This window comes from Hyla sarda, unplaced genomic scaffold (assembly GCF_029499605.1).
Source record: "Hyla sarda isolate aHylSar1 unplaced genomic scaffold, aHylSar1.hap1 scaffold_751, whole genome shotgun sequence".
In the NCBI taxonomy this organism is placed as follows: domain Eukaryota; kingdom Metazoa; phylum Chordata; class Amphibia; order Anura; family Hylidae; genus Hyla; species Hyla sarda.
In genome coordinates this window covers 1-139,983 of record NW_026610775.1, presented here as the reverse complement: position 1 = coordinate 139,983, position 139,983 = coordinate 1, and the positions used below count along the sequence as shown (strand labels likewise).

Here is a 139,983-nt window from a genome sequence, read left to right as displayed (position 1 = left end):
AGACAATTTTCCATGCACACTCTGGGCTGGGGGGCAGTCAACCACCAGTACACACAGCAGAACCTAAACCCATACCATTATTGCTAAGCAGCAAGACAGGGGCCCATTGCACTCCCACGGGGCCTTTTTAAATGCAATCCATAACCCGGATTTGCCAGGAACCCTTCTTACTCCTCCTACTTGCATGTGACACTGGGCTTAGGATCTGCATAGGAAACACACACACAAGCACACACCTACCTTTGTTGCCTGCAGATGCCTCCTTGGCTGTCCCCAAACGGTATCAAACCAACACCCACGGGAAGCTGTAAGCATAGAGGACATGCCTGCACCCCATTGGACTTACCTGTGTGGGTTAAATCCGGGTTATTTGACAACCTATGGCGGTGATGGTTCTGCTCAGGCAGAGCAGTGCTGATGCTCCTCATAAAGCTGTCGCTGCTGTGAAGGTTCTAGGTGACATCACAAATCCCTATGGTTACATACACAACAAAGCTGGGTTGTTGTTGTTTACACTCTGCAAGGCCTGTGGAAGTGAGTGACATCATAGCACTGTAGTTCTGAGGGTTCTAGATGGATGCAACAATCTCCTGTTGCTTCTATGAAGGCCATAATAGACGACATCACCAAACAGCTCCATAGTCACATACACAGCAAAGGAGAGATGTTGTTTACACCTAGTGATGTCAGTGGTATTGAGTGACATCACAGCACAGTGCTAAGGCTCCTGGGCCTGGACACAGCAGCGGCTGCAATATCTCAACGGAGAATACGTTTATATCTATGTGTGTGTGTGCGCATATATATATATATATATATATATATATATATATATATATATATATATATTTCTCCGCCGAAATCACTTTTAAACCCATTTCCACCTTTTTTTCCCTTCTCTTCCTCTTACTTTTTTTTCACGTTTTTTTACGTTTTTCTCCTTTTCGCCTCTTTTCTGGGCGTATTATTCTTCTTTTTCTTCTTTTTTTTCGTCTAATGCATACCCCATCAGTGCAGCAATGCTTATTCAATACCGCCAGCAGATGGAGACACTGGGGGATAATTTTCTAAGGATTTATACTGATTTTTCCTGTCTGAATTTGTCGCACAGAAAGTTGCAGGCCAAATATGTGTGACATTTCTGCGACTTTAGCTTCTAGAGCATTTTTACAACATTATACATAGGTGCTGAATACATAAAAAGCGACTGTTCAGCGACAGACAAGTCGCATCGGCTGAAAGTAGGCCAGAATGTCAGTCCATGTTGGAGCAGGTTTAGATACAGTCTAAAGCATAGATCTCAAAGTCTGTGCACAGAATTTAGCAAGGGCCTCGCACCTTCTGATGCATCAGGTAGGTGCACAATAGCATAGCCTAACCCTCTGTACTTTGGTCTATATTGATGCGGGACATAGACAGCCAGCTGATGACCAATCCATTAGTGCAATGGATGGCTGGAAGCATTTGTCTTTGCCTTTGCAATACCACAGAAGCAATGCATGGTCAATGTACAGCAATGACACACCTGTGTGAACAGCCAGGAGACCCCCCCCCCCCCCCCCCCATGTTATGTTACATAGTTACATAGTTAGTACGGTCGAAAAAAGACATATGTCCATCACGTTCAACCAGGGAATTAAGGGGTAGGGGTGTGGCGCGATATTGGGGAAGGGATGAGATTTTATATTTCTTCATAAGCATTAATCTTATTTTGTCAATTAGGAACATTCAGCACCCACCCGCTATCAAGGCAGCTGCCTATCATGTCATGCCCTACCTGCACAGGTGTGCTGGCTACTCAAATGATCCAATTAAGGAGGCCATTTAGTCAGCAGCAGCAGAAGTCCTGTGCCTGGACGCTCCAACAGGGGCCAGACACAAGCAGAAGCAGAAGCAGCAGAAGCAGCAGCAGCACCACCTTTTGTTTTTTGGCTGCAGCAGCAGCAAGGCCCACAGGGCTGGCTAGCTGGCTAGCCAGCAAGCAGGTAGCAATGAAAGTAGGAATCTTTCTTTTTAACCCTGTAAGGGGGTGGTGCACTGTACCCGAAGATACTGCCATATCGGGTCAATGCATAGGGCGACGGAAGCAAGCTTCGAAATCGGCCCCCGTTCTCAAAAATCCATTTAATATATGGTCCCCAGATAGGGGACGTATCAGATATTAAACTGATAAGAACAGATACTACACTTGATCTTAGCCAAAAGGCCGAGAAGCGATAACCGTGAAAGGGGCGGGCCCAACAAGGTCCCCTTCATGGGCACTATCACTGCTTGCTGTCAGGGAGGCTGCCAGACAATTTTCCATGCACACTCTGGGCTGGGGGGCAGTCAACCACCAGTACACACAGCAGAACCTAAACCCATACCATTATTGCTAAGCAGCAAGACAGGGGCCCATTGCACTCCCACGGGGCCTTTTTAAATGCAATCCATAACCCGGATTTGCCAGGAACCCTTCTTACTCCTCCTACTTGCATGTGACACTGGGCTTAGGATCTGCATAGGAAACACACACACAAGCACACACCTACCTTTGTTGCCTGCAGATGCCTCCTTGGCTGTCCCCAAACGGTATCAAACCAACACCCACGGGAAGCTGTAAGCATAGAGGACATGCCTGCACCCCATTGGACTTACCTGTGTGGGTTAAATCCGGGTTATTTGACAACCTATGGCGGTGATGGTTCTGCTCAGGCAGAGCAGTGCTGATGCTCCTCATAAAGCTGTCGCTGCTGTGAAGGTTCTAGGTGACATCACAAATCCCTTTGGTTACATACACAACAAAGCTGGGTTGTTGTTGTTTACACTCTGCAAGGCCTGTGGAAGTGAGTGACATCATAGCACTGTAGTTCTGAGGGTTCAAGATGGATGCAACAATCTCCTGTTGCTTCTATGAAGGCCGTAATAGACGACATCACCAAACAGCTCCATAGTCACATACACAGCAAAGGAGAGATGTTGTTTACACCTAGTGATGTCAGTGGTATTGAGTGACATCACAGCACAGTGCTAAGGCTCCTGGGCCTGGACACAGCAGCGGCTGCAATATCTCAACGGAGAATACGTTTATATCTATGTGTGTGTGTGCGCATATATATATATATATATATATATATATATATATATATATATATATATTCTCCGCCGAAATCACTTTTAAACCCATTTCCACCTTTTTTTCCCTTCTCTTCCTCTTACTTTTTTTTCACGTTTTTTTACGTTTTTCTCCTTTTCGCCTCTTTTCTGGGCGTATTATTCTTCTTTTTCTTCTTTTTTTTCGTCTAATGCATACCCCATCAGTGCAGCAATGCTTATTCAATACCGCCAGCAGATGGAGACCCTGGGGGATAATTTTCTAAGGATTTATACTGATTTTTCCTGTCTGAATTTGTCGCACAGAAAGTTGCAGGCCAAATATGTGTGACATTTCTGCGACTTTAGCTTCTAGAGCATTTTTACAACATTATACATAGGTGCTGAATACATAAAAAGCGACTGTTCAGCGACAGACAAGTCACATCGGCTGAAAGTAGGCCAGAATGTCAGTCCATGTTGGAGCAGGTTTAGATACAGTCTAAAGCATAGATCTCAAAGTCTGTGCACAGAATTTAGCAAGGGCCTCGCACCTTCTGATGCATCAGGTAGGTGCACAATAGCATAGCCTAACCCTCTGTACTTTGGTCTATATTGATGCGGGACATAGACAGCCAGCTGATGACCAATCCATTAGTGCAATGGATGGCTGGAAGCATTTGTCTTTGCCTTTGCAATACCACAGAAGCAATGCATGGTCAATGTACAGCAATGACACACCTGTGTGAACAGCCAGGAGACCCCCCCCCCCCATGTTATGTTACATAGTTACATAGTTAGTACGGTCGAAAAAAGACATATGTCCATCACGTTCAACCAGGGAATTAAGGGGTAGGGGTGTGGCGCGATATTGGGGAAGGGATGAGATTTTATATTTCTTCATAAGCATTAATCTTATTTTGTCAATTAGGAACATTCAGCACCCACCCGCTATCAAGGCAGCTGCCTATCATGTCATGCCCTACCTGCACAGGTGTGCTGGCTACTCAAATGATCCAATTAAGGAGGCCATTTAGTCAGCAGCAGCAGAAGTCCTGTGCCTGGACGCTCCAACAGGGGCCAGACACAAGCAGAAGCAGAAGCAGCAGAAGCAGCAGCAGCACCACCTTTTGTTTTTTGGCTGCAGCAGCAGCAAGGCCCACAGGGCTGGCTAGCTGGCTAGCCAGCAAGCAGGTAGCAATGAAAGTAGGAATCTTTCTTTTTAACCCTGTAAGGGGGTGGTGCACTGTACCCGAAGATACTGCCATATCGGGTCAATGCATAGGGCGACGGAAGCAAGCTTCGAAATCGCCCCCCGTTCTCAAAAATCCATTTAATATATGGTCCCCAGATAGGGGACGTATCAGATATTAAACTGATAAGAACAGATACTACACTTGATCTTAGCCAAAAGGCCGAGAAGCGATAACCGTGAAAGGGGCGGGCCCAACAAGGTCCCCTTCATGGGCACTATCACTGCTTGCTGTCAGGGAGGCTGCCAGACAATTTTCCATGCACACTCTGGGCTGGGGGGCAGTCAACCACCAGTACACACAGCAGAACCTAAACCCATACCATTATTGCTAAGCAGCAAGACAGGGGCCCATTGCACTCCCACGGGGCCTTTTTAAATGCAATCCATAACCCGGATTTGCCAGGAACCCTTCTTACTCCTCCTACTTGCATGTGACACTGGGCTTAGGATCTGCATAGGAAACACACACACAAGCACACACCTACCTTTGTTGCCTGCAGATGCCTCCTTGGCTGTCCCCAAACGGTATCAAACCAACACCCACGGGAAGCTGTAAGCATAGAGGACATGCCTGCACCCCATTGGACTTACCTGTGTGGGTTAAATCCGGGTTATTTGACAACCTATGGCGGTGATGGTTCTGCTCAGGCAGAGCAGTGCTGATGCTCCTCATAAAGCTGTCGCTGCTGTGAAGGTTCTAGGTGACATCACAAATCCCTTTGGTTACATACACAACAAAGCTGGGTTGTTGTTGTTTACACTCTGCAAGGCCTGTGGAAGTGAGTGACATCATAGCACTGTAGTTCTGAGGGTTCAAGATGGATGCAACAATCTCCTGTTGCTTCTATGAAGGCCGTAATAGACGACATCACCAAACAGCTCCATAGTCACATACACAGCAAAGGAGAGATGTTGTTTACACCTAGTGATGTCAGTGGTATTGAGTGACATCACAGCACAGTGCTAAGGCTCCTGGGCCTGGACACAGCAGCGGCTGCAATATCTCAACGGAGAATACGTTTATATCTATGTGTGTGTGTGCGCATATATATATATATATATATATATATATATATATATATATATATATTTCTCCGCCGAAATCACTTTTAAACCCATTTCCACCTTTTTTTCCCTTCTCTTCCTCTTACTTTTTTTTCACGTTTTTTTACGTTTTTCTCCTTTTCGCCTCTTTTCTGGGCGTATTATTCTTCTTTTTCTTCTTTTTTTTCGTCTAATGCATACCCCATCAGTGCAGCAATGCTTATTCAATACCGCCAGCAGATGGAGACACTGGGGGATAATTTTCTAAGGATTTATACTGATTTTTCCTGTCTGAATTTGTCGCACAGAAAGTTGCAGGCCAAATATGTGTGACATTTCTGCGACTTTAGCTTCTAGAGCATTTTTACAACATTATACATAGGTGCTGAATACATAAAAAGCGACTGTTCAGCGACAGACAAGTCGCATCGGCTGAAAGTAGGCCAGAATGTCAGTCCATGTTGGAGCAGGTTTAGATACAGTCTAAAGCATAGATCTCAAAGTCTGTGCACAGAATTTAGCAAGGGCCTCGCACCTTCTGATGCATCAGGTAGGTGCACAATAGCATAGCCTAACCCTCTGTACTTTGGTCTATATTGATGCGGGACATAGACAGCCAGCTGATGACCAATCCATTAGTGCAATGGATGGCTGGAAGCATTTGTCTTTGCCTTTGCAATACCACAGAAGCAATGCATGGTCAATGTACAGCAATGACACACCTGTGTGAACAGCCAGGAGACCCCCCCCCCCATGTTATGTTACATAGTTACATAGTTAGTACGGTCGAAAAAAGACATATGTCCATCACGTTCAACCAGGGAATTAAGGGGTAGGGGTGTGGCGCGATATTGGGGAAGGGATGAGATTTTATATTTCTTCATAAGCATTAATCTTATTTTGTCAATTAGGAACATTCAGCACCCACCCGCTATCAAGGCAGCTGCCTATCATGTCATGCCCTACCTGCACAGGTGTGCTGGCTACTCAAATGATCCAATTAAGGAGGCCATTTAGTCAGCAGCAGCAGAAGTCCTGTGCCTGGACGCTCCAACAGGGGCCAGACACAAGCAGAAGCAGAAGCAGCAGAAGCAGCAGCAGCACCACCTTTTGTTTTTTGGCTGCAGCAGCAGCAAGGCCCACAGGGCTGGCTAGCTGGCTAGCCAGCAAGCAGGTAGCAATGAAAGTAGGAATCTTTCTTTTTAACCCTGTAAGGGGGTGGTGCACTGTACCCGAAGATACTGCCATATCGGGTCAATGCATAGGGCGACGGAAGCAAGCTTCGAAATCGGCCCCCGTTCTCAAAAATCCATTTAATATATGGTCCCCAGATAGGGGACGTATCAGATATTAAACTGATAAGAACAGATACTACACTTGATCTTAGCCAAAAGGCCGAGAAGCGATAACCGTGAAAGGGGCGGGCCCAACAAGGTCCCCTTCATGGGCACTATCACTGCTTGCTGTCAGGGAGGCTGCCAGACAATTTTCCATGCACACTCTGGGCTGGGGGGCAGTCAACCACCAGTACACACAGCAGAACCTAAACCCATACCATTATTGCTAAGCAGCAAGACAGGGGCCCATTGCACTCCCACGGGGCCTTTTTAAATGCAATCCATAACCCGGATTTGCCAGGAACCCTTCTTACTCCTCCTACTTGCATGTGACACTGGGCTTAGGATCTGCATAGGAAACACACACACAAGCACACACCTACCTTTGTTGCCTGCAGATGCCTCCTTGGCTGTCCCCAAACGGTATCAAACCAACACCCACGGGAAGCTGTAAGCATAGAGGACATGCCTGCACCCCATTGGACTTACCTGTGTGGGTTAAATCCGGGTTATTTGACAACCTATGGCGGTGATGGTTCTGCTCAGGCAGAGCAGTGCTGATGCTCCTCATAAAGCTGTCGCTGCTGTGAAGGTTCTAGGTGACATCACAAATCCCTTTGGTTACATACACAACAAAGCTGGGTTGTTGTTGTTTACACTCTGCAAGGCCTGTGGAAGTGAGTGACATCATAGCACTGTAGTTCTGAGGGTTCAAGATGGATGCAACAATCTCCTGTTGCTTCTATGAAGGCCGTAATAGACGACATCACCAAACAGCTCCATAGTCACATACACAGCAAAGGAGAGATGTTGTTTACACCTAGTGATGTCAGTGGTATTGAGTGACATCACAGCACAGTGCTAAGGCTCCTGGGCCTGGACACAGCAGCGGCTGCAATATCTCAACGGAGAATACGTTTATATCTATGTGTGTGTGTGCGCATATATATATATATATATATATATATATATATATATATATATTTCTCCGCCGAAATCACTTTTAAACCCATTTCCACCTTTTTTTCCCTTCTCTTCCTCTTACTTTTTTTTCACGTTTTTTTACGTTTTTCTCCTTTTCGCCTCTTTTCTGGGCGTATTATTCTTCTTTTTCTTCTTTTTTTTCGTCTAATGCATACCCCATCAGTGCAGCAATGCTTATTCAATACCGCCAGCAGATGGAGACACTGGGGGATAATTTTCTAAGGATTTATACTGATTTTTCCTGTCTGAATTTGTCGCACAGAAAGTTGCAGGCCAAATATGTGTGACATTTCTGCGACTTTAGCTTCTAGAGCATTTTTACAACATTATACATAGGTGCTGAATACATAAAAAGCGACTGTTCAGCGACAGACAAGTCGCATCGGCTGAAAGTAGGCCAGAATGTCAGTCCATGTTGGAGCAGGTTTAGATACAGTCTAAAGCATAGATCTCAAAGTCTGTGCACAGAATTTAGCAAGGGCCTCGCACCTTCTGATGCATCAGGTAGGTGCACAATAGCATAGCCTAACCCTCTGTACTTTGGTCTATATTGATGCGGGACATAGACAGCCAGCTGATGACCAATCCATTAGTGCAATGGATGGCTGGAAGCATTTGTCTTTGCCTTTGCAATACCACAGAAGCAATGCATGGTCAATGTACAGCAATGACACACCTGTGTGAACAGCCAGGAGACCCCCCCCCCCCCATGTTATGTTACATAGTTACATAGTTAGTACGGTCGAAAAAAGACATATGTCCATCACGTTCAACCAGGGAATTAAGGGGTAGGGGTGTGGCGCGATATTGGGGAAGGGATGAGATTTTATATTTCTTCATAAGCATTAATCTTATTTTGTCAATTAGGAACATTCAGCACCCACCCGCTATCAAGGCAGCTGCCTATCATGTCATGCCCTACCTGCACAGGTGTGCTGGCTACTCAAATGATCCAATTAAGGAGGCCATTTAGTCAGCAGCAGCAGAAGTCCTGTGCCTGGACGCTCCAACAGGGGCCAGACACAAGCAGAAGCAGAAGCAGCAGAAGCAGCAGCAGCACCACCTTTTGTTTTTTGGCTGCAGCAGCAGCAAGGCCCACAGGGCTGGCTAGCTGGCTAGCCAGCAAGCAGGTAGCAATGAAAGTAGGAATCTTTCTTTTTAACCCTGTAAGGGGGTGGTGCACTGTACCCGAAGATACTGCCATATCGGGTCAATGCATAGGGCGACGGAAGCAAGCTTCGAAATCGGCCCCCGTTCTCAAAAATCCATTTAATATATGGTCCCCAGATAGGGGACGTATCAGATATTAAACTGATAAGAACAGATACTACACTTGATCTTAGCCAAAAGGCGAGAAGCGATAACCGTGAAAGGGGCGGGCCCAACAAGGTCCCCTTCATGGGCACTATCACTGCTTGCTGTCAGGGAGGCTGCCAGACAATTTTCCATGCACACTCTGGGCTGGGGGGCAGTCAACCACCAGTACACACAGCAGAACCTAAACCCATACCATTATTGCTAAGCAGCAAGACAGGGGCCCATTGCACTCCCACGGGGCCTTTTTAAATGCAATCCATAACCCGGATTTGCCAGGAACCCTTCTTACTCCTCCTACTTGCATGTGACACTGGGCTTAGGATCTGCATAGGAAACACACACACAAGCACACACCTACCTTTGTTGCCTGCAGATGCCTCCTTGGCTGTCCCCAAACGGTATCAAACCAACACCCACGGGAAGCTGTAAGCATAGAGGACATGCCTGCACCCCATTGGACTTACCTGTGTGGGTTAAATCCGGGTTATTTGACAACCTATGGCGGTGATGGTTCTGCTCAGGCAGAGCAGTGCTGATGCTCCTCATAAAGCTGTCGCTGCTGTGAAGGTTCTAGGTGACATCACAAATCCCTTTGGTTACATACACAACAAAGCTGGGTTGTTGTTGTTTACACTCTGCAAGGCCTGTGGAAGTGAGTGACATCATAGCACTGTAGTTCTGAGGGTTCAAGATGGATGCAACAATCTCCTGTTGCTTCTATGAAGGCCGTAATAGACGACATCACCAAACAGCTCCATAGTCACATACACAGCAAAGGAGAGATGTTGTTTACACCTAGTGATGTCAGTGGTATTGAGTGACATCACAGCACAGTGCTAAGGCTCCTGGGCCTGGACACAGCAGCGGCTGCAATATCTCAACGGAGAATACGTTTATATCTATGTGTGTGTGTGCGCATATATATATATATATATATATATATATATATATATATATATATATTCTCCGCCGAAATCACTTTTAAACCCATTTCCACCTTTTTTTCCCTTCTCTTCCTCTTACTTTTTTTTCACGTTTTTTTACGTTTTTCTCCTTTTCGCCTCTTTTCTGGGCGTATTATTCTTCTTTTTCTTCTTTTTTTTCGTCTAATGCATACCCCATCAGTGCAGCAATGCTTATTCAATACCGCCAGCAGATGGAGACACTGGGGGATAATTTTCTAAGGATTTATACTGATTTTTCCTGTCTGAATTTGTCGCACAGAAAGTTGCAGGCCAAATATGTGTGACATTTCTGCGACTTTAGCTTCTAGAGCATTTTTACAACATTATACATAGGTGCTGAATACATAAAAAGCGACTGTTCAGCGACAGACAAGTCGCATCGGCTGAAAGTAGGCCAGAATGTCAGTCCATGTTGGAGCAGGTTTAGATACAGTCTAAAGCATAGATCTCAAAGTCTGTGCACAGAATTTAGCAAGGGCCTCGCACCTTCTGATGCATCAGGTAGGTGCACAATAGCATAGCCTAACCCTCTGTACTTTGGTCTATATTGATGCGGGACATAGACAGCCAGCTGATGACCAATCCATTAGTGCAATGGATGGCTGGAAGCATTTGTCTTTGCCTTTGCAATACCACAGAAGCAATGCATGGTCAATGTACAGCAATGACACACCTGTGTGAACAGCCAGGAGACCCCCCCCCCCCCCCCCATGTTATGTTACATAGTTACATAGTTAGTACGGTCGAAAAAAGACATATGTCCATCACGTTCAACCAGGGAATTAAGGGGTAGGGGTGTGGCGCGATATTGGGGAAGGGATGAGATTTTATATTTCTTCATAAGCATTAATCTTATTTTGTCAATTAGGAACATTCAGCACCCACCCGCTATCAAGGCAGCTGCCTATCATGTCATGCCCTACCTGCACAGGTGTGCTGGCTACTCAAATGATCCAATTAAGGAGGCCATTTAGTCAGCAGCAGCAGAAGTCCTGTGCCTGGACGCTCCAACAGGGGCCAGACACAAGCAGAAGCAGAAGCAGCAGAAGCAGCAGCAGCACCACCTTTTGTTTTTTGGCTGCAGCAGCAGCAAGGCCCACAGGGCTGGCTAGCTGGCTAGCCAGCAAGCAGGTAGCAATGAAAGTAGGAATCTTTCTTTTTAACCCTGTAAGGGGGTGGTGCACTGTACCCGAAGATACTGCCATATCGGGTCAATGCATAGGGCGACGGAAGCAAGCTTCGAAATCGGCCCCCGTTCTCAAAAATCCATTTAATATATGGTCCCCAGATAGGGGACGTATCAGATATTAAACTGATAAGAACAGATACTACACTTGATCTTAGCCAAAAGGCCGAGAAGCGATAACCGTGAAAGGGGCGGGCCCAACAAGGTCCCCTTCATGGGCACTATCACTGCTTGCTGTCAGGGAGGCTGCCAGACAATTTTCCATGCACACTCTGGGCTGGGGGGCAGTCAACCACCAGTACACACAGCAGAACCTAAACCCATACCATTATTGCTAAGCAGCAAGACAGGGGCCCATTGCACTCCCACGGGGCCTTTTTAAATGCAATCCATAACCCGGATTTGCCAGGAACCCTTCTTACTCCTCCTACTTGCATGTGACACTGGGCTTAGGATCTGCATAGGAAACACACACACAAGCACACACCTACCTTTGTTGCCTGCAGATGCCTCCTTGGCTGTCCCCAAACGGTATCAAACCAACACCCACGGGAAGCTGTAAGCATAGAGGACATGCCTGCACCCCATTGGACTTACCTGTGTGGGTTAAATCCGGGTTATTTGACAACCTATGGCGGTGATGGTTCTGCTCAGGCAGAGCAGTGCTGATGCTCCTCATAAAGCTGTCGCTGCTGTGAAGGTTCTAGGTGACATCACAAATCCCTTTGGTTACATACACAACAAAGCTGGGTTGTTGTTGTTTACACTCTGCAAGGCCTGTGGAAGTGAGTGACATCATAGCACTGTAGTTCTGAGGGTTCAAGATGGATGCAACAATCTCCTGTTGCTTCTATGAAGGCCGTAATAGACGACATCACCAAACAGCTCCATAGTCACATACACAGCAAAGGAGAGATGTTGTTTACACCTAGTGATGTCAGTGGTATTGAGTGACATCACAGCACAGTGCTAAGGCTCCTGGGCCTGGACACAGCAGCGGCTGCAATATCTCAACGGAGAATACGTTTATATCTATGTGTGTGTGTGCGCATATATATATATATATATATATATATTTCTCCGCCGAAATCACTTTTAAACCCATTTCCACCTTTTTTTCCCTTCTCTTCCTCTTACTTTTTTTTCACGTTTTTTTACGTTTTTCTCCTTTTCGCCTCTTTTCTGGGCGTATTATTCTTCTTTTTCTTCTTTTTTTTCGTCTAATGCATACCCCATCAGTGCAGCAATGCTTATTCAATACCGCCAGCAGATGGAGACACTGGGGGATAATTTTCTAAGGATTTATACTGATTTTTCCTGTCTGAATTTGTCGCACAGAAAGTTGCAGGCCAAATATGTGTGACATTTCTGCGACTTTAGCTTCTAGAGCATTTTTACAACATTATACATAGGTGCTGAATACATAAAAAGCGACTGTTCAGCGACAGACAAGTCGCATCGGCTGAAAGTAGGCCAGAATGTCAGTCCATGTTGGAGCAGGTTTAGATACAGTCTAAAGCATAGATCTCAAAGTCTGTGCACAGAATTTAGCAAGGGCCTCGCACCTTCTGATGCATCAGGTAGGTGCACAATAGCAAGCCTAACCCTCTGTACTTTGGTCTATATTGATGCGGGACATAGACAGCCAGCTGATGACCAATCCATTAGTGCAATGGATGGCTGGAAGCATTTGTCTTTGCCTTTGCAATACCACAGAAGCAATGCATGGTCAATGTACAGCAATGACACACCTGTGTGAACAGCCAGGAGACCCCCCCCCCCCCCATGTTATGTTACATAGTTACATAGTTAGTACGGTCGAAAAAAGACATATGTCCATCACGTTCAACCAGGGAATTAAGGGGTAGGGGTGTGGCGCGATATTGGGGAAGGGATGAGATTTTATATTTCTTCATAAGCATTAATCTTATTTTGTCAATTAGGAACATTCAGCACCCACCCGCTATCAAGGCAGCTGCCTATCATGTCATGCCCTACCTGCACAGGTGTGCTGGCTACTCAAATGATCCAATTAAGGAGGCCATTTAGTCAGCAGCAGCAGAAGTCCTGTGCCTGGACGCTCCAACAGGGGCCAGACACAAGCAGAAGCAGAAGCAGCAGAAGCAGCAGCAGCACCACCTTTTGTTTTTTGGCTGCAGCAGCAGCAAGGCCCACAGGGCTGGCTAGCTGGCTAGCCAGCAAGCAGGTAGCAATGAAAGTAGGAATCTTTCTTTTTAACCCTGTAAGGGGGTGGTGCACTGTACCCGAAGATACTGCCATATCGGGTCAATGCATAGGGCGACGGAAGCAAGCTTCGAAATCGGCCCCCGTTCTCAAAAATCCATTTAATATATGGTCCCCAGATAGGGGACGTATCAGATATTAAACTGATAAGAACAGATACTACACTTGATCTTAGCCAAAAGGCCGAGAAGCGATAACCGTGAAAGGGGCGGGCCCAACAAGGTCCCCTTCATGGGCACTATCACTGCTTGCTGTCAGGGAGGCTGCCAGACAATTTTCCATGCACACTCTGGGCTGGGGGGCAGTCAACCACCAGTACACACAGCAGAACCTAAACCCATACCATTATTGCTAAGCAGCAAGACAGGGGCCCATTGCACTCCCACGGGGCCTTTTTAAATGCAATCCATAACCCGGATTTGCCAGGAACCCTTCTTACTCCTCCTACTTGCATGTGACACTGGGCTTAGGATCTGCATAGGAAACACACACACAAGCACACACCTACCTTTGTTGCCTGCAGATGCCTCCTTGGCTGTCCCCAAACGGTATCAAACCAACACCCACGGGAAGCTGTAAGCATAGAGGACATGCCTGCACCCCATTGGACTTACCTGTGTGGGTTAAATCCGGGTTATTTGACAACCTATGGCGGTGATGGTTCTGCTCAGGCAGAGCAGTGCTGATGCTCCTCATAAAGCTGTCGCTGCTGTGAAGGTTCTAGGTGACATCACAAATCCCTTTGGTTACATACACAACAAAGCTGGGTTGTTGTTGTTTACACTCTGCAAGGCCTGTGGAAGTGAGTGACATCATAGCACTGTAGTTCTGAGGGTTCAAGATGGATGCAACAATCTCCTGTTGCTTCTATGAAGGCCGTAATAGACGACATCACCAAACAGCTCCATAGTCACATACACAGCAAAGGAGAGATGTTGTTTACACCTAGTGATGTCAGTGGTATTGAGTGACATCACAGCACAGTGCTAAGGCTCCTGGGCCTGGACACAGCAGCGGCTGCAATATCTCAACGGAGAATACGTTTATATCTATGTGTGTGTGTGCGCATATATATATATATATATATATATATATATATATATATATATATATTTCTCCGCCGAAATCACTTTTAAACCCATTTCCACCTTTTTTTCCCTTCTCTTCCTCTTACTTTTTTTTCACGTTTTTTTACGTTTTTCTCCTTTTCGCCTCTTTTCTGGGCGTATTATTCTTCTTTTTCTTCTTTTTTTTCGTCTAATGCATACCCCATCAGTGCAGCAATGCTTATTCAATACCGCCAGCAGATGGAGACACTGGGGGATAATTTTCTAAGGATTTATACTGATTTTTCCTGTCTGAATTTGTCGCACAGAAAGTTGCAGGCCAAATATGTGTGACATTTCTGCGACTTTAGCTTCTAGAGCATTTTTACAACATTATACATAGGTGCTGAATACATAAAAAGCGACTGTTCAGCGACAGACAAGTCGCATCGGCTGAAAGTAGGCCAGAATGTCAGTCCATGTTGGAGCAGGTTTAGATACAGTCTAAAGCATAGATCTCAAAGTCTGTGCACAGAATTTAGCAAGGGCCTCGCACCTTCTGATGCATCAGGTAGGTGCACAATAGCATAGCCTAACCCTCTGTACTTTGGTCTATATTGATGCGGGACATAGACAGCCAGCTGATGACCAATCCATTAGTGCAATGGATGGCTGGAAGCATTTGTCTTTGCCTTTGCAATACCACAGAAGCAATGCATGGTCAATGTACAGCAATGACACACCTGTGTGAACAGCCAGGAGACCCCCCCCCCCCCCATGTTATGTTACATAGTTACATAGTTAGTACGGTCGAAAAAAGACATATGTCCATCACGTTCAACCAGGGAATTAAGGGGTAGGGGTGTGGCGCGATATTGGGGAAGGGATGAGATTTTATATTTCTTCATAAGCATTAATCTTATTTTGTCAATTAGGAACATTCAGCACCCACCCGCTATCAAGGCAGCTGCCTATCATGTCATGCCCTACCTGCACAGGTGTGCTGGCTACTCAAATGATCCAATTAAGGAGGCCATTTAGTCAGCAGCAGCAGAAGTCCTGTGCCTGGACGCTCCAACAGGGGCCAGACACAAGCAGAAGCAGAAGCAGCAGAAGCAGCAGCAGCACCACCTTTTGTTTTTTGGCTGCAGCAGCAGCAAGGCCCACAGGGCTGGCTAGCTGGCTAGCCAGCAAGCAGGTAGCAATGAAAGTAGGAATCTTTCTTTTTAACCCTGTAAGGGGGTGGTGCACTGTACCCGAAGATACTGCCATATCGGGTCAATGCATAGGGCGACGGAAGCAAGCTTCGAAATCGGCCCCCGTTCTCAAAAATCCATTTAATATATGGTCCCCAGATAGGGGACGTATCAGATATTAAACTGATAAGAACAGATACTACACTTGATCTTAGCCAAAAGGCCGAGAAGCGATAACCGTGAAAGGGGCGGGCCCAACAAGGTCCCCTTCATGGGCACTATCACTGCTTGCTGTCAGGGAGGCTGCCAGACAATTTTCCATGCACACTCTGGGCTGGGGGGCAGTCAACCACCAGTACACACAGCAGAACCTAAACCCATACCATTATTGCTAAGCAGCAAGACAGGGGCCCATTGCACTCCCACGGGGCCTTTTTAAATGCAATCCATAACCCGGATTTGCCAGGAACCCTTCTTACTCCTCCTACTTGCATGTGACACTGGGCTTAGGATCTGCATAGGAAACACACACACAAGCACACACCTACCTTTGTTGCCTGCAGATGCCTCCTTGGCTGTCCCCAAACGGTATCAAACCAACACCCACGGGAAGCTGTAAGCATAGAGGACATGCCTGCACCCCATTGGACTTACCTGTGTGGGTTAAATCCGGGTTATTTGACAACCTATGGCGGTGATGGTTCTGCTCAGGCAGAGCAGTGCTGATGCTCCTCATAAAGCTGTCGCTGCTGTGAAGGTTCTAGGTGACATCACAAATCCCTTTGGTTACATACACAACAAAGCTGGGTTGTTGTTGTTTACACTCTGCAAGGCCTGTGGAAGTGAGTGACATCATAGCACTGTAGTTCTGAGGGTTCAAGATGGATGCAACAATCTCCTGTTGCTTCTATGAAGGCCGTAATAGACGACATCACCAAACAGCTCCATAGTCACATACACAGCAAAGGAGAGATGTTGTTTACACCTAGTGATGTCAGTGGTATTGAGTGACATCACAGCACAGTGCTAAGGCTCCTGGGCCTGGACACAGCAGCGGCTGCAATATCTCAACGGAGAATACGTTTATATCTATGTGTGTGTGTGCGCATATATATATATATATATATATATATATATATATATATATATTTCTCCGCCGAAATCACTTTTAAACCCATTTCCACCTTTTTTTCCCTTCTCTTCCTCTTACTTTTTTTTCACGTTTTTTTACGTTTTTCTCCTTTTCGCCTCTTTTCTGGGCGTATTATTCTTCTTTTTCTTCTTTTTTTTCGTCTAATGCATACCCCATCAGTGCAGCAATGCTTATTCAATACCGCCAGCAGATGGAGACACTGGGGGATAATTTTCTAAGGATTTATACTGATTTTTCCTGTCTGAATTTGTCGCACAGAAAGTTGCAGGCCAAATATGTGTGACATTTCTGCGACTTTAGCTTCTAGAGCATTTTTACAACATTATACATAGGTGCTGAATACATAAAAAGCGACTGTTCAGCGACAGACAAGTCGCATCGGCTGAAAGTAGGCCAGAATGTCAGTCCATGTTGGAGCAGGTTTAGATACAGTCTAAAGCATAGATCTCAAAGTCTGTGCACAGAATTTAGCAAGGGCCTCGCACCTTCTGATGCATCAGGTAGGTGCACAATAGCATAGCCTAACCCTCTGTACTTTGGTCTATATTGATGCGGGACATAGACAGCCAGCTGATGACCAATCCATTAGTGCAATGGATGGCTGGAAGCATTTGTCTTTGCCTTTGCAATACCACAGAAGCAATGCATGGTCAATGTACAGCAATGACACACCTGTGTGAACAGCCAGGAGACCCCCCCCCCCCCCCCCCATGTTATGTTACATAGTTACATAGTTAGTACGGTCGAAAAAAGACATATGTCCATCACGTTCAACCAGGGAATTAAGGGGTAGGGGTGTGGCGCGATATTGGGGAAGGGATGAGATTTTATATTTCTTCATAAGCATTAATCTTATTTTGTCAATTAGGAACATTCAGCACCCACCCGCTATCAAGGCAGCTGCCTATCATGTCATGCCCTACCTGCACAGGTGCGCTGGCTACTCAAATGATCCAATTAAGGAGGCCATTTAGTCAGCAGCAGCAGAAGTCCTGTGCCTGGACGCTCCAACAGGGGCCAGACACAAGCAGAAGCAGCAGAAGCAGCAGCAGCACCACCTTTTGTTTTTTGGCTGCAGCAGCAGCAAGGCCCACAGGGCTGGCTAGCTGGCTAGCCAGCAAGCAGGTAGCAATGAAAGTAGGAATCTTTCTTTTTAACCCTGTAAGGGGGTGGTGCACTGTACCCGAAGATACTGCCATATCGGGTCAATGCATAGGGCGACGGAAGCAAGCTTCGAAATCGGCCCCCGTTCTCAAAAATCCATTTAATATATGGTCCCCAGATAGGGGACGTATCAGATATTAAACTGATAAGAACAGATACTACACTTGATCTTAGCCAAAAGGCCGAGAAGCGATAACCGTGAAAGGGGCGGGCCCAACAAGGTCCCCTTCATGGGCACTATCACTGCTTGCTGTCAGGGAGGCTGCCAGACAATTTTCCATGCACACTCTGGGCTGGGGGGCAGTCAACCACCAGTACACACAGCAGAACCTAAACCCATACCATTATTGCTAAGCAGCAAGACAGGGGCCCATTGCACTCCCACGGGGCCTTTTTAAATGCAATCCATAACCCGGATTTGCCAGGAACCCTTCTTACTCCTCCTACTTGCATGTGACACTGGGCTTAGGATCTGCATAGGAAACACACACACAAGCACACACCTACCTTTGTTGCCTGCAGATGCCTCCTTGGCTGTCCCCAAACGGTATCAAACCAACACCCACGGGAAGCTGTAAGCATAGAGGACATGCCTGCACCCCATTGGACTTACCTGTGTGGGTTAAATCCGGGTTATTTGACAACCTATGGCGGTGATGGTTCTGCTCAGGCAGAGCAGTGCTGATGCTCCTCATAAAGCTGTCGCTGCTGTGAAGGTTCTAGGTGACATCACAAATCCCTTTGGTTACATACACAACAAAGCTGGGTTGTTGTTGTTTACACTCTGCAAGGCCTGTGGAAGTGAGTGACATCATAGCACTGTAGTTCTGAGGGTTCAAGATGGATGCAACAATCTCCTGTTGCTTCTATGAAGGCCGTAATAGACGACATCACCAAACAGCTCCATAGTCACATACACAGCAAAGGAGAGATGTTGTTTACACCTAGTGATGTCAGTGGTATTGAGTGACATCACAGCACAGTGCTAAGGCTCCTGGGCCTGGACACAGCAGCGGCTGCAATATCTCAACGGAGAATACGTTTATATCTATGTGTGTGTGTGCGCATATATATATATATATATATATATATATATATATATATATATATATTTCTCCGCCGAAATCACTTTTAAACCCATTTCCACCTTTTTTTCTCTTCTCTTCCTCTTACTTTTTTTTCACGTTTTTTAACGTTTTTCTCCTTTTCGCCTCTTTTCTGGGCGTATTATTCTTCTTTTTCTTCTTTTTTTTCGTCTAATGCATACCCCATCAGTGCAGCAATGCTTATTCAATACCGCCAGCAGATGGAGACACTGGGGGATAATTTTCTAAGGATTTATACTGATTTTTCCTGTCTGAATTTGTCGCACAGAAAGTTGCAGGCCAAATATGTGTGACATTTCTGCGACTTTAGCTTCTAGAGCATTTTTACAACATTATACATAGGTGCTGAATACATAAAAAGCGACTGTTCAGCGACAGACAAGTCGCATCGGCTGAAAGTAGGCCAGAATGTCAGTCCATGTTGGAGCAGGTTTAGATACAGTCTAAAGCATAGATCTCAAAGTCTGTGCACAGAATTTAGCAAGGGCCTCGCACCTTCTGATGCATCAGGTAGGTGCACAATAGCATAGCCTAACCCTCTGTACTTTGGTCTATATTGATGCGGGACATAGACAGCCAGCTGATGACCAATCCATTAGTGCAATGGATGGCTGGAAGCATTTGTCTTTGCCTTTGCAATACCACAGAAGCAATGCATGGTCAATGTACAGCAATGACACACCTGTGTGAACAGCCAGGAGACCCCCCCCCCCCCCCCCCCATGTTATGTTACATAGTTAGTACGGTCGAAAAAAGACATATGTCCATCACGTTCAACCAGGGAATTAAGGGGTAGGGGTGTGGCGCGATATTGGGGAAGGGATGAGATTTTATATTTCTTCATAAGCATTAATCTTATTTTGTCAATTAGGAACATTCAGCACCCACCCGCTATCAAGGCAGCTGCCTATCATGTCATGCCCTACCTGCACAGGTGTGCTGGCTACTCAAATGATCCAATTAAGGAGGCCATTTAGTCAGCAGCAGCAGAAGTCCTGTGCCTGGACGCTCCAACAGGGGCCAGACACAAGCAGAAGCAGAAGCAGCAGAAGCAGCAGCAGCACCACCTTTTGTTTTTTGGCTGCAGCAGCAGCAAGGCCCACAGGGCTGGCTAGCTGGCTAGCCAGCAAGCAGGTAGCAATGAAAGTAGGAATCTTTCTTTTTAACCCTGTAAGGGGGTGGTGCACTGTACCCGAAGATACTGCCATATCGGGTCAATGCATAGGGCGACGGAAGCAAGCTTCGAAATCGGCCCCCGTTCTCAAAAATCCATTTAATATATGGTCCCCAGATAGGGGACGTATCAGATATTAAACTGATAAGAACAGATACTACACTTGATCTTAGCCAAAAGGCCGAGAAGCGATAACCGTGAAAGGGGCGGGCCCAACAAGGTCCCCTTCATGGGCACTATCACTGCTTGCTGTCAGGGAGGCTGCCAGACAATTTTCCATGCACACTCTGGGCTGGGGGGCAGTCAACCACCAGTACACACAGCAGAACCTAAACCCATACCATTATTGCTAAGCAGCAAGACAGGGGCCCATTGCACTCCCACGGGGCCTTTTTAAATGCAATCCATAACCCGGATTTGCCAGGAACCCTTCTTACTCCTCCTACTTGCATGTGACACTGGGCTTAGGATCTGCATAGGAAACACACACACAAGCACACACCTACCTTTGTTGCCTGCAGATGCCTCCTTGGCTGTCCCCAAACGGTATCAAACCAACACCCACGGGAAGCTGTAAGCATAGAGGACATGCCTGCACCCCATTGGACTTACCTGTGTGGGTTAAATCCGGGTTATTTGACAACCTATGGCGGTGATGGTTCTGCTCAGGCAGAGCAGTGCTGATGCTCCTCATAAAGCTGTCGCTGCTGTGAAGGTTCTAGGTGACATCACAATCCCTATGGTTACATACACAACAAAGCTGGGTTGTTGTTGTTTACACTCTGCAAGGCCTGTGGAAGTGAGTGACATCATAGCACTGTAGTTCTGAGGGTTCAAGATGGATGCAACAATCTCCTGTTGCTTCTATGAAGGCCGTAATAGACGACATCACCAAACAGCTCCATAGTCACATACACAGCAAAGGAGAGATGTTGTTTACACCTAGTGATGTCAGTGGTATTGAGTGACATCACAGCACAGTGCTAAGGCTCCTGGGCCTGGACACAGCAGCGGCTGCAATATCTCAACGGAGAATACGTTTATATCTATGTGTGTGTGTGCGCATATATATATATATATATATATATATATATATATATATATATATATATATTTCTCCGCCGAAATCACTTTTAAACCCATTTCCACCTTTTTTTCCCTTCTCTTCCTCTTACTTTTTTTTCACGTTTTTTTACGTTTTTCTCCTTTTCGCCTCTTTTCTGGGCGTATTATTCTTCTTTTTCTTCTTTTTTTTCGTCTAATGCATACCCCATCAGTGCAGCAATGCTTATTCAATACCGCCAGCAGATGGAGACACTGGGGGATAATTTTCTAAGGATTTATACTGATTTTTCCTGTCTGAATTTGTCGCACAGAAAGTTGCAGGCCAAATATGTGTGACATTTCTGCGACTTTAGCTTCTAGAGCATTTTTACAACATTATACATAGGTGCTGAATACATAAAAAGCGACTGTTCAGCGACAGACAAGTCGCATCGGCTGAAAGTAGGCCAGAATGTCAGTCCATGTTGGAGCAGGTTTAGATACAGTCTAAAGCATAGATCTCAAAGTCTGTGCACAGAATTTAGCAAGGGCCTCGCACCTTCTGATGCATCAGGTAGGTGCACAATAGCATAGCCTAACCCTCTGTACTTTGGTCTATATTGATGCGGGACATAGACAGCCAGCTGATGACCAATCCATTAGTGCAATGGATGGCTGGAAGCATTTGTCTTTGCCTTTGCAATACCACAGAAGCAATGCATGGTCAATGTACAGCAATGACACACCTGTGTGAACAGCCAGGAGACCCCCCCCCCCCCCCCCCCATGTTATGTTACATAGTTACATAGTTAGTACGGTCGAAAAAAGACATATGTCCATCACGTTCAACCAGGGAATTAAGGGGTAGGGGTGTGGCGCGATATTGGGGAAGGGATGAGATTTTATATTTCTTCATAAGCATTAATCTTATTTTGTCAATTAGGAACATTCAGCACCCACCCGCTATCAAGGCAGCTGCCTATCATGTCATGCCCTACCTGCACAGGTGTGCTGGCTACTCAAATGATCCAATTAAGGAGGCCATTTAGTCAGCAGCAGCAGAAGTCCTGTGCCTGGACGCTCCAACAGGGGCCAGACACAAGCAGAAGCAGAAGCAGCAGAAGCAGCAGCAGCACCACCTTTTGTTTTTTGGCTGCAGCAGCAGCAAGGCCCACAGGGCTGGCTAGCTGGCTAGCCAGCAAGCAGGTAGCAATGAAAGTAGGAATCTTTCTTTTTAACCCTGTAAGGGGGTGGTGCACTGTACCCGAAGATACTGCCATATCGGGTCAATGCATAGGGCGACGGAAGCAAGCTTCGAAATCGGCCCCCGTTCTCAAAAATCCATTTAATATATGGTCCCCAGATAGGGGACGTATCAGATATTAAACTGATAAGAACAGATACTACACTTGATCTTAGCCAAAAGGCCGAGAAGCGATAACCGTGAAAGGGGCGGGCCCAACAAGGTCCCCTTCATGGGCACTATCACTGCTTGCTGTCAGGGAGGCTGCCAGACAATTTTCCATGCACACTCTGGGCTGGGGGGCAGTCAACCACCAGTACACACAGCAGAACCTAAACCCATACCATTATTGCTAAGCAGCAAGACAGGGGCCCATTGCACTCCCACGGGGCCTTTTTAAATGCAATCCATAACCCGGATTTGCCAGGAACCCTTCTTACTCCTCCTACTTGCATGTGACACTGGGCTTAGGATCTGCATAGGAAACACACACACAAGCACACACCTACCTTTGTTGCCTGCAGATGCCTCCTTGGCTGTCCCCAAACGGTATCAAACCAACACCCACGGGAAGCTGTAAGCATAGAGGACATGCCTGCACCCCATTGGACTTACCTGTGTGGGTTAAATCCGGGTTATTTGACAACCTATGGCGGTGATGGTTCTGCTCAGGCAGAGCAGTGCTGATGCTCCTCATAAAGCTGTCGCTGCTGTGAAGGTTCTAGGTGACATCACAAATCCCTTTGGTTACATACACAACAAAGCTGGGTTGTTGTTGTTTACACTCTGCAAGGCCTGTGGAAGTGAGTGACATCATAGCACTGTAGTTCTGAGGGTTCAAGATGGATGCAACAATCTCCTGTTGCTTCTATGAAGGCCGTAATAGACGACATCACCAAACAGCTCCATAGTCACATACACAGCAAAGGAGAGATGTTGTTTACACCTAGTGATGTCAGTGGTATTGAGTGACATCACAGCACAGTGCTAAGGCTCCTGGGCCTGGACACAGCAGCGGCTGCAATATCTCAACGGAGAATACGTTTATATATATGTGTGTGTGTGCGCATATATATATATATATATATATATATATATATATATATATATATATTTCTCCGCCGAAATCACTTTTAAACCCATTTCCACCTTTTTTTCCCTTCTCTTCCTCTTACTTTTTTTTCACGTTTTTTTACGTTTTTCTCCTTTTCGCCTCTTTTCTGGGCGTATTATTCTTCTTTTTCTTCTTTTTTTTCGTCTAATGCATACCCCATCAGTGCAGCAATGCTTATTCAATACCGCCAGCAGATGGAGACACTGGGGGATAATTTTCTAAGGATTTATACTGATTTTTCCTGTCTGAATTTGTCGCACAGAAAGTTGCAGGCCAAATATGTGTGACATTTCTGCGACTTTAGCTTCTAGAGCATTTTTACAACATTATACATAGGTGCTGAATACATAAAAAGCGACTGTTCAGCGACAGACAAGTCGCATCGGCTGAAAGTAGGCCAGAATGTCAGTCCATGTTGGAGCAGGTTTAGATACAGTCTAAAGCATAGATCTCAAAGTCTGTGCACAGAATTTAGCAAGGGCCTCGCACCTTCTGATGCATCAGGTAGGTGCACAATAGCATAGCCTAACCCTCTGTACTTTGGTCTATATTGATGCGGGACATAGACAGCCAGCTGATGACCAATCCATTAGTGCAATGGATGGCTGGAAGCATTTGTCTTTGCCTTTGCAATACCACAGAAGCAATGCATGGTCAATGTACAGCAATGACACACCTGTGTGAACAGCCAGGAGACCCCCCCCCCCCCCCCCCCCCATGTTATGTTACATAGTTACATAGTTAGTACGGTCGAAAAAAGACATATGTCCATCACGTTCAACCAGGGAATTAAGGGGTAGGGGTGTGGCGCGATATTGGGGAAGGGATGAGATTTTATATTTCTTCATAAGCATTAATCTTATTTTGTCAATTAGGAACATTCAGCACCCACCCGCTATCAAGGCAGCTGCCTATCATGTCATGCCCTACCTGCACAGGTGTGCTGGCTACTCAAATGATCCAATTAAGGAGGCCATTTAGTCAGCAGCAGCAGAAGTCCTGTGCCTGGACGCTCCAACAGGGGCCAGACACAAGCAGAAGCAGAAGCAGCAGAAGCAGCAGCAGCACCACCTTTTGTTTTTTGGCTGCAGCAGCAGCAAGGCCCACAGGGCTGGCTAGCTGGCTAGCCAGCAAGCAGGTAGCAATGAAAGTAGGAATCTTTCTTTTTAACCCTGTAAGGGGGTGGTGCACTGTACCCGAAGATACTGCCATATCGGGTCAATGCATAGGGCGACGGAAGCAAGCTTCGAAATCGGCCCCCGTTCTCAAAAATCCATTTAATATATGGTCCCCAGATAGGGGACGTATCAGATATTAAACTGATAAGAACAGATACTACACTTGATCTTAGCCAAAAGGCCGAGAAGCGATAACCGTGAAAGGGGCGGGCCCAACAAGGTCCCCTTCATGGGCACTATCACTGCTTGCTGTCAGGGAGGCTGCCAGACAATTTTCCATGCACACTCTGGGCTGGGGGGCAGTCAACCACCAGTACACACAGCAGAACCTAAACCCATACCATTATTGCTAAGCAGCAAGACAGGGGCCCATTGCACTCCCACGGGGCCTTTTTAAATGCAATCCATAACCCGGATTTGCCAGGAACCCTTCTTACTCCTCCTACTTGCATGTGACACTGGGCTTAGGATCTGCATAGGAAACACACACACAAGCACACACCTACCTTTGTTGCCTGCAGATGCCTCCTTGGCTGTCCCCAAACGGTATCAAACCAACACCCACGGGAAGCTGTAAGCATAGAGGACATGCCTGCACCCCATTGGACTTACCTGTGTGGGTTAAATCCGGGTTATTTGACAACCTATGGCGGTGATGGTTCTGCTCAGGCAGAGCAGTGCTGATGCTCCTCATAAAGCTGTCGCTGCTGTGAAGGTTCTAGGTGACATCACAAATCCCTTTGGTTACATACACAACAAAGCTGGGTTGTTGTTGTTTACACTCTGCAAGGCCTGTGGAAGTGAGTGACATCATAGCACTGTAGTTCTGAGGGTTCAAGATGGATGCAACAATCTCCTGTTGCTTCTATGAAGGCCGTAATAGACGACATCACCAAACAGCTCCATAGTCACATACACAGCAAAGGAGAGATGTTGTTTACACCTAGTGATGTCAGTGGTATTGAGTGACATCACAGCACAGTGCTAAGGCTCCTGGGCCTGGACACAGCAGCGGCTGCAATATCTCAACGGAGAATACGTTTATATCTATGTGTGTGTGTGCGCATATATATATATATATATATATATATATATATATATATATATATATATATTCTCCGCCGAAATCACTTTTAAACCCATTTCCACCTTTTTTTCCCTTCTCTTCCTCTTACTTTTTTTTCACGTTTTTTTACGTTTTTCTCCTTTTCGCCTCTTTTCTGGGCGTATTATTCTTCTTTTTCTTCTTTTTTTTCGTCTAATGCATACCCCATCAGTGCAGCAATGCTTATTCAATACCGCCAGCAGATGGAGACACTGGGGGATAATTTTCTAAGGATTTATACTGATTTTTCCTGTCTGAATTTGTCGCACAGAAAGTTGCAGGCCAAATATGTGTGACATTTCTGCGACTTTAGCTTCTAGAGCATTTTTACAACATTATACATAGGTGCTGAATACATAAAAAGCGACTGTTCAGCGACAGACAAGTCGCATCGGCTGAAAGTAGGCCAGAATGTCAGTCCATGTTGGAGCAGGTTTAGATACAGTCTAAAGCATAGATCTCAAAGTCTGTGCACAGAATTTAGCAAGGGCCTCGCACCTTCTGATGCATCAGGTAGGTGCACAATAGCATAGCCTAACCCTCTGTACTTTGGTCTATATTGATGCGGGACATAGACAGCCAGCTGATGACCAATCCATTAGTGCAATGGATGGCTGGAAGCATTTGTCTTTGCCTTTGCAATACCACAGAAGCAATGCATGGTCAATGTACAGCAATGACACACCTGTGTGAACAGCCAGGAGACCCCCCCCCCCCCCCCCCATGTTATGTTACATAGTTACATAGTTAGTACGGTCGAAAAAAGACATATGTCCATCACGTTCAACCAGGGAATTAAGGGGTAGGGGTGTGGCGCGATATTGGGGAAGGGATGAGATTTTATATTTCTTCATAAGCATTAATCTTATTTTGTCAATTAGGAACATTCAGCACCCACCCGCTATCAAGGCAGCTGCCTATCATGTCATGCCCTACCTGCACAGGTGTGCTGGCTACTCAAATGATCCAATTAAGGAGGCCATTTAGTCAGCAGCAGCAGAAGTCCTGTGCCTGGACGCTCCAACAGGGGCCAGACACAAGCAGAAGCAGAAGCAGCAGAAGCAGCAGCAGCACCACCTTTTGTTTTTTGGCTGCAGCAGCAGCAAGGCCCACAGGGCTGGCTAGCTGGCTAGCCAGCAAGCAGGTAGCAATGAAAGTAGGAATCTTTCTTTTTAACCCTGTAAGGGGGTGGTGCACTGTACCCGAAGATACTGCCATATCGGGTCAATGCATAGGGCGACGGAAGCAAGCTTCGAAATCGGCCCCCGTTCTCAAAAATCCATTTAATATATGGTCCCCAGATAGGGGACGTATCAGATATTAAACTGATAAGAACAGATAAGGTTTCAACAAAATTTTATTCAATAAATAAGAAACCATACAAAATTTAAAATGCAAAATAATAAAAGGTTCACAAAAGTTTTAAAATACAAATAATAAAACCAGTAATAAAAGGAGAAAAAATAAAAATGGCAGGATAAAACATTATACAAATGTCATAAAAACTGATTATATTGTTATTTCGTTCCATAGAGGCAGACACCACATGGATGCTGCCTCGCTGGCCCCCAACTGTTTCTTGTCTCTTAGGTAATAGATGTACATCTCACTCAGGGCCAGCTTTATACAGTTTTTAACATCAATAAAATCATGTTTAAAAAGTAAGATGTTCCTAACTTTCCAGATGGCATTTTTAAAACAATTAATAATCATCCAGCAGATCATCTGCTGTTTAAAATTGGGGCAGTTAAAAAGACCGTAAAAGACACATTCGTGATTAAAATCTTTTAGGCCGCAGGCCCACTTCAAAAGTGGGCCTACCTTCCTCCAAAGCTCCCGTGCAAAAGGGCAGTTCCAAAATATGTGCAGCACCGTTTCGTCCACTCCGCAGCCATCTCTCGGGCACTTGGCTCTCGCCACCAGTCCTCGCCTGTGCTGGAACTCACGAGTAGGGAGGCACTGGTGGACGATTGCCCAGGCAAGATCCCTGTGTACATTCGCCAGAAACTTCCCGTACACGTTCCGCCATACCTTTTTGGATCTTGCCTGTGTGAAATTGGACACTGCCAGGGTAACCTCACTCCGCCTGAGGACCTTTGATACCTTTCTCTGGTCCCCCAGTATGTCAGGCTCCAAATCTTGGAGACCTAGGAGCCTGACTGTCTTTTCCAACACCACATAATGTTTTGGGGGACACAGAAGCACCGGAGCGTTCAGAGGGATGCGCAACCATCTTTTAAAAACCATGCCCGCAGCGTACCTTAAAAAGCAGCTAAAAATGCCATCGGATTTAATAATTTTAAAACAGAAACAGAAATACTTTATGTAAAAGAAAGTAAAAAGGTTAGGAACATCTTTCCCGCCATTATCTTTACTTTTGTACATAAAATCACGCTTTAATTTCTCCATTTTTGAACCCCATAAAAAAGTAAAAACAATTCTAGTTACTTTTTTTATGTATAAAATAGATGGAGGAAATACCATGGCAATGTATAGCATAATAGGGAGTAAAACCATCTTTATTATTAAAATCTTCCCCTCCATGGTAAGGTTTCTAAGATTCCACATTAAAATCTTCTTCTCCATCTTAGCTATAGCTGAATCCCAGTTAGGGCTCCCATCATTGACCTGGTTAAAAACAATACCTAAAACTTTAATTTGATCCTGTTGCATTGTGACTCCTGGGGTGATGGATGAATCCCAGGAGCCAATATAAAAACAGTCACATTTATCTGTGTTTAGCTTAAAACCAGAGACCTCGCAGAAATAGCTGGTGTTCCTCAATGCCCCCCTCATGGATGGAGAGTCCGGGCACAGTATGGTGACATCATCCATGTACCCCAACACCTTTAGATGGGTCCCTCCTCCACCAGGTATCGGTACGCCTCTTACTACCCGGTCTTTTCTGAGGAGGGCCATCAGTGGTTCGATTGCGCAAATAAAAAGGAGTGGGGACAGGGGGCAGCCCTGTTTGACACCTGATAAAAGAGGAACACCGCTGGTTAAAAAGCCATTAACAGAGACTTGACTAAAACAGGATCGGTATAAAAGCATGATTCGGCTTAAAATCGTTTCAGGCACTGCCATCTTTTTAAGAACTAAAAACAGGTATTCATGGGAGACCCTATCAAAGGCTTTTTCAAAGTCTAAGGATAAAATTGCTACAGTTTGATTTCTATCCTTAAAATACCATAAAACATCTCTTAAAATATTTAGGGATTCAGCTATAGACCTTCCAGGTACCCCACAAACCTGATTTGGGTGAATTAATTTATGAATAAAAGGTTTAAAACGGACAGCTAATAACTTGGCTAAAACTTTATAATCGACATTTAAAAGTGTGATGGGGCGCCAATTTTTTAGCATATCCTTTTCACCCTTTTTAAAAAGTAATGATACAATCCCCCTCCTCCAGGAAGGGGGAAGTTCATTAACAATAAAAGTTTCTTTATACAATAAAACCATATCATCCTTTAAAATATCCCAAAAAGCTAAATAAAATTCGATGGGTAAACCATCTTCCCCAGGGGCCTTCCCACTAGAAAAACTTTTAAAAACAAATAAAAGTTCATCTAAGTTAAGATCACGGGATAAAACCTCCTGGTCTAAAACATCTAGCTTAAAATCAAGGGAATTAAGAACATGTTCTAAAAAGGATGGATTAAGATCTTTCTTATTAAAAAGAAGCTGGTAGAAGTTAAAAACTGCATCTAACATGCCTTTTGGAGTGGATTCACCCTCAAGGTTTTGGATGATATCCCTCCTATTCATCACTTTTTTAAAAAAGAAACGGGAACATTTCTCGCCCTCCTCCAGGTGCTGCACATGTGAGTTAAAAATGATTTGTTTCCCTTTCTTTTCTATGGCATGTTTTATTTCAGTTTTAAGGTTTAAAATATCATTTTCTACATCCATACCAGCTTCTTTCAATTTAAAAAGTACATTTAAACGCATGTTAAGAACATAAAACCACTGTTTTTCCATTTTTGCCTTCTTCTTACCTGCTTTGATAAAAAAAAATCTGATTTTAGATTTGGTGCCCTCCCACCAGTGCAGCATAGGCTCGTGGGGTTTTCTTTGTGATTGCCAGCATTGGTAGGTCCGCACAAACTCCTCTTTTATCTCAGGGTCCTCTAGGAGTGTGGTGTTTAATCTCCAGAGGCCCCTTTTTGCTTTTTGCTCCCCCTCTAGCTCCAGGCCCACCAAGAGGAGCTTATGATCAGAGAAGATATTCTGCTCGAGCGTGCATTTCAGGGGTTTAAAAGCTCTAGAGGAAAAAATAAAATCGATTCTGGAGCTCACTCTTCCATTGGACCATGTGGCGCCCGGGTCCTCCGGCAAGAGATCCTTCCAGCAATCTTTCAAATTAAAATCATCAATAACATTTTTAAGCAGGTAAGAAGTGCGGTCTTTACGATTAATATCCCCACCCTGCCGGTGTTCCCCATCACGTATGCAGTTAAAATCACCTCCCACCAGCAGGGGGGAAGACCCAACACAAAACAGTGGTAAAATTTCAAATAGTTCTGCCCGCTCCTGTTTATCAGGAGGGGCATACACATTTAAAACACGAATTAAAAGTCCATTAAAATATAGATGAATTAAAAGAGCTCTGCCAGGCACAATCTCAGTTACTGTATGAATAGAAAAGGACTGGCCTCGGCAGAGCAGCCCAACACCCACAGAACGACAGTCATTTGCACCGGACCATATGGATGGGCCCAGCTTCCAGTCTTCTTTTAAGTCTTTATAGTCCATTTTACTAGGGATTCCACATTCTTGTAGCAGGCAAAGGTCAAAGTCACATGTCTCTAGATAAGAAAATAAAGCAGCCCTGCGATCAGGGCTCTTTAAGGACCTCACATTGAGTGAGGCAATTTTTACAGGGATAGGCATAGTTTATGGAGAGTCCGTGCTTGGAGAATCAAAGTCAATAATAAGCTGCGTACCGTCATCCCCCGCCTGCGGGGTCATCAGCTCCTTGATGTTCTGAGGGTCGGAGCTTGAGATCGATGATGCCCCGACCCTGAGCTCGCTCTCGTCCGAACTACGGCACGCCGCTTTCCTTTGAATGTCTTCCTCTTCTTCTTCTCTTTGTCTTTTAAATGTCACACTGCTATCCATATCCTCTGTGTTGCTCTCACTCGATGTAATCTCTGGCCCCCGGCTGATGGATCTGCGTCTTCTTTCATCTTTTGACGACTGGAACTGCTGCACAGGGGCCTGTGAGGCCTCTTTTCCGGAACCTTTGCCGCTACCTTGGGAAGTTTTCATCGCTTGTTCCCCAGCAAGCGTTGCTGAGGACTGTTGCTCCAACTTCCCCATCGATCGACGATGGCCAGTTTTACCCACCGGGTCCACTGCTGGCGGGGCAGCAAACCCTGGTTTGGCGCCACTTGTCTTCTTGGCCCTGTCCTGTATAGGCGGAGTAACAGGACCAGGCTCAGACCTGGCCACCTGGCTCCCCTTCCGGCGGGCTTTCACCGGGGCCTCTTCGTCCGGAGCAGGGCGACCCTGGGCCAAGCCAGTACCTGGCTTATGCTGCAATTTTGGGTCCACCTCTGCCCCCACCGAGGCCCGTCGGCTGCCACCCGCCACAGGTGAGCCCCCTTCAGAAGTTTCGGCGGGCTCTTGAGCCAGGTAGGAAGTCGATCGACGTCTTTCAATTTCCCGGGCAGTAAACTCGATCACCCGCCCGGGCTTCGTGGAATCCCCATGGCCTCCCCCTAGCACTACCACCGGTGGGCCCCCCGATGGAGCACCAGAGGTCTTGGGCCTGGACCCATCAGTACCTGCCATCTGGGGTTTGGGCATCTTAAAAAAGGACGTCTTTTGTCCTGTCCCCTCTTTGGGTGGGCCCAGCCTTGACCCACCCATCGTAGTTTTTGCTTTATGGGGACAGGAATTAAAATCGTGATTTTCCTCTCCGCAGAGGTTGCACCTTATCGTATGGCTACATCTTGAGGCTATGTGACCTTCTTGGCCACACCTATTGCAGCGAATCACACGCTCCGCGCCGCAGGTCTCCTGGGTGTGGCCAAACCTCAAGCAATTTCGGCAATACATAGGCATTTGAGGATAGAACAGGAAGCCCCGAACTCTCCCGATGGCAAAATTTGGGGGCGGATGGCAAAGACCCCCAATACCACCGGGATCCTTACGGAGCTTGACCCAGAACTTCCTCTTGCCGTTCCAGAACCGCACGGAGTTCAAGATTTTGTTTGCGAATCGCACCTCTTCGCAGTATCGCTGAAGAAAAGTGGCTATATCCTCCGTGGTCACATGAGGGCTGTGCATAGCCACCACCAACGGTATATGTTCCTCACCATAGAGGAACTGGAACGAAAGACCGTCGAGTCGATCGTCCCTCTGGTCCGCACCAGACAAGGTTGCATAGATGTTATCGCAACACGCCGTGGCCGTGAAGGTGACGGTATACAGGCCACGGCTTTCCTGGTCATTTAGACACAGGATGTCCTCCCTATTGAGGCGGAAGTAGTCAAGAAGAATCACCTCCGCAATGAAGCGGAGGTTCTTCAACTGACGATGGCTCTCCGACACCTCTATGCGGATGGTATTTCGCATCGACATTTCCCCAGAGGGGAAAGCCCAGGAGAACGGCATCTTCCACACCCAGGGACTAAGCCCCTTCCCCAATAGCAGCAGGGGCTCGGAATCCCGCTATAAAAGCGGAACCCTTACCCAAGGCAGAGGTCGGGGGTACCCTAGGTGCTTCCGAAGCTACAGGTAACGCTCAACGTACCGAAAATGCCTTCTGAGACACAAGGTCCCAGAGACAGGGGGATCGCAACCCGTTGTCTGTGGACTAAGCCCGCTCCCCAATAGCAGCAAGGGGGTGAAGTCCCTCCGTAAGGAGAGACAATCCCCCAAGGCCGAGAAGCGGGGTACCACAGACACCTTCCGACCAGACCAAATGCAGATACTACACCTGATCTTAGCCAAAAGGCCGAGAAGCGATAACCGTGAAAGGGGCGGGCCCAACAAGGTCCCCTTCATGGGCACTATCACTGCTTGCTGTCAGGGAGGCTGCCAGACAATTTTCCATGCACACTCTGGGCTGGGGGGCAGTCAACCACCAGTACACACAGCAGAACCTAAACCCATACCATTATTGCTAAGCAGCAAGACAGGGGCCCATTGCACTCCCACGGGGCCTTTTTAAATGCAATCCATAACCCGGATTTGCCAGGAACCCTTCTTACTCCTCCTACTTGCATGTGACACTGGGCTTAGGATCTGCATAGGAAACACACACACAAGCACACACCTACCTTTGTTGCCTGCAGATGCCTCCTTGGCTGTCCCCAAACGGTATCAAACCAACACCCACGGGAAGCTGTAAGCATAGAGGACATGCCTGCACCCCATTGGACTTACCTGTGTGGGTTAAATCCGGGTTATTTGACAACCTATGGCGGTGATGGTTCTGCTCAGGCAGAGCAGTGCTGATGCTCCTCATAAAGCTGTCGCTGCTGTGAAGGTTCTAGGGGAAATCACAAATCCCTTTGGTTACATACACAACAAAGCTGGGTTGTTGTTGTTTACACTCTGCAAGGCCTGTGGAAGTGAGTGACATCATAGCACTGTAGTTCTGAGGGTTCAAGATGGATGCAACAATCTCCTGTTGCTTCTATGAAGGCCGTAATAGACGACATCACCAAACAGCTCCATAGTCACATACACAGCAAAGGAGAGATGTTGTTTACACTTAGTGATGTCAGTGGTATTGAGTGACATCACAGCACAGTGCTAAGGCTCCTGGGCCTGGACACAGCAGCGGCTGCAATATCTCAACGGAGAATACGTTTATATCTATGTGTGTGTGTGCGCATATATATATATATATATATATATATATATATATATATATATATTTCTCCGCCGAAATCACTTTTAAACCCATTTCCACCTTTTTTTCCCTTCTCTTCCTCTTACTTTTTTTTCACGTTTTTTTACGTTTTTCTCCTTTTCGCCTCTTTTCTGGGCGTATTATTCTTCTTTTTCTTCTTTTTTTTCGTCTAATGCATACCCCATCAGTGCAGCAATGCTTATTCAATACCGCCAGCAGATGGAGACACTGGGGGATAATTTTCTAAGGATTTATACTGATTTTTCCTGTCTGAATTTGTCGCACAGAAAGTTGCAGGCCAAATATGTGTGACATTTCTGCGACTTTAGCTTCTAGAGCATTTTTACAACATTATACATAGGTGCTGAATACATAAAAAGCGACTGTTCAGCGACAGACAAGTCGCATCGGCTGAAAGTAGGCCAGAATGTCAGTCCATGTTGGAGCAGGTTTAGATACAGTCTAAAGCATAGATCTCAAAGTCTGTGCACAGAATTTAGCAAGGGCCTCGCACCTTCTGATGCATCAGGTAGGTGCACAATAGCATAGCCTAACCCTCTGTACTTTGGTCTATATTGATGCGGGACATAGACAGCCAGCTGATGACCAATCCATTAGTGCAATGGATGGCTGGAAGCATTTGTCTTTGCCTTTGCAATACCACAGAAGCAATGCATGGTCAATGCACAGCAATGACACACCTGTGTGAACAGCCAGGAGACCCCCCCCCCCCCCCCCATGTTATGTTACATAGTTACATAGTTAGTACGGTCGAAAAAAGACATATGTCCATCACGTTCAACCAGGGAATTAAGGGGTAGGGGTGTGGCGCGATATTGGGGAAGGGATGAGATTTTATATTTCTTCATAAGCATTAATCTTATTTTGTCAATTAGGAACATTCAGCACCCACCCGCTATCAAGGCCAGCTGCCTATCATGTCATGCCCTACCTGCACAGGTGTGCTGGCTACTCAAATGATCCAATTAAGGAGGCCATTTAGTCAGCAGCAGCAGAAGTCCTGTGCCTGGACGCTCCAACAGGGGCCAGACACAAGCAGAAGCAGAAGCAGCAGAAGCAGCAGCAGCACCACCTTTTGTTTTTTGGCTGCAGCAGCAGCAAGGCCCACAGGGCTGGCTAGCTGGCTAGCCAGCAAGCAGGTAGCAATGAAAGTAGGAATCTTTCTTTTTAACCCTGTAAGGGGGTGGTGCACTGTACCCGAAGATACTGCCATATCGGGTCAATGCATAGGGCGACGGAAGCAAGCTTCGAAATCGGCCCCCGTTCTCAAAAATCCATTTAATATATGGTCCCCAGATAGGGGACGTATCAGATATTAAACTGATAAGAACAGATACTACACTTGATCTTAGCCAAAAGGCCGAGAAGCGATAACCGTGAAAGGGGCGGGCCCAACAAGGTCCCCTTCATGGGCACTATCACTGCTTGCTGTCAGGGAGGCTGCCAGACAATTTTCCATGCACACTCTGGGCTGGGGGGCAGTCAACCACCAGTACACACAGCAGAACCTAAACCCATACCATTATTGCTAAGCAGCAAGACAGGGGCCCATTGCACTCCCACGGGGCCTTTTTAAATGCAATCCATAACCCGGATTTGCCAGGAACCCTTCTTACTCCTCCTACTTGCATGTGACACTGGGCTTAGGATCTGCATAGGAAACACACACACAAGCACACACCTACCTTTGTTGCCTGCAGATGCCTCCTTGGCTGTCCCCAAACGGTATCAAACCAACACCCACGGGAAGCTGTAAGCATAGAGGACATGCCTGCACCCCATTGGACTTACCTGTGTGGGTTAAATCCGGGTTATTTGACAACCTATGGCGGTGATGGTTCTGCTCAGGCAGAGCAGTGCTGATGCTCCTCATAAAGCTGTCGCTGCTGTGAAGGTTCTAGGTGACATCACAAATCCCTTTGGTTACATACACAACAAAGCTGGGTTGTTGTTGTTTACACTCTGCAAGGCCTGTGGAAGTGAGTGACATCATAGCACTGTAGTTCTGAGGGTTCAAGATGGATGCAACAATCTCCTGTTGCTTCTATGAAGGCCGTAATAGACGACATCACCAAACAGCTCCATAGTCACATACACAGCAAAGGAGAGATGTTGTTTACACCTAGTGATGTCAGTGGTATTGAGTGACATCACAGCACAGTGCTAAGGCTCCTGGGCCTGGACACAGCAGCGGCTGCAATATCTCAACGGAGAATACGTTTATATCTATGTGTGTGTGTGCGCATATATATATATATATATATATATATATATATATATATATATATTTCTCCGCCAAAATCACTTTTAAACCCATTTCCACCTTTTTTTCCCTTCTCTTCCTCTTACTTTTTTTTCACGTTTTTTTACGTTTTTCTCCTTTTCGCCTCTTTTCTGGGCGTATTATTCTTCTTTTTCTTCTTTTTTTTCGTCTAATGCATACCCCATCAGTGCAGCAATGCTTATTCAATACCGCCAGCAGATGGAGACACTGGGGGATAATTTTCTAAGGATTTATACTGATTTTTCCTGTCTGAATTTGTCGCACAGAAAGTTGCAGGCCAAATATGTGTGACATTTCTGCGACTTTAGCTTCTAGAGCATTTTTACAACATTATACATAGGTGCTGAATACATAAAAAGCGACTGTTCAGCGACAGACAAGTCGCATCGGCTGAAAGTAGGCCAGAATGTCAGTCCATGTTGGAGCAGGTTTAGATACAGTCTAAAGCATAGATCTCAAAGTCTGTGCACAGAATTTAGCAAGGGCCTCGCACCTTCTGATGCATCAGGTAGGTGCACAATAGCATAGCCTAACCCTCTGTACTTTGGTCTATATTGATGCGGGACATAGACAGCCAGCTGATGACCAATCCATTAGTGCAATGGATGGCTGGAAGCATTTGTCTTTGCCTTTGCAATACCACAGAAGCAATGCATGGTCAATGTACAGCAATGACACACCTGTGTGAACAGCCAGGAGACCACCCCCCCCCCCATGTTATGTTACATAGTTACATAGTTAGTACGGTCGAAAAAAGACATATGTCCATCACGTTCAACCAGGGAATTAAGGGGTAGGGGTGTGGCGCGATATTGGGGAAGGGATGAGATTTTATATTTCTTCATAAGCATTAATCTTATTTTGTCAATTAGGAACATTCAGCACCCACCCGCTATCAAGGCAGCTGCCTATCATGTCATGCCCTACCTGCACAGGTGTGCTGGCTACTCAAATGATCCAATTAAGGAGGCCATTTAGTCAGCAGCAGCAGAAGTCCTGTGCCTGGACGCTCCAACAGGGGCCAGACACAAGCAGAAGCAGAAGCAGCAGAAGCAGCAGCAGCACCACCTTTTGTTTTTTGGCTGCAGCAGCAGCAAGGCCCACAGGGCTGGCTAGCTGGCTAGCCAGCAAGCAGGTAGCAATGAAAGTAGGAATCTTTCTTTTTAACCCTGTAAGGGGGTGGTGCACTGTACCCGAAGATACTGCCATATCGGGTCAATGCATAGGGCGACGGAAGCAAGCTTCGAAATCGGCCCCCGTTCTCAAAAATCCATTTAATATATGGTCCCCAGATAGGGGACGTATCAGATATTAAACTGATAAGAACAGATACTACACTTGATCTTAGCCAAAAGGCCGAGAAGCGATAACCGTGAAAGGGGCGGGCCCAACAAGGTCCCCTTCATGGGCACTATCACTGCTTGCTGTCAGGGAGGCTGCCAGACAATTTTCCATGCACACTCTGGGCTGGGGGGCAGTCAACCACCAGTACACACAGCAGAACCTAAACCCATACCATTATTGCTAAGCAGCAAGACAGGGGCCCATTGCACTCCCACGGGGCCTTTTTAAATGCAATCCATAACCCGGATTTGCCAGGAACCCTTCTTACTCCTCCTACTTGCATGTGACACTGGGCTTAGGATCTGCATAGGAAACACACACACAAGCACACACCTACCTTTGTTGCCTGCAGATGCCTCCTTGGCTGTCCCCAAACGGTATCAAACCAACACCCACGGGAAGCTGTAAGCATAGAGGACATGCCTGCACCCCATTGGACTTACCTGTGTGGGTTAAATCCGGGTTATTTGACAACCTATGGCGGTGATGGTTCTGCTCAGGCAGAGCAGTGCTGATGCTCCTCATAAAGCTGTCGCTGCTGTGAAGGTTCTAGGTGACATCACAAATCCCTTTGGTTACATACACAACAAAGCTGGGTTGTTGTTGTTTACACTCTGCAAGGCCTGTGGAAGTGAGTGACATCATAGCACTGTAGTTCTGAGGGTTCAAGATGGATGCAACAATCTCCTGTTGCTTCTATGAAGGCCGTAATAGACGACATCACCAAACAGCTCCATAGTCACATACACAGCAAAGGAGAGATGTTGTTTACACCTAGTGATGTCAGTGGTATTGAGTGACATCACAGCACAGTGCTAAGGCTCCTGGGCCTGGACACAGCAGCGGCTGCAATATCTCAACGGAGAATACGTTTATATCTATGTGTGTGTGTGCGCATATATATATATATATATATATATATATATATATATATATATATTTCTCCGCCGAAATCACTTTTAAACCCATTTCCACCTTTTTTTCCCTTCTCTTCCTCTTACTTTTTTTTCACGTTTTTTTACGTTTTTCTCCTTTTCGCCTCTTTTCTGGGCGTATTATTCTTCTTTTTCTTCTTTTTTTTCGTCTAATGCATACCCCATCAGTGCAGCAATGCTTATTCAATACCGCCAGCAGATGGAGACACTGGGGGATAATTTTCTAAGGATTTATACTGATTTTTCCTGTCTGAATTTGTCGCACAGAAAGTTGCAGGCCAAATATGTGTGACATTTCTGCGACTTTAGCTTCTAGAGCATTTTTACAACATTATACATAGGTGCTGAATACATAAAAAGCGACTGTTCAGCGACAGACAAGTCGCATCGGCTGAAAGTAGGCCAGAATGTCAGTCCATGTTGGAGCAGGTTTAGATACAGTCTAAAGCATAGATCTCAAAGTCTGTGCACAGAATTTAGCAAGGGCCTCGCACCTTCTGATGCATCAGGTAGGTGCACAATAGCATAGCCTAACCCTCTGTACTTTGGTCTATATTGATGCGGGACATAGACAGCCAGCTGATGACCAATCCATTAGTGCAATGGATGGCTGGAAGCATTTGTCTTTGCCTTTGCAATACCACAGAAGCAATGCATGGTCAATGTACAGCAATGACACACCTGTGTGAACAGCCAGGAGACCCCCCCCAACCCCCCCCCCCATGTTATGTTACATAGTTACATAGTTAGTACGATCGAAAAAAGACATATGTCCATCACGTTCAACCAGGGAATTAAGGGGTAGGGGTGTGGCGCGATATTGGGGAAGGGATGAGATTTTATATTTCTTCATAAGCATTAATCTTATTTTGTCAATTAGGAACATTCAGCACCCACCCGCTATCAAGGCAGCTGCCTATCATGTCATGCCCTACCTGCACAGGTGTGCTGGCTACTCAAATGATCCAATTAAGGAGGCCATTTAGTCAGCAGCAGCAGAAGTCCTGTGCCTGGACGCTCCAACAGGGGCCAGACACAAGCAGAAGCAGAAGCAGCAGAAGCAGCAGCAGCACCACCTTTTGTTTTTTGGCTGCAGCAGCAGCAAGGCCCACAGGGCTGGCTAGCTGGCTAGCCAGCAAGCAGGTAGCAATGAAAGTAGGAATCTTTCTTTTTAACCCTGTAAGGGGGTGGTGCACTGTACCCGAAGATACTGCCATATCGGGTCAATGCATAGGGCGACGGAAGCAAGCTTCGAAATCGGCCCCCGTTCTCAAAAATCCATTTAATATATGGTCCCCAGATAGGGGACGTATCAGATATTAAACTGATAAGAACAGATACTACACTTGATCTTAGCCAAAAGGCCGAGAAGCGATAACCGTGAAAGGGGCGGGCCCAACAAGGTCCCCTTCATGGGCACTATCACTGCTTGCTGTCAGGGAGGCTGCCAGACAATTTTCCATGCACACTCTGGGCTGGGGGGCAGTCAACCACCAGTACACACAGCAGAACCTAAACCCATACCATTATTGCTAAGCAGCAAGACAGGGGCCCATTGCACTCCCACGGGGCCTTTTTAAATGCAATCCATAACCCGGATTTGCCAGGAACCCTTCTTACTCCTCCTACTTGCATGTGACACTGGGCTTAGGATCTGCATAGGAAACACACACACAAGCACACACCTACCTTTGTTGCCTGCAGATGCCTCCTTGGCTGTCCCCAAACGGTATCAAACCAACACCCACGGGAAGCTGTAAGCATAGAGGACATGCCTGCACCCCATTGGACTTACCTGTGTGGGTTAAATCCGGGTTATTTGACAACCTATGGCGGTGATGGTTCTGCTCAGGCAGAGCAGTGCTGATGCTCCTCATAAAGCTGTCGCTGCTGTGAAGGTTCTAGGTGACATCACAAATCCCTTTGGTTACATACACAACAAAGCTGGGTTGTTGTTGTTTACACTCTGCAAGGCCTGTGGAAGTGAGTGACATCATAGCACTGTAGTTCTGAGGGTTCAAGATGGATGCAACAATCTCCTGTTGCTTCTATGAAGGCCGTAATAGACGACATCACCAAACAGCTCCATAGTCACATACACAGCAAAGGAGAGATGTTGTTTACACCTAGTGATGTCAGTGGTATTGAGTGACATCACAGCACAGTGCTAAGGCTCCTGGGCCTGGACACAGCAGCGGCTGCAATATCTCAACGGAGAATACGTTTATATCTATGTGTGTGTGTGCGCATATATATATATATATATATATATATATATATATATATATATATATTCTCCGCCGAAATCACTTTTAAACCCATTTCCACCTTTTTTTCCCTTCTCTTCCTCTTACTTTTTTTTCACGTTTTTTTACGTTTTTCTCCTTTTCGCCTCTTTTCTGGGCGTATTATTCTTCTTTTTCTTCTTTTTTTTCGTCTAATGCATACCCCATCAGTGCAGCAATGCTTATTCAATACCGCCAGCAGATGGAGACACTGGGGGATAATTTTCTAAGGATTTATACTGATTTTTCCTGTCTGAATTTGTCGCACAGAAAGTTGCAGGCCAAATATGTGTGACATTTCTGCGACTTTAGCTTCTAGAGCATTTTTACAACATTATACATAGGTGCTGAATACATAAAAAGCGACTGTTCAGCGACAGACAAGTCGCATCGGCTGAAAGTAGGCCAGAATGTCAGTCCATGTTGGAGCAGGTTTAGATACAGTCTAAAGCATAGATCTCAAAGTCTGTGCACAGAATTTAGCAAGGGCCTCGCACCTTCTGATGCATCAGGTAGGTGCACAATAGCATAGCCTAACCCTCTGTACTTTGGTCTATATTGATGCGGGACATAGACAGCCAGCTGATGACCAATCCATTAGTGCAATGGATGGCTGGAAGCATTTGTCTTTGCCTTTGCAATACCACAGAAGCAATGCATGGTCAATGTACAGCAATGACACACCTGTGTGAACAGCCAGGAGACCCCCCCCCCCCCCATGTTATGTTACATAGTTACATAGTTAGTACGGTCGAAAAAAGACATATGTCCATCACGTTCAACCAGGGAATTAAGGGGTAGGGGTGTGGCGCGATATTGGGGAAGGGATGAGATTTTATATTTCTTCATAAGCATTAATCTTATTTTGTCAATTAGGAACATTCAGCACCCACCCGCTATCAAGGCAGCTGCCTATCATGTCATGCCCTACCTGCACAGGTGTGCTGGCTACTCAAATGATCCAATTAAGGAGGCCATTTAGTCAGCAGCAGCAGAAGTCCTGTGCCTGGACGCTCCAACAGGGGCCAGACACAAGCAGAAGCAGAAGCAGCAGAAGCAGCAGCAGCACCACCTTTTGTTTTTTGGCTGCAGCAGCAGCAAGGCCCACAGGGCTGGCTAGCTGGCTAGCCAGCAAGCAGGTAGCAATGAAAGTAGGAATCTTTCTTTTTAACCCTGTAAGGGGGTGGTGCACTGTACCCGAAGATACTGCCATATCGGGTCAATGCATAGGGCGACGGAAGCAAGCTTCGAAATCGGCCCCCGTTCTCAAAAATCCATTTAATATATGGTCCCCAGATAGGGGACGTATCAGATATTAAACTGATAAGAACAGATACTACACTTGATCTTAGCCAAAAGGCCGAGAAGCGATAACCGTGAAAGGGGCGGGCCCAACAAGGTCCCCTTCATGGGCACTATCACTGCTTGCTGTCAGGGAGGCTGCCAGACAATTTTCCATGCACACTCTGGGCTGGGGGGCAGTCAACCACCAGTACACACAGCAGAACCTAAACCCATACCATTATTGCTAAGCAGCAAGACAGGGGCCCATTGCACTCCCACGGGGCCTTTTTAAATGCAATCCATAACCCGGATTTGCCAGGAACCCTTCTTACTCCTCCTACTTGCATGTGACACTGGGCTTAGGATCTGCATAGGAAACACACACACAAGCACACACCTACCTTTGTTGCCTGCAGATGCCTCCTTGGGCTGTCCCCAAACGGTATCAAACCAACACCCACGGGAAGCTGTAAGCATAGAGGACATGCCTGCACCCCATTGGACTTACCTGTGTGGGTTAAATCCGGGTTATTTGACAACCTATGGCGGTGATGGTTCTGCTCAGGCAGAGCAGTGCTGATGCTCCTCATAAAGCTGTCGCTGCTGTGAAGGTTCTAGGTGACATCACAAATCCCTTTGGTTACATACACAACAAAGCTGGGTTGTTGTTGTTTACACTCTGCAAGGCCTGTGGAAGTGAGTGACATCATAGCACTGTAGTTCTGAGGGTTCAAGATGGCAACAATCTCCTGTTGCTTCTATGAAGGCCGTAATAGACGACATCACCAAACAGCTCCATAGTCACATACACAGCAAAGGAGAGATGTTGTTTACACCTAGTGATGTCAGTGGTATTGAGTGACATCACAGCACAGTGCTAAGGCTCCTGGGCCTGGACACAGCAGCGGCTGCAATATCTCAACGGAGAATACGTTTATATCTATGTGTGTGTGTGCGCATATATATATATATATATATATATATATATATATATATATATATATTTCTCCGCCGAAATCACTTTTAAACCCATTTCCACCTTTTTTTCCCTTCTCTTCCTCTTACTTTTTTTTCACGTTTTTTTACGTTTTTCTCCTTTTCGCCTCTTTTCTGGGCGTATTATTCTTCTTTTTCTTCTTTTTTTTCGTCTAATGCATACCCCATCAGTGCAGCAATGCTTATTCAATACCGCCAGCAGATGGAGACACTGGGGGATAATTTTCTAAGGATTTATACTGATTTTTCCTGTCTGAATTTGTCGCACAGAAAGTTGCAGGCCAAATATGTGTGACATTTCTGCGACTTTAGCTTCTAGAGCATTTTTACAACATTATACATAGGTGCTGAATACATAAAAAGCGACTGTTCAGCGACAGACAAGTCGCATCGGCTGAAAGTAGGCCAGAATGTCAGTCCATGTTGGAGCAGGTTTAGATACAGTCTAAAGCATAGATCTCAAAGTCTGTGCACAGAATTTAGCAAGGGCCTCGCACCTTCTGATGCATCAGGTAGGTGCACAATAGCATAGCCTAACCCTCTGTACTTTGGTCTATATTGATGCGGGACATAGACAGCCAGCTGATGACCAATCCATTAGTGCAATGGATGGCTGGAAGCATTTGTCTTTGCCTTTGCAATACCACAGAAGCAATGCATGGTCAATGTACAGCAATGACACACCTGTGTGAACAGCCAGGAGACCCCCCCCCCCCCCCCCATGTTATGTTACATAGTTACATAGTTAGTACGGTCGAAAAAAGACATATGTCCATCACGTTCAACCAGGGAATTAAGGGGTAGGGGTGTGGCGCGATATTGGGGAAGGGATGAGATTTTATATTTCTTCATAAGCATTAATCTTATTTTGTCAATTAGGAACATTCAGCACCCACCCGCTATCAAGGCAGCTGCCTATCATGTCATGCCCTACCTGCACAGGTGTGCTGGCTACTCAAATGATCCAATTAAGGAGGCCATTTAGTCAGCAGCAGCAGAAGTCCTGTGCCTGGACGCTCCAACAGGGGCCAGACACAAGCAGAAGCAGAAGCAGCAGAAGCAGCAGCAGCACCACCTTTTGTTTTTTGGCTGCAGCAGCAGCAAGGCCCACAGGGCTGGCTAGCTGGCTAGCCAGCAAGCAGGTAGCAATGAAAGTAGGAATCTTTCTTTTTAACCCTGTAAGGGGGTGGTGCACTGTACCCGAAGATACTGCCATATCGGGTCAATGCATAGGGCGACGGAAGCAAGCTTCGAAATCGGCCCCCGTTCTCAAAAATCCATTTAATATATGGTCCCCAGATAGGGGACGTATCAGATATTAAACTGATAAGAACAGATACTACACTTGATCTTAGCCAAAAGGCCGAGAAGCGATAACCGTGAAAGGGGCGGGCCCAACAAGGTCCCCTTCATGGGCACTATCACTGCTTGCTGTCAGGGAGGCTGCCAGACAATTTTCCATGCACACTCTGGGCTGGGGGGCAGTCAACCACCAGTACACACAGCAGAACCTAAACCCATACCATTATTGCTAAGCAGCAAGACAGGGGCCCATTGCACTCCCACGGGGCCTTTTTAAATGCAATCCATAACCCGGATTTGCCAGGAACCCTTCTTACTCCTCCTACTTGCATGTGACACTGGGCTTAGGATCTGCATAGGAAACACACACACAAGCACACACCTACCTTTGTTGCCTGCAGATGCCTCCTTGGCTGTCCCCAAACGGTATCAAACCAACACCCACGGGAAGCTGTAAGCATAGAGGACATGCCTGCACCCCATTGGACTTACCTGTGTGGGTTAAATCCGGGTTATTTGACAACCTATGGCGGTGATGGTTCTGCTCAGGCAGAGCAGTGCTGATGCTCCTCATAAAGCTGTCGCTGCTGTGAAGGTTCTAGGTGACATCACAAATCCCTTTGGTTACATACACAACAAAGCTGGGTTGTTGTTGTTTACACTCTGCAAGGCCTGTGGAAGTGAGTGACATCATAGCACTGTAGTTCTGAGGGTTCAAGATGGATGCAACAATCTCCTGTTGCTTCTATGAAGGCCGTAATAGACGACATCACCAAACAGCTCCATAGTCACATACACAGCAAAGGAGAGATGTTGTTTACACCTAGTGATGTCAGTGGTATTGAGTGACATCACAGCACAGTGCTAAGGCTCCTGGGCCTGGACACAGCAGCGGCTGCAATATCTCAACGGAGAATACGTTTATATCTATGTGTGTGTGTGCGTATATATATATATATATATATATATATATATATATATATATATATATTTCTCCGCCGAAATCACTTTTAAACCCATTTCCACCTTTTTTTCCCTTCTCTTCCTCTTACTTTTTTTTCACGTTTTTTTACGTTTTTCTCCTTTTCGCCTCTTTTCTGGGCGTATTATTCTTCTTTTTCTTCTTTTTTTTCGTCTAATGCATACCCCATCAGTGCAGCAATGCTTATTCAATACCGCCAGCAGATGGAGACACTGGGGGATAATTTTCTAAGGATTTATACTGATTTTTCCTGTCTGAATTTGTCGCACAGAAAGTTGCAGGCCAAATATGTGTGACATTTCTGCGACTTTAGCTTCTAGAGCATTTTTACAACATTATACATAGGTGCTGAATACATAAAAAGCGACTGTTCAGCGACAGACAAGTCGCATCGGCTGAAAGTAGGCCAGAATGTCAGTCCATGTTGGAGCAGGTTTAGATACAGTCTAAAGCATAGATCTCAAAGTCTGTGCACAGAATTTAGCAAGGGCCTCGCACCTTCTGATGCATCAGGTAGGTGCACAATAGCATAGCCTAACCCTCTGTACTTTGGTCTATATTGATGCGGGACATAGACAGCCAGCTGATGACCAATCCATTAGTGCAATGGATGGCTGGAAGCATTTGTCTTTGCCTTTGCAATACCACAGAAGCAATGCATGGTCAATGTACAGCAATGACACACCTGTGTGAACAGCCAGGAGACCCCCCCCCCCCCCCCCATGTTATGTTACATAGTTACATAGTTAGTACGGTCGAAAAAAGACATATGTCCATCACGTTCAACCAGGGAATTAAGGGGTAGGGGTGTGGCGCGATATTGGGGAAGGGATGAGATTTTATATTTCTTCATAAGCATTAATCTTATTTTGTCAATTAGGAACATTCAGCACCCACCCGCTATCAAGGCAGCTGCCTATCATGTCATGCCCTACCTGCACAGGTGTGCTGGCTACTCAAATGATCCAATTAAGGAGGCCATTTAGTCAGCAGCAGCAGAAGTCCTGTGCCTGGACGCTCCAACAGGGGCCAGACACAAGCAGAAGCAGAAGCAGCAGAAGCAGCAGCAGCACCACCTTTTGTTTTTTGGCTGCAGCAGCAGCAAGGCCCACAGGGCTGGCTAGCTGGCTAGCCAGCAAGCAGGTAGCAATGAAAGTAGGAATCTTTCTTTTTAACCCTGTAAGGGGGTGGTGCACTGTACCCGAAGATACTGCCATATCGGGTCAATGCATAGGGCGACGGAAGCAAGCTTCGAAATCGGCCCCCGTTCTCAAAAATCCATTTAATATATGGTCCCCAGATAGGGGACGTATCAGATATTAAACTGATAAGAACAGATACTACACTTGATCTTAGCCAAAAGGCCGAGAAGCGATAACCGTGAAAGGGGCGGGCCCAACAAGGTCCCCTTCATGGGCACTATCACTGCTTGCTGTCAGGGAGGCTGCCAGACAATTTTCCATGCACACTCTGGGCTGGGGGGCAGTCAACCACCAGTACACACAGCAGAACCTAAACCCATACCATTATTGCTAAGCAGCAAGACAGGGGCCCATTGCACTCCCACGGGGCCTTTTTAAATGCAATCCATAACCCGGATTTGCCAGGAACCCTTCTTACTCCTCCTACTTGCATGTGACACTGGGCTTAGGATCTGCATAGGAAACACACACACAAGCACACACCTACCTTTGTTGCCTGCAGATGCCTCCTTGGCTGTCCCCAAACGGTATCAAACCAACACCCACGGGAAGCTGTAAGCATAGAGGACATGCCTGCACCCCATTGGACTTACCTGTGTGGGTTAAATCCGGGTTATTTGACAACCTATGGCGGTGATGGTTCTGCTCAGGCAGAGCAGTGCTGATGCTCCTCATAAAGCTGTCGCTGCTGTGAAGGTTCTAGGTGACATCACAAATCCCTTTGGTTACATACACAACAAAGCTGGGTTGTTGTTGTTTACACTCTGCAAGGCCTGTGGAAGTGAGTGACATCATAGCACTGTAGTTCTGAGGGTTCAAGATGGATGCAACAATCTCCTGTTGCTTCTATGAAGGCCGTAATAGACGACATCACCAAACAGCTCCATAGTCACATACACAGCAAAGGAGAGATGTTGTTTACACCTAGTGATGTCAGTGGTATTGAGTGACATCACAGCACAGTGCTAAGGCTCCTGGGCCTGGACACAGCAGCGGCTGCAATATCTCAACGGAGAATACGTTTATATCTATGTGTGTGTGTGCGCATATATATATATATATATATATATATATATATATATATATATTTCTCCGCCGAAATCACTTTTAAACCCATTTCCACCTTTTTTTCCCTTCTCTTCCTCTTACTTTTTTTTCACGTTTTTTTACGTTTTTCTCCTTTTCGCCTCTTTTCTGGGCGTATTATTCTTCTTTTTCTTCTTTTTTTTCGTCTAATGCATACCCCATCAGTGCAGCAATGCTTATTCAATACCGCCAGCAGATGGAGACACTGGGGGATAATTTTCTAAGGATTTATACTGATTTTTCCTGTCTGAATTTGTCGCACAGAAAGTTGCAGGCCAAATATGTGTGACATTTCTGCGACTTTAGCTTCTAGAGCATTTTTACAACATTATACATAGGTGCTGAATACATAAAAAGCGACTGTTCAGCGACAGACAAGTCGCATCGGCTGAAAGTAGGCCAGAATGTCAGTCCATGTTGGAGCAGGTTTAGATACAGTCTAAAGCATAGATCTCAAAGTCTGTGCACAGAATTTAGCAAGGGCCTCGCACCTTCTGATGCATCAGGTAGGTGCACAATAGCATAGCCTAACCCTCTGTACTTTGGTCTATATTGATGCGGGACATAGACAGCCAGCTGATGACCAATCCATTAGTGCAATGGATGGCTGGAAGCATTTGTCTTTGCCTTTGCAATACCACAGAAGCAATGCATGGTCAATGTACAGCAATGACACACCTGTGTGAACAGCCAGGAGACCCCCCCCCCCCCCCCCCATGTTATGTTACATAGTTACATAGTTAGTACGGTCGAAAAAAGACATATGTCCATCACGTTCAACCAGGGAATTAAGGGGTAGGGGTGTGGCGCGATATTGGGGAAGGGATGAGATTTTATATTTCTTCATAAGCATTAATCTTATTTTGTCAATTAGGAACATTCAGCACCCACCCGCTATCAAGGCAGCTGCCTATCATGTCATGCCCTACCTGCACAGGTGTGCTGGCTACTCAAATGATCCAATTAAGGAGGCCATTTAGTCAGCAGCAGCAGAAGTCCTGTGCCTGGACGCTCCAACAGGGGCCAGACACAAGCAGAAGCAGAAGCAGCAGAAGCAGCAGCAGCACCACCTTTTGTTTTTTGGCTGCAGCAGCAGCAAGGCCCACAGGGCTGGCTAGCTGGCTAGCCAGCAAGCAGGTAGCAATGAAAGTAGGAATCTTTCTTTTTAACCCTGTAAGGGGGTGGTGCACTGTACCCGAAGATACTGCCATATCGGGTCAATGCATAGGGCGACGGAAGCAAGCTTCGAAATCGGCCCCCGTTCTCAAAAATCCATTTAATATATGGTCCCCAGATAGGGGACGTATCAGATATTAAACTGATAAGAACAGATACTACACTTGATCTTAGCCAAAAGGCCGAGAAGCGATAACCGTGAAAGGGGCGGGCCCAACAAGGTCCCCTTCATGGGCACTATCACTGCTTGCTGTCAGGGAGGCTGCCAGACAATTTTCCATGCACACTCTGGGCTGGGGGGCAGTCAACCACCAGTACACACAGCAGAACCTAAACCCATACCATTATTGCTAAGCAGCAAGACAGGGGCCCATTGCACTCCCACGGGGCCTTTTTAAATGCAATCCATAACCCGGATTTGCCAGGAACCCTTCTTACTCCTCCTACTTGCATGTGACACTGGGCTTAGGATCTGCATAGGAAACACACACACAAGCACACACCTACCTTTGTTGCCTGCAGATGCCTCCTTGGCTGTCCCCAAACGGTATCAAACCAACACCCACGGGAAGCTGTAAGCATAGAGGACATGCCTGCACCCCATTGGACTTACCTGTGTGGGTTAAATCCGGGTTATTTGACAACCTATGGCGGTGATGGTTCTGCTCAGGCAGAGCAGTGCTGATGCTCCTCATAAAGCTGTCGCTGCTGTGAAGGTTCTAGGTGACATCACAAATCCCTTTGGTTACATACACAACAAAGCTGGGTTGTTGTTGTTTACACTCTGCAAGGCCTGTGGAAGTGAGTGACATCATAGCACTGTAGTTCTGAGGGTTCAAGATGGATGCAACAATCTCCTGTTGCTTCTATGAAGGCCGTAATAGACGACATCACCAAACAGCTCCATAGTCACATACACAGCAAAGGAGAGATGTTGTTTACACCTAGTGATGTCAGTGGTATTGAGTGACATCACAGCACAGTGCTAAGGCTCCTGGGCCTGGACACAGCAGCGGCTGCAATATCTCAACGGAGAATACGTTTATATCTATGTGTGTGTGTGCGCATATATATATATATATATATATATATATATATATATATATATATATATTTCTCCGCCGAAATCACTTTTAAACCCATTTCCACCTTTTTTTCCCTTCTCTTCCTCTTACTTTTTTTTCACGTTTTTTTACGTTTTTCTCCTTTTCGCCTCTTTTCTGGGCGTATTATTCTTCTTTTTCTTCTTTTTTTTCGTCTAATGCATACCCCATCAGTGCAGCAATGCTTATTCAATACCGCCAGCAGATGGAGACACTGGGGGATAATTTTCTAAGGATTTATACTGATTTTTCCTGTCTGAATTTGTCGCACAGAAAGTTGCAGGCCAAATATGTGTGACATTTCTGCGACTTTAGCTTCTAGAGCATTTTTACAACATTATACATAGGTGCTGAATACATAAAAAGCGACTGTTCAGCGACAGACAAGTCGCATCGGCTGAAAGTAGGCCAGAATGTCAGTCCATGTTGGAGCAGGTTTAGATACAGTCTAAAGCATAGATCTCAAAGTCTGTGCACAGAATTTAGCAAGGGCCTCGCACCTTCTGATGCATCAGGTAGGTGCACAATAGCATAGCCTAACCCTCTGTACTTTGGTCTATATTGATGCGGGACATAGACAGCCAGCTGATGACCAATCCATTAGTGCAATGGATGGCTGGAAGCATTTGTCTTTGCCTTTGCAATACCACAGAAGCAATGCATGGTCAATGTACAGCAATGACACACCTGTGTGAACAGCCAGGAGACCCCCCCCCCCCCATGTTATGTTACATAGTTACATAGTTAGTACGGTCGAAAAAAGACATATGTCCATCACGTTCAACCAGGGAATTAAGGGGTAGGGGTGTGGCGCGATATTGGGGAAGGGATGAGATTTTATATTTCTTCATAAGCATTAATCTTATTTTGTCAATTAGGAACATTCAGCACCCACCCGCTATCAAGGCAGCTGCCTATCATGTCATGCCCTACCTGCACAGGTGTGCTGGCTACTCAAATGATCCAATTAAGGAGGCCATTTAGTCAGCAGCAGCAGAAGTCCTGTGCCTGGACGCTCCAACAGGGGCCAGACACAAGCAGAAGCAGAAGCAGCAGAAGCAGCAGCAGCACCACCTTTTGTTTTTTGGCTGCAGCAGCAGCAAGGCCCACAGGGCTGGCTAGCTGGCTAGCCAGCAAGCAGGTAGCAATGAAAGTAGGAATCTTTCTTTTTAACCCTGTAAGGGGGTGGTGCACTGTACCCGAAGATACTGCCATATCGGGTCAATGCATAGGGCGACGGAAGCAAGCTTCGAAATCGGCCCCCGTTCTCAAAAATCCATTTAATATATGGTCCCCAGATAGGGGACGTATCAGATATTAAACTGATAAGAACAGATACTACACTTGATCTTAGCCAAAAGGCCGAGAAGCGATAACCGTGAAAGGGGCGGGCCCAACAAGGTCCCCTTCATGGGCACTATCACTGCTTGCTGTCAGGGAGGCTGCCAGACAATTTTCCATGCACACTCTGGGCTGGGGGGCAGTCAACCACCAGTACACACAGCAGAACCTAAACCCATACCATTATTGCTAAGCAGCAAGACAGGGGCCCATTGCACTCCCACGGGGCCTTTTTAAATGCAATCCATAACCCGGATTTGCCAGGAACCCTTCTTACTCCTCCTACTTGCATGTGACACTGGGCTTAGGATCTGCATAGGAAACACACACACAAGCACACACCTACCTTTGTTGCCTGCAGATGCCTCCTTGGCTGTCCCCAAACGGTATCAAACCAACACCCACGGGAAGCTGTAAGCATAGAGGACATGCCTGCACCCCATTGGACTTACCTGTGTGGGTTAAATCCGGGTTATTTGACAACCTATGGCGGTGATGGTTCTGCTCAGGCAGAGCAGTGCTGATGCTCCTCATAAAGCTGTCGCTGCTGTGAAGGTTCTAGGTGACATCACAAATCCCTTTGGTTACATACACAACAAAGCTGGGTTGTTGTTGTTTACACTCTGCAAGGCCTGTGGAAGTGAGTGACATCATAGCACTGTAGTTCTGAGGGTTCAAGATGGATGCAACAATCTCCTGTTGCTTCTATGAAGGCCGTAATAGACGACATCACCAAACAGCTCCATAGTCACATACACAGCAAAGGAGAGATGTTGTTTACACCTAGTGATGTCAGTGGTATTGAGTGACATCACAGCACAGTGCTAAGGCTCCTGGGCCTGGACACAGCAGCGGCTGCAATATCTCAACGGAGAATACGTTTATATCTATGTGTGTGTGTGCGCATATATATATATATATATATATATATATATATATATATATATATATATTTCTCCGCCGAAATCACTTTTAAACCCATTTCCACCTTTTTTTCCCTTCTCTTCCTCTTACTTTTTTTTCACGTTTTTTTACGTTTTTCTCCTTTTCGCCTCTTTTCTGGGCGTATTATTCTTCTTTTTCTTCTTTTTTTTCGTCTAATGCATACCCCATCAGTGCAGCAATGCTTATTCAATACCGCCAGCAGATGGAGACACTGGGGGATAATTTTCTAAGGATTTATACTGATTTTTCCTGTCTGAATTTGTCGCACAGAAAGTTGCAGGCCAAATATGTGTGACATTTCTGCGACTTTAGCTTCTAGAGCATTTTTACAACATTATACATAGGTGCTGAATACATAAAAAGCGACTGTTCAGCGACAGACAAGTCGCATCGGCTGAAAGTAGGCCAGAATGTCAGTCCATGTTGGAGCAGGTTTAGATACAGTCTAAAGCATAGATCTCAAAGTCTGTGCACAGAATTTAGCAAGGGCCTCGCACCTTCTGATGCATCAGGTAGGTGCACAATAGCATAGCCTAACCCTCTGTACTTTGGTCTATATTGATGCGGGACATAGACAGCCAGCTGATGACCAATCCATTAGTGCAATGGATGGCTGGAAGCATTTGTCTTTGCCTTTGCAATACCACAGAAGCAATGCATGGTCAATGTACAGCAATGACACACCTGTGTGAACAGCCAGGAGACCCCCCCCCCCCCCATGTTATGTTACATAGTTACATAGTTAGTACGGTCGAAAAAAGACATATGTCCATCACGTTCAACCAGGGAATTAAGGGGTAGGGGTGTGGCGCGATATTGGGGAAGGGATGAGATTTTATATTTCTTCATAAGCATTAATCTTATTTTGTCAATTAGGAACATTCAGCACCCACCCGCTATCAAGGCAGCTGCCTATCATGTCATGCCCTACCTGCACAGGTGTGCTGGCTACTCAAATGATCCAATTAAGGAGGCCATTTAGTCAGCAGCAGCAGAAGTCCTGTGCCTGGACGCTCCAACAGGGGCCAGACACAAGCAGAAGCAGAAGCAGCAGAAGCAGCAGCAGCACCACCTTTTGTTTTTTGGCTGCAGCAGCAGCAAGGCCCACAGGGCTGGCTAGCTGGCTAGCCAGCAAGCAGGTAGCAATGAAAGTAGGAATCTTTCTTTTTAACCCTGTAAGGGGGTGGTGCACTGTACCCGAAGATACTGCCATATCGGGTCAATGCATAGGGCGACGGAAGCAAGCTTCGAAATCGGCCCCCGTTCTCAAAAATCCATTTAATATATGGTCCCCAGATAGGGGACGTATCAGATATTAAACTGATAAGAACAGATACTACACTTGATCTTAGCCAAAAGGCCGAGAAGCGATAACCGTGAAAGGGGCGGGCCCAACAAGGTCCCCTTCATGGGCACTATCACTGCTTGCTGTCAGGGAGGCTGCCAGACAATTTTCCATGCACACTCTGGGCTGGGGGGCAGTCAACCACCAGTACACACAGCAGAACCTAAACCCATACCATTATTGCTAAGCAGCAAGACAGGGGCCCATTGCACTCCCACGGGGCCTTTTTAAATGCAATCCATAACCCGGATTTGCCAGGAACCCTTCTTACTCCTCCTACTTGCATGTGACACTGGGCTTAGGATCTGCATAGGAAACACACACACAAGCACACACCTACCTTTGTTGCCTGCAGATGCCTCCTTGGCTGTCCCCAAACGGTATCAAACCAACACCCACGGGAAGCTGTAAGCATAGAGGACATGCCTGCACCCCATTGGACTTACCTGTGTGGGTTAAATCCGGGTTATTTGACAACCTATGGCGGTGATGGTTCTGCTCAGGCAGAGCAGTGCTGATGCTCCTCATAAAGCTGTCGCTGCTGTGAAGGTTCTAGGTGACATCACAAATCCCTTTGGTTACATACACAACAAAGCTGGGTTGTTGTTGTTTACACTCTGCAAGGCCTGTGGAAGTGAGTGACATCATAGCACTGTAGTTCTGAGGGTTCAAGATGGATGCAACAATCTCCTGTTGCTTCTATGAAGGCCGTAATAGACGACATCACCAAACAGCTCCATAGTCACATACACAGCAAAGGAGAGATGTTGTTTACACCTAGTGATGTCAGTGGTATTGAGTGACATCACAGCACAGTGCTAAGGCTCCTGGGCCTGGACACAGCAGCGGCTGCAATATCTCAACGGAGAATACGTTTATATCTATGTGTGTGTGTGCGCATATATATATATATATATATATATATATATATATATATATATTTCTCCGCCGAAATCACTTTTAAACCCATTTCCACCTTTTTTTCCCTTCTCTTCCTCTTACTTTTTTTTCACGTTTTTTTACGTTTTTCTCCTTTTCGCCTCTTTTCTGGGCGTATTATTCTTCTTTTTCTTCTTTTTTTTCGTCTAATGCATACCCCATCAGTGCAGCAATGCTTATTCAATACCGCCAGCAGATGGAGACACTGGGGGATAATTTTCTAAGGATTTATACTGATTTTTCCTGTCTGAATTTGTCGCACAGAAAGTTGCAGGCCAAATATGTGTGACATTTCTGCGACTTTAGCTTCTAGAGCATTTTTACAACATTATACATAGGTGCTGAATACATAAAAAGCGACTGTTCAGCGACAGACAAGTCGCATCGGCTGAAAGTAGGCCAGAATGTCAGTCCATGTTGGAGCAGGTTTAGATACAGTCTAAAGCATAGATCTCAAAGTCTGTGCACAGAATTTAGCAAGGGCCTCGCACCTTCTGATGCATCAGGTAGGTGCACAATAGCATAGCCTAACCCTCTGTACTTTGGTCTATATTGATGCGGGACATAGACAGCCAGCTGATGACCAATCCATTAGTGCAATGGATGTCTGGAAGCATTTGTCTTTGCCTTTGCAATACCACAGAAGCAATGCATGGTCAATGTACAGCAATGACACACCTGTGTGAACAGCCAGGAGACCCCCCCCCCCCCCCCCCATGTTATGTTACATAGTTACATAGTTAGTACGGTCGAAAAAAGACATATGTCCATCACGTTCAACCAGGGAATTAAGGGGTAGGGGTGTGGCGCGATATTGGGGAAGGGATGAGATTTTATATTTCTTCATAAGCATTAATCTTATTTTGTCAATTAGGAACATTCAGCACCCACCCGCTATCAAGGCAGCTGCCTATCATGTCATGCCCTACCTGCACAGGTGTGCTGGCTACTCAAATGATCCAATTAAGGAGGCCATTTAGTCAGCAGCAGCAGAAGTCCTGTGCCTGGACGCTCCAACAGGGGCCAGACACAAGCAGAAGCAGAAGCAGCAGAAGCAGCAGCAGCACCACCTTTTGTTTTTTGGCTGCAGCAGCAGCAAGGCCCACAGGGCTGGCTAGCTGGCTAGCCAGCAAGCAGGTAGCAATGAAAGTAGGAATCTTTCTTTTTAACCCTGTAAGGGGGTGGTGCACTGTACCCGAAGATACTGCCATATCGGGTCAATGCATAGGGCGACGGAAGCAAGCTTCGAAATCGGCCCCCGTTCTCAAAAATCCATTTAATATATGGTCCCCAGATAGGGGACGTATCAGATATTAAACTGATAAGAACAGATACTACACTTGATCTTAGCCAAAAGGCCGAGAAGCGATAACCGTGAAAGGGGCGGGCCCAACAAGGTCCCCTTCATGGGCACTATCACTGCTTGCTGTCAGGGAGGCTGCCAGACAATTTTCCATGCACACTCTGGGCTGGGGGGCAGTCAACCACCAGTACACACAGCAGAACCTAAACCCATACCATTATTGCTAAGCAGCAAGACAGGGGCCCATTGCACTCCCACGGGGCCTTTTTAAATGCAATCCATAACCCGGATTTGCCAGGAACCCTTCTTACTCCTCCTACTTGCATGTGACACTGGGCTTAGGATCTGCATAGGAAACACACACACAAGCACACACCTACCTTTGTTGCCTGCAGATGCCTCCTTGGCTGTCCCCAAACGGTATCAAACCAACACCCACGGGAAGCTGTAAGCATAGAGGACATGCCTGCACCCCATTGGACTTACCTGTGTGGGTTAAATCCGGGTTATTTGACAACCTATGGCGGTGATGGTTCTGCTCAGGCAGAGCAGTGCTGATGCTCCTCATAAAGCTGTCGCTGCTGTGAAGGTTCTAGGTGACATCACAAATCCCTTTGGTTACATACACAACAAAGCTGGGTTGTTGTTGTTTACACTCTGCAAGGCCTGTGGAAGTGAGTGACATCATAGCACTGTAGTTCTGAGGGTTCAAGATGGATGCAACAATCTCCTGTTGCTTCTATGAAGGCCGTAATAGACGACATCACCAAACAGCTCCATAGTCACATACACAGCAAAGGAGAGATGTTGTTTACACCTAGTGATGTCAGTGGTATTGAGTGACATCACAGCACAGTGCTAAGGCTCCTGGGCCTGGACACAGCAGCGGCTGCAATATCTCAACGGAGAATACGTTTATATCTATGTGTGTGTGTGCGCATATATATATATATATATATATATATATATATATATATATATATATATTTCTCCGCCGAAATCACTTTTAAACCCATTTCCACCTTTTTTTCCCTTCTCTTCCTCTTACTTTTTTTTCACGTTTTTTTACGTTTTTCTCCTTTTCGCCTCTTTTCTGGGCGTATTATTCTTCTTTTTCTTCTTTTTTTTCGTCTAATGCATACCCCATCAGTGCAGCAATGCTTATTCAATACCGCCAGCAGATGGAGACACTGGGGGATAATTTTCTAAGGATTTATACTGATTTTTCCTGTCTGAATTTGTCGCACAGAAAGTTGCAGGCCAAATATGTGTGACATTTCTGCGACTTTAGCTTCTAGAGCATTTTTACAACATTATACATAGGTGCTGAATACATAAAAAGCGACTGTTCAGCGACAGACAAGTCGCATCGGCTGAAAGTAGGCCAGAATGTCAGTCCATGTTGGAGCAGGTTTAGATACAGTCTAAAGCATAGATCTCAAAGTCTGTGCACAGAATTTAGCAAGGGCCTCGCACCTTCTGATGCATCAGGTAGGTGCACAATAGCATAGCCTAACCCTCTGTACTTTGGTCTATATTGATGCGGGACATAGACAGCCAGCTGATGACCAATCCATTAGTGCAATGGATGGCTGGAAGCATTTGTCTTTGCCTTTGCAATACCACAGAAGCAATGCATGGTCAATGTACAGCAATGACACACCTGTGTGAACAGCCAGGAGACCCCCCCCCCCCCCCCCCCATGTTATGTTACATAGTTACATAGTTAGTACGGTCGGAAAAAGACATATGTCCATCACGTTCAACCAGGGAATTAAGGGGTAGGGGTGTGGCGCGATATTGGGGAAGGGATGAGATTTTATATTTCTTCATAAGCATTAATCTTATTTTGTCAATTAGGAACATTCAGCACCCACCCGCTATCAAGGCAGCTGCCTATCATGTCATGCCCTACCTGCACAGGTGTGCTGGCTACTCAAATGATCCAATTAAGGAGGCCATTTAGTCAGCAGCAGCAGAAGTCCTGTGCCTGGACGCTCCAACAGGGGCCAGACACAAGCAGAAGCAGAAGCAGCAGAAGCAGCAGCAGCACCACCTTTTGTTTTTTGGCTGCAGCAGCAGCAAGGCCCACAGGGCTGGCTAGCTGGCTAGCCAGCAAGCAGGTAGCAATGAAAGTAGGAATCTTTCTTTTTAACCCTGTAAGGGGGTGGTGCACTGTACCCGAAGATACTGCCATATCGGGTCAATGCATAGGGCGACGGAAGCAAGCTTCGAAATCGGCCCCCGTTCTCAAAAATCCATTTAATATATGGTCCCCAGATAGGGGACGTATCAGATATTAAACTGATAAGAACAGATACTACACTTGATCTTAGCCAAAAGGCCGAGAAGCGATAACCGTGAAAGGGGCGGGCCCAACAAGGTCCCCTTCATGGGCACTATCACTGCTTGCTGTCAGGGAGGCTGCCAGACAATTTTCCATGCACACTCTGGGCTGGGGGGCAGTCAACCACCAGTACACACAGCAGAACCTAAACCCATACCATTATTGCTAAGCAGCAAGACAGGGGCCCATTGCACTCCCACGGGGCCTTTTTAAATGCAATCCATAACCCGGATTTGCCAGGAACCCTTCTTACTCCTCCTACTTGCATGTGACACTGGGCTTAGGATCTGCATAGGAAACACACACACAAGCACACACCTACCTTTGTTGCCTGCAGATGCCTCCTTGGCTGTCCCCAAACGGTATCAAACCAACACCCACGGGAAGCTGTAAGCATAGAGGACATGCCTGCACCCCATTGGACTTACCTGTGTGGGTTAAATCCGGGTTATTTGACAACCTATGGCGGTGATGGTTCTGCTCAGGCAGAGCAGTGCTGATGCTCCTCATAAAGCTGTCGCTGCTGTGAAGGTTCTAGGTGACATCACAAATCCCTTTGGTTACATACACAACAAAGCTGGGTTGTTGTTGTTTACACTCTGCAAGGCCTGTGGAAGTGAGTGACATCATAGCACTGTAGTTCTGAGGGTTCAAGATGGATGCAACAATCTCCTGTTGCTTCTATGAAGGCCGTAATAGACGACATCACCAAACAGCTCCATAGTCACATACACAGCAAAGGAGAGATGTTGTTTACACCTAGTGATGTCAGTGGTATTGAGTGACATCACAGCACAGTGCTAAGGCTCCTGGGCCTGGACACAGCAGCGGCTGCAATATCTCAACGGAGAATACGTTTATATCTATGTGTGTGTGTGCGCATATATATATATATATATATATATATATATATATATATATATATATTTCTCCGCCGAAATCACTTTTAAACCCATTTCCACCTTTTTTTCCCTTCTCTTCCTCTTACTTTTTTTTCACGTTTTTTTACGTTTTTCTCCTTTTCGCCTCTTTTCTGGGCGTATTATTCTTCTTTTTCTTCTTTTTTTTCGTCTAATGCATACCCCATCAGTGCAGCAATGCTTATTCAATACCGCCAGCAGATGGAGACACTGGGGGATAATTTTCTAAGGATTTATACTGATTTTTCCTGTCTGAATTTGTCGCACAGAAAGTTGCAGGCCAAATATGTGTGACATTTCTGCGACTTTAGCTTCTAGAGCATTTTTACAACATTATACATAGGTGCTGAATACATAAAAAGCGACTGTTCAGCGACAGACAAGTCGCATCGGCTGAAAGTAGGCCAGAATGTCAGTCCATGTTGGAGCAGGTTTAGATACAGTCTAAAGCATAGATCTCAAAGTCTGTGCACAGAATTTAGCAAGGGCCTCGCACCTTCTGATGCATCAGGTAGGTGCACAATAGCATAGCCTAACCCTCTGTACTTTGGTCTATATTGATGCGGGACATAGACAGCCAGCTGATGACCAATCCATTAGTGCAATGGATGGCTGGAAGCATTTGTCTTTGCCTTTGCAATACCACAGAAGCAATGCATGGTCAATGTACAGCAATGACACACCTGTGTGAACAGCCAGGAGACCCCCCCCCCCCATGTTATGTTACATAGTTACATAGTTAGTACGGTCGAAAAAAGACATATGTCCATCACGTTCAACCAGGGAATTAAGGGGTAGGGGTGTGGCGCGATATTGGGGAAGGGATGAGATTTTATATTTCTTCATAAGCATTAATCTTATTTTGTCAATTAGGAACATTCAGCACCCACCCGCTATCAAGGCAGCTGCCTATCATGTCATGCCCTACCTGCACAGGTGTGCTGGCTACTCAAATGATCCAATTAAGGAGGCCATTTAGTCAGCAGCAGCAGAAGTCCTGTGCCTGGACGCTCCAACAGGGGCCAGACACAAGCAGAAGCAGCAGAAGCAGCAGCAGCACCACCTTTTGTTTTTTGGCTGCAGCAGCAGCAAGGCCCACAGGGCTGGCTAGCTGGCTAGCCAGCAAGCAGGTAGCAATGAAAGTAGGAATCTTTCTTTTTAACCCTGTAAGGGGGTGGTGCACTGTACCCGAAGATACTGCCATATCGGGTCAATGCATAGGGCGACGGAAGCAAGCTTCGAAATCGGCCCCCGTTCTCAAAAATCCATTTAATATATGGTCCCCAGATAGGGGACGTATCAGATATTAAACTGATAAGAACAGATACTACACTTGATCTTAGCCAAAAGGCCGAGAAGCGATAACCGTGAAAGGGGCGGGCCCAACAAGGTCCCCTTCATGGGCACTATCACTGCTTGCTGTCAGGGAGGCTGCCAGACAATTTTCCATGCACACTCTGGGCTGGGGGGCAGTCAACCACCAGTACACACAGCAGAACCTAAACCCATACCATTATTGCTAAGCAGCAAGACAGGGGCCCATTGCACTCCCACGGGGCCTTTTTAAATGCAATCCATAACCCGGATTTGCCAGGAACCCTTCTTACTCCTCCTACTTGCATGTGACACTGGGCTTAGGATCTGCATAGGAAACACACACACAAGCACACACCTACCTTTGTTGCCTGCAGATGCCTCCTTGGCTGTCCCCAAACGGTATCAAACCAACACCCACGGGAAGCTGTAAGCATAGAGGACATGCCTGCACCCCATTGGACTTACCTGTGTGGGTTAAATCCGGGTTATTTGACAACCTATGGCGGTGATGGTTCTGCTCAGGCAGAGCAGTGCTGATGCTCCTCATAAAGCTGTCGCTGCTGTGAAGGTTCTAGGTGACATCACAAATCCCTTTGGTTACATACACAACAAAGCTGGGTTGTTGTTGTTTACACTCTGCAAGGCCTGTGGAAGTGAGTGACATCATAGCACTGTAGTTCTGAGGGTTCAAGATGGATGCAACAATCTCCTGTTGCTTCTATGAAGGCCGTAATAGACGACATCACCAAACAGCTCCATATCACATACACAGCAAAGGAGAGATGTTGTTTACACCTAGTGATGTCAGTGGTATTGAGTGACATCACAGCACAGTGCTAAGGCTCCTGGGCCTGGACACAGCAGCGGCTGCAATATCTCAACGGAGAATACGTTTATATCTATGTGTGTGTGTGCGCATATATATATATATATATATATATATATATATATATATATATATATATATATTCTCCGCCGAAATCACTTTTAAACCCATTTCCACCTTTTTTTCCCTTCTCTTCCTCTTACTTTTTTTTCACGTTTTTTTACGTTTTTCTCCTTTTCGCCTCTTTTCTGGGCGTATTATTCTTCTTTTTCTTCTTTTTTTTCGTCTAATGCATACCCCATCAGTGCAGCAATGCTTATTCAATACCGCCAGCAGATGGAGACACTGGGGGATAATTTTCTAAGGATTTATACTGATTTTTCCTGTCTGAATTTGTCGCACAGAAAGTTGCAGGCCAAATATGTGTGACATTTCTGCGACTTTAGCTTCTAGAGCATTTTTACAACATTATACATAGGTGCTGAATACATAAAAAGCGACTGTTCAGCGACAGACAAGTCGCATCGGCTGAAAGTAGGCCAGAATGTCAGTCCATGTTGGAGCAGGTTTAGATACAGTCTAAAGCATAGATCTCAAAGTCTGTGCACAGAATTTAGCAAGGGCCTCGCACCTTCTGATGCATCAGGTAGGTGCACAATAGCATAGCCTAACCCTCTGTACTTTGGTCTATATTGATGCGGGACATAGACAGCCAGCTGATGACCAATCCATTAGTGCAATGGATGGCTGGAAGCATTTGTCTTTGCCTTTGCAATACCACAGAAGCAATGCATGGTCAATGTACAGCAATGACACACCTGTGTGAACAGCCAGGAGACCCCCCCCCCCCCCCCATGTTATGTTACATAGTTACATAGTTAGTACGGTCGAAAAAAGACATATGTCCATCACGTTCAACCAGGGAATTAAGGGGTAGGGGTGTGGCGCGATATTGGGGAAGGGATGAGATTTTATATTTCTTCATAAGCATTAATCTTATTTTGTCAATTAGGAACATTCAGCACCCACCCGCTATCAAGGCAGCTGCCTATCATGTCATGCCCTACCTGCACAGGTGTGCTGGCTACTCAAATGATCCAATTAAGGAGGCCATTTAGTCAGCAGCAGCAGAAGTCCTGTGCCTGGACGCTCCAACAGGGGCCAGACACAAGCAGAAGCAGAAGCAGCAGAAGCAGCAGCAGCACCACCTTTTGTTTTTTGGCTGCAGCAGCAGCAAGGCCCACAGGGCTGGCTAGCTGGCTAGCCAGCAAGCAGGTAGCAATGAAAGTAGGAATCTTTCTTTTTAACCCTGTAAGGGGGTGGTGCACTGTACCCGAAGATACTGCCATATCGGGTCAATGCATAGGGCGACGGAAGCAAGCTTCGAAATCGGCCCCCGTTCTCAAAAATCCTTTTAATATATGGTCCCCAGATAGGGGACGTATCAGATATTAAACTGATAAGAACAGATACTACACTTGATCTTAGCCAAAAGGCCGAGAAGCGATAACCGTGAAAGGGGCGGGCCCAACAAGGTCCCCTTCATGGGCACTATCACTGCTTGCTGTCAGGGAGGCTGCCAGACAATTTTCCATGCACACTCTGGGCTGGGGGGCAGTCAACCACCAGTACACACAGCAGAACCTAAACCCATACCATTATTGCTAAGCAGCAAGACAGGGGCCCATTGCACTCCCACGGGGCCTTTTTAAATGCAATCCATAACCCGGATTTGCCAGGAACCCTTCTTACTCCTCCTACTTGCATGTGACACTGGGCTTAGGATCTGCATAGGAAACACACACACAAGCACACACCTACCTTTGTTGCCTGCAGATGCCTCCTTGGCTGTCCCCAAACGGTATCAAACCAACACCCACGGGAAGCTGTAAGCATAGAGGACATGCCTGCACCCCATTGGACTTACCTGTGTGGGTTAAATCCGGGTTATTTGACAACCTATGGCGGTGATGGTTCTGCTCAGGCAGAGCAGTGCTGATGCTCCTCATAAAGCTGTCGCTGCTGTGAAGGTTCTAGGTGACATCACAAATCCCTTTGGTTACATACACAACAAAGCTGGGTTGTTGTTGTTTACACTCTGCAAGGCCTGTGGAAGTGAGTGACATCATAGCACTGTAGTTCTGAGGGTTCAAGATGGATGCAACAATCTCCTGTTGCTTCTATGAAGGCCGTAATAGACGACATCACCAAACAGCTCCATAGTCACATACACAGCAAAGGAGAGATGTTGTTTACACCTAGTGATGTCAGTGGTATTGAGTGACATCACAGCACAGTGCTAAGGCTCCTGGGCCTGGACACAGCAGCGGCTGCAATATCTCAACGGAGAATACGTTTATATCTATGTGTGTGTGTGCGCATATATATATATATATATATATATATATATATATATATATATATATTTCTCCGCCGAAATCACTTTTAAACCCATTTCCACCTTTTTTTCCCTTCTCTTCCTCTTACTTTTTTTTCACGTTTTTTTACGTTTTTCTCCTTTTCGCCTCTTTTCTGGGCGTATTATTCTTCTTTTTCTTCTTTTTTTTCGTCTAATGCATACCCCATCAGTGCAGCAATGCTTATTCAATACCGCCAGCAGATGGAGACACTGGGGGATAATTTTCTAAGGATTTATACTGATTTTTCCTGTCTGAATTTGTCGCACAGAAAGTTGCAGGCCAAATATGTGTGACATTTCTGCGACTTTAGCTTCTAGAGCATTTTTACAACATTATACATAGGTGCTGAATACATAAAAAGCGACTGTTCAGCGACAGACAAGTCGCATCGGCTGAAAGTAGGCCAGAATGTCAGTCCATGTTGGAGCAGGTTTAGATACAGTCTAAAGCATAGATCTCAAAGTCTGTGCACAGAATTTAGCAAGGGCCTCGCACCTTCTGATGCATCAGGTAGGTGCACAATAGCATAGCCTAACCCTCTGTACTTTGGTCTATATTGATGCGGGACATAGACAGCCAGCTGATGACCAATCCATTAGTGCAATGGATGGCTGGAAGCATTTGTCTTTGCCTTTGCAATACCACAGAAGCAATGCATGGTCAATGTACAGCAATGACACACCTGTGTGAACAGCCAGGAGACCCCCCCCCCCCATGTTATGTTACATAGTTACATAGTTAGTACGGTCGAAAAAAGACATATGTCCATCACGTTCAACCAGGGAATTAAGGGGTAGGGGTGTGGCGCGATATTGGGGAAGGGATGAGATTTTATATTTCTTCATAAGCATTAATCTTATTTTGTCAATTAGGAACATTCAGCACCCACCCGCTATCAAGGCAGCTGCCTATCATGTCATGCCCTACCTGCACAGGTGTGCTGGCTACTCAAATGATCCAATTAAGGAGGCCATTTAGTCAGCAGCAGCAGAAGTCCTGTGCCTGGACGCTCCAACAGGGGCCAGACACAAGCAGAAGCAGAAGCAGCAGAAGCAGCAGCAGCACCACCTTTTGTTTTTTGGCTGCAGCAGCAGCAAGGCCCACAGGGCTGGCTAGCTGGCTAGCCAGCAAGCAGGTAGCAATGAAAGTAGGAATCTTTCTTTTTAACCCTGTAAGGGGGTGGTGCACTGTACCCGAAGATACTGCCATATCGGGTCAATGCATAGGGCGACGGAAGCAAGCTTCGAAATCGGCCCCCGTTCTCAAAAATCCATTTAATATATGGTCCCCAGATAGGGGACGTATCAGATATTAAACTGATAAGAACAGATACTACACTTGATCTTAGCCAAAAGGCCGAGAAGCGATAACCGTGAAAGGGGCGGGCCCAACAAGGTCCCCTTCATGGGCACTATCACTGCTTGCTGTCAGGGAGGCTGCCAGACAATTTTCCATGCACACTCTGGGCTGGGGGGCAGTCAACCACCAGTACACACAGCAGAACCTAAACCCATACCATTATTGCTAAGCAGCAAGACAGGGGCCCATTGCACTCCCACGGGGCCTTTTTAAATGCAATCCATAACCCGGATTTGCCAGGAACCCTTCTTACTCCTCCTACTTGCATGTGACACTGGGCTTAGGATCTGCATAGGAAACACACACACAAGCACACACCTACCTTTGTTGCCTGCAGATGCCTCCTTGGCTGTCCCCAAACGGTATCAAACCAACACCCACGGGAAGCTGTAAGCATAGAGGACATGCCTGCACCCCATTGGACTTACCTGTGTGGGTTAAATCCGGGTTATTTGACAACCTATGGCGGTGATGGTTCTGCTCAGGCAGAGCAGTGCTGATGCTCCTCATAAAGCTGTCGCTGCTGTGAAGGTTCTAGGTGACATCACAAATCCCTTTGGTTACATACACAACAAAGCTGGGTTGTTGTTGTTTACACTCTGCAAGGCCTGTGGAAGTGAGTGACATCATAGCACTGTAGTTCTGAGGGTTCAAGATGGATGCAACAATCTCCTGTTGCTTCTATGAAGGCCGTAATAGACGACATCACCAAACAGCTCCATAGTCACATACACAGCAAAGGAGAGATGTTGTTTACACCTAGTGATGTCAGTGGTATTGAGTGACATCACAGCACAGTGCTAAGGCTCCTGGGCCTGGACACAGCAGCGGCTGCAATATCTCAACGGAGAATACGTTTATATCTATGTGTGTGTGTGCGCATATATATATATATATATATATATATATATATATATATATATATTTCTCCGCCGAAATCACTTTTAAACCCATTTCCACCTTTTTTTCCCTTCTCTTCCTCTTACTTTTTTTTCACGTTTTTTTACGTTTTTCTCCTTTTCGCCTCTTTTCTGGGCGTATTATTCTTCTTTTTCTTCTTTTTTTTCGTCTAATGCATACCCCATCAGTGCAGCAATGCTTATTCAATACCGCCAGCAGATGGAGACACTGGGGGATAATTTTCTAAGGATTTATACTGATTTTTCCTGTCTGAATTTGTCGCACAGAAAGTTGCAGGCCAAATATGTGTGACATTTCTGCGACTTTAGCTTCTAGAGCATTTTTACAACATTATACATAGGTGCTGAATACATAAAAAGCGACTGTTCAGCGACAGACAAGTCGCATCGGCTGAAAGTAGGCCAGAATGTCAGTCCATGTTGGAGCAGGTTTAGATACAGTCTAAAGCATAGATCTCAAAGTCTGTGCACAGAATTTAGCAAGGGCCTCGCACCTTCTGATGCATCAGGTAGGTGCACAATAGCATAGCCTAACCCTCTGTACTTTGGTCTATATTGATGCGGGACATAGACAGCCAGCTGATGACCAATCCATTAGTGCAATGGATGGCTGGAAGCATTTGTCTTTGCCTTTGCAATACCACAGAAGCAATGCATGGTCAATGTACAGCAATGACACACCTGTGTGAACAGCCAGGAGACCCCCCCCCCCCCCCCATGTTATGTTACATAGTTACATAGTTAGTACGGTCGAAAAAAGACATATGTCCATCACGTTCAACCAGGGAATTAAGGGGTAGGGGTGTGGCGCGATATTGGGGAAGGGATGAGATTTTATATTTCTTCATAAGCATTAATCTTATTTTGTCAATTAGGAACATTCAGCACCCACCCGCTATCAAGGCAGCTGCCTATCATGTCATGCCCTACCTGCACAGGTGTGCTGGCTACTCAAATGATCCAATTAAGGAGGCCATTTAGTCAGCAGCAGCAGAAGTCCTGTGCCTGGACGCTCCAACAGGGGCCAGACACAAGCAGAAGCAGAAGCAGCAGAAGCAGCAGCAGCACCACCTTTTGTTTTTTGGCTGCAGCAGCAGCAAGGCCCACAGGGCTGGCTAGCTGGCTAGCCAGCAAGCAGGTAGCAATGAAAGTAGGAATCTTTCTTTTTAACCCTGTAAGGGGGTGGTGCACTGTACCCGAAGATACTGCCATATCGGGTCAATGCATAGGGCGACGGAAGCAAGCTTCGAAATCGGCCCCCGTTCTCAAAAATCCATTTAATATATGGTCCCCAGATAGGGGACGTATCAGATATTAAACTGATAAGAACAGATACTACACTTGATCTTAGCCAAAAGGCCGAGAAGCGATAACCGTGAAAGGGGCGGGCCCAACAAGGTCCCCTTCATGGGCACTATCACTGCTTGCTGTCAGGGAGGCTGCCAGACAATTTTCCATGCACACTCTGGGCTGGGGGGCAGTCAACCACCAGTACACACAGCAGAACCTAAACCCATACCATTATTGCTAAGCAGCAAGACAGGGGCCCATTGCACTCCCACGGGGCCTTTTTAAATGCAATCCATAACCCGGATTTGCCAGGAACCCTTCTTACTCCTCCTACTTGCATGTGACACTGGGCTTAGGATCTGCATAGGAAACACACACACAAGCACACACCTACCTTTGTTGCCTGCAGATGCCTCCTTGGCTGTCCCCAAACGGTATCAAACCAACACCCACGGGAAGCTGTAAGCATAGAGGACATGCCTGCACCCCATTGGACTTACCTGTGTGGGTTAAATCCGGGTTATTTGACAACCTATGGCGGTGATGGTTCTGCTCAGGCAGAGCAGTGGCTGATGCTCCTCATAAAGCTGTCGCTGCTGTGAAGGTTCTAGGTGACATCACAAATCCCTTTGGTTACATACACAACAAAGCTGGGTTGTTGTTGTTTACACTCTGCAAGGCCTGTGGAAGTGAGTGACATCATAGCACTGTAGTTCTGAGGGTTCAAGATGGATGCAACAATCTCCTGTTGCTTCTATGAAGGCCGTAATAGACGACATCACCAAACAGCTCCATAGTCACATACACAGCAAAGGAGAGATGTTGTTTACACCTAGTGATGTCAGTGGTATTGAGTGACATCACAGCACAGTGCTAAGGCTCCTGGGCCTGGACACAGCAGCGGCTGCAATATCTCAACGGAGAATACGTTTATATCTATGTGTGTGTGTGCGCATATATATATATATATATATATATATATATATATATATATATATTTCTCCGCCGAAATCACTTTTAAACCCATTTCCACCTTTTTTTCCCTTCTCTTCCTCTTACTTTTTTTTCACGTTTTTTTACGTTTTTCTCCTTTTCGCCTCTTTTCTGGGCGTATTATTCTTCTTTTTCTTCTTTTTTTTCGTCTAATGCATACCCCATCAGTGCAGCAATGCTTATTCAATACCGCCAGCAGATGGAGACACTGGGGGATAATTTTCTAAGGATTTATACTGATTTTTCCTGTCTGAATTTGTCGCACAGAAAGTTGCAGGCCAAATATGTGTGACATTTCTGCGACTTTAGCTTCTAGAGCATTTTTACAACATTATACATAGGTGCTGAATACATAAAAAGCGACTGTTCAGCGACAGACAAGTCGCATCGGCTGAAAGTAGGCCAGAATGTCAGTCCATGTTGGAGCAGGTTTAGATACAGTCTAAAGCATAGATCTCAAAGTCTGTGCACAGAATTTAGCAAGGGCCTCGCACCTTCTGATGCATCAGGTAGGTGCACAATAGCATAGCCTAACCCTCTGTACTTTGGTCTATATTGATGCGGGACATAGACAGCCAGCTGATGACCAATCCATTAGTGCAATGGATGGCTGGAAGCATTTGTCTTTGCCTTTGCAATACCACAGAAGCAATGCATGGTCAATGTACAGCAATGACACACCTGTGTGAACAGCCAGGAGACCCCCCCCCCCCCCCATGTTATGTTACATAGTTACATAGTTAGTACGGTCGAAAAAAGACATATGTCCATCACGTTCAACCAGGGAATTAAGGGGTAGGGGTGTGGCGCGATATTGGGGAAGGGATGAGATTTTATATTTCTTCATAAGCATTAATCTTATTTTGTCAATTAGGAACATTCAGCACCCACCCGCTATCAAGGCAGCTGCCTATCATGTCATGCCCTACCTGCACAGGTGTGCTGGCTACTCAAATGATCCAATTAAGGAGGCCATTTAGTCAGCAGCAGCAGAAGTCCTGTGCCTGGACGCTCCAACAGGGGCCAGACACAAGCAGAAGCAGAAGCAGCAGAAGCAGCAGCAGCACCACCTTTTGTTTTTTGGCTGCAGCAGCAGCAAGGCCCACAGGGCTGGCTAGCTGGCTAGCCAGCAAGCAGGTAGCAATGAAAGTAGGAATCTTTCTTTTTAACCCTGTAAGGGGGTGGTGCACTGTACCCGAAGATACTGCCATATCGGGTCAATGCATAGGGCGACGGAAGCAAGCTTCGAAATCGGCCCCCGTTCTCAAAAATCCATTTAATATATGGTCCCCAGATAGGGGACGTATCAGATATTAAACTGATAAGAACAGATACTACACTTGATCTTAGCCAAAAGGCCGAGAAGCGATAACCGTGAAAGGGGCGGGCCCAACAAGGTCCCCTTCATGGGCACTATCACTGCTTGCTGTCAGGGAGGCTGCCAGACAATTTTCCATGCACACTCTGGGCTGGGGGGCAGTCAACCACCAGTACACACAGCAGAACCTAAACCCATACCATTATTGCTAAGCAGCAAGACAGGGGCCCATTGCACTCCCACGGGGCCTTTTTAAATGCAATCCATAACCCGGATTTGCCAGGAACCCTTCTTACTCCTCCTACTTGCATGTGACACTGGGCTTAGGATCTGCATAGGAAACACACACACAAGCACACACCTACCTTTGTTGCCTGCAGATGCCTCCTTGGCTGTCCCCAAACGGTATCAAACCAACACCCACGGGAAGCTGTAAGCATAGAGGACATGCCTGCACCCCATTGGACTTACCTGTGTGGGTTAAATCCGGGTTATTTGACAACCTATGGCGGTGATGGTTCTGCTCAGGCAGAGCAGTGCTGATGCTCCTCATAAAGCTGTCGCTGCTGTGAAGGTTCTAGGTGACATCACAAATCCCTTTGGTTACATACACAACAAAGCTGGGTTGTTGTTGTTTACACTCTGCAAGGCCTGTGGAAGTGAGTGACATCATAGCACTGTAGTTCTGAGGGTTCAAGATGGATGCAACAATCTCCTGTTGCTTCTATGAAGGCCGTAATAGACGACATCACCAAACAGCTCCATAGTCACATACACAGCAAAGGAGAGATGTTGTTTACACCTAGTGATGTCAGTGGTATTGAGTGACATCACAGCACAGTGCTAAGGCTCCTGGGCCTGGACACAGCAGCGGCTGCAATATCTCAACGGAGAATACGTTTATATCTATGTGTGTGTGTGCGCATATATATATATATATATATATATATATATATATATATATATATATCTCCGCCGAAATCACTTTTAAACCCATTTCCACCTTTTTTTCCCTTCTCTTCCTCTTACTTTTTTTTCACGTTTTTTTACGTTTTTCTCCTTTTCGCCTCTTTTCTGGGCGTATTATTCTTCTTTTTCTTCTTTTTTTTCGTCTAATGCATACCCCATCAGTGCAGCAATGCTTATTCAATACCGCCAGCAGATGGAGACACTGGGGGATAATTTTCTAAGGATTTATACTGATTTTTCCTGTCTGAATTTGTCGCACAGAAAGTTGCAGGCCAAATATGTGTGACATTTCTGCGACTTTAGCTTCTAGAGCATTTTTACAACATTATACATAGGTGCTGAATACATAAAAAGCGACTGTTCAGCGACAGACAAGTCGCATCGGCTGAAAGTAGGCCAGAATGTCAGTCCATGTTGGAGCAGGTTTAGATACAGTCTAAAGCATAGATCTCAAAGTCTGTGCACAGAATTTAGCAAGGGCCTCGCACCTTCTGATGCATCAGGTAGGTGCACAATAGCATAGCCTAACCCTCTGTACTTTGGTCTATATTGATGCGGGACATAGACAGCCAGCTGATGACCAATCCATTAGTGCAATGGATGGCTGGAAGCATTTGTCTTTGCCTTTGCAATACCACAGAAGCAATGCATGGTCAATGTACAGCAATGACACACCTGTGTGAACAGCCAGGAGACCCCCCCCCCCCCCATGTTATGTTACATAGTTACATAGTTAGTACGGTCGAAAAAAGACATATGTCCATCACGTTCAACCAGGGAATTAAGGGGTAGGGGTGTGGCGCGATATTGGGGAAGGGATGAGATTTTATATTTCTTCATAAGCATTAATCTTATTTTGTCAATTAGGAACATTCAGCACCCACCCGCTATCAAGGCAGCTGCCTATCATGTCATGCCCTACCTGCACAGGTGTGCTGGCTACTCAAATGATCCAATTAAGGAGGCCATTTAGTCAGCAGCAGCAGAAGTCCTGTGCCTGGACGCTCCAACAGGGGCCAGACACAAGCAGAAGCAGAAGCAGCAGAAGCAGCAGCAGCACCACCTTTTGTTTTTTGGCTGCAGCAGCAGCAAGGCCCACAGGGCTGGCTAGCTGGCTAGCCAGCAAGCAGGTAGCAATGAAAGTAGGAATCTTTCTTTTTAACCCTGTAAGGGGGTGGTGCACTGTACCCGAAGATACTGCCATATCGGGTCAATGCATAGGGCGACGGAAGCAAGCTTCGAAATCGGCCCCCGTTCTCAAAAATCCATTTAATATATGGTCCCCAGATAGGGGACGTATCAGATATTAAACTGATAAGAACAGATACTACACTTGATCTTAGCCAAAAGGCCGAGAAGCGATAACCGTGAAAGGGGCGGGCCCAACAAGGTCCCCTTCATGGGCACTATCACTGCTTGCTGTCAGGGAGGCTGCCAGACAATTTTCCATGCACACTCTGGGCTGGGGGGCAGTCAACCACCAGTACACACAGCAGAACCTAAACCCATACCATTATTGCTAAGCAGCAAGACAGGGGCCCATTGCACTCCCACGGGGCCTTTTTAAATGCAATCCATAACCCGGATTTGCCAGGAACCCTTCTTACTCCTCCTACTTGCATGTGACACTGGGCTTAGGATCTGCATAGGAAACACACACACAAGCACACACCTACCTTTGTTGCCTGCAGATGCCTCCTTGGCTGTCCCCAAACGGTATCAAACCAACACCCACGGGAAGCTGTAAGCATAGAGGACATGCCTGCACCCCATTGGACTTACCTGTGTGGGTTAAATCCGGGTTATTTGACAACCTATGGCGGTGATGGTTCTGCTCAGGCAGAGCAGTGCTGATGCTCCTCATAAAGCTGTCGCTGCTGTGAAGGTTCTAGGTGACATCACAAATCCCTTTGGTTACATACACAACAAAGCTGGGTTGTTGTTGTTTACACTCTGCAAGGCCTGTGGAAGTGAGTGACATCATAGCACTGTAGTTCTGAGGGTTCAAGATGGATGCAACAATCTCCTGTTGCTTCTATGAAGGCCGTAATAGACGACATCACCAAACAGCTCCATAGTCACATACACAGCAAAGGAGAGATGTTGTTTACACCTAGTGATGTCAGTGGTATTGAGTGACATCACAGCACAGTGCTAAGGCTCCTGGGCCTGGACACAGCAGCGGCTGCAATATCTCAACGGAGAATACGTTTATATCTATGTGTGTGTGTGCGCATATATATATATATATATATATATATATATATATATATATATATATTCTCCGCCGAAATCACTTTTAAACCCATTTCCACCTTTTTTTCCCTTCTCTTCCTCTTACTTTTTTTTCACGTTTTTTTACGTTTTTCTCCTTTTCGCCTCTTTTCTGGGCGTATTATTCTTCTTTTTCTTCTTTTTTTTCGTCTAATGCATACCCCATCAGTGCAGCAATGCTTATTCAATACCGCCAGCAGATGGAGACACTGGGGGATAATTTTCTAAGGATTTATACTGATTTTTCCTGTCTGAATTTGTCGCACAGAAAGTTGCAGGCCAAATATGTGTGACATTTCTGCGACTTTAGCTTCTAGAGCATTTTTACAACATTATACATAGGTGCTGAATACATAAAAAGCGACTGTTCAGCGACAGACAAGTCGCATCGGCTGAAAGTAGGCCAGAATGTCAGTCCATGTTGGAGCAGGTTTAGATACAGTCTAAAGCATAGATCTCAAAGTCTGTGCACAGAATTTAGCAAGGGCCTCGCACCTTCTGATGCATCAGGTAGGTGCACAATAGCATAGCCTAACCCTCTGTACTTTGGTCTATATTGATGCGGGACATAGACAGCCAGCTGATGACCAATCCATTAGTGCAATGGATGGCTGGAAGCATTTGTCTTTGCCTTTGCAATACCACAGAAGCAATGCATGGTCAATGTACAGCAATGACACACCTGTGTGAACAGCCAGGAGACCCCCCCCCCCCCCCCATGTTATGTTACATAGTTACATAGTTAGTACGGTCGAAAAAAGACATATGTCCATCACGTTCAACCAGGGAATTAAGGGGTAGGGGTGTGGCGCGATATTGGGGAAGGGATGAGATTTTATATTTCTTCATAAGCATTAATCTTATTTTGTCAATTAGGAACATTCAGCACCCACCCGCTATCAAGGCAGCTGCCTATCATGTCATGCCCTACCTGCACAGGTGTGCTGGCTACTCAAATGATCCAATTAAGGAGGCCATTTAGTCAGCAGCAGCAGAAGTCCTGTGCCTGGACGCTCCAACAGGGGCCAGACACAAGCAGAAGCAGAAGCAGAAGCAGCAGAAGCAGCAGCAGCACCACCTTTTGTTTTTTGGCTGCAGCAGCAGCAAGGCCCACAGGGCTGGCTAGCTGGCTAGCCAGCAAGCAGGTAGCAATGAAAGTAGGAATCTTTCTTTTTAACCCTGTAAGGGGGTGGTGCACTGTACCCGAAGATACTGCCATATCGGGTCAATGCATAGGGCGACGGAAGCAAGCTTCGAAATCGGCCCCCGTTCTCAAAAATCCATTTAATATATGGTCCCCAGATAGGGGACGTATCAGATATTAAACTGATAAGAACAGATACTACACTTGATCTTAGCCAAAAGGCCGAGAAGCGATAACCGTGAAAGGGGCGGGCCCAACAAGGTCCCCTTCATGGGCACTATCACTGCTTGCTGTCAGGGAGGCTGCCAGACAATTTTCCATGCACACTCTGGGCTGGGGGGCAGTCAACCACCAGTACACACAGCAGAACCTAAACCCATACCATTATTGCTAAGCAGCAAGACAGGGGCCCATTGCACTCCCACGGGGCCTTTTTAAATGCAATCCATAACCCGGATTTGCCAGGAACCCTTCTTACTCCTCCTACTTGCATGTGACACTGGGCTTAGGATCTGCATAGGAAACACACACACAAGCACACACCTACCTTTGTTGCCTGCAGATGCCTCCTTGGCTGTCCCCAAACGGTATCAAACCAACACCCACGGGAAGCTGTAAGCATAGAGGACATGCCTGCACCCCATTGGACTTACCTGTGTGGGTTAAATCCGGGTTATTTGACAACCTATGGCGGTGATGGTTCTGCTCAGGCAGAGCAGTGCTGATGCTCCTCATAAAGCTGTCGCTGCTGTGAAGGTTCTAGGTGACATCACAAATCCCTTTGGTTACATACACAACAAAGCTGGGTTGTTGTTGTTTACACTCTGCAAGGCCTGTGGAAGTGAGTGACATCATAGCACTGTAGTTCTGAGGGTTCAAGATGGATGCAACAATCTCCTGTTGCTTCTATGAAGGCCGTAATAGACGACATCACCAAACAGCTCCATAGTCACATACACAGCAAAGGAGAGATGTTGTTTACACCTAGTGATGTCAGTGGTATTGAGTGACATCACAGCACAGTGCTAAGGCTCCTGGGCCTGGACACAGCAGCGGCTGCAATATCTCAACGGAGAATACGTTTATATCTATGTGTGTGTGTGCGCATATATATATATATATATATATATATATATATATATATATATATATATTTCTCCGCCGAAATCACTTTTAAACCCATTTCCACCTTTTTTTCCCTTCTCTTCCTCTTACTTTTTTTTCACGTTTTTTTACGTTTTTCTCCTTTTCGCCTCTTTTCTGGGCGTATTATTCTTCTTTTTCTTCTTTTTTTTCGTCTAATGCATACCCCATCAGTGCAGCAATGCTTATTCAATACCGCCAGCAGATGGAGACACTGGGGGATAATTTTCTAAGGATTTATACTGATTTTTCCTGTCTGAATTTGTCGCACAGAAAGTTGCAGGCCAAATATGTGTGACATTTCTGCGACTTTAGCTTCTAGAGCATTTTTACAACATTATACATAGGTGCTGAATACATAAAAAGCGACTGTTCAGCGACAGACAAGTCGCATCGGCTGAAAGTAGGCCAGAATGTCAGTCCATGTTGGAGCAGGTTTAGATACAGTCTAAAGCATAGATCTCAAAGTCTGTGCACAGAATTTAGCAAGGGCCTCGCACCTTCTGATGCATCAGGTAGGTGCACAATAGCATAGCCTAACCCTCTGTACTTTGGTCTATATTGATGCGGGACATAGACAGCCAGCTGATGACCAATCCATTAGTGCAATGGATGGCTGGAAGCATTTGTCTTTGCCTTTGCAATACCACAGAAGCAATGCATGGTCAATGTACAGCAATGACACACCTGTGTGAACAGCCAGGAGACCCCCCCCCATGTTATGTTACATAGTTACATAGTTAGTACGGTCGAAAAAAGACATATGTCCATCACGTTCAACCAGGGAATTAAGGGGTAGGGGTGTGGCGCGATATTGGGGAAGGGATGAGATTTTATATTTCTTCATAAGCATTAATCTTATTTTGTCAATTAGGAACATTCAGCACCCACCCGCTATCAAGGCAGCTGCCTATCATGTCATGCCCTACCTGCACAGGTGTGCTGGCTACTCAAATGATCCAATTAAGGAGGCCATTTAGTCAGCAGCAGCAGAAGTCCTGTGCCTGGACGCTCCAACAGGGGCCAGACACAAGCAGAAGCAGAAGCAGCAGAAGCAGCAGCAGCACCACCTTTTGTTTTTTGGCTGCAGCAGCAGCAAGGCCCACAGGGCTGGCTAGCTGGCTAGCCAGCAAGCAGGTAGCAATGAAAGTAGGAATCTTTCTTTTTAACCCTGTAAGGGGGTGGTGCACTGTACCCGAAGATACTGCCATATCGGGTCAATGCATAGGGCGACGGAAGCAAGCTTCGAAATCGGCCCCCGTTCTCAAAAATCCATTTAATATATGGTCCCCAGATAGGGGACGTATCAGATATTAAACTGATAAGAACAGATACTACACTTGATCTTAGCCAAAAGGCCGAGAAGCGATAACCGTGAAAGGGGCGGGCCCAACAAGGTCCCCTTCATGGGCACTATCACTGCTTGCTGTCAGGGAGGCTGCCAGACAATTTTCCATGCACACTCTGGGCTGGGGGGCAGTCAACCACCAGTACACACAGCAGAACCTAAACCCATACCATTATTGCTAAGCAGCAAGACAGGGGCCCATTGCACTCCCACAGGGCCTTTTTAAATGCAATCCATAACCCGGATTTGCCAGGAACCCTTCTTACTCCTCCTACTTGCATGTGACACTGGGCTTAGGATCTGCATAGGAAACACACACACAAGCACACACCTACCTTTGTTGCCTGCAGATGCCTCCTTGGCTGTCCCCAAACGGTATCAAACCAACACCCACGGGAAGCTGTAAGCATAGAGGACATGCCTGCACCCCATTGGACTTACCTGTGTGGGTTAAATCCGGGTTATTTGACAACCTATGGCGGTGATGGTTCTGCTCAGGCAGAGCAGTGCTGATGCTCCTCATAAAGCTGTCGCTGCTGTGAAGGTTCTAGGTGACATCACAAATCCCTTTGGTTACATACACAACAAAGCTGGGTTGTTGTTGTTTACACTCTGCAAGGCCTGTGGAAGTGAGTGACATCATAGCACTGTAGTTCTGAGGGTTCAAGATGGATGCAACAATCTCCTGTTGCTTCTAAGAAGGCCGTAATAGACGACATCACCAAACAGCTCCATAGTCACATACACAGCAAAGGAGAGATGTTGTTTACACCTAGTGATGTCAGTGGTATTGAGTGACATCACAGCACAGTGCTAAGGCTCCTGGGCCTGGACACAGCAGCGGCTGCAATATCTCAACGGAGAATACGTTTATATCTATGTGTGTGTGTGCGCATATATATATATATATATATATATATATATATATATATATATATATATTTCTCCGCCGAAATCACTTTTAAACCCATTTCCACCTTTTTTTCCCTTCTCTTCCTCTTACTTTTTTTTCACGTTTTTTTACATTTTTCTCCTTTTCGCCTCTTTTCTGGGCGTATTATTCTTCTTTTTCTTCTTTTTTTTCGTCTAATGCATACCCCATCAGTGCAGCAATGCTTATTCAATACCGCCAGCAGATGGAGACACTGGGGGATAATTTTCTAAGGATTTATACTGATTTTTCCTGTCTGAATTTGTCGCACAGAAAGTTGCAGGCCAAATATGTGTGACATTTCTGCGACTTTAGCTTCTAGAGCATTTTTACAACATTATACATAGGTGCTGAATACATAAAAAGCGACTGTTCAGCGACAGACAAGTCGCATCGGCTGAAAGTAGGCCAGAATGTCAGTCCATGTTGGAGCAGGTTTAGATACAGTCTAAAGCATAGATCTCAAAGTCTGTGCACAGAATTTAGCAAGGGCCTCGCACCTTCTGATGCATCAGGTAGGTGCACAATAGCATAGCCTAACCCTCTGTACTTTGGTCTATATTGATGCGGGACATAGACAGCCAGCTGATGACCAATCCATTAGTGCAATGGATGGCTGGAAGCATTTGTCTTTGCCTTTGCAATACCACAGAAGCAATGCATGGTCAATGTACAGCAATGACACACCTGTGTGAACAGCCAGGAGACCCCCCCCCCCCCCCCCCCATGTTATGTTACATAGTTACATAGTTAGTACGGTCGAAAAAAGACATATGTCCATCACGTTCAACCAGGGAATTAAGGGGTAGGGGTGTGGCGCGATATTGGGGAAGGGATGAGATTTTATATTTCTTCATAAGCATTAATCTTATTTTGTCAATTAGGAACATTCAGCACCCACCCGCTATCAAGGCAGCTGCCTATCATGTCATGCCCTACCTGCACAGGTGTGCTGGCTACTCAAATGATCCAATTAAGGAGGCCATTTAGTCAGCAGCAGCAGAAGTCCTGTGCCTGGACGCTCCAACAGGGGCCAGACACAAGCAGAAGCAGAAGCAGCAGAAGCAGCAGCAGCACCACCTTTTGTTTTTTGGCTGCAGCAGCAGCAAGGCCCACAGGGCTGGCTAGCTGGCTAGCCAGCAAGCAGGTAGCAATGAAAGTAGGAATCTTTCTTTTTAACCCTGTAAGGGGGTGGTGCACTGTACCCGAAGATACTGCCATATCGGGTCAATGCATAGGGCGACGGAAGCAAGCTTCGAAATCGGCCCCCGTTCTCAAAAATCCATTTAATATATGGTCCCCAGATAGGGGACGTATCAGATATTAAACTGATAAGAACAGATACTACACTTGATCTTAGCCAAAAGGCCGAGAAGCGATAACCGTGAAAGGGGCGGGCCCAACAAGGTCCCCTTCATGGGCACTATCACTGCTTGCTGTCAGGGAGGCTGCCAGACAATTTTCCATGCACACTCTGGGCTGGGGGGCAGTCAACCACCAGTACACACAGCAGAACCTAAACCCATACCATTATTGCTAAGCAGCAAGACAGGGGCCCATTGCACTCCCACGGGGCCTTTTTAAATGCAATCCATAACCCGGATTTGCCAGGAACCCTTCTTACTCCTCCTACTTGCATGTGACACTGGGCTTAGGATCTGCATAGGAAACACACACACAAGCACACACCTACCTTTGTTGCCTGCAGATGCCTCCTTGGCTGTCCCCAAACGGTATCAAACCAACACCCACGGGAAGCTGTAAGCATAGAGGACATGCCTGCACCCCATTGGACTTACCTGTGTGGGTTAAATCCGGGTTATTTGACAACCTATGGCGGTGATGGTTCTGCTCAGGCAGAGCAGTGCTGATGCTCCTCATAAAGCTGTCGCTGCTGTGAAGGTTCTAGGTGACATCACAAATCCCTTTGGTTACATACACAACAAAGCTGGGTTGTTGTTGTTTACACTCTGCAAGGCCTGTGGAAGTGAGTGACATCATAGCACTGTAGTTCTGAGGGTTCAAGATGGATGCAACAATCTCCTGTTGCTTCTATGAAGGCCGTAATAGACGACATCACCAAACAGCTCCATAGTCACATACACAGCAAAGGAGAGATGTTGTTTACACCTAGTGATGTCAGTGGTATTGAGTGACATCACAGCACAGTGCTAAGGCTCCTGGGCCTGGACACAGCAGCGGCTGCAATATCTCAACGGAGAATACGTTTATATCTATGTGTGTGTGTGCGCATATATATATATATATATATATATATATATATATATATATATATATATATATATTTCTCCGCCGAAATCACTTTTAAACCCATTTCCACCTTTTTTTCCCTTCTCTTCCTCTTACTTTTTTTTCACGTTTTTTTAAGTTTTTCTCCTTTTCGCCTCTTTTCTGGGCGTATTATTCTTCTTTTTCTTCTTTTTTTTCGTCTAATGCATACCCCATCAGTGCAGCAATGCTTATTCAATACCGCCAGCAGATGGAGACACTGGGGGATAATTTTCTAAGGATTTATACTGATTTTTCCTGTCTGAATTTGTCGCACAGAAAGTTGCAGGCCAAATATGTGTGACATTTCTGCGACTTTAGCTTCTAGAGCATTTTTACAACATTATACATAGGTGCTGAATACATAAAAAGCGACTGTTCAGCGACAGACAAGTCGCATCGGCTGAAAGTAGGCCAGAATGTCAGTCCATGTTGGAGCAGGTTTAGATACAGTCTAAAGCATAGATCTCAAAGTCTGTGCACAGAATTTAGCAAGGGCCTCGCACCTTCTGATGCATCAGGTAGGTGCACAATAGCATAGCCTAACCCTCTGTACTTTGGTCTATATTGATGCGGGACATAGACAGCCAGCTGATGACCAATCCATTAGTGCAATGGATGGCTGGAAGCATTTGTCTTTGCCTTTGCAATACCACAGAAGCAATGCATGGTCAATGTACAGCAATGACACACCTGTGTGAACAGCCAGGAGACCCCCCCCCCCCCATGTTATGTTACATAGTTACATAGTTAGTACGGTTGAAAAAAGACATATGTCCATCACGTTCAACCAGGGAATTAAGGGGTAGGGGTGTGGCGCGATATTGGGGAAGGGATGAGATTTTATATTTCTTCATAAGCATTAATCTTATTTTGTCAATTAGGAACATTCAGCACCCACCCGCTATCAAGGCAGCTGCCTATCATGTCATGCCCTACCTGCACAGGTGTGCTGGCTACTCAAATGATCCAATTAAGGAGGCCATTTAGTCAGCAGCAGCAGAAGTCCTGTGCCTGGACGCTCCAACAGGGGCCAGACACAAGCAGAAGCAGAAGCAGCAGAAGCAGCAGCAGCACCACCTTTTGTTTTTTGGCTGCAGCAGCAGCAAGGCCCACAGGGCTGGCTAGCTGGCTAGCCAGCAAGCAGGTAGCAATGAAAGTAGGAATCTTTCTTTTTAACCCTGTAAGGGGGTGGTGCACTGTACCCGAAGATACTGCCATATCGGGTCAATGCATAGGGCGACGGAAGCAAGCTTCGAAATCGGCCCCCGTTCTCAAAAATCCATTTAATATATGGTCCCCAGATAGGGGACGTATCAGATATTAAACTGATAAGAACAGATACTACACTTGATCTTAGCCAAAAGGCCGAGAAGCGATAACCGTGAAAGGGGCGGGCCCAACAAGGTCCCCTTCATGGGCACTATCACTGCTTGCTGTCAGGGAGGCTGCCAGACAATTTTCCATGCACACTCTGGGCTGGGGGGCAGTCAACCACCAGTACACACAGCAGAACCTAAACCCATACCATTATTGCTAAGCAGCAAGACAGGGGCCCATTGCACTCCCACGGGGCCTTTTTAAATGCAATCCATAACCCGGATTTGCCAGGAACCCTTCTTACTCCTCCTACTTGCATGTGACACTGGGCTTAGGATCTGCATAGGAAACACACACACAAGCACACACCTACCTTTGTTGCCTGCAGATGCCTCCTTGGCTGTCCCCAAACGGTATCAAACCAACACCCACGGGAAGCTGTAAGCATAGAGGACATGCCTGCACCCCATTGGACTTACCTGTGTGGGTTAAATCCGGGTTATTTGACAACCTATGGCGGTGATGGTTCTGCTCAGGCAGAGCAGTGCTGATGCTCCTCATAAAGCTGTCGCTGCTGTGAAGGTTCTAGGTGACATCACAAATCCCTTTGGTTACATACACAACAAAGCTGGGTTGTTGTTGTTTACACTCTGCAAGGCCTGTGGAAGTGAGTGACATCATAGCACTGTAGTTCTGAGGGTTCAAGATGGATGCAACAATCTCCTGTTGCTTCTATGAAGGCCGTAATAGACGACATCACCAAACAGCTCCATAGTCACATACACAGCAAAGGAGAGATGTTGTTTACACCTAGTGATGTCAGTGGTATTGAGTGACATCACAGCACAGTGCTAAGGCTCCTGGGCCTGGACACAGCAGCGGCTGCAATATCTCAACGGAGAATACGTTTATATCTATGTGTGTGTGTGCGCATATATATATATATATATATATATATATATATATATATATATATATTTCTCCGCCGAAATCACTTTTAAACCCATTTCCACCTTTTTTTCCCTTCTCTTCCTCTTACTTTTTTTTCACGTTTTTTTACGTTTTTCTCCTTTTCGCCTCTTTTCTGGGCGTATTATTCTTCTTTTTCTTCTTTTTTTTCGTCTAATGCATACCCCATCAGTGCAGCAATGCTTATTCAATACCGCCAGCAGATGGAGACACTGGGGGATAATTTTCTAAGGATTTATACTGATTTTTCCTGTCTGAATTTGTCGCACAGAAAGTTGCAGGCCAAATATGTGTGACATTTCTGCGACTTTAGTTTCTAGAGCATTTTTACAACATTATACATAGGTGCTGAATACATAAAAAGCGACTGTTCAGCGACAGACAAGTCGCATCGGCTGAAAGTAGGCCAGAATGTCAGTCCATGTTGGAGCAGGTTTAGATACAGTCTAAAGCATAGATCTCAAAGTCTGTGCACAGAATTTAGCAAGGGCCTCGCACCTTCTGATGCATCAGGTAGGTGCACAATAGCATAGCCTAACCCTCTGTACTTTGGTCTATATTGATGCGGGACATAGACAGCCAGCTGATGACCAATCCATTAGTGCAATGGATGGCTGGAAGCATTTGTCTTTGCCTTTGCAATACCACAGAAGCAATGCATGGTCAATGTACAGCAATGACACACCTGTGTGAACAGCCAGGAGACCCCCCCCCCCCCCCCCATGTTATGTTACATAGTTACATAGTTAGTACGGTCGAAAAAAGACATATGTCCATCACGTTCAACCAGGGAATTAAGGGGTAGGGGTGTGGCGCGATATTGGGGAAGGGATGAGATTTTATATTTCTTCATAAGCATTAATCTTATTTTGTCAATTAGGAACATTCAGCACCCACCCGCTATCAAGGCAGCTGCCTATCATGTCATGCCCTACCTGCACAGGTGTGCTGGCTACTCAAATGATCCAATTAAGGAGGCCATTTAGTCAGCAGCAGCAGAAGTCCTGTGCCTGGACGCTCCAACAGGGGCCAGACACAAGCAGAAGCAGAAGCAGCAGAAGCAGCAGCAGCACCACCTTTTGTTTTTTGGCTGCAGCAGCAGCAAGGCCCACAGGGCTGGCTAGCTGGCTAGCCAGCAAGCAGGTAGCAATGAAAGTAGGAATCTTTCTTTTTAACCCTGTAAGGGGGTGGTGCACTGTACCCGAAGATACTGCCATATCGGGTCAATGCATAGGGCGACGGAAGCAAGCTTCGAAATCGGCCCCCGTTCTCAAAAATCCATTTAATATATGGTCCCAGGATAGGGGACGTATCAGATATTAAACTGATAAGAACAGATACTACACTTGATCTTAGCCAAAAGGCCGAGAAGCGATAACCGTGAAAGGGGCGGGCCCAACAAGGTCCCCTTCATGGGCACTATCACTGCTTGCTGTCAGGGAGGCTGCCAGACAATTTTCCATGCACACTCTGGGCTGGGGGGCAGTCAACCACCAGTACACACAGCAGAACCTAAACCCATACCATTATTGCTAAGCAGCAAGACAGGGGCCCATTGCACTCCCACGGGGCCTTTTTAAATGCAATCCATAACCCGGATTTGCCAGGAACCCTTCTTACTCCTCCTACTTGCATGTGACACTGGGCTTAGGATCTGCATAGGAAACACACACACAAGCACACACCTACCTTTGTTGCCTGCAGATGCCTCCTTGGCTGTCCCCAAACGGTATCAAACCAACACCCACGGGAAGCTGTAAGCATAGAGGACATGCCTGCACCCCATTGGACTTACCTGTGTGGGTTAAATCCGGGTTATTTGACAACCTATGGCGGTGATGGTTCTGCTCAGGCAGAGCAGTGCTGATGCTCCTCATAAAGCTGTCGCTGCTGTGAAGGTTCTAGGTGACATCACAAATCCCTTTGGTTACATACACAACAAAGCTGGGTTGTTGTTGTTTACACTCTGCAAGGCCTGTGGAAGTGAGTGACATCATAGCACTGTAGTTCTGAGGGTTCAAGATGGATGCAACAATCTCCTGTTGCTTCTATGAAGGCCGTAATAGACGACATCACCAAACAGCTCCATAGTCACATACACAGCAAAGGAGAGATGTTGTTTACACCTAGTGATGTCAGTGGTATTGAGTGACATCACAGCACAGTGCTAAGGCTCCTGGGCCTGGACACAGCAGCGGCTGCAATATCTCAACGGAGAATACGTTTATATCTATGTGTGTGTGTGCGCATATATATATATATATATATATATATATATATATATATATATATATATATTTCTCCGCCGAAATCACTTTTAAACCCATTTCCACCTTTTTTTCCCTTCTCTTCCTCTTACTTTTTTTTCACGTTTTTTTACGTTTTTCTCCTTTTCGCCTCTTTTCTGGGCGTATTATTCTTCTTTTTCTTCTTTTTTTTCGTCTAATGCATACCCCATCAGTGCAGCAATGCTTATTCAATACCGCCAGCAGATGGAGACACTGGGGGATAATTTTCTAAGGATTTATACTGATTTTTCCTGTCTGAATTTGTCGCACAGAAAGTTGCAGGCCAAATATGTGTGACATTTCTGCGACTTTAGCTTCTAGAGCATTTTTACAACATTATACATAGGTGCTGAATACATAAAAAGCGACTGTTCAGCGACAGACAAGTCGCATCGGCTGAAAGTAGGCCAGAATGTCAGTCCATGTTGGAGCAGGTTTAGATACAGTCTAAAGCATAGATCTCAAAGTCTGTGCACAGAATTTAGCAAGGGCCTCGCACCTTCTGATGCATCAGGTAGGTGCACAATAGCATAGCCTAACCCTCTGTACTTTGGTCTATATTGATGCGGGACATAGACAGCCAGCTGATGACCAATCCATTAGTGCAATGGATGGCTGGAAGCATTTGTCTTTGCCTTTGCAATACCACAGAAGCAATGCATGGTCAATGTACAGCAATGACACACCTGTGTGAACAGCCAGGAGACCCCCCCCCCCCCCCCCCCCCCATGTTATGTTACATAGTTACATAGTTAGTACGGTCGAAAAAAGACATATGTCCATCACGTTCAACCAGGGAATTAAGGGGTAGGGGTGTGGCGCGATATTGGGGAAGGGATGAGATTTTATATTTCTTCATAAGCATTAATCTTATTTTGTCAATTAGGAACATTCAGCACCCACCCGCTATCAAGGCAGCTGCCTATCATGTCATGCCCTACCTGCACAGGTGTGCTGGCTACTCAAATGATCCAATTAAGGAGGCCATTTAGTCAGCAGCAGCAGAAGTCCTGTGCCTGGACGCTCCAACAGGGGCCAGACACAAGCAGAAGCAGAAGCAGCAGAAGCAGCAGCAGCACCACCTTTTGTTTTTTGGCTGCAGCAGCAGCAAGGCCCACAGGGCTGGCTAGCTGGCTAGCCAGCAAGCAGGTAGCAATGAAAGTAGGAATCTTTCTTTTTAACCCTGTAAGGGGGTGGTGCACTGTACCCGAAGATACTGCCATATCGGGTCAATGCATAGGGCGACGGAAGCAAGCTTCGAAATCGGCCCCCGTTCTCAAAAATCCATTTAATATATGGTCCCCAGATAGGGGACGTATCAGATATTAAACTGATAAGAACAGATACTACACTTGATCTTAGCCAAAAGGCCGAGAAGCGATAACCGTGAAAGGGGCGGGCCCAACAAGGTCCCCTTCATGGGCACTATCACTGCTTGCTGTCAGGGAGGCTGCCAGACAATTTTCCATGCACACTCTGGGCTGGGGGGCAGTCAACCACCAGTACACACAGCAGAACCTAAACCCATACCATTATTGCTAAGCAGCAAGACAGGGGCCCATTGCACTCCCACGGGGCCTTTTTAAATGCAATCCATAACCCGGATTTGCCAGGAACCCTTCTTACTCCTCCTACTTGCATGTGACACTGGGCTTAGGATCTGCATAGGAAACACACACACAAGCACACACCTACCTTTGTTGCCTGCAGATGCCTCCTTGGCTGTCCCCAAACGGTATCAAACCAACACCCACGGGAAGCTGTAAGCATAGAGGACATGCCTGCACCCCATTGGACTTACCTGTGTGGGTTAAATCCGGGTTATTTGACAACCTATGGCGGTGATGGTTCTGCTCAGGCAGAGGGGTGCTGATGCTCCTCATAAAGCTGTCGCTGCTGTGAAGGTTCTAGGTGACATCACAAATCCCTTTGGTTACATACACAACAAAGCTGGGTTGTTGTTGTTTACACTCTGCAAGGCCTGTGGAAGTGAGTGACATCATAGCACTGTAGTTCTGAGGGTTCAAGATGGATGCAACAATCTCCTGTTGCTTCTATGAAGGCCGTAATAGACGACATCACCAAACAGCTCCATAGTCACATACACAGCAAAGGAGAGATGTTGTTTACACCTAGTGATGTCAGTGGTATTGAGTGACATCACAGCACAGTGCTAAGGCTCCTGGGCCTGGACACAGCAGCGGCTGCAATATCTCAACGGAGAATACGTTTATATCTATGTGTGTGTGTGCGCATATATATATATATATATATATATATATATATATATATATATATATATTTCTCCGCCGAAATCACTTTTAAACCCATTTCCACCTTTTTTTCCCTTCTCTTCCTCTTACTTTTTTTTCACGTTTTTTTACGTTTTTCTCCTTTTCGCCTCTTTTCTGGGCGTATTATTCTTCTTTTTCTTCTTTTTTTTCGTCTAATGCATACCCCATCAGTGCAGCAATGCTTATTCAATACCGCCAGCAGATGGAGACACTGGGGGATAATTTTCTAAGGATTTATACTGATTTTTCCTGTCTGAATTTGTCGCACAGAAAGTTGCAGGCCAAATATGTGTGACATTTCTGCGACTTTAGTTTCTAGAGCATTTTTACAACATTATACATAGGTGCTGAATACATAAAAAGCGACTGTTCAGCGACAGACAAGTCGCATCGGCTGAAAGTAGGCCAGAATGTCAGTCCATGTTGGAGCAGGTTTAGATACAGTCTAAAGCATAGATCTCAAAGTCTGTGCACAGAATTTAGCAAGGGCCTCGCACCTTCTGATGCATCAGGTAGGTGCACAATAGCATAGCCTAACCCTCTGTACTTTGGTCTATATTGATGCGGGACATAGACAGCCAGCTGATGACCAATCCATTAGTGCAATGGATGGCTGGAAGCATTTGTCTTTGCCTTTGCAATACCACAGAAGCAATGCATGGTCAATGTACAGCAATGACACACCTGTGTGAACAGCCAGGAGCCCCCCCCCCCCCCCCCCCATGTTATGTTACATAGTTACATAGTTAGTACGGTCGAAAAAAGACATATGTCCATCACGTTCAACCAGGGAATTAAGGGGTAGGGGTGTGGCGCGATATTGGGGAAGGGATGAGATTTTATATTTCTTCATAAGCATTAATCTTATTTTGTCAATTAGGAACATTCAGCACCCACCCGCTATCAAGGCAGCTGCCTATCATGTCATGCCCTACCTGCACAGGTGTGCTGGCTACTCAAATGATCCAATTAAGGAGGCCATTTAGTCAGCAGCAGCAGAAGTCCTGTGCCTGGACGCTCCAACAGGGGCCAGACACAAGCAGAAGCAGAAGCAGCAGAAGCAGCAGCAGCACCACCTTTTGTTTTTTGGCTGCAGCAGCAGCAAGGCCCACAGGGCTGGCTAGCTGGCTAGCCAGCAAGCAGGTAGCAATGAAAGTAGGAATCTTTCTTTTTAACCCTGTAAGGGGGTGGTGCACTGTACCCGAAGATACTGCCATATCGGGTCAATGCATAGGGCGACGGAAGCAAGCTTCGAAATCGGCCCCCGTTCTCAAAAATCCATTTAATATATGGTCCCCAGATAGGGGACGTATCAGATATTAAACTGATAAGAACAGATACTACACTTGATCTTAGCCAAAAGGCCGAGAAGCGATAACCGTGAAAGGGGCGGGCCCAACAAGGTCCCCTTCATGGGCACTATCACTGCTTGCTGTCAGGGAGGCTGCCAGACAATTTTCCATGCACACTCTGGGCTGGGGGGCAGTCAACCACCAGTACACACAGCAGAACCTAAACCCATACCATTATTGCTAAGCAGCAAGACAGGGGCCCATTGCACTCCCACGGGGCCTTTTTAAATGCAATCCATAACCCGGATTTGCCAGGAACCCTTCTTACTCCTCCTACTTGCATGTGACACTGGGCTTAGGATCTGCATAGGAAACACACACACAAGCACACACCTACCTTTGTTGCCTGCAGATGCCTCCTTGGCTGTCCCCAAACGGTATCAAACCAACACCCACGGGAAGCTGTAAGCATAGAGGACATGCCTGCACCCCATTGGACTTACCTGTGTGGGTTAAATCCGGGTTATTTGACAACCTATGGCGGTGATGGTTCTGCTCAGGCAGAGCAGTGCTGATGCTCCTCATAAAGCTGTCGCTGCTGTGAAGGTTCTAGGTGACATCACAAATCCCTTTGGTTACATACACAACAAAGCTGGGTTGTTGTTGTTTACACTCTGCAAGGCCTGTGGAAGTGAGTGACATCATAGCACTGTAGTTCTGAGGGTTCAAGATGGATGCAACAATCTCCTGTTGCTTCTATGAAGGCCGTAATAGACGACATCACCAAACAGCTCCATAGTCACATACACAGCAAAGGAGAGATGTTGTTTACACCTAGTGATGTCAGTGGTATTGAGTGACATCACAGCACAGTGCTAAGGCTCCTGGGCCTGGACACAGCAGCGGCTGCAATATCTCAACGGAGAATACGTTTATATCTATGTGTGTGTGTGCGCATATATATATATATATATATATATATATATATATATATATATATATATATATTTCTCCGCCGAAATCACTTTTAAACCCATTTCCACCTTTTTTTCCCTTCTCTTCCTCTTACTTTTTTTTCACGTTTTTTTACGTTTTTCTCCTTTTCGCCTCTTTTCTGGGCGTATTATTCTTCTTTTTCTTCTTTTTTTTCGTCTAATGCATACCCCATCAGTGCAGCAATGCTTATTCAATACCGCCAGCAGATGGAGACACTGGGGGATAATTTTCTAAGGATTTATACTGATTTTTCCTGTCTGAATTTGTCGCACAGAAAGTTGCAGGCCAAATATGTGTGACATTTCTGCGACTTTAGTTTCTAGAGCATTTTTACAACATTATACATAGGTGCTGAATACATAAAAAGCGACTGTTCAGCGACAGACAAGTCGCATCGGCTGAAAGTAGGCCAGAATGTCAGTCCATGTTGGAGCAGGTTTAGATACAGTCTAAAGCATAGATCTCAAAGTCTGTGCACAGAATTTAGCAAGGGCCTCGCACCTTCTGATGCATCAGGTAGGTGCACAATAGCATAGCCTAACCCTCTGTACTTTGGTCTATATTGATGCGGGACATAGACAGCCAGCTGATGACCAATCCATTAGTGCAATGGATGGCTGGAAGCATTTGTCTTTGCCTTTGCAATACCACAGAAGCAATGCATGGTCAATGTACAGCAATGACACACCTGTGTGAACAGCCAGGAGACCCCCCCCCCCCCCCCCCCATGTTATGTTACATAGTTACATAGTTAGTACGGTCGAAAAAAGACATATGTCCATCACGTTCAACCAGGGAATTAAGGGGTAGGGGTGTGGCGCGATATTGGGGAAGGGATGAGATTTTATATTTCTTCATAAGCATTAATCTTATTTTGTCAATTAGGAACATTCAGCACCCACCCGCTATCAAGGCAGCTGCCTATCATGTCATGCCCTACCTGCACAGGTGTGCTGGCTACTCAAATGATCCAATTAAGGAGGCCATTTAGTCAGCAGCAGCAGAAGTCCTGTGCCTGGACGCTCCAACAGGGGCCAGACACAAGCAGAAGCAGAAGCAGCAGAAGCAGCAGCAGCACCACCTTTTGTTTTTTGGCTGCAGCAGCAGCAAGGCCCACAGGGCTGGCTAGCTGGCTAGCCAGCAAGCAGGTAGCAATGAAAGTAGGAATCTTTCTTTTTAACCCTGTAAGGGGGTGGTGCACTGTACCCGAAGATACTGCCATATCGGGTCAATGCATAGGGCGACGGAAGCAAGCTTCGAAATCGGCCCCCGTTCTCAAAAATCCATTTAATATATGGTCCCAGGATAGGGGACGTATCAGATATTAAACTGATAAGAACAGATACTACACTTGATCTTAGCCAAAAGGCCGAGAAGCGATAACCGTGAAAGGGGCGGGCCCAACAAGGTCCCCTTCATGGGCACTATCACTGCTTGCTGTCAGGGAGGCTGCCAGACAATTTTCCATGCACACTCTGGGCTGGGGGGCAGTCAACCACCAGTACACACAGCAGAACCTAAACCCATACCATTATTGCTAAGCAGCAAGACAGGGGCCCATTGCACTCCCACGGGGCCTTTTTAAATGCAATCCATAACCCGGATTTGCCAGGAACCCTTCTTACTCCTCCTACTTGCATGTGACACTGGGCTTAGGATCTGCATAGGAAACACACACACAAGCACACACCTACCTTTGTTGCCTGCAGATGCCTCCTTGGCTGTCCCCAAACGGTATCAAACCAACACCCACGGGAAGCTGTAAGCATAGAGGACATGCCTGCACCCCATTGGACTTACCTGTGTGGGTTAAATCCGGGTTATTTGACAACCTATGGCGGTGATGGTTCTGCTCAGGCAGAGCAGTGCTGATGCTCCTCATAAAGCTGTCGCTGCTGTGAAGGTTCTAGGTGACATCACAAATCCCTTTGGTTACATACACAACAAAGCTGGGTTGTTGTTGTTTACACTCTGCAAGGCCTGTGGAAGTGAGTGACATCATAGCACTGTAGTTCTGAGGGTTCAAGATGGATGCAACAATCTCCTGTTGCTTCTATGAAGGCCGTAATAGACGACATCACCAAACAGCTCCATAGTCACATACACAGCAAAGGAGAGATGTTGTTTACACCTAGTGATGTCAGTGGTATTGAGTGACATCACAGCACAGTGCTAAGGCTCCTGGGCCTGGACACAGCAGCGGCTGCAATATCTCAACGGAGAATACGTTTATATCTATGTGTGTGTGTGCGCATATATATATATATATATATATATATATATATATATATATATATATATTTCTCCGCCGAAATCACTTTTAAACCCATTTCCACCTTTTTTTCCCTTCTCTTCCTCTTACTTTTTTTTCACGTTTTTTTACGTTTTTCTCCTTTTCGCCTCTTTTCTGGGCGTATTATTCTTCTTTTTCTTCTTTTTTTTCGTCTAATGCATACCCCATCAGTGCAGCAATGCTTATTCAATACCGCCAGCAGATGGAGACACTGGGGGATAATTTTCTAAGGATTTATACTGATTTTTCCTGTCTGAATTTGTCGCACAGAAAGTTGCAGGCCAAATATGTGTGACATTTCTGCGACTTTAGCTTCTAGAGCATTTTTACAACATTATACATAGGTGCTGAATACATAAAAAGCGACTGTTCAGCGACAGACAAGTCGCATCGGCTGAAAGTAGGCCAGAATGTCAGTCCATGTTGGAGCAGGTTTAGATACAGTCTAAAGCATAGATCTCAAAGTCTGTGCACAGAATTTAGCAAGGGCCTCGCACCTTCTGATGCATCAGGTAGGTGCACAATAGCATAGCCTAACCCTCTGTACTTTGGTCTATATTGATGCGGGACATAGACAGCCAGCTGATGACCAATCCATTAGTGCAATGGATGGCTGGAAGCATTTGTCTTTGCCTTTGCAATACCACAGAAGCAATGCATGGTCAATGTACAGCAATGACACACCTGTGTGAACAGCCAGGAGACCCCCCCCCCCCCCCCCCATGTTATGTTACATAGTTACATAGTTAGTACGGTCGAAAAAAGACATATGTCCATCACGTTCAACCAGGGAATTAAGGGGTAGGGGTGTGGCGCGATATTGGGGAAGGGATGAGATTTTATATTTCTTCATAAGCATTAATCTTATTTTGTCAATTAGGAACATTCAGCACCCACCCGCTATCAAGGCAGCTGCCTATCATGTCATGCCCTACCTGCACAGGTGTGCTGGCTACTCAAATGATCCAATTAAGGAGGCCATTTAGTCAGCAGCAGCAGAAGTCCTGTGCCTGGACGCTCCAACAGGGGCCAGACACAAGCAGAAGCAGAAGCAGCAGAAGCAGCAGCAGCACCACCTTTTGTTTTTTGGCTGCAGCAGCAGCAAGGCCCACAGGGCTGGCTAGCTGGCTAGCCAGCAAGCAGGTAGCAATGAAAGTAGGAATCTTTCTTTTTAACCCTGTAAGGGGGTGGTGCACTGTACCCGAAGATACTGCCATATCGGGTCAATGCATAGGGCGACGGAAGCAAGCTTCGAAATCGGCCCCCGTTCTCAAAAATCCATTTAATATATGGTCCCCAGATAGGGGACGTATCAGATATTAAACTGATAAGAACAGATACTACACTTGATCTTAGCCAAAAGGCCGAGAAGCGATAACCGTGAAAGGGGCGGGCCCAACAAGGTCCCCTTCATGGGCACTATCACTGCTTGCTGTCAGGGAGGCTGCCAGACAATTTTCCATGCACACTCTGGGCTGGGGGGCAGTCAACCACCAGTACACACAGCAGAACCTAAACCCATACCATTATTGCTAAGCAGCAAGACAGGGGCCCATTGCACTCCCACGGGGCCTTTTTAAATGCAATCCATAACCCGGATTTGCCAGGAACCCTTCTTACTCCTCCTACTTGCATGTGACACTGGGCTTAGGATCTGCATAGGAAACACACACACAAGCACACACCTACCTTTGTTGCCTGCAGATGCCTCCTTGGCTGTCCCCAAACGGTATCAAACCAACACCCACGGGAAGCTGTAAGCATAGAGGACATGCCTGCACCCCATTGGACTTACCTGTGTGGGTTAAATCCGGGTTATTTGACAACCTATGGCGGTGATGGTTCTGCTCAGGCAGAGCAGTGCTGATGCTCCTCATAAAGCTGTCGCTGCTGTGAAGGTTCTAGGTGACATCACAAATCCCTTTGGTTACATACACAACAAAGCTGGGTTGTTGTTGTTTACACTCTGCAAGGCCTGTGGAAGTGAGTGACATCATAGCACTGTAGTTCTGAGGGTTCAAGATGGATGCAACAATCTCCTGTTGCTTCTATGAAGGCCGTAATAGACGACATCACCAAACAGCTCCATAGTCACATACACAGCAAAGGAGAGATGTTGTTTACACCTAGTGATGTCAGTGGTATTGAGTGACATCACAGCACAGTGCTAAGGCTCCTGGGCCTGGACACAGCAGCGGCTGCAATATCTCAACGGAGAATACGTTTATATCTATGTGTGTGTGTGCGCATATATATATATATATATATATATATATATATATATATATATTTCTCCGCCGAAATCACTTTTAAACCCATTTCCACCTTTTTTTCCCTTCTCTTCCTCTTACTTTTTTTTCACGTTTTTTTACGTTTTTCTCCTTTTCGCCTCTTTTCTGGGCGTATTATTCTTCTTTTTCTTCTTTTTTTTCGTCTAATGCATACCCCATCAGTGCAGCAATGCTTATTCAATACCGCCAGCAGATGGAGACACTGGGGGATAATTTTCTAAGGATTTATACTGATTTTTCCTGTCTGAATTTGTCGCACAGAAAGTTGCAGGCCAAATATGTGTGACATTTCTGCGACTTTAGCTTCTAGAGCATTTTTACAACATTATACATAGGTGCTGAATACATAAAAAGCGACTGTTCAGCGACAGACAAGTCGCATCGGCTGAAAGTAGGCCAGAATGTCAGTCCATGTTGGAGCAGGTTTAGATACAGTCTAAAGCATAGATCTCAAAGTCTGTGCACAGAATTTAGCAAGGGCCTCGCACCTTCTGATGCATCAGGTAGGTGCACAATAGCATAGCCTAACCCTCTGTACTTTGGTCTATATTGATGCGGGACATAGACAGCCAGCTGATGACCAATCCATTAGTGCAATGGATGGCTGGAAGCATTTGTCTTTGCCTTTGCAATACCACAGAAGCAATGCATGGTCAATGTACAGCAATGACACACCTGTGTGAACAGCCAGGAGACCCCCCCCCCCCCCCCATGTTATGTTACATAGTTACATAGTTAGTACGGTCGAAAAAAGACATATGTCCATCACGTTCAACCAGGGAATTAAGGGGTAGGGGTGTGGCGCGATATTGGGGAAGGGATGAGATTTTATATTTCTTCATAAGCATTAATCTTATTTTGTCAATTAGGAACATTCAGCACCCACCCGCTATCAAGGCAGCTGCCTATCATGTCATGCCCTACCTGCACAGGTGTGCTGGCTACTCAAATGATCCAATTAAGGAGGCCATTTAGTCAGCAGCAGCAGAAGTCCTGTGCCTGGACGCTCCAACAGGGGCCAGACACAAGCAGAAGCAGAAGCAGCAGAAGCAGCAGCAGCACCACCACCTTTTGTTTTTTGGCTGCAGCAGCAGCAAGGCCCACAGGGCTGGCTAGCTGGCTAGCCAGCAAGCAGGTAGCAATGAAAGTAGGAATCTTTCTTTTTAACCCTGTAAGGGGGTGGTGCACTGTACCCGAAGATACTGCCATATCGGGTCAATGCATAGGGCGACGGAAGCAAGCTTCGAAATCGGCCCCCGTTCTCAAAAATCCATTTAATATATGGTCCCCAGATAGGGGACGTATCAGATATTAAACTGATAAGAACAGATTTTTTTTTTTTTTTTTTTTTATCTAAAGCCGAGGAACGTGCTTTCGATTCACCCAAAGTGCAAGAAAAAGTGCAAACGTGTTACACTAAAAAAACGTGCACAAAGGATGCGGTCTATCGCAAGCCCTTCTCCGATAGGAGAGAGGCCCCCCAACAAACCTTACCCTTCGCCTCCGGACCAAAAGGTACCTGCGAGGTTCCAGGTTCGATGTCCCTTTTCACCGAAGCTACTAGGGGACCACAAATGCTCCCGGCATCCCCCTTGGCGTTAGCCAAGGTATCTGCCCGCAGAGCCGATTACGGTAGGTACCCTGCCAAAGCAGGAGTACCCGGGGTGTTTGCAGGGAGGTGCGGAACCTAATGGCCACACACACCTCCCCTAGACCGCCAGGAGGGACACCCAGAAGGGCTACCGCATCCTGACCAATCCTATGAACACACAACACGCAAAAAGTGACACAGTGAGACAAAAAAGAAATAAATAAGTGAATGTGTGCAGATATACTGCCCGGACATCCGGCCGGATCTATAAAAATTTCTCTGATCCTAGCCAGAAGGCCGGGAATCAAGAGGTGAGTGCCACAAGGTGAAGAGATTATGGTGCCCGTGCTTCAACTCAGTGAGTCTATCCTCCCAGTGAGTTTCGGCACCTCGGGGTCACCACTCCCCGAGGCACAAAAGTACCTCGGCTCTAGACCCTCTCAGCCTCATGGCGAGACCCGGAGGGAACAGGTCACATCGGGGCAGCCGTCGAGCTGATTCCTCAGAACCAGCCCCGGAAAGCCCTGGTACACCTGCATCCTCCATGCAGCACCCATCCCCACCAGCCCCATACCGGCGTTACTATCCACCGGCATGAAAAACTGATAAGAACAGATACTACACTTGATCTTAGCCAAAAGGCCGAGAAGCGATAACCGTGAAAGGGGCGGGCCCAACAAGGTCCCCTTCATGGGCACTATCACTGCTTGCTGTCAGGGAGGCTGCCAGACAATTTTCCATGCACACTCTGGGCTGGGGGGCAGTCAACCACCAGTACACACAGCAGAACCTAAACCCATACCATTATTGCTAAGCAGCAAGACAGGGGCCCATTGCACTCCCACGGGGCCTTTTTAAATGCAATCCATAACCCGGATTTGCCAGGAACCCTTCTTACTCCTCCTACTTGCATGTGACACTGGGCTTAGGATCTGCATAGGAAACACACACACAAGCACACACCTACCTTTGTTGCCTGCAGATGCCTCCTTGGCTGTCCCCAAACGGTATCAAACCAACACCCACGGGAAGCTGTAAGCATAGAGGACATGCCTGCACCCCATTGGACTTACCTGTGTGGGTTAAATCCGGGTTATTTGACAACCTATGGCGGTGATGGTTCTGCTCAGGCAGAGCAGTGCTGATGCTCCTCATAAAGCTGTCGCTGCTGTGAAGGTTCTAGGTGACATCACAAATCCCTTTGGTTACATACACAACAAAGCTGGGTTGTTGTTGTTTACACTCTGCAAGGCCTGTGGAAGTGAGTGACATCATAGCACTGTAGTTCTGAGGGTTCAAGATGGATGCAACAATCTCCTGTTGCTTCTATGAAGGCCGTAATAGACGACATCACCAAACAGCTCCATAGTCACATACACAGCAAAGGAGAGATGTTGTTTACACCTAGTGATGTCAGTGGTATTGAGTGACATCACAGCACAGTGCTAAGGCTCCTGGGCCTGGACACAGCAGCGGCTGCAATATCTCAACGGAGAATACGTTTATATCTATGTGTGTGTGTGCGCATATATATATATATATATATATATATATATATATATATATATATATTTCTCCGCCGAAATCACTTTTAAACCCATTTCCACCTTTTTTTCCCTTCTCTTCCTCTTACTTTTTTTTCACGTTTTTTTACGTTTTTCTCCTTTTCGCCTCTTTTCTGGGCGTATTATTCTTCTTTTTCTTCTTTTTTTTCGTCTAATGCATACCCCATCAGTGCAGCAATGCTTATTCAATACCGCCAGCAGATGGAGACACTGGGGGATAATTTTCTAAGGATTTATACTGATTTTTCCTGTCTGAATTTGTCGCACAGAAAGTTGCAGGCCAAATATGTGTGACATTTCTGCGACTTTAGCTTCTAGAGCATTTTTACAACATTATACATAGGTGCTGAATACATAAAAAGCGACTGTTCAGCGACAGACAAGTCGCATCGGCTGAAAGTAGGCCAGAATGTCAGTCCATGTTGGAGCAGGTTTAGATACAGTCTAAAGCATAGATCTCAAAGTCTGTGCACAGAATTTAGCAAGGGCCTCGCACCTTCTGATGCATCAGGTAGGTGCACAATAGCATAGCCTAACCCTCTGTACTTTGGTCTATATTGATGCGGGACATAGACAGCCAGCTGATGACCAATCCATTAGTGCAATGGATGGCTGGAAGCATTTGTCTTTGCCTTTGCAATACCACAGAAGCAATGCATGGTCAATGTACAGCAATGACACACCTGTGTGAACAGCCAGGAGACCCCCCCCCCCCCCCCCCCCCATGTTATGTTACATAGTTACATAGTTAGTACGGTCGAAAAAAGACATATGTCCATCACGTTCAACCAGGGAATTAAGGGGTAGGGGTGTGGCGCGATATTGGGGAAGGGATGAGATTTTATATTTCTTCATAAGCATTAATCTTATTTTGTCAATTAGGAACATTCAGCACCCACCCGCTATCAAGGCAGCTGCCTATCATGTCATGCCCTACCTGCACAGGTGTGCTGGCTACTCAAATGATCCAATTAAGGAGGCCATTTAGTCAGCAGCAGCAGAAGTCCTGTGCCTGGACGCTCCAACAGGGGTCAGACACAAGCAGAAGCAGAAGCAGCAGAAGCAGCAGCAGCACCACCTTTTGTTTTTTGGCTGCAGCAGCAGCAAGGCCCACAGGGCTGGCTAGCTGGCTAGCCAGCAAGCAGGTAGCAATGAAAGTAGGAATCTTTCTTTTTAACCCTGTAAGGGGGTGGTGCACTGTACCCGAAGATACTGCCATATCGGGTCAATGCATAGGGCGACGGAAGCAAGCTTCGAAATCGGCCCCCGTTCTCAAAAATCCATTTAATATATGGTCCCCAGATAGGGGACGTATCAGATATTAAACTGATAAGAACAGATACTACACTTGATCTTAGCCAAAAGGCCGAGAAGCGATAACCGTGAAAGGGGCGGGCCCAACAAGGTCCCCTTCATGGGCACTATCACTGCTTGCTGTCAGGGAGGCTGCCAGACAATTTTCCATGCACACTCTGGGCTGGGGGGCAGTCAACCACCAGTACACACAGCAGAACCTAAACCCATACCATTATTGCTAAGCAGCAAGACAGGGGCCCATTGCACTCCCACGGGGCCTTTTTAAATGCAATCCATAACCCGGATTTGCCAGGAACCCTTCTTACTCCTCCTACTTGCATGTGACACTGGGCTTAGGATCTGCATAGGAAACACACACACAAGCACACACCTACCTTTGTTGCCTGCAGATGCCTCCTTGGCTGTCCCCAAACGGTATCAAACCAACACCCACGGGAAGCTGTAAGCATAGAGGACATGCCTGCACCCCATTGGACTTACCTGTGTGGGTTAAATCCGGGTTATTTGACAACCTATGGCGGTGATGGTTCTGCTCAGGCAGAGCAGTGCTGATGCTCCTCATAAAGCTGTCGCTGCTGTGAAGGTTCTAGGTGACATCACAAATCCCTTTGGTTACATACACAACAAAGCTGGGTTGTTGTTGTTTACACTCTGCAAGGCCTGTGGAAGTGAGTGACATCATAGCACTGTAGTTCTGAGGGTTCAAGATGGATGCAACAATCTCCTGTTGCTTCTATGAAGGCCGTAATAGACGACATCACCAAACAGCTCCATAGTCACATACACAGCAAAGGAGAGATGTTGTTTACACCTAGTGATGTCAGTGGTATTGAGTGACATCACAGCACAGTGCTAAGGCTCCTGGGCCTGGACACAGCAGCGGCTGCAATATCTCAACGGAGAATACGTTTATATCTATGTGTGTGTGTGCGCATATATATATATATATATATATATATATATATATATATATATATATATATATTTCTCCGCCGAAATCACTTTTAAACCCATTTCCACCTTTTTTTCCCTTCTCTTCCTCTTACTTTTTTTTCACGTTTTTTTACGTTTTTCTCCTTTTCGCCTCTTTTCTGGGCGTATTATTCTTCTTTTTCTTCTTTTTTTTCGTCTAATGCATACCCCATCAGTGCAGCAATGCTTATTCAATACCGCCAGCAGATGGAGACACTGGGGGATAATTTTCTAAGGATTTATACTGATTTTTCCTGTCTGAATTTGTCGCACAGAAAGTTGCAGGCCAAATATGTGTGACATTTCTGCGACTTTAGCTTCTAGAGCATTTTTACAACATTATACATAGGTGCTGAATACATAAAAAGCGACTGTTCAGCGACAGACAAGTCGCATCGGCTGAAAGTAGGCCAGAATGTCAGTCCATGTTGGAGCAGGTTTAGATACAGTCTAAAGCATAGATCTCAAAGTCTGTGCACAGAATTTAGCAAGGGCCTCGCACCTTCTGATGCATCAGGTAGGTGCACAATAGCATAGCCTAACCCTCTGTACTTTGGTCTATATTGATGCGGGACATAGACAGCCAGCTGATGACCAATCCATTAGTGCAATGGATGGCTGGAAGCATTTGTCTTTGCCTTTGCAATACCACAGAAGCAATGCATGGTCAATGTACAGCAATGACACACCTGTGTGAACAGCCAGGAGACCCCCCCCATGTTATGTTACATAGTTACATAGTTAGTACGGTCGAAAAAAGACATATGTCCATCACGTTCAACCAGGGAATTAAGGGGTAGGGGTGTGGCGCGATATTGGGGAAGGGATGAGATTTTATATTTCTTCATAAGCATTAATCTTATTTTGTCAATTAGGAACATTCAGCACCCACCCGCTATCAAGGCAGCTGCCTATCATGTCATGCCCTACCTGCACAGGTGTGCTGGCTACTCAAATGATCCAATTAAGGAGGCCATTTAGTCAGCAGCAGCAGAAGTCCTGTGCCTGGACGCTCCAACAGGGGCCAGACACAAGCAGAAGCAGAAGCAGCAGAAGCAGCAGCAGCACCACCTTTTGTTTTTTGGCTGCAGCAGCAGCAAGGCCCACAGGGCTGGCTAGCTGGCTAGCCAGCAAGCAGGTAGCAATGAAAGTAGGAATCTTTCTTTTTAACCCTGTAAGGGGGTGGTGCACTGTACCCGAAGATACTGCCATATCGGGTCAATGCATAGGGCGACGGAAGCAAGCTTCGAAATCGGCCCCCGTTCTCAAAAATCCATTTAATATATGGTCCCCAGATAGGGGACGTATCAGATATTAAACTGATAAGAACAGATACTACACTTGATCTTAGCCAAAAGGCCGAGAAGCGATAACCGTGAAAGGGGCGGGCCCAACAAGGTCCCCTTCATGGGCACTATCACTGCTTGCTGTCAGGGAGGCTGCCAGACAATTTTCCATGCACACTCTGGGCTGGGGGGCAGTCAACCACCAGTACACACAGCAGAACCTAAACCCATACCATTATTGCTAAGCAGCAAGACGGGCCCATTGCACTCCCACGGGGCCTTTTTAAATGCAATCCATAACCCGGATTTGCCAGGAACCCTTCTTACTCCTCCTACTTGCATGTGACACTGGGCTTAGGATCTGCATAGGAAACACACACACAAGCACACACCTACCTTTGTTGCCTGCAGATGCCTCCTTGGCTGTCCCCAAACGGTATCAAACCAACACCCACGGGAAGCTGTAAGCATAGAGGACATGCCTGCACCCCATTGGACTTACCTGTGTGGGTTAAATCCGGGTTATTTGACAACCTATGGCGGTGATGGTTCTGCTCAGGCAGAGCAGTGCTGATGCTCCTCATAAAGCTGTCGCTGCTGTGAAGGTTCTAGGTGACATCACAAATCCCTTTGGTTACATACACAACAAAGCTGGGTTGTTGTTGTTTACACTCTGCAAGGCCTGTGGAAGTGAGTGACATCATAGCACTGTAGTTCTGAGGGTTCAAGATGGATGCAACAATCTCCTGTTGCTTCTATGAAGGCCGTAATAGACGACATCACCAAACAGCTCCATAGTCACATACACAGCAAAGGAGAGATGTTGTTTACACCTAGTGATGTCAGTGGTATTGAGTGACATCACAGCACAGTGCTAAGGCTCCTGGGCCTGGACACAGCAGCGGCTGCAATATCTCAACGGAGAATACGTTTATATCTATGTGTGTGTGTGCGCATATATATATATATATATATATATATATATATATATATATATATATATATATTTCTCCGCCGAAATCACTTTTAAACCCATTTCCACCTTTTTTTCCCTTCTCTTCCTCTTACTTTTTTTTCACGTTTTTTTACGTTTTTCTCCTTTTCGCCTCTTTTCTGGGCGTATTATTCTTCTTTTTCTTCTTTTTTTTCGTCTAGTGCATACCCCATCAGTGCAGCAATGCTTATTCAATACCGCCAGCAGATGGAGACACTGGGGGATAATTTTCTAAGGATTTATACTGATTTTTCCTGTCTGAATTTGTCGCACAGAAAGTTGCAGGCCAAATATGTGTGACATTTCTGCGACTTTAGCTTCTAGAGCATTTTTACAACATTATACATAGGTGCTGAATACATAAAAAGCGACTGTTCAGCGACAGACAAGTCGCATCGGCTGAAAGTAGGCCAGAATGTCAGTCCATGTTGGAGCAGGTTTAGATACAGTCTAAAGCATAGATCTCAAAGTCTGTGCACAGAATTTAGCAAGGGCCTCGCACCTTCTGATGCATCAGGTAGGTGCACAATAGCATAGCCTAACCCTCTGTACTTTGGTCTATATTGATGCGGGACATAGACAGCCAGCTGATGACCAATCCATTAGTGCAATGGATGGCTGGAAGCATTTGTCTTTGCCTTTGCAATACCACAGAAGCAATGCATGGTCAATGTACAGCAATGACACACCTGTGTGAACAGCCAGGAGACCCCCCCCATGTTATGTTACATAGTTACATAGTTAGTACGGTCGAAAAAAGACATATGTCCATCACGTTCAACCAGGGAATTAAGGGGTAGGGGTGTGGCGCGATATTGGGGAAGGGATGAGATTTTATATTTCTTCATAAGCATTAATCTTATTTTGTCAATTAGGAACATTCAGCACCCACCCGCTATCAAGGCAGCTGCCTATCATGTCATGCCCTACCTGCACAGGTGTGCTGGCTACTCAAATGATCCAATTAAGGAGGCCATTTAGTCAGCAGCAGCAGAAGTCCTGTGCCTGGACGCTCCAACAGGGGCCAGACACAAGCAGAAGCAGAAGCAGCAGAAGCAGCAGCAGCACCACCTTTTGTTTTTTGGCTGCAGCAGCAGCAAGGCCCACAGGGCTGGCTAGCTGGCTAGCCAGCAAGCAGGTAGCAATGAAAGTAGGAATCTTTCTTTTTAACCCTGTAAGGGGGTGGTGCACTGTACCCGAAGATACTGCCATATCGGGTCAATGCATAGGGCGACGGAAGCAAGCTTCGAAATCGGCCCCCGTTCTCAAAAATCCATTTAATATATGGTCCCCAGATAGGGGACGTATCAGATATTAAACTGATAAGAACAGATACTACACTTGATCTTAGCCAAAAGGCCGAGAAGCGATAACCGTGAAAGGGGCGGGCCCAACAAGGTCCCCTTCATGGGCACTATCACTGCTTGCTGTCAGGGAGGCTGCCAGACAATTTTCCATGCACACTCTGGGCTGGGGGGCAGTCAACCACCAGTACACACAGCAGAACCTAAACCCATACCATTATTGCTAAGCAGCAAGACAGGGGCCCATTGCACTCCCACGGGGCCTTTTTAAATGCAATCCATAACCCGGATTTGCCAGGAACCCTTCTTACTCCTCCTACTTGCATGTGACACTGGGCTTAGGATCTGCATAGGAAACACACACACAAGCACACACCTACCTTTGTTGCCTGCAGATGCCTCCTTGGCTGTCCCCAAACGGTATCAAACCAACACCCACGGGAAGCTGTAAGCATAGAGGACATGCCTGCACCCCATTGGACTTACCTGTGTGGGTTAAATCCGGGTTATTTGACAACCTATGGCGGTGATGGTTCTGCTCAGGCAGAGCAGTGCTGATGCTCCTCATAAAGCTGTCGCTGCTGTGAAGGTTCTAGGTGACATCACAAATCCCTTTGGTTACATACACAACAAAGCTGGGTTGTTGTTGTTTACACTCTGCAAGGCCTGTGGAAGTGAGTGACATCATAGCACTGTAGTTCTGAGGGTTCAAGATGGATGCAACAATCTCCTGTTGCTTCTATGAAGGCCGTAATAGACGACATCACCAAACAGCTCCATAGTCACATACACAGCAAAGGAGAGATGTTGTTTACACCTAGTGATGTCAGTGGTATTGAGTGACATCACAGCACAGTGCTAAGGCTCCTGGGCCTGGACACAGCAGCGGCTGCAATATCTCAACGGAGAATACGTTTATATCTATGTGTGTGTGTGCGCATATATATATATATATATATATATATATATATATATATATATATTTCTCCGCCGAAATCACTTTTAAACCCATTTCCACCTTTTTTTCCCTTCTCTTCCTCTTACTTTTTTTTCACGTTTTTTTACGTTTTTCTCCTTTTCGCCTCTTTTCTGGGCGTATTATTCTTCTTTTTCTTCTTTTTTTTCGTCTAATGCATACCCCATCAGTGCAGCAATGCTTATTCAATACCGCCAGCAGATGGAGACACTGGGGGATAATTTTCTAAGGATTTATACTGATTTTTCCTGTCTGAATTTGTCGCACAGAAAGTTGCAGGCCAAATATGTGTGACATTTCTGCGACTTTAGCTTCTAGAGCATTTTTACAACATTATACATAGGTGCTGAATACATAAAAAGCGACTGTTCAGCGACAGACAAGTCGCATCGGCTGAAAGTAGGCCAGAATGTCAGTCCATGTTGGAGCAGGTTTAGATACAGTCTAAAGCATAGATCTCAAAGTCTGTGCACAGAATTTAGCAAGGGCCTCGCACCTTCTGATGCATCAGGTAGGTGCACAATAGCATAGCCTAACCCTCTGTACTTTGGTCTATATTGATGCGGGACATAGACAGCCAGCTGATGACCAATCCATTAGTGCAATGGATGGCTGGAAGCATTTGTCTTTGCCTTTGCAATACCACAGAAGCAATGCATGGTCAATGTACAGCAATGACACACCTGTGTGAACAGCCAGGAGACCCCCCCCCCCCCCCCCCCCATGTTATGTTACATAGTTACATAGTTAGTACGGTCGAAAAAAGACATATGTCCATCACGTTCAACCAGGGAATTAAGGGGTAGGGGTGTGGCGCGATATTGGGGAAGGGATGAGATTTTATATTTCTTCATAAGCATTAATCTTATTTTGTCAATTAGGAACATTCAGCACCCACCCGCTATCAAGGCAGCTGCCTATCATGTCATGCCCTACCTGCACAGGTGTGCTGGCTACTCAAATGATCCAATTAAGGAGGCCATTTAGTCAGCAGCAGCAGAAGTCCTGTGCCTGGACGCTCCAACAGGGGCCAGACACAAGCAGAAGCAGAAGCAGCAGAAGCAGCAGCAGCACCACCTTTTGTTTTTTGGCTGCAGCAGCAGCAAGGCCCACAGGGCTGGCTAGCTGGCTAGCCAGCAAGCAGGTAGCAATGAAAGTAGGAATCTTTCTTTTTAACCCTGTAAGGGGGTGGTGCACTGTACCCGAAGATACTGCCATATCGGGTCAATGCATAGGGCGACGGAAGCAAGCTTCGAAATCGGCCCCCGTTCTCAAAAATCCATTTAATATATGGTCCCCAGATAGGGGACGTATCAGATATTAAACTGATAAGAACAGATACTACACTTGATCTTAGCCAAAAGGCCGAGAAGCGATAACCGTGAAAGGGGCGGGCCCAACAAGGTCCCCTTCATGGGCACTATCACTGCTTGCTGTCAGGGAGGCTGCCAGACAATTTTCCATGCACACTCTGGGCTGGGGGGCAGTCAACCACCAGTACACACAGCAGAACCTAAACCCATACCATTATTGCTAAGCAGCAAGACAGGGGCCCATTGCACTCCCACGGGGCCTTTTTAAATGCAATCCATAACCCGGATTTGCCAGGAACCCTTCTTACTCCTCCTACTTGCATGTGACACTGGGCTTAGGATCTGCATAGGAAACACACACACAAGCACACACCTACCTTTGTTGCCTGCAGATGCCTCCTTGGCTGTCCCCAAACGGTATCAAACCAACACCCACGGGAAGCTGTAAGCATAGAGGACATGCCTGCACCCCATTGGACTTACCTGTGTGGGTTAAATCCGGGTTATTTGACAACCTATGGCGGTGATGGTTCTGCTCAGGCAGAGCAGTGCTGATGCTCCTCATAAAGCTGTCGCTGCTGTGAAGGTTCTAGGTGACATCACAAATCCCTTTGGTTACATACACAACAAAGCTGGGTTGTTGTTGTTTACACTCTGCAAGGCCTGTGGAAGTGAGTGACATCATAGCACTGTAGTTCTGAGGGTTCAAGATGGATGCAACAATCTCCTGTTGCTTCTATGAAGGCCGTAATAGACGACATCACCAAACAGCTCCATAGTCACATACACAGCAAAGGAGAGATGTTGTTTACACCTAGTGATGTCAGTGGTATTGAGTGACATCACAGCACAGTGCTAAGGCTCCTGGGCCTGGACACAGCAGCGGCTGCAATATCTCAACGGAGAATACGTTTATATCTATGTGTGTGTGTGCGCATATATATATATATATATATATATATATATATATATATATATATATTTCTCCGCCGAAATCACTTTTAAACCCATTTCCACCTTTTTTTCCCTTCTCTTCCTCTTACTTTTTTTTCACGTTTTTTTACGTTTTTCTCCTTTTCGCCTCTTTTCTGGGCGTATTATTCTTCTTTTTCTTCTTTTTTTTCGTCTAATGCATACCCCATCAGTGCAGCAATGCTTATTCAATACCGCCAGCAGATGGAGACACTGGGGGATAATTTTCTAAGGATTTATACTGATTTTTCCTGTCTGAATTTGTCGCACAGAAAGTTGCAGGCCAAATATGTGTGACATTTCTGCGACTTTAGCTTCTAGAGCATTTTTACAACATTATACATAGGTGCTGAATACATAAAAAGCGACTGTTCAGCGACAGACAAGTCGCATCGGCTGAAAGTAGGCCAGAATGTCAGTCCATGTTGGAGCAGGTTTAGATACAGTCTAAAGCATAGATCTCAAAGTCTGTGCACAGAATTTAGCAAGGGCCTCGCACCTTCTGATGCATCAGGTAGGTGCACAATAGCATAGCCTAACCCTCTGTACTTTGGTCTATATTGATGCGGGACATAGACAGCCAGCTGATGACCAATCCATTAGTGCAATGGATGGCTGGAAGCATTTGTCTTTGCCTTTGCAATACCACAGAAGCAATGCATGGTCAATGTACAGCAATGACACACCTGTGTGAACAGCCAGGAGACCCCCCCCCCCCCCCCCCCCATGTTATGTTACATAGTTACATAGTTAGTACGGTCGAAAAAAGACATATGTCCATCACGTTCAACCAGGGAATTAAGGGGTAGGGGTGTGGCGCGATATTGGGGAAGGGATGAGATTTTATATTTCTTCATAAGCATTAATCTTATTTTGTCAATTAGGAACATTCAGCACCCACCCGCTATCAAGGCAGCTGCCTATCATGTCATGCCCTACCTGCACAGGTGTGCTGGCTACTCAAATGATCCAATTAAGGAGGCCATTTAGTCAGCAGCAGCAGAAGTCCTGTGCCTGGACGCTCCAACAGGGGCCAGACACAAGCAGAAGCAGCAGAAGCAGCAGCAGCACCACCTTTTGTTTTTTGGCTGCAGCAGCAGCAAGGCCCACAGGGCTGGCTAGCTGGCTAGCCAGCAAGCAGGTAGCAATGAAAGTAGGAATCTTTCTTTTTAACCCTGTAAGGGGGTGGTGCACTGTACCCGAAGATACTGCCATATCGGGTCAATGCATAGGGCGACGGAAGCAAGCTTCGAAATCGGCCCCCGTTCTCAAAAATCCATTTAATATATGGTCCCCAGATAGGGGACGTATCAGATATTAAACTGATAAGAACAGATACTACACTTGATCTTAGCCAAAAGGCCGAGAAGCGATAACCGTGAAAGGGGCGGGCCCAACAAGGTCCCCTTCATGGGCACTATCACTGCTTGCTGTCAGGGAGGCTGCCAGACAATTTTCCATGCACACTCTGGGCTGGGGGGCAGTCAACCACCAGTACACACAGCAGAACCTAAACCCATACCATTATTGCTAAGCAGCAAGACAGGGGCCCATTGCACTCCCACGGGGCCTTTTTAAATGCAATCCATAACCCGGATTTGCCAGGAACCCTTCTTACTCCTCCTACTTGCATGTGACACTGGGCTTAGGATCTGCATAGGAAACACACACACAAGCACACACCTACCTTTGTTGCCTGCAGATGCCTCCTTGGCTGTCCCCAAACGGTATCAAACCAACACCCACGGGAAGCTGTAAGCATAGAGGACATGCCTGCACCCCATTGGACTTACCTGTGTGGGTTAAATCCGGGTTATTTGACAACCTATGGCGGTGATGGTTCTGCTCAGGCAGAGCAGTGCTGATGCTCCTCATAAAGCTGTCGCTGCTGTGAAGGTTCTAGGTGACATCACAAATCCCTTTGGTTACATACACAACAAAGCTGGGTTGTTGTTGTTTACACTCTGCAAGGCCTGTGGAAGTGAGTGACATCATAGCACTGTAGTTCTGAGGGTTCAAGATGGATGCAACAATCTCCTGTTGCTTCTATGAAGGCCGTAATAGACGACATCACCAAACAGCTCCATAGTCACATACACAGCAAAGGAGAGATGTTGTTTACACCTAGTGATGTCAGTGGTATTGAGTGACATCACAGCACAGTGCTAAGGCTCCTGGGCCTGGACACAGCAGCGGCTGCAATATCTCAACGGAGAATACGTTTATATCTATGTGTGTGTGTGCGCATATATATATATATATATATATATATATATATATATATATATATATATATATTTCTCCGCCGAAATCACTTTTAAACCCATTTCCACCTTTTTTTCCCTTCTCTTCCTCTTACTTTTTTTTCACGTTTTTTTACGCTTTTCTCCTTTTCGCCTCTTTTCTGGGCGTATTATTCTTCTTTTTCTTCTTTTTTTTCGTCTAATGCATACCCCATCAGTGCAGCAATGCTTATTCAATACCGCCAGCAGATGGAGACACTGGGGGATAATTTTCTAAGGATTTATACTGATTTTTCCTGTCTGAATTTGTCGCACAGAAAGTTGCAGGCCAAATATGTGTGACATTTCTGCGACTTTAGCTTCTAGAGCATTTTTACAACATTATACATAGGTGCTGAATACATAAAAAGCGACTGTTCAGCGACAGACAAGTCGCATCGGCTGAAAGTAGGCCAGAATGTCAGTCCATGTTGGAGCAGGTTTAGATACAGTCTAAAGCATAGATCTCAAAGTCTGTGCACAGAATTTAGCAAGGGCCTCGCACCTTCTGATGCATCAGGTAGGTGCACAATAGCATAGCCTAACCCTCTGTACTTTGGTCTATATTGATGCGGGACATAGACAGCCAGCTGATGACCAATCCATTAGTGCAATGGATGGCTGGAAGCATTTGTCTTTGCCTTTGCAATACCACAGAAGCAATGCATGGTCAATGTACAGCAATGACACACCTGTGTGAACAGCCAGGAGACCCCCCCCCCCCCCCCCCATGTTATGTTACATAGTTACATAGTTAGTACGGTCGAAAAAAGACATATGTCCATCACGTTCAACCAGGGAATTAAGGGGTAGGGGTGTGGCGCGATATTGGGGAAGGGATGAGATTTTATATTTCTTCATAAGCATTAATCTTATTTTGTCAATTAGGAACATTCAGCACCCACCCGCTATCAAGGCAGCTGCCTATCATGTCATGCCCTACCTGCACAGGTGTGCTGGCTACTCAAATGATCCAATTAAGGAGGCCATTTAGTCAGCAGCAGCAGAAGTCCTGTGCCTGGACGCTCCAACAGGGGCCAGACACAAGCAGAAGCAGAAGCAGCAGAAGCAGCAGCAGCACCACCTTTTGTTTTTTGGCTGCAGCAGCAGCAAGGCCCACAGGGCTGGCTAGCTGGCTAGCCAGCAAGCAGGTAGCAATGAAAGTAGGAATCTTTCTTTTTAACCCTGTAAGGGGGTGGTGCACTGTACCCGAAGATACTGCCATATCGGGTCAATGCATAGGGCGACGGAAGCAAGCTTCGAAATCGGCCCCCGTTCTCAAAAATCCATTTAATATATGGTCCCCAGATAGGGGACGTATCAGATATTAAACTGATAAGAACAGATACTACACTTGATCTTAGCCAAAAGGCCGAGAAGCGATAACTGTGAAAGGGGCGGGCCCAACAAGGTCCCCTTCATGGGCACTATCACTGCTTGCTGTCAGGGAGGCTGCCAGACAATTTTCCATGCACACTCTGGGCTGGGGGGCAGTCAACCACCAGTACACACAGCAGAACCTAAACCCATACCATTATTGCTAAGCAGCAAGACAGGGGCCCATTGCACTCCCACGGGGCCTTTTTAAATGCAATCCATAACCCGGATTTGCCAGGAACCCTTCTTACTCCTCCTACTTGCATGTGACACTGGGCTTAGGATCTGCATAGGAAACACACACACAAGCACACACCTACCTTTGTTGCCTGCAGATGCCTCCTTGGCTGTCCCCAAACGGTATCAAACCAACACCCACGGGAAGCTGTAAGCATAGAGGACATGCCTGCACCCCATTGGACTTACCTGTGTGGGTTAAATCCGGGTTATTTGACAACCTATGGCGGTGATGGTTCTGCTCAGGCAGAGCAGTGCTGATGCTCCTCATAAAGCTGTCGCTGCTGTGAAGGTTCTAGGTGACATCACAAATCCCTTTGGTTACATACACAACAAAGCTGGGTTGTTGTTGTTTACACTCTGCAAGGCCTGTGGAAGTGAGTGACATCATAGCACTGTAGTTCTGAGGGTTCAAGATGGATGCAACAATCTCCTGTTGCTTCTATGAAGGCCGTAATAGACTACATCACCAAACAGCTCCATAGTCACATACACAGCAAAGGAGAGATGTTGTTTACACCTAGTGATGTCAGTGGTATTGAGTGACATCACAGCACAGTGCTAAGGCTCCTGGGCCTGGACACAGCAGCGGCTGCAATATCTCAACGGAGAATACGTTTATATCTATGTGTGTGTGTGCGCATATATATATATATATATATATATATATATATATATATATATATCTCCGCCGAAATCACTTTTAAACCCATTTCCACCTTTTTTTCCCTTCTCTTCCTCTTACTTTTTTTTCACGTTTTTTTACGTTTTTCTCCTTTTCGCCTCTTTTCTGGGCGTATTATTCTTCTTTTTCTTCTTTTTTTTCGTCTAATGCATACCCCATCAGTGCAGCAATGCTTATTCAATACCGCCAGCAGATGGAGACACTGGGGGATAATTTTCTAAGGATTTATACTGATTTTTCCTGTCTGAATTTGTCGCACAGAAAGTTGCAGGCCAAATATGTGTGACATTTCTGCGACTTTAGCTTCTAGAGCATTTTTACAACATTATACATAGGTGCTGAATACATAAAAAGCGACTGTTCAGCGACAGACAAGTCGCATCGGCTGAAAGTAGGCCAGAATGTCAGTCCATGTTGGAGCAGGTTTAGATACAGTCTAAAGCATAGATCTCAAAGTCTGTGCACAGAATTTAGCAAGGGCCTCGCACCTTCTGATGCATCAGGTAGGTGCACAATAGCATAGCCTAACCCTCTGTACTTTGGTCTATATTGATGCGGGACATAGACAGCCAGCTGATGACCAATCCATTAGTGCAATGGATGGCTGGAAGCATTTGTCTTTGCCTTTGCAATACCACAGAAGCAATGCATGGTCAATGTACAGCAATGACACACCTGTGTGAACAGCCAGGAGACCCCCCCCCCCCCCATGTTATGTTACATAGTTACATAGTTAGTACGGTCGAAAAAAGACATATGTCCATCACGTTCAACCAGGGAATTAAGGGGTAGGGGTGTGGCGCGATATTGGGGAAGGGATGAGATTTTATATTTCTTCATAAGCATTAATCTTATTTTGTCAATTAGGAACATTCAGCACCCACCCGCTATCAAGGCAGCTGCCTATCATGTCATGCCCTACCTGCACAGGTGTGCTGGCTACTCAAATGATCCAATTAAGGAGGCCATTTAGTCAGCAGCAGCAGAAGTCCTGTGCCTGGACGCTCCAACAGGGGCCAGACACAAGCAGAAGCAGAAGCAGCAGAAGCAGCAGCAGCATCACCTTTTGTTTTTTGGCTGCAGCAGCAGCAAGGCCCACAGGGCTGGCTAGCTGGCTAGCCAGCAAGCAGGTAGCAATGAAAGTAGGAATCTTTCTTTTTAACCCTGTAAGGGGGTGGTGCACTGTACCCGAAGATACTGCCATATCGGGTCAATGCATAGGGCGACGGAAGCAAGCTTCGAAATCGGCCCCCGTTCTCAAAAATCCATTTAATATATGGTCCCCAGATAGGGGACGTATCAGATATTAAACTGATAAGAACAGATTTTTTTTTTTTTTTTTTTTTTATCTAAAGCCGAGGAACGTGCTTTCGATTCACCCAAAGTGCAAGAAAAAGTGCAAACGTGTTACACTAAAAAAACGTGCACAAAGGATGCGGTCTATCGCAAGCCCTTCTCCGATAGGAGAGAGGCCCCCCAACAAACCTTACCCTTCGCCTCCGGACCAAAAGGTACCTGCGAGGTTCCAGGTTCGATGTCCCTTTTCGCCGAAGCTACTAGGAGACCACAAATGCTCCCGGCATCCCCCTTGGCGTTAGCCAAGGTATCTGCCCGCAGAGCCGATTACGGTAGGTACCCTGCGAAGCAGGAGTACCCGGGGTGTTTGCAGGGAGGTGCGGAACCTAATGGCCACACACACCTCCCCTAGACCGCCAGGAGGGACACCCAGAAGGGCTACCGCATCCTGACAAATCCTGTGAACACACAACACGCAAAAAGTGACACAGTGAGACAAAAAATAAATAAATAAGTGAATGTGTGCAGATATACTGCCCGGACATCCGGCCGGATCTATAAAAATTTCTCTGATCCTAGCCAGAAGGCCGGGAATCAAGAGGTGAGTGCCACAAGGTGAAGAGATTATGGTGCCCGTGCTTCAACTCAGTGAGCCTATTCTCCCAGTGAGTTTCGGCACCTCGGGGTCACCACTCCCCGAGGCACAAAAGTACCTCGGCTCTAGACCCTCTCAGCCTCATGGCGAGACCCGGAGGGAACAGGTCACATCGGGGCAGCCGTCGAGCTGATTCCTCAGAACCAGCCCCGGAAAGCCCTGGTACACCTGCATCCTCCATGCAGCACCCATCCCCACCAGCATGAAAACTGATAAGAACAGATACTACACTTGATCTTAGCCAAAAGGCCGAGAACTGATAAGAACAGATACTACACTTGATCTTAGCCAAAAGGCCGAGAAGCGATAACCGTGAAAGGGGCGGGCCCAACAAGGTCCCCTTCATGGGCACTATCACTGCTTGCTGTCAGGGAGGCTGCCAGACAATTTTCCATGCACACTCTGGGCTGGGGGGCAGTCAACCACCAGTACACACAGCAGAACCTAAACCCATACCATTATTGCTAAGCAGCAAGACAGGGGCCCATTGCACTCCCACGGGGCCTTTTTAAATGCAATCCATAACCCGGATTTGCCAGGAACCCTTCTTACTCCTCCTACTTGCATGTGACACTGGGCTTAGGATCTGCATAGGAAACACACACACAAGCACACACCTACCTTTGTTGCCTGCAGATGCCTCCTTGGCTGTCCCCAAACGGTATCAAACCAACACCCACGGGAAGCTGTAAGCATAGAGGACATGCCTGCACCCCATTGGACTTACCTGTGTGGGTTAAATCCGGGTTATTTGACAACCTATGGCGGTGATGGTTCTGCTCAGGCAGAGCAGTGCTGATGCTCCTCATAAAGCTGTCGCTGCTGTGAAGGTTCTAGGTGACATCACAAATCCCTTTGGTTACATACACAACAAAGCTGGGTTGTTGTTGTTTACACTCTGCAAGGCCTGTGGAAGTGAGTGACATCATAGCACTGTAGTTCTGAGGGTTCAAGATGGATGCAACAATCTCCTGTTGCTTCTATGAAGGCCGTAATAGACGACATCACCAAACAGCTCCATAGTCACATACACAGCAAAGGAGAGATGTTGTTTACACCTAGTGATGTCAGTGGTATTGAGTGACATCACAGCACAGTGCTAAGGCTCCTGGGCCTGGACACAGCAGCGGCTGCAATATCTCAACGAAGAATACGTTTATATCTATGTGTGTGTGTGCGCATATATATATATATATATATATATATATATATATATATATATATATTTCTCCGCCGAAATCACTTTTAAACCCATTTCCACCTTTTTTTCCCTTCTCTTCCTCTTACTTTTTTTTCACGTTTTTTTACGTTTTTCTCCTTTTCGCCTCTTTTCTGGGCGTATTATTCTTCTTTTTCTTCTTTTTTTTCGTCTAATGCATACCCCATCAGTGCAGCAATGCTTATTCAATACCGCCAGCAGATGGAGACACTGGGGGATAATTTTCTAAGGATTTATACTGATTTTTCCTGTCTGAATTTGTCGCACAGAAAGTTGCAGGCCAAATATGTGTGACATTTCTGCGACTTTAGCTTCTAGAGCATTTTTACAACATTATACATAGGTGCTGAATACATAAAAAGCGACTGTTCAGCGACAGACAAGTCGCATCGGCTGAAAGTAGGCCAGAATGTCAGTCCATGTTGGAGCAGGTTTAGATACAGTCTAAAGCATAGATCTCAAAGTCTGTGCACAGAATTTAGCAAGGGCCTCGCACCTTCTGATGCATCAGGTAGGTGCACAATAGCATAGCCTAACCCTCTGTACTTTGGTCTATATTGATGCGGGACATAGACAGCCAGCTGATGACCAATCCATTAGTGCAATGGATGGCTGGAAGCATTTGTCTTTGCCTTTGCAATACCACAGAAGCAATGCATGGTCAATGTACAGCAATGACACACCTGTGTGAACAGCCAGGAGACCCCCCCCCATGTTATGTTACATAGTTACATAGTTAGTACGGTCGAAAAAAGACATATGTCCATCACGTTCAACCAGGGAATTAAGGGGTAGGGGTGTGGCGCGATATTGGGGAAGGGATGAGATTTTATATTTCTTCATAAGCATTAATCTTATTTTGTCAATTAGGAACATTCAGCACCCACCCGCTATCAAGGCAGCTGCCTATCATGTCATGCCCTACCTGCACAGGTGTGCTGGCTACTCAAATGATCCAATTAAGGAGGCCATTTAGTCAGCAGCAGCAGAAGTCCTGTGCCTGGACGCTCCAACAGGGGCCAGACACAAGCAGAAGCAGAAGCAGCAGAAGCAGCAGCAGCACCACCTTTTGTTTTTTGGCTGCAGCAGCAGCAAGGCCCACAGGGCTGGCTAGCTGGCTAGCCAGCAAGCAGGTAGCAATGAAAGTAGGAATCTTTCTTTTTAACCCTGTAAGGGGGTGGTGCACTGTACCCGAAGATACTGCCATATCGGGTCAATGCATAGGGCGACGGAAGCAAGCTTCGAAATCGGCCCCCGTTCTCAAAAATCCATTTAATATATGGTCCCCAGATAGGGGACGTATCAGATATTAAACTGATAAGAACAGATTTTTTTTTTTTTTTTTTTTTTTTTTTTAAAGCCGAGGAACGTGCTTTCGATTCACCCAAAGTGCAAGAAAAAGTGCAAACGTGTTACACTAAAAAAAAGTGCACAAAGGATGCGGTCTATCGCAAGCCCTTCTCCGATAGGAGAGAGGCCCCCCAACAAACCTTACCCTTCACCTCCGGACCAAAAGGTACCTGCGAGGTTCCAGGTTCGATGTCCCTTTTCGCCGAAGCTACTAGGGGACCACAAATGCTCCCGGCATCCCCCTTGGCGTTAGCCAAGGTATCTGCCCGCAGAGCCGATTACGGTAGGTACCCTGCCAAAGCAGGAGTACCCGGGGTGTTTGCAGGGAGGTGCGGAACCTAATGGCCACACACACCTCCCCTAGACCGCCAGGAGGGACACCCAGAAGGGCTACCGCATCCTGACCAATCCTGTGAACACACAACACGCAAAAAGTGACACAGTGAGACAAAAAAGAAATAAATAAGTGAATGTGTGCAGATATACTGCCCGGACATCCGGCCGGATCTATAAAAATTTCTCTGATCCTAGCCAGAAGGCCGGGAATCAAGAGGTGAGTGCCACAAGGTGAAGAGATTATGGTGCCCGTGCTTCAACTCAGTGAGCCTATTCTCCCAGTGAGTTTCGGCACCTCGGGGTCACCACTCCCCGAGGCACAAAAGTACCTCGGCTCTAGACCCTCTCAGCCTCATGGCGAGACCCGGAGGGAACAGGTCACATCGGGGCAGCCGTCGAGCTGATTCCTCAGAACCAACCCCGGAAAGCCCTGGTACACCTGCATCCTCCATGCAGCACCCATCCCCACCAGCATGAAAACTGATAAGAACAGATACTACACTTGATCTTAGCCAAAAGGCCGAGAAGCGATAACCGTGAAAGGGGCGGGCCCAACAAGGTCCCCTTCATGGGCACTATCACTGCTTGCTGTCAGGGAGGCTGCCAGACAATTTTCCATGCACACTCTGGGCTGGGGGGCAGTCAACCACCAGTACACACAGCAGAACCTAAACCCATACCATTATTGCTAAGCAGCAAGACAGGGGCCCATTGCACTCCCACGGGGCCTTTTTAAATGCAATCCATAACCCGGATTTGCCAGGAACCCTTCTTACTCCTCCTACTTGCATGTGACACTGGGCTTAGGATCTGCATAGGAAACACACACACAAGCACACACCTACCTTTGTTGCCTGCAGATGCCTCCTTGGCTGTCCCCAAACGGTATCAAACCAACACCCACGGGAAGCTGTAAGCATAGAGGACATGCCTGCACCCCATTGGACTTACCTGTGTGGGTTAAATCCGGGTTATTTGACAACCTATGGCGGTGATGGTTCTGCTCAGGCAGAGCAGTGCTGATGCTCCTCATAAAGCTGTCGCTGCTGTGAAGGTTCTAGGTGACATCACAAATCCCTTTGGTTACATACACAACAAAGCTGGGTTGTTGTTGTTTACACTCTGCAAGGCCTGTGGAAGTGAGTGACATCATAGCACTGTAGTTCTGAGGGTTCAAGATGGATGCAACAATCTCCTGTTGCTTCTATGAAGGCCGTAATAGACGACATCACCAAACAGCTCCATAGTCACATACACAGCAAAGGAGAGATGTTGTTTACACCTAGTGATGTCAGTGGTATTGAGTGACATCACAGCACAGTGCTAAGGCTCCTGGGCCTGGACACAGCAGCGGCTGCAATATCTCAACGGAGAATACGTTTATATCTATGTGTGTGTGTGCGCATATATATATATATATATATATATATATATATATATATATATATATATTTCTCCGCCGAAATCACTTTTAAACCCATTTCCACCTTTTTTTCCCTTCTCTTCCTCTTACTTTTTTTTCACGTTTTTTTACGTTTTTCTCCTTTTCGCCTCTTTTCTGGGCGTATTATTCTTCTTTTTCTTCTTTTTTTTCGTCTAATGCATACCCCATCAGTGCAGCAATGCTTATTCAATACCGCCAGCAGATGGAGACACTGGGGGATAATTTTCTAAGGATTTATACTGATTTTTCCTGTCTGAATTTGTCGCACAGAAAGTTGCAGGCCAAATATGTGTGACATTTCTGCGACTTTAGCTTCTAGAGCATTTTTACAACATTATACATAGGTGCTGAATACATAAAAAGCGACTGTTCAGCGACAGACAAGTCGCATCGGCTGAAAGTAGGCCAGAATGTCAGTCCATGTTGGAGCAGGTTTAGATACAGTCTAAAGCATAGATCTCAAAGTCTGTGCACAGAATTTAGCAAGGGCCTCGCACCTTCTGATGCATCAGGTAGGTGCACAATAGCATAGCCTAACCCTCTGTACTTTGGTCTATATTGATGCGGGACATAGACAGCCAGCTGATGACCAATCCATTAGTGCAATGGATGGCTGGAAGCATTTGTCTTTGCCTTTGCAATACCACAGAAGCAATGCATGGTCAATGTACAGCAATGACACACCTGTGTGAACAGCCAGGAGACCCCCCCCCCCCCCCCCCCATGTTATGTTACATAGTTACATAGTTAGTACGGTCGAAAAAAGACATATGTCCATCACGTTCAACCAGGGAATTAAGGGGTAGGGGTGTGGCGCGATATTGGGGAAGGGATGAGATTTTATATTTCTTCATAAGCATTAATCTTATTTTGTCAATTAGGAACATTCAGCACCCACCCGCTATCAAGGCAGCTGCCTATCATGTCATGCCCTACCTGCACAGGTGTGCTGGCTACTCAAATGATCCAATTAAGGAGGCCATTTAGTCAGCAGCAGCAGAAGTCCTGTGCCTGGACGCTCCAACAGGGGCCAGACACAAGCAGAAGCAGAAGCAGCAGAAGCAGCAGCAGCACCACCTTTTGTTTTTTGGCTGCAGCAGCAGCAAGGCCCACAGGGCTGGCTAGCTGGCTAGCCAGCAAGCAGGTAGCAATGAAAGTAGGAATCTTTCTTTTTAACCCTGTAAGGGGGTGGTGCACTGTACCCGAAGATACTGCCATATCGGGTCAATGCATAGGGCGACGGAAGCAAGCTTCGAAATCGGCCCCCGTTCTCAAAAATCCATTTAATATATGGTCCCCAGATAGGGGACGTATCAGATATTAAACTGATAAGAACAGATTTTTTTTTTTTTTTTTTTTTTTTTTTTTTTTTATCTAAAGCCGAGGAACGTGCTTTCGATTCACCCAAAGTGCAAGAAAAAGTGCAAACGTGTTACACTAAAAAAACGTGCACAAAGGATGCGGTCTATCGCAAGCCCTTCTCCGATAGGAGAGAGGCCCCCCAACAAACCTTACCCTTTGCCTCCGGACCAAAAGGTACCTGCGAGGTTCCAGGTTCGATGTCCCTTTTCGCCGAAGCTACTAGGGGACTACAAATGCTCCCGGCATCCCCCTTGGCGTTAGCCAAGGTATCTGCCCGCAGAGCCGATTACGGTAGGTACCCTGCCAAAGCAGGAGTACCCGGGGTGTTTGCAGGGAGGTGCGGAACCTAATGGCCACACACACCTCCCCTAGACCGCCAGGAGGGACACCCAGAAGGGCTACCGCATCCTGAACAATCCTGTGAACACACAACACGCAAAAAGTGACACAGTGAGACAAAAAAGAAATAAATAAGTGAATGTGTGCAGATATACTGCCCGGACATCCGGCCGGATCAATAAAAATTTCTCTGATCCTAGCCAGAAGGCCGGGAATCAAGAGGTGAGTGCCACAAGGTGAAGAGATTATGGTGCCCGTGCTTCAACTCAGTGAGTCTATTCTCCCAGTGAGTTTCGGCACCTCGGGGTCACCACTCCCCGAGGCACAAAAGTACCTCGGCTCTAGACCCTCTCAGCCTCATGGCGAGACCCGGAGGGAACAGGTCACATCGGGGCAGCCGTCGAGCTGATTCCTCAGAACCAGCCCCGGAAAGCCCTGGTACACCTGCATCCTCCATGCAGCACCCATCCCCACCAGCATGAAAACTGATAAGAACAGATTTTTTACTTTTAGATATAATATTCTTAGACTAAAAGACCTTACGCAGTCCAGATTATACTTAGTCTGCTAAAAGCATATTCCACAGATGTAGATTCCAAAGACTTTTAGCCACTTTGTGACCTAATCTTTTTTTATCCAATAAATAGAAAACATACATCTCACTAAGAGCTAGGCGAACACAATCTTTAGAGGTAATAGTGTCTCTTTTAAAAAGAAGAATATTCCTCGTCTTCCATAGTGCAATTTTAATACAATTTATACTAATCCACAAAACCCGAGACTTTTCCACAGATAAAACATTATAAAATCCATATAAAATAACTTCATGATTTAAAAAATTAAGATCAGAAATGAATTTTAGTAAGGGTCCTATCAAATGCCATATCTCTTGGGCGTAAAAACAGTTCCAAAAAAGGTGTAAAACTGTTTCCTCACTAGGACACCCCATTCTCGGGCACTTTGCACTACGACACAATCCTCTTCTGTGTTGGAATTCTCTGGTAGGCAAACATTGATGTGCTATCTGCCAGGCCAGATCTTTTAAGTCATTAGATAAGAATCCCATATTCACCATCCTCCAAACTCTTAGAGATTTCTCAGTGGAATAATTAGATATTAAGCAAATCTGTTCTATCTTCCTGATTTCAGGAACTAATTTTCGTGCATTACTACAAATTTCTTGACTAAAATTAGCAATGCCATAAATACGAATAATCTTTTCTAAAACCACATAGTGCGCTGGGGGAATAAATAAGATTGGGGACGTTAAAGGTAAGGTTATCCACTTTCTTTTTCTAAAAATGTGACCTGCAGCATATTTTAAAAAATAAGACCAATAACAGTTTCTTTGCAAGCCATTAAAACACATAGAAAAAAAGTGAATATATAAAAACCTTTTTAAATCAGGCACATCCTTACCCCCCAATTTCTTTGTCTTCATCATTACATCTCTCCTGAGTTTATCCATTTTAGACCCCCATAAAAAATGAAAGCAAATCTTGTTTAAAAACTTTAAGGTGCGTTCACTCGGTGGGAAAACCAAGCTTAAATATAGCATGATAGGTAGCAACAAAGCTTTCATTATCAGTACTTTTCCTTCTATTGTTAATTTCCTCATTTTCCAAAAACTTATTTTCTTTTGCACTTTCTCTTTGACGATGGACCAGCTTTCCTCTCCATTATTTTCATTGTCAAAGATGACACCCAAGATTTTGATTTTATCATATTGCACATTCACCTCCGTATTGCCCCAATTCCCTATTGCAAAGCAATCACATTTATTTTTATTTAATTTGAAGCCAGAGCCCTCACAAAAAAATTCTGTCTGTCTGATAGCACGTTTCAGGGATGGTTCATCTGGACATAGAATATTAACATCATCCATGTATGCTATCGTCTTTACGCTCTGTCCTCCACTTCCAGGGATTGGCACTCCTCTAATGAGCTTATCTTTTCTCAAAACATTCAACAGAGGTTCTATTGCACATATGAAAAGAATGGGTGATAGGGGGCACCCCTGTTTCACCCCAGACTGTAAACATACCTCTTGGGATAAAAAACCGTTAATTAAAATACGACTAAAACAGTTTTTATATAAAAGTGCAATTTTTCCAACAATAAAATCAGGAAAATTCATTTTCTTTAAAACCAACCATAAAAAATCATGAGAAACACGGTCATAAGCCTTTTGAAAATCCAAGGATAAAATTGCCAATTTCTGATCACATTGTTTCTGATACCATAAAACATCTTTTACAAGGTTTAGATGATCACTTATTTTCCTTCCAGGTACTCCGCATACTTGGTCACTGTGTATAACCTTAGAAATTACCTGCTTGAGCCTATTTGCTAAAATTTTTGCTAAAACCTTATAGTCTGTATTTAGCAGGGTAATAGGCCTCCAATTTTCTAATTTAGAGATGTCTCCTTTTTTAAAAATCAGAGTAACAACACCATCTCTCCAGGACGCAGGTAAAATCTCAGATTTAAAAGCACAGTTAAAAATACCTAAAAGATCATCTTTTAAAATGGACCAAAAACACAGATAAAATTCAACTGGCAACCCATCCGAACCAGGTGTTTTACCATTTAAAAAACTCTTAAAAGTGCTTAAAAGTTCAGGTAAAAAGATTTCATCACAAAGGCTCTCTTGGTCAGTTTTGTCAAGTTTTGAATCCAAGGTATCTAAAACATCATTAGTAAAGGAAATATCAATATCTTTTTTATTAAAAAGCTCCTGATAAAATACTTGTGCTTCTCGCAACATCTCTTCATTAGTTATCTTCCCTTCTATTACAGATATCATTTCTTTCTTTCCCACCACCTTCTTAAAAAAGAATCTCGAACACTTTTCATCATTCTCCAGACATTGCACCTTGCTGTTAAAAATCATTTCTTTTCCTTTTTGACTAATGGCATTTTTTATTTCATTCTTTGTCTGAGCAATAACATCATCCATCTCAAGCCCGGCTTGCTTTAGTTTATAATATGTTTGGATTTTAGTGTTTAACATTTTAAACCATAACTTTTTCTCCTTAGCCTTTTGGATGCCCACACGGATAAAAAACAGTTTAGTCCACTTTTTAACATCCTCCCACCAATCCAAAATATTTTTATATTGGGATTGACGCAATCTCCATTTGTTATAAGCAGCAATAAAATCATTTTTTGTTTTCATGTCCTCTAATAAAGTAGTGTTGAGCTTCCAAACGCCTCTGCCTTTCTCTAGGCCAGGTAAAGTGACATGTGCATGTAATAACTTATGATCAGAGAAAATATTCGATAAAAGAGAAACCTCAACTAGATTAAAACTTTCCGATAAAAAAATAAAATCAATCCTGGATTTGCAGACATTATTTTCCCATGTGTAACCAGGGTCGTCTGGGTATTTTCTCCTCCAGACATCGGTAAAGTTAAAATCCTCAGTCATACTCTTAATCTGTTTCTCTGTTTTATCCACTCTGACATGCACACTTCCACTCTCACGATGATCACCACTCATACAACAATTAAAATCTCCAGCCATTAAAATAGGTGTTGAACCTGGGATAAAAGCCTGAATATCATTAATCAAGTCGGCTCTCTCATTTTTTTCAGGAGAAGCATAGATGTTAAAAAGCTTAATCTCTGAGCCATTGTACTTAATATTAACTAATAGCGCTCTACCAGGTATAATTTCTAAGAAGGACAAAACTTGTACATCTGAACCTCTAAACAAGATCCCAACACCTGAAGATCTGTTCAGATTGTCACCCGACCAGACCGATGGTCCCAAAGTCCAGCTACGACAAAGGTCCTCATAATTTGGACTATGTTCAATTCCACATTCTTGTAAAAAGAACAGAGAACAGTCCAAGGTCTCTAAAAAACTAAACAAAGCAGCCCTTCTCGTAGGGCTCTTTAGACCTCTCACATTAAGAGAGGAGCACTTTAAGGAAGCTATTCGCTACTGGAGTTTGAGTCCGATATGAAACCCACAGGTGACTCCGGGCTTTCGAACTCTTTGATATTTTTTGGATCGGACGCTGATCTTATAGAAGGCCTCCATGCATGTTGACTGTCCTCACATTCGTCTGAGCTTTTTTTGACAGGCCGTTTAATGCCAAGTTGTGGCTCATCTCCAAGTTCCTTCTTCCGCTTGATCTCCTTCACGCCAACCTCCATGGCTTCACTGCTCACTAGTGACCCTCCACCACCAGAACCCTCCACAGAAGGTCTCCCCTCTGTCTCAGGCACAGCAGAAAGGTCCATAAGCTCCGCCACGACATGAGAAGTTACAGCCGGCTTTTCTGAAGGCGCCTCAGACCGCTGGGGTGCTTTCGCAGGTGGTACTTCAGCTTGCACTACACCCACTCTCCCCGCTACACGGTCAGCCCACGATCTAGCTACACTGGAACGGAGACTGCAATCTTTAAAGGCATGGCCTTCTTCACCACAAATGTTGCAGACGATTTTAGCACAGTCCTTAGAAACATGGCCTTCTTGATTGCACCGACCACAGCGAACTGTAGTGTCCGTGCAAACTTCCATAGTATGTCCGAATTTCTTACATTTCCTACAAAAAGTAGGCATCTCGGGATAAAACAAATAGCCCTTATCCCGACCGATAGAAAAGTTGGAGGGTGGATGACACAACCCTCCAATGCCAGTAGCATCCTCCTTCATTTTCACAAAAAACTTATGTTTCCCCGTCCATAGGTCTTCTGAATTCATCACCTTATGGGAATACTTAACAGAACTGCAGTATTTCCCCAAAAAGAGCTCAATATGGGACACAGTCACAAAGGGATTGTGCATACACACAACTAGAGGAATATCGCCTCCAGTATACAACACTGTGACCGTGATCCCATCAAGCTCAGCAAGGTCTTGATTGCTTTTCAGCTTCTCAAAAAGATTCTGGCATGCATAAGCAGAGTCCAGAGTTAGGATGAAGCTGCCCTTCCGAGGATCTCTGAGACAGACGATGTTCTCTTTCTTCACCCCAAGAAGCTTGTAGAGAGTTTCTTTCACAAAATAAGAAAGTTGGACGAGTTCTTGCTTGTCTTCATCAACATCAAAGCGAAAGGAAAAACGAATCCGCGTTTCACCGGATGTAAGGTAACGGATGCGAACACCCATCTTGTCGATCGCCTTTTCGGTTCCTCGTAGCAGCCCCCCTTGGAAAAGGTAGGACAAACTCCCAGGATCCTCCTGACCAGACACTTGATCTAGCCAAAAGGCCGAGAAGCGATAACCGTGAAAGGGGCGGGCCCAACAAGGTCCCCTTCATGGGCACTATCACTGCTTGCTGTCAGGGAGGCTGCCAGACAATTTTCCATGCACACTCTGGGCTGGGGGGCAGTCAACCACCAGTACACACAGCAGAACCTAAACCCATACCATTATTGCTAAGCAGCAAGACAGGGGCCCATTGCACTCCCACGGGGCCTTTTTAAATGCAATCCATAACCCGGATTTGCCAGGAACCCTTCTTACTCCTCCTACTTGCATGTGACACTGGGCTTAGGATCTGCATAGGAAACACACACACAAGCACACACCTACCTTTGTTGCCTGCAGATGCCTCCTTGGCTGTCCCCAAACGGTATCAAACCAACACCCACGGGAAGCTGTAAGCATAGAGGACATGCCTGCACCCCATTGGACTTACCTGTGTGGGTTAAATCCGGGTTATTTGACAACCTATGGCGGTGATGGTTCTGCTCAGGCAGAGCAGTGCTGATGCTCCTCATAAAGCTGTCGCTGCTGTGAAGGTTCTAGGTGACATCACAAATCCCTTTGGTTACATACACAACAAAGCTGGGTTGTTGTTGTTTACACTCTGCAAGGCCTGTGGAAGTGAGTGACATCATAGCACTGTAGTTCTGAGGGTTCAAGATGGATGCAACAATCTCCTGTTGCTTCTATGAAGGCCGTAATAGACGACATCACCAAACAGCTCCATAGTCACATACACAGCAAAGGAGAGATGTTGTTTACACCTAGTGATGTCAGTGGTATTGAGTGACATCACAGCACAGTGCTAAGGCTCCTGGGCCTGGACACAGCAGCGGCTGCAATATCTCAACGGAGAATACGTTTATATCTATGTGTGTGTGTGCGCATATATATATATATATATATATATATATATATATATATATATTTCTCCGCCGAAATCACTTTTAAACCCATTTCCACCTTTTTTTCCCTTCTCTTCCTCTTACTTTTTTTTCACGTTTTTTTACGCTTTTCTCCTTTTCGCCTCTTTTCTGGGCGTATTATTCTTCTTTTTCTTCTTTTTTTTCGTCTAATGCATACCCCATCAGTGCAGCAATGCTTATTCAATACCGCCAGCAGATGGAGACACTGGGGGATAATTTTCTAAGGATTTATACTGATTTTTCCTGTCTGAATTTGTCGCACAGAAAGTTGCAGGCCAAATATGTGTGACATTTCTGCGACTTTAGCTTCTAGAGCATTTTTACAACATTATACATAGGTGCTGAATACATAAAAAGCGACTGTTCAGCGACAGACAAGTCGCATCGGCTGAAAGTAGGCCAGAATGTCAGTCCATGTTGGAGCAGGTTTAGATACAGTCTAAAGCATAGATCTCAAAGTCTGTGCACAGAATTTAGCAAGGGCCTCGCACCTTCTGATGCATCAGGTAGGTGCACAATAGCATAGCCTAACCCTCTGTACTTTGGTCTATATTGATGCGGGACATAGACAGCCAGCTGATGACCAATCCATTAGTGCAATGGATGGCTGGAAGCATTTGTCTTTGCCTTTGCAATACCACAGAAGCAATGCATGGTCAATGTACAGCAATGACACACCTGTGTGAACAGCCAGGAGACCCCCCCCCCCCCCCCCCCCCATGTTATGTTACATAGTTACATAGTTAGTACGGTCGAAAAAAGACATATGTCCATCACGTTCAACCAGGGAATTAAGGGGTAGGGGTGTGGCGCGATATTGGGGAAGGGATGAGATTTTATATTTCTTCATAAGCATTAATCTTATTTTGTCAATTAGGAACATTCAGCACCCACCCGCTATCAAGGCAGCTGCCTATCATGTCATGCCCTACCTGCACAGGTGTGCTGGCTACTCAAATGATCCAATTAAGGAGGCCATTTAGTCAGCAGCAGCAGAAGTCCTGTGCCTGGACGCTCCAACAGGGGCCAGACACAAGCAGAAGCAGAAGCAGCAGAAGCAGCAGCAGCACCACCTTTTGTTTTTTGGCTGCAGCAGCAGCAAGGCCCACAGGGCTGGCTAGCTGGCTAGCCAGCAAGCAGGTAGCAATGAAAGTAGGAATCTTTCTTTTTAACCCTGTAAGGGGGTGGTGCACTGTACCCGAAGATACTGCCATATCGGGTCAATGCATAGGGCGACGGAAGCAAGCTTCGAAATCGGCCCCCGTTCTCAAAAATCCATTTAATATATGGTCCCCAGATAGGGGACGTATCAGATATTAAACTGATAAGAACAGATACTACACTTGATCTTAGCCAAAAGGCCGAGAAGCGATAACTGTGAAAGGGGCGGGCCCAACAAGGTCCCCTTCATGGGCACTATCACTGCTTGCTGTCAGGGAGGCTGCCAGACAATTTTCCATGCACACTCTGGGCTGGGGGGCAGTCAACCACCAGTACACACAGCAGAACCTAAACCCATACCATTATTGCTAAGCAGCAAGACAGGGGCCCATTGCACTCCCACGGGGCCTTTTTAAATGCAATCCATAACCCGGATTTGCCAGGAACCCTTCTTACTCCTCCTACTTGCATGTGACACTGGGCTTAGGATCTGCATAGGAAACACACACACAAGCACACACCTACCTTTGTTGCCTGCAGATGCCTCCTTGGCTGTCCCCAAACGGTATCAAACCAACACCCACGGGAAGCTGTAAGCATAGAGGACATGCCTGCACCCCATTGGACTTACCTGTGTGGGTTAAATCCGGGTTATTTGACAACCTATGGCGGTGATGGTTCTGCTCAGGCAGAGCAGTGCTGATGCTCCTCATAAAGCTGTCGCTGCTGTGAAGGTTCTAGGTGACATCACAAATCCCTTTGGTTACATACACAACAAAGCTGGGTTGTTGTTGTTTACACTCTGCAAGGCCTGTGGAAGTGAGTGACATCATAGCACTGTAGTTCTGAGGGTTCAAGATGGATGCAACAATCTCCTGTTGCTTCTATGAAGGCCGTAATAGACGACATCACCAAACAGCTCCATAGTCACATACACAGCAAAGGAGAGATGTTGTTTACACCTAGTGATGTCAGTGGTATTGAGTGACATCACAGCACAGTGCTAAGGCTCCTGGGCCTGGACACAGCAGCGGCTGCAATATCTCAACGGAGAATACGTTTATATCTATGTGTGTGTGTGCGCATATATATATATATATATATATATATATATATATATATATATATATATATATATATTTCTCCGCCGAAATCACTTTTAAACCCATTTCCACCTTTTTTTCCCTTCTCTTCCTCTTACTTTTTTTTCACGTTTTTTTACGTTTTTCTCCTTTTCGCCTCTTTTCTGGGCGTATTATTCTTCTTTTTCTTCTTTTTTTTTCGTCTAATGCATACCCCATCAGTGCAGCAATGCTTATTCAATACCGCCAGCAGATGGAGACACTGGGGGATAATTTTCTAAGGATTTATACTGATTTTTCCTGTCTGAATTTGTCGCACAGAAAGTTGCAGGCCAAATATGTGTGACATTTCTGCGACTTTAGCTTCTAGAGCATTTTTACAACATTATACATAGGTGCTGAATACATAAAAAGCGACTGTTCAGCGACAGACAAGTCGCATCGGCTGAAAGTAGGCCAGAATGTCAGTCCATGTTGGAGCAGGTTTAGATACAGTCTAAAGCATAGATCTCAAAGTCTGTGCACAGAATTTAGCAAGGGCCTCGCACCTTCTGATGCATCAGGTAGGTGCACAATAGCATAGCCTAACCCTCTGTACTTTGGTCTATATTGATGCGGGACATAGACAGCCAGCTGATGACCAATCCATTAGTGCAATGGATGGCTGGAAGCATTTGTCTTTGCCTTTGCAATACCACAGAAGCAATGCATGGTCAATGTACAGCAATGACACACCTGTGTGAACAGCCAGGAGACCCCCCCCCCCCATGTTATGTTACATAGTTACATAGTTAGTACGGTCGAAAAAAGACATATGTCCATCACGTTCAACCAGGGAATTAAGGGGTAGGGGTGTGGCGCGATATTGGGGAAGGGATGAGATTTTATATTTCTTCATAAGCATTAATCTTATTTTGTCAATTAGGAACATTCAGCACCCACCCGCTATCAAGGCAGCTGCCTATCATGTCATGCCCTACCTGCACAGGTGTGCTGGCTACTCAAATGATCCGATTAAGGAGGCCATTTAGTCAGCAGCAGCAGAAGTCCTGTGCCTGGACGCTCCAACAGGGGCCAGACACAAGCAGAAGCAGAAGCAGCAGAAGCAGCAGCAGCATCACCTTTTGTTTTTTGGCTGCAGCAGCAGCAAGGCCCACAGGGCTGGCTAGCTGGCTAGCCAGCAAGCAGGTAGCAATGAAAGTAGGAATCTTTCTTTTTAACCCTGTAAGGGGGTGGTGCACTGTACCCGAAGATACTGCCATATCGGGTCAATGCATAGGGCGACGGAAGCAAGCTTCGAAATCGGCCCCCGTTCTCAAAAATCCATTTAATATATGGTCCCCAGATAGGGGACGTATCAGATATTAAACTGATAAGAACAGATACTACACTTGATCTTAGCCAAAAGGCCGAGAAGCGATAACCGTGAAAGGGGCGGGCCCAACAAGGTCCCCTTCATGGGCACTATCACTGCTTGCTGTCAGGGAGGCTGCCAGACAATTTTCCATGCACACTCTGGGCTGGGGGGCAGTCAACCACCAGTACACACAGCAGAACCTAAACCCATACCATTATTGCTAAGCAGCAAGACAGGGGCCCATTGCACTCCCACGGGGCCTTTTTAAATGCAATCCATAACCCGGATTTGCCAGGAACCCTTCTTACTCCTCCTACTTGCATGTGACACTGGGCTTAGGATCTGCATAGGAAACACACACACAAGCACACACCTACCTTTGTTGCCTGCAGATGCCTCCTTGGCTGTCCCCAAACGGTATCAAACCAACACCCACGGGAAGCTGTAAGCATAGAGGACATGCCTGCACCCCATTGGACTTACCTGTGTGGGTTAAATCCGGGTTATTTGACAACCTATGGCGGTGATGGTTCTGCTCAGGCAGAGCAGTGCTGATGCTCCTCATAAAGCTGTCGCTGCTGTGAAGGTTCTAGGTGACATCACAAATCCCTTTGGTTACATACACAACAAAGCTGGGTTGTTTTGTTGTTTACACTCTGCAAGGCCTGTGGAAGTGAGTGACATCATAGCACTGTAGTTCTGAGGGTTCAAGATGGATGCAACAATCTCCTGTTGCTTCTATGAAGGCCGTAATAGACGACATCACCAAACAGCTCCATAGTCACATACACAGCAAAGGAGAGATGTTGTTTACACCTAGTGATGTCAGTGGTATTGAGTGACATCACAGCACAGTGCTAAGGCTCCTGGGCCTGGACACAGCAGCGGCTGCAATATCTCAACGGAGAATACGTTTATATCTATGTGTGTGTGTGCGCATATATATATATATATATATATATATATATATATATATATATTTCTCCGCCGAAATCACTTTTAAACCCATTTCCACCTTTTTTTCCCTTCTCTTCTCTTACTTTTTTTTCACGTTTTTTTACGCTTTTCTCCTTTTCGCCTCTTTTCTGGCGTATTATTCTTCTTTTTCTTCTTTTTTTTCGTCTAATGCATACCCCATCAGTGCAGCAATGCTTATTCAATACCGCCAGCAGATGGAGACACTGGGGGATAATTTTCTAAGGATTTATACTGATTTTTCCTGTCTGAATTTGTCGCACAGAAAGTTGCAGGCCAAATATGTGTGACATTTCTGCGACTTTAGCTTCTAGAGCATTTTACAACATTATACATAGGTGCTGAATACATAAAAAGCGACTGTTCAGCGACAGACAAGTCGCATCGGCTGAAAGTAGGCCAGAATGTCAGTCCATGTTGGAGCAGGTTTAGATACAGTCTAAAGCATAGATCTCAAAGTCTGTGCACAGAATTTAGCAAGGGCCTCGCACCTTCTGATGCATCAGGTAGGTGCACAATAGCATAGCCTAACCCTCTGTACTTTGGTCTATATTGATGCGGGACATAGACAGCCAGCTGATGACCAATCCATTAGTGCAATGGATGGCTGGAAGCATTTGTCTTTGCCTTTGCAATACCACAGAAGCAATGCATGGTCAATGTACAGCAATGACACACCTGTGTGAACAGCCAGGAGACCCCCCCCCCCCCCCCCCATGTTATGTTACATAGTTACATAGTTAGTACGGTCGAAAAAAGACATATGTCCATCACGTTCAACCAGGGAATTAAGGGGTAGGGGTGTGGCGCGATATTGGGGAAGGGATGAGATTTTATATTTCTTCATAAGCATTAATCTTATTTTGTCAATTAGGAACATTCAGCACCCCACCCGCTATCAAGGCAGCTGCCTATCATGTCATGCCCTACCTGCACAGTGTGCTGGCTACTCAAATGATCCAATTAAGGAGGCCATTTAGTCAGCAGCAGCAGAAGTCCTGTGCCTGGACGCTCCAACAGGGGCCAGACACAAGCAGAAGCAGAAGCAGCAGAAGCAGCAGCAGGCACCACCTTTTGTTTTTTGGCTGCAGCAGCAGCAAGGCCCACAGGGCTGGCTAGCTGGCTAGCCAGCAAGCAGGTAGCAATGAAAGTAGGAATCTTTCTTTTTAACCCTGTAAGGGGGTGGTGCACTGTACCCGAAGATACTGCCATATCGGGTCAATGCATAGGGCGACGGAAGCAAGCTTCGAAATCGGCCCCCGTTCTCAAAAATCCATTTAATATATGGTCCCCAGATAGGGGACGTATCAGATATTAAACTGATAAGAACAGATTTTTTTTTTTTTTTTTTTTTTTTTTTTTTTTTTTATCTAAAGCCGAGGAACGTGCTTTCGATTCACCCAAAGTGCAAGAAAAAGTGCAAACGTGTTACACTAAAAAAACGTGCACAAAGGATGCGGTCTATCGCAAGCCCTTCTCCGATAGGAGAGAGGCCCCCCAACAAACCTTACCCTTTGCCTCCGGACCAAAAGGTACCTGCGAGGTTCCAGGTTCGATGTCCCTTTTCGCCGAAGCTACTAGGGGACTACAAATGCTCCCGGCATCCCCCTTGGCGTTAGCCAAGGTATCTGCCCGCAGAGCCGATTACGGTAGGTACCCTGCCAAAGCAGGAGTACCCGGGGTGTTTGCAGGGAGGTGCGGAACCTAATGGCCACACACACCTCCCCTAGACCGCCAGGAGGGACACCCAGAAGGGCTACCGCATCCTGAACAATCCTGTGAACACACAACACGCAAAAAGTGACACAGTGAGACAAAAAGAAATAAATAAGTGAATGTGTGCAGATATACTGCCCGGACATCCGGCCGGATCAATAAAAATTTCTCTGATCCTAGCCAGAAGGCCGGGAATCAAGAGGTGAGTGCCACAAGGTGAAGAGATTATGGTGCCCGTGCTTCAACTCAGTGAGTCTATTCTCCCAGTGAGTTTCGGCACCTCGGGGTCACCACTCCCCGAGGCACAAAAGTACCTCGGCTCTAGACCCTCTCAGCCTCATGGCGAGACCCGGAGGGAACAGGTCACATCGGGGCAGCCGTCGAGCTGATTCCTCAGAACCAGCCCCGGAAAGCCCTGGTACACCTGCATCCTCCATGCAGCACCCATCCCCACCAGCATGAAAACTGATAAGAACAGATACTACACTTGATCTTAGCCAAAAGGCCGAGAAGCGATAACCGTGAAAGGGGCGGGCCCAACAAGGTCCCCTTCATGGGCACTATCACTGCTTGCTGTCAGGGAGGCTGCCAGACAATTTTCCATGCACACTCTGGGCTGGGGGGCAGTCAACCACCAGTACACACAGCAGAACCTAAACCCATACCATTATTGCTAAGCAGCAAGACAGGGGCCCATTGCACTCCCACGGGGCCTTTTTAAATGCAATCCATAACCCGGATTTGCCAGGAACCCTTCTTACTCCTCCTACTTGCATGTGACACTGGGCTTAGGATCTGCATAGGAAACACACACACAAGCACACACCTACCTTTGTTGCCTGCAGATGCCTCCTTGGCTGTCCCCAAACGGTATCAAACCAACACCCACGGGAAGCTGTAAGCATAGAGGACATGCCTGCACCCCATTGGACTTACCTGTGTGGGTTAAATCCGGGTTATTTGACAACCTATGGCGGTGATGGTTCTGCTCAGGCAGAGCAGTGCTGATGCTCCTCATAAAGCTGTCGCTGCTGTGAAGGTTCTAGGTGACATCACAAATCCCTTTGGTTACATACACAACAAAGCTGGGTTGTTGTTGTTTACACTCTGCAAGGCCTGTGGAAGTGAGTGACATCATAGCACTGTAGTTCTGAGGGTTCAAGATGGATGCAACAATCTCCTGTTGCTTCTATGAAGGCCGTAATAGACGACATCACCAAACAGCTCCATAGTCACATACACAGCAAAGGAGAGATGTTGTTTACACCTAGTGATGTCAGTGGTATTGAGTGACATCACAGCACAGTGCTAAGGCTCCTGGGCCTGGACACAGCAGCGGCTGCAATATCTCAACGGAGAATACGTTTATATCTATGTGTGTGTGTGCGCATATATATATATATATATATATATATATATATATATATATATATATATATATTTCTCCGCCGAAATCACTTTTAAACCCATTTCCACCTTTTTTTCCCTTCTCTTCCTCTTACTTTTTTTTCACGTTTTTTTACGCTTTTCTCCTTTTCGCCTCTTTTCTGGGCGTATTATTCTTCTTTTTCTTCTTTTTTTTCGTCTAATGCATACCCCATCAGTGCAGCAATGCTTATTCAATACCGCCAGCAGATGGAGACACTGGGGGATAATTTTCTAAGGATTTATACTGATTTTTCCTGTCTGAATTTGTCGCACAGAAAGTTGCAGGCCAAATATGTGTGACATTTCTGCGACTTTAGCTTCTAGAGCATTTTTACAACATTATACATAGGTGCTGAATACATAAAAAGCGACTGTTCAGCGACAGACAAGTCGCATCGGCTGAAAGTAGGCCAGAATGTCAGTCCATGTTGGAGCAGGTTTAGATACAGTCTAAAGCATAGATCTCAAAGTCTGTGCACAGAATTTAGCAAGGGCCTCGCACCTTCTGATGCATCAGGTAGGTGCACAATAGCATAGCCTAACCCTCTGTACTTTGGTCTATATTGATGCGGGACATAGACAGCCAGCTGATGACCAATCCATTAGTGCAATGGATGGCTGGAAGCATTTGTCTTTGCCTTTGCAATACCACAGAAGCAATGCATGGTCAATGTACAGCAATGACACACCTGTGTGAACAGCCAGGAGACCCCCCCCCCCCCCCCCCCCATGTTATGTTACATAGTTACATAGTTAGTACGGTCGAAAAAAGACATATGTCCATCACGTTCAACCAGGGAATTAAGGGGTAGGGGTGTGGCGCGATATTGGGGAAGGGATGAGATTTTATATTTCTTCATAAGCATTAATCTTATTTTGTCAATTAGGAACATTCAGCACCCACCCGCTATCAAGGCAGCTGCCTATCATGTCATGCCCTACCTGCACAGGTGTGCTGGCTACTCAAATGATCCAATTAAGGAGGCCATTTAGTCAGCAGCAGCAGAAGTCCTGTGCCTGGACGCTCCAACAGGGGCCAGACACAAGCAGAAGCAGAAGCAGCAGAAGCAGCAGCAGCACCACCTTTTGTTTTTTGGCTGCAGCAGCAGCAAGGCCCACAGGGCTGGCTAGCTGGCTAGCCAGCAAGCAGGTAGCAATGAAAGTAGGAATCTTTCTTTTTAACCCTGTAAGGGGGTGGTGCACTGTACCCGAAGATACTGCCATATCGGGTCAATGCATAGGGCGACGGAAGCAAGCTTCGAAATCGGCCCCCGTTCTCAAAAATCCATTTAATATATGGTCCCCAGATAGGGGACGTATCAGATATTAAACTGATAAGAACAGATACTACACTTGATCTTAGCCAAAAGGCCGAGAAGCGATAACTGTGAAAGGGGCGGGCCCAACAAGGTCCCCTTCATGGGCACTATCACTGCTTGCTGTCAGGGAGGCTGCCAGACAATTTTCCATGCACACTCTGGGCTGGGGGGCAGTCAACCACCAGTACACACAGCAGAACCTAAACCCATACCATTATTGCTAAGCAGCAAGACAGGGGCCCATTGCACTCCCACGGGGCCTTTTTAAATGCAATCCATAACCCGGATTTGCCAGGAACCCTTCTTACTCCTCCTACTTGCATGTGACACTGGGCTTAGGATCTGCATAGGAAACACACACACAAGCACACACCTACCTTTGTTGCCTGCAGATGCCTCCTTGGCTGTCCCCAAACGGTATCAAACCAACACCCACGGGAAGCTGTAAGCATAGAGGACATGCCTGCACCCCATTGGACTTACCTGTGTGGGTTAAATCCGGGTTATTTGACAACCTATGGCGGTGATGGTTCTGCTCAGGCAGAGCAGTGCTGATGCTCCTCATAAAGCTGTCGCTGCTGTGAAGGTTCTAGGTGACATCACAAATCCCTTTGGTTACATACACAACAAAGCTGGGTTGTTGTTGTTTACACTCTGCAAGGCCTGTGGAAGTGAGTGACATCATAGCACTGTAGTTCTGAGGGTTCAAGATGGATGCAACAATCTCCTGTTGCTTCTATGAAGGCCGTAATAGACGACATCACCAAACAGCTCCATAGTCACATACACAGCAAAGGAGAGATGTTGTTTACACCTAGTGATGTCAGTGGTATTGAGTGACATCACAGCACAGTGCTAAGGCTCCTGGGCCTGGACACAGCAGCGGCTGCAATATCTCAACGGAGAATACGTTTATATCTATGTGTGTGTGTGCGCATATATATATATATATATATATATATATATATATATATATATATATATATATTTCTCCGCCGAAATCACTTTTAAACCCATTTCCACCTTTTTTTCCCTTCTCTTCCTCTTACTTTTTTTTCACGTTTTTTTACGTTTTTCTCCTTTTCGCCTCTTTTCTGGGCGTATTATTCTTCTTTTTCTTCTTTTTTTTTCGTCTAATGCATACCCCATCAGTGCAGCAATGCTTATTCAATACCGCCAGCAGATGGAGACACTGGGGGATAATTTTCTAAGGATTTATACTGATTTTTCCTGTCTGAATTTGTCGCACAGAAAGTTGCAGGCCAAATATGTGTGACATTTCTGCGACTTTAGCTTCTAGAGCATTTTTACAACATTATACATAGGTGCTGAATACATAAAAAGCGACTGTTCAGCGACAGACAAGTCGCATCGGCTGAAAGTAGGCCAGAATGTCAGTCCATGTTGGAGCAGGTTTAGATACAGTCTAAAGCATAGATCTCAAAGTCTGTGCACAGAATTTAGCAAGGGCCTCGCACCTTCTGATGCATCAGGTAGGTGCACAATAGCATAGCCTAACCCTCTGTACTTTGGTCTATATTGATGCGGGACATAGACAGCCAGCTGATGACCAATCCATTAGTGCAATGGATGGCTGGAAGCATTTGTCTTTGCCTTTGCAATACCACAGAAGCAATGCATGGTCAATGTACAGCAATGACACACCTGTGTGAACAGCCAGGAGACCCCCCCCCCCCCATGTTATGTTACATAGTTACATAGTTAGTACGGTCGAAAAAAGACATATGTCCATCACGTTCAACCAGGGAATTAAGGGGTAGGGGTGTGGCGCGATATTGGGGAAGGGATGAGATTTTATATTTCTTCATAAGCATTAATCTTATTTTGTCAATTAGGAACATTCAGCACCCACCCGCTATCAAGGCAGCTGCCTATCATGTCATGCCCTACCTGCACAGGTGTGCTGGCTACTCAAATGATCCGATTAAGGAGGCCATTTAGTCAGCAGCAGCAGAAGTCCTGTGCCTGGACGCTCCAACAGGGGCCAGACACAAGCAGAAGCAGAAGCAGCAGAAGCAGCAGCAGCATCACCTTTTGTTTTTTGGCTGCAGCAGCAGCAAGGCCCACAGGGCTGGCTAGCTGGCTAGCCAGCAAGCAGGTAGCAATGAAAGTAGGAATCTTTCTTTTTAACCCTGTAAGGGGGTGGTGCACTGTACCCGAAGATACTGCCATATCGGGTCAATGCATAGGGCGACGGAAGCAAGCTTCGAAATCGGCCCCCGTTCTCAAAAATCCATTTAATATATGGTCCCCAGATAGGGGACGTATCAGATATTAAACTGATAAGAACAGATACTACACTTGATCTTAGCCAAAAGGCCGAGAAGCGATAACCGTGAAAGGGGCGGGCCCAACAAGGTCCCCTTCATGGGCACTATCACTGCTTGCTGTCAGGGAGGCTGCCAGACAATTTTCCATGCACACTCTGGGCTGGGGGGCAGTCAACCACCAGTACACACAGCAGAACCTAAACCCATACCATTATTGCTAAGCAGCAAGACAGGGGCCCATTGCACTCCCACGGGGCCTTTTTAAATGCAATCCATAACCCGGATTTGCCAGGAACCCTTCTTACTCCTCCTACTTGCATGTGACACTGGGCTTAGGATCTGCATAGGAAACACACACACAAGCACACACCTACCTTTGTTGCCTGCAGATGCCTCCTTGGCTGTCCCCAAACGGTATCAAACCAACACCCACGGGAAGCTGTAAGCATAGAGGACATGCCTGCACCCCATTGGACTTACCTGTGTGGGTTAAATCCGGGTTATTTGACAACCTATGGCGGTGATGGTTCTGCTCAGGCAGAGCAGTGCTGATGCTCCTCATAAAGCTGTCGCTGCTGTGAAGGTTCTAGGTGACATCACAAATCCCTTTGGTTACATACACAACAAAGCTGGGTTGTTGTTGTTTACACTCTGCAAGGCCTGTGGAAGTGAGTGACATCATAGCACTGTAGTTCTGAGGGTTCAAGATGGATGCAACAATCTCCTGTTGCTTCTATGAAGGCCGTAATAGACGACATCACCAAACAGCTCCATAGTCACATACACAGCAAAGGAGAGATGTTGTTTACACCTAGTGATGTCAGTGGTATTGAGTGACATCACAGCACAGTGCTAAGGCTCCTGGGCCTGGACACAGCAGCGGCTGCAATATCTCAACGGAGAATACGTTTATATCTATGTGTGTGTGTGCGCATATATATATATATATATATATATATATATATATATATATATATATTTCTCCGCCGAAATCACTTTTAAACCCATTTCCACCTTTTTTTCCCTTCTCTTCCTCTTACTTTTTTTTCACGTTTTTTTACGTTTTTCTCCTTTTCGCCTCTTTTCTGGGCGTATTATTCTTCTTTTTCTTCTTTTTTTTCGTCTAATGCATACCCCATCAGTGCAGCAATGCTTATTCAATACCGCCAGCAGATGGAGACACTGGGGGATAATTTTCTAAGGATTTATACTGATTTTTCCTGTCTGAATTTGTCGCACAGAAAGTTGCAGGCCAAATATGTGTGACATTTCTGCGACTTTAGCTTCTAGAGCATTTTTACAACATTATACATAGGTGCTGAATACATAAAAAGCGACTGTTCAGCGACAGACAAGTCGCATCGGCTGAAAGTAGGCCAGAATGTCAGTCCATGTTGGAGCAGGTTTAGATACAGTCTAAAGCATAGATCTCAAAGTCTGTGCACAGAATTTAGCAAGGGCCTCGCACCTTCTGATGCATCAGGTAGGTGCACAATAGCATAGCCTAACCCTCTGTACTTTGGTCTATATTGATGCGGGACATAGACAGCCAGCTGATGACCAATCCATTAGTGCAATGGATGGCTGGAAGCATTTGTCTTTGCCTTTGCAATACCACAGAAGCAATGCATGGTCAATGTACAGCAATGACACACCTGTGTGAACAGCCAGGAGACCCCCCCCCCATGTTATGTTACATAGTTACATAGTTAGTACGGTCGAAAAAAGACATATGTCCATCACGTTCAACCAGGGAATTAAGGGGTAGGGGTGTGGCGCGATATTGGGGAAGGGATGAGATTTTATATTTCTTCATAAGCATTAATCTTATTTTGTCAATTAGGAACATTCAGCACCCACCCGCTATCAAGGCAGCTGCCTATCATGTCATGCCCTACCTGCACAGGTGTGCTGGCTACTCAAATGATCCAATTAAGGAGGCCATTTAGTCAGCAGCAGCAGAAGTCCTGTGCCTGGACGCTCCAACAGGGGCCAGACACAAGCAGAAGCAGAAGCAGCAGAAGCAGCAGCAGCACCACCTTTTGTTTTTTGGCTGCAGCAGCAGCAAGGCCCACAGGGCTGGCTAGCTGGCTAGCCAGCAAGCAGGTAGCAATGAAAGTAGGAATCTTTCTTTTTAACCCTGTAAGGGGGTGGTGCACTGTACCCGAAGATACTGCCATATCGGGTCAATGCATAGGGCGACGGAAGCAAGCTTCGAAATCGGCCCCCGTTCTCAAAAATCCATTTAATATATGGTCCCCAGATAGGGGACGTATCAGATATTAAACTGATAAGAACAGATACTACACTTGATCTTAGCCAAAAGGCCGAGAAGCGATAACTGTGAAAAGGGCGGGCCCAACAAGGTCCCCTTCATGGGCACTATCACTGCTTGCTGTCAGGGAGGCTGCCAGACAATTTTCCATGCACACTCTGGGCTGGGGGGCAGTCAACCACCAGTACACACAGCAGAACCTAAACCCATACCATTATTGCTAAGCAGCAAGACAGGGGCCCATTGCACTCCCACGGGGCCTTTTTAAATGCAATCCATAACCCGGATTTGCCAGGAACCCTTCTTACTCCTCCTACTTGCATGTGACACTGGGCTTAGGATCTGCATAGGAAACACACACACAAGCACACACCTACCTTTGTTGCCTGCAGATGCCTCCTTGGCTGTCCCCAAACGGTATCAAACCAACACCCACGGGAAGCTGTAAGCATAGAGGACATGCCTGCACCCCATTGGACTTACCTGTGTGGGTTAAATCCGGGTTATTTGACAACCTATGGCGGTGATGGTTCTGCTCAGGCAGAGCAGTGCTGATGCTCCTCATAAAGCTGTCGCTGCTGTGAAGGTTCTAGGTGACATCACAAATCCCTTTGGTTACATACACAACAAAGCTGGGTTGTTGTTGTTTACACTCTGCAAGGCCTGTGGAAGTGAGTGACATCATAGCACTGTAGTTCTGAGGGTTCAAGATGGATGCAACAATCTCCTGTTGCTTCTATGAAGGCCGTAATAGACGACATCACCAAACAGCTCCATAGTCACATACACAGCAAAGGAGAGATGTTGTTTACACCTAGTGATGTCAGTGGTATTGAGTGACATCACAGCACAGTGCTAAGGCTCCTGGGCCTGGACACAGCAGCGGCTGCAATATCTCAACGGAGAATACGTTTATATCTATGTGTGTGTGTGCGCGTATATATATATATATATATATATATATATATATATATATATATATATATATATATATATTTCTCCGCCGAAATCACTTTTAAACCCATTTCCACCTTTTTTTCCCTTCTCTTCCTCTTACTTTTTTTTCACGTTTTTTTACGTTTTTCTCCTTTTCGCCTCTTTTCTGGGCGTATTATTCTTCTTTTTCTTCTTTTTTTTCGTCTAATGCATACCCCATCAGTGCAGCAATGCTTATTCAATACCGCCAGCAGATGGAGACACTGGGGGATAATTTTCTAAGGATTTATACTGATTTTTCCTGTCTGAATTTGTCGCACAGAAAGTTGCAGGCCAAATATGTGTGACATTTCTGCGACTTTAGCTTCTAGAGCATTTTTACAACATTATACATAGGTGCTGAATACATAAAAAGCGACTGTTCAGCGACAGACAAGTCGCATCGGCTGAAAGTAGGCCAGAATGTCAGTCCATGTTGGAGCAGGTTTAGATACAGTCTAAAGCATAGATCTCAAAGTCTGTGCACAGAATTTAGCAAGGGCCTCGCACCTTCTGATGCATCAGGTAGGTGCACAATAGCATAGCCTAACCCTCTGTACTTTGGTCTATATTGATGCGGGACATAGACAGCCAGCTGATGACCAATCCATTAGTGCAATGGATGGCTGGAAGCATTTGTCTTTGCCTTTGCAATACCACAGAAGCAATGCATGGTCAATGTACAGCAATGACACACCTGTGTGAACAGCCAGGAGACCCCCCCCCCCCCCCCCCATGTTATGTTACATAGTTACATAGTTAGTACGGTCGAAAAAAGACATATGTCCATCACGTTCAACCAGGGAATTAAGGGGTAGGGGTGTGGCGCGATATTGGGGAAGGGATGAGATTTTATATTTCTTCATAAGCATTAATCTTATTTTGTCAATTAGGAACATTCAGCACCCACCCGCTATCAAGGCAGCTGCCTATCATGTCATGCCCTACCTGCACAGGTGTGCTGGCTACTCAAATGATCCAATTAAGGAGGCCATTTAGTCAGCAGCAGCAGAAGTCCTGTGCCTGGACGCTCCAACAGGGGCCAGACACAAGCAGAAGCAGAAGCAGCAGAAGCAGCAGCAGCACCACCTTTTGTTTTTTGGCTGCAGCAGCAGCAAGGCCCACAGGGCTGGCTAGCTGGCTAGCCAGCAAGCAGGTAGCAATG

General features: G+C 46.1%; 54 non-coding genes and 4 pseudogenes across 54 annotated transcripts; all 58 read right to left on the bottom strand.

Moving 5' to 3' along the window:
• Nucleotides 1-2,027: 2,027 nt before the first annotated feature.
• Nucleotides 2,028-2,218, bottom strand: LOC130345477 (U2 spliceosomal RNA). Its single transcript, XR_008884192.1, has one exon. It is a non-coding gene; the product is annotated as a U2 spliceosomal RNA (small nuclear RNA).
• A 2,090-nt stretch (nucleotides 2,219-4,308) lies between these two features.
• LOC130345442 (U2 spliceosomal RNA) lies at nucleotides 4,309-4,499 on the bottom strand. Its single transcript, XR_008884158.1, has one exon. It is a non-coding gene; the product is annotated as a U2 spliceosomal RNA (small nuclear RNA).
• A 2,088-nt stretch (nucleotides 4,500-6,587) lies between these two features.
• On the bottom strand, nucleotides 6,588-6,778 carry LOC130345476 (U2 spliceosomal RNA). Its single transcript, XR_008884191.1, has one exon. It is a non-coding gene; the product is annotated as a U2 spliceosomal RNA (small nuclear RNA).
• Nucleotides 6,779-8,864: 2,086 nt separating this feature from the next.
• On the bottom strand, nucleotides 8,865-9,054 carry LOC130345417 (U2 spliceosomal RNA). Its single transcript, XR_008884140.1, has one exon. It is a non-coding gene; the product is annotated as a U2 spliceosomal RNA (small nuclear RNA).
• A 2,093-nt stretch (nucleotides 9,055-11,147) lies between these two features.
• Nucleotides 11,148-11,338, bottom strand: LOC130345475 (U2 spliceosomal RNA). Its single transcript, XR_008884190.1, has one exon. It is a non-coding gene; the product is annotated as a U2 spliceosomal RNA (small nuclear RNA).
• Nucleotides 11,339-13,408: 2,070 nt separating this feature from the next.
• Nucleotides 13,409-13,599, bottom strand: LOC130345474 (U2 spliceosomal RNA). The gene has a single exon (XR_008884189.1). It is a non-coding gene; the product is annotated as a U2 spliceosomal RNA (small nuclear RNA).
• A 2,091-nt stretch (nucleotides 13,600-15,690) lies between these two features.
• On the bottom strand, nucleotides 15,691-15,881 carry LOC130345473 (U2 spliceosomal RNA). The gene has a single exon (XR_008884188.1). It is a non-coding gene; the product is annotated as a U2 spliceosomal RNA (small nuclear RNA).
• Nucleotides 15,882-17,966: 2,085 nt separating this feature from the next.
• Nucleotides 17,967-18,157, bottom strand: LOC130345472 (U2 spliceosomal RNA). Its single transcript, XR_008884187.1, has one exon. It is a non-coding gene; the product is annotated as a U2 spliceosomal RNA (small nuclear RNA).
• A 2,088-nt stretch (nucleotides 18,158-20,245) lies between these two features.
• LOC130345471 (U2 spliceosomal RNA) lies at nucleotides 20,246-20,436 on the bottom strand. The gene has a single exon (XR_008884185.1). It is a non-coding gene; the product is annotated as a U2 spliceosomal RNA (small nuclear RNA).
• A 2,099-nt stretch (nucleotides 20,437-22,535) lies between these two features.
• On the bottom strand, nucleotides 22,536-22,726 carry LOC130345470 (U2 spliceosomal RNA). The gene has a single exon (XR_008884184.1). It is a non-coding gene; the product is annotated as a U2 spliceosomal RNA (small nuclear RNA).
• A 2,098-nt stretch (nucleotides 22,727-24,824) lies between these two features.
• Nucleotides 24,825-25,015, bottom strand: LOC130345469 (U2 spliceosomal RNA). The gene has a single exon (XR_008884183.1). It is a non-coding gene; the product is annotated as a U2 spliceosomal RNA (small nuclear RNA).
• A 2,098-nt stretch (nucleotides 25,016-27,113) lies between these two features.
• Nucleotides 27,114-27,307, bottom strand: LOC130345419 (U2 spliceosomal RNA). The gene has a single exon (XR_008884141.1). It is a non-coding gene; the product is annotated as a U2 spliceosomal RNA (small nuclear RNA).
• A 7,692-nt stretch (nucleotides 27,308-34,999) lies between these two features.
• On the bottom strand, nucleotides 35,000-35,190 carry LOC130345468 (U2 spliceosomal RNA). The gene has a single exon (XR_008884182.1). It is a non-coding gene; the product is annotated as a U2 spliceosomal RNA (small nuclear RNA).
• A 2,089-nt stretch (nucleotides 35,191-37,279) lies between these two features.
• Nucleotides 37,280-37,470, bottom strand: LOC130345465 (U2 spliceosomal RNA). Its single transcript, XR_008884180.1, has one exon. It is a non-coding gene; the product is annotated as a U2 spliceosomal RNA (small nuclear RNA).
• A 2,096-nt stretch (nucleotides 37,471-39,566) lies between these two features.
• On the bottom strand, nucleotides 39,567-39,757 carry LOC130345464 (U2 spliceosomal RNA). Its single transcript, XR_008884179.1, has one exon. It is a non-coding gene; the product is annotated as a U2 spliceosomal RNA (small nuclear RNA).
• Nucleotides 39,758-41,847: 2,090 nt separating this feature from the next.
• On the bottom strand, nucleotides 41,848-42,038 carry LOC130345463 (U2 spliceosomal RNA). The gene has a single exon (XR_008884178.1). It is a non-coding gene; the product is annotated as a U2 spliceosomal RNA (small nuclear RNA).
• Nucleotides 42,039-44,130: 2,092 nt separating this feature from the next.
• Nucleotides 44,131-44,321, bottom strand: LOC130345462 (U2 spliceosomal RNA). The gene has a single exon (XR_008884177.1). It is a non-coding gene; the product is annotated as a U2 spliceosomal RNA (small nuclear RNA).
• A 2,094-nt stretch (nucleotides 44,322-46,415) lies between these two features.
• On the bottom strand, nucleotides 46,416-46,606 carry LOC130345461 (U2 spliceosomal RNA). Its single transcript, XR_008884176.1, has one exon. It is a non-coding gene; the product is annotated as a U2 spliceosomal RNA (small nuclear RNA).
• A 2,091-nt stretch (nucleotides 46,607-48,697) lies between these two features.
• On the bottom strand, nucleotides 48,698-48,888 carry LOC130345460 (U2 spliceosomal RNA). Its single transcript, XR_008884174.1, has one exon. It is a non-coding gene; the product is annotated as a U2 spliceosomal RNA (small nuclear RNA).
• Nucleotides 48,889-50,980: 2,092 nt separating this feature from the next.
• LOC130345459 (U2 spliceosomal RNA) lies at nucleotides 50,981-51,171 on the bottom strand. Its single transcript, XR_008884173.1, has one exon. It is a non-coding gene; the product is annotated as a U2 spliceosomal RNA (small nuclear RNA).
• Nucleotides 51,172-53,264: 2,093 nt separating this feature from the next.
• Nucleotides 53,265-53,455, bottom strand: LOC130345458 (U2 spliceosomal RNA). The gene has a single exon (XR_008884172.1). It is a non-coding gene; the product is annotated as a U2 spliceosomal RNA (small nuclear RNA).
• Nucleotides 53,456-55,546: 2,091 nt separating this feature from the next.
• Nucleotides 55,547-55,737, bottom strand: LOC130345457 (U2 spliceosomal RNA). The gene has a single exon (XR_008884171.1). It is a non-coding gene; the product is annotated as a U2 spliceosomal RNA (small nuclear RNA).
• A 2,098-nt stretch (nucleotides 55,738-57,835) lies between these two features.
• Nucleotides 57,836-58,026, bottom strand: LOC130345455 (U2 spliceosomal RNA). The gene has a single exon (XR_008884170.1). It is a non-coding gene; the product is annotated as a U2 spliceosomal RNA (small nuclear RNA).
• Nucleotides 58,027-60,109: 2,083 nt separating this feature from the next.
• LOC130345453 (U2 spliceosomal RNA) lies at nucleotides 60,110-60,300 on the bottom strand. The gene has a single exon (XR_008884168.1). It is a non-coding gene; the product is annotated as a U2 spliceosomal RNA (small nuclear RNA).
• Nucleotides 60,301-62,397: 2,097 nt separating this feature from the next.
• On the bottom strand, nucleotides 62,398-62,588 carry LOC130345412 (U2 spliceosomal RNA). Its single transcript, XR_008884135.1, has one exon. It is a non-coding gene; the product is annotated as a U2 spliceosomal RNA (small nuclear RNA).
• Nucleotides 62,589-64,677: 2,089 nt separating this feature from the next.
• On the bottom strand, nucleotides 64,678-64,868 carry LOC130345452 (U2 spliceosomal RNA). The gene has a single exon (XR_008884167.1). It is a non-coding gene; the product is annotated as a U2 spliceosomal RNA (small nuclear RNA).
• Nucleotides 64,869-66,959: 2,091 nt separating this feature from the next.
• Nucleotides 66,960-67,150, bottom strand: LOC130345451 (U2 spliceosomal RNA). The gene has a single exon (XR_008884166.1). It is a non-coding gene; the product is annotated as a U2 spliceosomal RNA (small nuclear RNA).
• A 2,091-nt stretch (nucleotides 67,151-69,241) lies between these two features.
• On the bottom strand, nucleotides 69,242-69,432 carry LOC130345450 (U2 spliceosomal RNA). Its single transcript, XR_008884165.1, has one exon. It is a non-coding gene; the product is annotated as a U2 spliceosomal RNA (small nuclear RNA).
• A 2,089-nt stretch (nucleotides 69,433-71,521) lies between these two features.
• Nucleotides 71,522-71,712, bottom strand: LOC130345449 (U2 spliceosomal RNA). Its single transcript, XR_008884164.1, has one exon. It is a non-coding gene; the product is annotated as a U2 spliceosomal RNA (small nuclear RNA).
• Nucleotides 71,713-73,810: 2,098 nt separating this feature from the next.
• On the bottom strand, nucleotides 73,811-74,001 carry LOC130345448 (U2 spliceosomal RNA). The gene has a single exon (XR_008884163.1). It is a non-coding gene; the product is annotated as a U2 spliceosomal RNA (small nuclear RNA).
• Nucleotides 74,002-76,089: 2,088 nt separating this feature from the next.
• On the bottom strand, nucleotides 76,090-76,280 carry LOC130345447 (U2 spliceosomal RNA). The gene has a single exon (XR_008884162.1). It is a non-coding gene; the product is annotated as a U2 spliceosomal RNA (small nuclear RNA).
• Nucleotides 76,281-78,378: 2,098 nt separating this feature from the next.
• On the bottom strand, nucleotides 78,379-78,569 carry LOC130345446 (U2 spliceosomal RNA). Its single transcript, XR_008884161.1, has one exon. It is a non-coding gene; the product is annotated as a U2 spliceosomal RNA (small nuclear RNA).
• Nucleotides 78,570-80,667: 2,098 nt separating this feature from the next.
• Nucleotides 80,668-80,858, bottom strand: LOC130345444 (U2 spliceosomal RNA). Its single transcript, XR_008884160.1, has one exon. It is a non-coding gene; the product is annotated as a U2 spliceosomal RNA (small nuclear RNA).
• A 2,094-nt stretch (nucleotides 80,859-82,952) lies between these two features.
• LOC130345416 (U2 spliceosomal RNA) lies at nucleotides 82,953-83,143 on the bottom strand. Its single transcript, XR_008884139.1, has one exon. It is a non-coding gene; the product is annotated as a U2 spliceosomal RNA (small nuclear RNA).
• Nucleotides 83,144-85,246: 2,103 nt separating this feature from the next.
• Nucleotides 85,247-85,437, bottom strand: LOC130345443 (U2 spliceosomal RNA). Its single transcript, XR_008884159.1, has one exon. It is a non-coding gene; the product is annotated as a U2 spliceosomal RNA (small nuclear RNA).
• Nucleotides 85,438-87,534: 2,097 nt separating this feature from the next.
• LOC130345441 (U2 spliceosomal RNA) lies at nucleotides 87,535-87,725 on the bottom strand. The gene has a single exon (XR_008884157.1). It is a non-coding gene; the product is annotated as a U2 spliceosomal RNA (small nuclear RNA).
• A 2,102-nt stretch (nucleotides 87,726-89,827) lies between these two features.
• LOC130345415 (U2 spliceosomal RNA) lies at nucleotides 89,828-90,018 on the bottom strand. The gene has a single exon (XR_008884138.1). It is a non-coding gene; the product is annotated as a U2 spliceosomal RNA (small nuclear RNA).
• A 2,097-nt stretch (nucleotides 90,019-92,115) lies between these two features.
• LOC130345440 (U2 spliceosomal RNA) lies at nucleotides 92,116-92,306 on the bottom strand. Its single transcript, XR_008884156.1, has one exon. It is a non-coding gene; the product is annotated as a U2 spliceosomal RNA (small nuclear RNA).
• Nucleotides 92,307-94,398: 2,092 nt separating this feature from the next.
• LOC130345420 (U2 spliceosomal RNA) lies at nucleotides 94,399-94,585 on the bottom strand. The gene has a single exon (XR_008884142.1). It is a non-coding gene; the product is annotated as a U2 spliceosomal RNA (small nuclear RNA).
• Nucleotides 94,586-95,278: 693 nt separating this feature from the next.
• Nucleotides 95,279-95,466, bottom strand: LOC130345432 (U2 spliceosomal RNA). Its single transcript, XR_008884149.1, has one exon. It is a non-coding gene; the product is annotated as a U2 spliceosomal RNA (small nuclear RNA).
• A 2,098-nt stretch (nucleotides 95,467-97,564) lies between these two features.
• Nucleotides 97,565-97,755, bottom strand: LOC130345439 (U2 spliceosomal RNA). The gene has a single exon (XR_008884155.1). It is a non-coding gene; the product is annotated as a U2 spliceosomal RNA (small nuclear RNA).
• A 2,091-nt stretch (nucleotides 97,756-99,846) lies between these two features.
• Nucleotides 99,847-100,037, bottom strand: LOC130345438 (U2 spliceosomal RNA). The gene has a single exon (XR_008884154.1). It is a non-coding gene; the product is annotated as a U2 spliceosomal RNA (small nuclear RNA).
• A 2,089-nt stretch (nucleotides 100,038-102,126) lies between these two features.
• On the bottom strand, nucleotides 102,127-102,317 carry LOC130345437 (U2 spliceosomal RNA). Its single transcript, XR_008884153.1, has one exon. It is a non-coding gene; the product is annotated as a U2 spliceosomal RNA (small nuclear RNA).
• A 2,095-nt stretch (nucleotides 102,318-104,412) lies between these two features.
• On the bottom strand, nucleotides 104,413-104,603 carry LOC130345436 (U2 spliceosomal RNA). The gene has a single exon (XR_008884152.1). It is a non-coding gene; the product is annotated as a U2 spliceosomal RNA (small nuclear RNA).
• A 2,091-nt stretch (nucleotides 104,604-106,694) lies between these two features.
• On the bottom strand, nucleotides 106,695-106,885 carry LOC130345435 (U2 spliceosomal RNA). The gene has a single exon (XR_008884151.1). It is a non-coding gene; the product is annotated as a U2 spliceosomal RNA (small nuclear RNA).
• A 2,101-nt stretch (nucleotides 106,886-108,986) lies between these two features.
• LOC130345433 (U2 spliceosomal RNA) lies at nucleotides 108,987-109,177 on the bottom strand. The gene has a single exon (XR_008884150.1). It is a non-coding gene; the product is annotated as a U2 spliceosomal RNA (small nuclear RNA).
• A 2,087-nt stretch (nucleotides 109,178-111,264) lies between these two features.
• On the bottom strand, nucleotides 111,265-111,452 carry LOC130345421 (U2 spliceosomal RNA). Its single transcript, XR_008884143.1, has one exon. It is a non-coding gene; the product is annotated as a U2 spliceosomal RNA (small nuclear RNA).
• Nucleotides 111,453-112,247: 795 nt separating this feature from the next.
• Nucleotides 112,248-112,351, bottom strand: LOC130345431 (U2 spliceosomal RNA; annotated as a pseudogene).
• A 2,086-nt stretch (nucleotides 112,352-114,437) lies between these two features.
• Nucleotides 114,438-114,627, bottom strand: LOC130345423 (U2 spliceosomal RNA). Its single transcript, XR_008884144.1, has one exon. It is a non-coding gene; the product is annotated as a U2 spliceosomal RNA (small nuclear RNA).
• A 693-nt stretch (nucleotides 114,628-115,320) lies between these two features.
• LOC130345430 (U2 spliceosomal RNA) lies at nucleotides 115,321-115,480 on the bottom strand (annotated as a pseudogene).
• A 2,098-nt stretch (nucleotides 115,481-117,578) lies between these two features.
• Nucleotides 117,579-117,777, bottom strand: LOC130345424 (U2 spliceosomal RNA). The gene has a single exon (XR_008884145.1). It is a non-coding gene; the product is annotated as a U2 spliceosomal RNA (small nuclear RNA).
• A 7,644-nt stretch (nucleotides 117,778-125,421) lies between these two features.
• On the bottom strand, nucleotides 125,422-125,612 carry LOC130345425 (U2 spliceosomal RNA). Its single transcript, XR_008884146.1, has one exon. It is a non-coding gene; the product is annotated as a U2 spliceosomal RNA (small nuclear RNA).
• Nucleotides 125,613-127,712: 2,100 nt separating this feature from the next.
• LOC130345413 (U2 spliceosomal RNA) lies at nucleotides 127,713-127,903 on the bottom strand. Its single transcript, XR_008884136.1, has one exon. It is a non-coding gene; the product is annotated as a U2 spliceosomal RNA (small nuclear RNA).
• Nucleotides 127,904-129,994: 2,091 nt separating this feature from the next.
• LOC130345426 (U2 spliceosomal RNA) lies at nucleotides 129,995-130,195 on the bottom strand (annotated as a pseudogene).
• Nucleotides 130,196-130,887: 692 nt separating this feature from the next.
• LOC130345429 (U2 spliceosomal RNA) lies at nucleotides 130,888-131,047 on the bottom strand (annotated as a pseudogene).
• A 2,103-nt stretch (nucleotides 131,048-133,150) lies between these two features.
• Nucleotides 133,151-133,341, bottom strand: LOC130345479 (U2 spliceosomal RNA). Its single transcript, XR_008884193.1, has one exon. It is a non-coding gene; the product is annotated as a U2 spliceosomal RNA (small nuclear RNA).
• A 2,097-nt stretch (nucleotides 133,342-135,438) lies between these two features.
• On the bottom strand, nucleotides 135,439-135,629 carry LOC130345466 (U2 spliceosomal RNA). The gene has a single exon (XR_008884181.1). It is a non-coding gene; the product is annotated as a U2 spliceosomal RNA (small nuclear RNA).
• Nucleotides 135,630-137,716: 2,087 nt separating this feature from the next.
• Nucleotides 137,717-137,907, bottom strand: LOC130345454 (U2 spliceosomal RNA). Its single transcript, XR_008884169.1, has one exon. It is a non-coding gene; the product is annotated as a U2 spliceosomal RNA (small nuclear RNA).
• Nucleotides 137,908-139,983: the final 2,076 nt, after the last annotated feature.